The following is a 143191-nucleotide window of genomic DNA, read 5'->3' as shown; positions in this document are numbered from 1 at the left end:
TCACAGTAGGGGTGGTGTTGGTTCTGCCAAACAAAGTGCTTTGTATCACAGCTGAACAGTTCGATTATGGTTTCATCACACCACAGAATATTTTTCCTCATGCGCTCAGTCCTCCACATGTTTGGTTTCAATATCCAATCACACTGTCGTCATGTGTCATGTCTTTTCCACGATTGCCTTTCTTTAAGCACAGTTGTTTCTTTAAATAGATCCAGCTCCTCCCTGACCAGGGTCTTTCTTGTTTTCTCAGTTGGGTCGGATGAGTAGTTGGACAAAAATGTTAATTCAGTATTTTTGGGGATTTTTCCTGCTATCACTGTTTCTGTGAACCACCAAGAATTTTCTTTTTTATTTGTTTTAATTCTAATTTTATCTCCTCCCACCTCTGACTGTAAACTCTGCAGACAGATCCCCAAACCATCTGTACAATAAATACTGAACATGCTCCAATTTTAATCGTCTGTGAACTTGTTGAGACATGAGATATTTAGAAGAACTGGTATGCAGCATAATTTAGTTGATAGTGTCAATGAAACATGGTTAAATTACTTTTAAAAAATCTGTGCCAAAGACAAAAAATAAACTTTAATTCTATTTGAATTCAGGTTTTAACTACCCATGTCAACATTTACCACTTGCTCAATGAAAAACCAGTAAAAAACGTTCATGAAAGAGTTTGTCATCCTGTCCTCTCTGCTTTTGACATCTATTTTGGCACTGAAAAGGAAATTATTCCCATTCATCATACGTTTTTTTATTGAGCCCTGGTGTACATCTATAGGATCTGCCTATACTGTATATACAGAAGGTTTCTGTATGGACCACATCTCGTGATTGCAAAAGCAGTAGGAAGACTTGACTAGACTGAGAGAAGTCAGTCATCATTCCTTAGTTTATATAATAATGTGTAATGTATAATGTAAATAATGTTAAAATAGTCCACTTCTTTTTATTTTAAGTAGTTCAGATTTAATCTTGGGGAAAAAACACTAGAGAATCAAGAAATGTCAAAAATCAGAGCATTTCGTTTTGATGCTATTAACTGGTTGTAGTAGCTTTAAAACCAACGGATGTATGATTTAAGAAGAGATCAGTGATTGATAGCTACCATTTGTTTATTATTTGTTGGCTATGTTACCCCATGTGTCTGCGGTCCCAGTAATATGACTGAATATACTTTCTTTTTTACTCCAAAGTCAATTATTGTCACCTTTTATTATTTAATGTAACTTAACTAACTTGCATACCTCTTCTCTCTTTCCCTCTCCTCTTCTTTCTCTGCTGTTTTGTCTTAGGTGACATTCACAAAGCGAAAGTTTGGCTTGATGAAGAAAGCCTACGAGCTGAGTGTGTTGTGTGACTGCGAGATCGCTCTCATCATCTTCAACCACGCAAACAAGCTGTTCCAGTATGCCAGCACTGACATGGACAAGGTCCTGCTCAAATACACAGAGTACAATGAGCCTCACGAGAGCCGGACCAACGCAGACATTATTGAGGTAAATGTGTCACTTAGCATTGTTTAATATTCAGGTCCTGTATTGTTACAGGGAGAATTTACCCTTAAACAAAGCAGAGATGTCTATCAGTATGTATGGGCATTACCAGCTTCGTCTTAGAAGTGGAAGTCGGAGAATCAAATTGAAATCTGGGAGCTGGTTGATTAATAAAACTCCTTTTCTCCCTTCCCTTCCAAACTGGATGCCAATTCAAGACAACATTTCAGAAGAGAAAGAAGAAGAAAAAATAATATAGAGAGATAAAACAAACAACCAAAAAAAATGGGCCCCGCCCAATGTTCAATAATTAAAAACTGTTCCTTAGAGTCTGTGAAAAATCATTTGAATGCACCATTGTGTGGCTCTGTCCAGACACTTTAGTCTCCACTGGTAATGAATCTGTTATTTCTCCTCTCTCATGTTCATCTCAAAGATCAGTGCACAAAACAATCAAAAAGCAGCTTCCATCACTTTCATCGATTAAAATGACATATTAATGTTAATTCCCGTCCCTTCCTAACTTGATGGGGAGCCAAAATAAAACTTGTCTGTCATTGGGTTTGCGTGCTCTGCCGTGCAAGCTGGTGTCTGTGGTGTGCCAAAGATTGTTTGCAAGGGAAAAGAAGCATCACTCTGTAACACCCCTCAGTCACACTGGGCTGGGAGTGTTTTAGTAGCTTCCTGAGTTGCATTCTTCCAGTTAACACTTCTGTGATATCATATCAATAATTCAAGCTGATCAACTTCATAGTTTTGAATCAAGACCTTTAGTGTTTGGATCAAGTAGTTTTTGGAAGAATAAGGTGTGTCAGATTTAAAAGGCTATAACTGTTATTTCATTGTCTGAGATACATATTTAACAAACATTTCTACTTAATGATAAGTATCAGTCACCCAATATTAAAGTTCTCTCGCTTTTTTTTCTTTTTTACTTTCACAGACTTTGAGAAAGAAAGGCTTCAACGGTTGTGACAGTCCAGAGCCGGATGGTGAAGACTCCATCGACCAAAGTCCCCTAAATGACGACAAGTACCGTAAGACCACAGAGGACCTGGATGTTCTCTTCAAGCGCTACGGAGTAAGTCCTCTAATGTGCCCATATTTCAAACAGGGTTTATTGTGATTACTGTTTGTTCTGCTTCTCTCTTGCCTGCAGACGTGTTGGTAAAACATTTGTCTGTTGTTATTCTGTGTTTGGCTCAAGTGCCTACAGGAAGCAGCTACTGGTGTGAAGTTCCTCTAACTGGTTGTTTCACACTTTTTTTTACTGAGTGCTCAACAGAAGACCATAAACTTAAGATTACAGAGGAGATAACAGATGTAGGGGCAGCTTTTTGGCCACTGTCATATCTGGCCATATTTGTTAAGGCAGATTTTAAGCGGTTATGGAGACTGCATTGTATTTTTAAGTCATTCGAACTTTAATTCTCTTTGACACATCAGAGCGTTTTGTTTCAGTCATTTTCCCCATTTAGACTACTTAGTTACAGTTTTAGTGTTCAGTCCTGAAAACGTCACAACTGCTACAACTTAGGGGTATTTTTACTGTTATAAGCTGATGATACTCACCTGTATCTCTCACTTAAATCAGACTGCCACAGTTGCATTACATAATTGCTGTGCTTTATGCCAAGACCCACATTCAACTAAATGTAAAGAGCGTGAAAATTCATGAATATTTGCTTTCATTTCAAGATGAATTCAGGTGGCACTTGGTCCTCAAAAATCTGCATAAGTTGGGAAAAAATTCAGCCTTCAAGAGCAAGAAAACACAAGCTTAAAATGATAGTTTGGGTCTTTTGATGTAGGGTTGTATGAGATACTTAGCCCACTTGGTGTATTACCTGCAGTAGATGACCGTCAGCTCTCCCCTTGTGTGGAGAAGCAGTGCGTAGCACCGACAGGGAAGCAAAGCATTGTAATGCTAAACAGCACAGACGGCAAAACGTATTTTAGCGTTTGTGTATGTGTGCGCTATATTTTGAACATTTTTGGTTCTTTACAGACAGCCAGGCTGTGCTTGTGTGTAGGAGTACGGACGTTGTATGGCTGAGGGAATGTAGTGCCAAAGGAAAGGGCTGTCTGACAGCAATGTAAAGTGGCAAAAGTGTTCAAGTTAGCAGCGAGTAGTTGTTGTACAAAGAAGACTAAAAGTAAAATTCTCTCTTCCCGCTTTGCAGCAGTCGACCGCTCCGCCCCAGACGTTCTCCATGCCAGTTACGGTCCAGTCGTCCAATCAGAGCACACTGCAATTCAGTAACCCAGGCAACGCACTGGTAACTACCTCCTATGTAACATCATCGTCGCTCACGGATACCCACCTCCTGTCGCCACAGCAACCGGCTCTTCAGAGAAACACGGTGTCTCCGGGGTTGCCACAGCGACCAGCCAGTGCAGGTGAGTGAGTGTGACGAGAGTCGCGGACTCGTTAATACCAGCAGAGACTGACTGAAAATCACTGACCAGCCTCTTCATGGGTTTTGGTCAGAGACGTGAAGAAAGAAGATAAACCTCTAAAGTAATGATTTTGGCTACAGCTTGAAGAAAAATGTGACCTCTACTTTAATTATTCTACTTCTGCATTATTAACTCAACCTTAAAATCTATCCATCAATACATTCGTTACTCTTTTATAGACCAACAGAGGATATTGTATGTAGTTTCCAATACTCATACTACCATACTATTTAGTATTTCAGGAAAAGATTGAGTCGAAGGCCACACGCAAGCCACTTGCTTTACCTCTTTTGTGGTGCAAATTCCAGCAAAGACGAGTAAATTCCTGCACAGTCTTTTCACCTCTGCACTTATAGATTTCTTTAAAAGGTCGTCATTTTGGTCACAAAGACCTTTCTCAAGACGTCAACAACAAGAAGTCTTGAGAAAGGTCTTTTGGACTAAAAAGGTCGACCTTTTTTAATAAATCCATCAATGCAGAGGTGAAAAGTGAAAAATTTACCCTGTCTTTGCTGAAATGCCAAAAATTAAAAATTACCAGGATGTCCTCCTGCAACCGGTTGCATTATGCAGTATGCAAGCCAGCATGCTTTTCTGGCTATTCTGACCCACAATCCTCTGTGCAGTGGAAGATGTGTCACATCAGCTGAGCTGCCCAGAGAGCACAGACAGACGACAGCTAATGGGCTGGGTCCCAAATGGCAAGAGGGTCAAAGTTAAAAGTGCAATGTTATGACAAAGTAGTTTACAATTTAACATTTGCCACACTCTGCTTCCAACTTGGTAAAATGTTTTACTTTTATATCACCTTCTAAATTACTAATTTATATATTTATCAACCAAATATTAAGCAAGACAAGCCGGAGTCGAGAAGTGTGGCTTTTAATTACCTTTAGCCCCTTTTACAGTCATCATTTGAAGTGTCTGTATGTATTTAAACGTATGTGGAAAAAACCCAGATGAGATTTAAGACACTTTTATTTATACAGTAAATAACCACCTATATGTGTCCCTGTTGGCCAGAAATCAATGGGATGGCAATCTGTAGGCTGGTTTTCCTTAGCTACATGCAAATCATCTGTCCTAGACTTATGACTAAGCGTGAACAGGGCTTTATAGTTTCTTTTTCTGGATTATGACTCAAGATTCAAAGGTGCACAATGTATGTGGTGAAACACAGGGTTGCATGCTCTGATCTGTACTAAAAAGGCTTATAAGTAATAGGGAATAATAATTAAAATAGAATAGAGTAAAAATAGAACGAGAAAAATAAATATATAAAGGATAAAGATTAGAATAAAAAAGGACACACATTATTATGAGTGTACATTGACAATTTGTTGTCAAATATCAAGAATTTGTTGAGATTGAAAGCTTACTGGAAACAACAGCTGACAAAACAAAGTTCTTCAGTAGCTGTTGAAAGAGACTTTGATTATTTCCTAAATTAGACTTTTCAGGGCTGCAGCATGTTTTATGCCAGAACAATTTCCACTACGTCATTTCTTCCTCTTTTTTTTCTTATTTATATTTCTGGAAATGTCAAAGCCTCCAGTGGCTTCTAGTGTTTTCATTCTGAATTCTCATCCTTTTTATCCATCTCATCCTTTTTCAATAGGAGCTCTTCTTGGAGGCGACTTGAATAATTCAAATGGAGGATGCCCAAGTCCAGTCCGTGAGTACTCCTATATTTGTTCAGATCATTAGTTTGCTTTCTTGTTATTAAGTCTTTCTTACAGCCAAGTGTTCTTGTGGTATCTGCTCTGTATTAGAGTATTTATCCCAAATCCTTTCCAAGGTTTTCTCCTCTCCTCTTCTCCTCTGCACCATCTGTGATTGTGCCTCAGAGAGATCAAGGGATGCCACCAGTAACATCAACATACATGCATGGGATTCCCTGCACTTCCCCTAAGACATATAGTCTGCTTTATAATTCACCTTTTAACATTTATTTTTCTCAGTTCTGTCTTTGCACAGAAAAAATGTTTTTGTATGCTTAATTTTCATCTGATATTTAGAGTGAAAACACCTTTTTAAGGTCTTCTGGCTCCAAAATCATATTTATTATTTCAGGAAATATTTCAAAGAAGACATCGAATATGATTTTAGTTGAAGGAAAACGTTTTTCTTGACATCCTGGCCAATAATCACCAACACAAAATTATTCTGAAGTCCTATGTTTACTTTAAAAACAGCTTTATTCTGTCGATGTTGACATGCGTTTAATTTGGAGCCTCCTGGAAAGAAAAACATTTTGAAAACGAAAGCTTTGGAGGATTTACACAAATATTAATTTCACACACAATATCCGCACCCTGCTGTCTGCATTCACCTGTTTGATTTTTCCTATTGATTTCTGTCCATTCGCACCTCTATCACCCCCGCAGCTAATGGATACACCAGCGCCAGGGCCTCCCCAGGCCTCCTCACTGTTTCCAACGGCAACAGTCTGGGGAAAGTAGTTCCGGCCAAGTCTCCACCCCCACCTCCGAGCCCCCAGATGGTCAACAGCCGCAAGCCAGACCTCCGAGTCATCACCTCACAGGGGGGAAAGAGCCTCATGCAGATGGTGAGCTTAACCAAGCCGAACTTATGTAGTGCGGGTCCTTTTAGTTAACATTTTAAACCTTATCCATTGAAAAAAATGGCACTTTTTACCTCTGTAACACAATAAGTGACTTAAGGATCCTACAAACAACAAAACCAAGACACATGAAACTGAGAAGATGTGTTAAAGGACATGAGGGGATAGGAATTATTTTCATTTTATCTCAGAAAAGCTTCACTGGTCATTAAATGAGATGGAAATCTAAACAAAAACATCAGAAATTTATATTGATGTATCAAATGAAATCCAAGAGTTTGACTGAAGATAAACAGTCCGTCAGAGGCTGTTTGCCATCATTTTTGTGATCTTAGAAAATACCTGTGAGCAGAGATTTGAGCTCTCGACTCTGTGTTCGACATGTCATTATTTACTTTGGCAGAGTTGATAAAGTCTCAGATGAATCAGCTGACTCCCACTGACAGACTCATGAGATTTTACGGTTTCAAATTTACGGACTCAGTCTAAGGCTGGGCTTTGGCCGATTCAATCCTGATTCACCCCTCCAGACAATCGGAGGAGAAATCTGATCTTGGACCTCATTCAGTACCGATGCTCGGCCCAGATTATTTGGTAATGTGAGTGGTGTACAGATAACTCTTGTCTTGAACTGTATTTTTTTTAATATACTTGTAGTTACAAATCTGAATCAGAGTTGTAACTCTCTGTGTTACCACCCTTTGCAGACAGAGGATGAGCTGGAATTGGTAAACGAGGTGATTTCCTCCACGTCAGTCACTCGCATGAGTCGATGGCTATCGACTGTCCGCACATTATTAGCATGGTTACAATACTGTACAAGAGTTTCTCATTGTTTTGGTCTTGCTCCATTTCTTGACTGCATGTGGTTCGAGGCTCATGGTTGTGTTGTTTTATATTGTTAGGATCATGATCTTCTGAGTGAAAACATAGAAAATCCTCCATGTACCTTCAGTCAGTTCACAGTGCTCTAGCAGAATTGTCCTCGAGTGATCTCGTCAGTTTTGAACCAGGACCATTTACTTCATCATATGATACCACTTAAAGCATGGGTGTCTCTTCACTTGCCATTGGGGTGCGAAGCGCCGCGGAGCATGTTCCCCGTTCACTGACACGTACACCGACTCTCATTGTCACCTTCCACTGGAACTGTCGATTAGAGTTGTTTATAAAAACTAAGTGGCATTACATTAAAGGCATTTCTCTCAGATGTTTTCCTTCAGACTTTATGTACAGCAGCTACAGCAAAAGCTTAACTTGAAACATGGCTGCAAAGAACAGTTGTTTTCATTATCAGTCAACATGCAGATTATTTTCACTGTTAATCGATTAGTCGTTCAGTCTGTAAAGTGTCAAAAAATTGTGAAAATGCTCAAAATGCTCTTTTACCAGAGCCCAAAGTGACGTCTTCAAATTGCGTCCTTGCCAAACCAACAGTACAAAATTCTATGCTATCATTAATGACAAAGAAAAGCAGCAAATCCTTAAATATAAGAGGCTGGGACTAGCAATTGTCTGACATTTTTGCTTGAAAAATGACTAAAACGATTAATCGAATATCAAAATATAGATTTTTTAATTGACATATTGTTTAGTTGCATTTGATGTTGAAACATTTAATTGATCAGCAGAATTTGAAGCAAAAATTTCAACGATTTTCTAATTTCAACTTCTCAAATGTGAGGATTTTATGTTCATCTCTGTCATATAAGAGAATAAACTAAACATTATTCTGTTTTGGATTCTGATAGAACAAGCATTTTAAATATGTCATCTTGGCCTCTGGGAAATTATATCAGGCATTTTTCACTATTTTGTGACACTTTACAGACAAAACTGTTAATTATTGCTTGAATAATGGGCCATTAAATGACTTTAATAATAAATAAAATAATCGCCAGTTGCAGCCCTACGGATGATGCTAAATGTTATTTATAATGAAAAATATAAAACAGTAAAAAGAGCGATAAATTATTACACACAGAAAGCTTGCTATCCTGTAAAATCCTGTTTTAATTGAAGCAGAATTTACTGAGAGAGAGGGATGATGGCTGCTGCTGGTGCTGATTGTCAGTCCCCCCTTTTATATTTCCACTCAAAGTTGATGGGCAAGAATCTAATTTTCCAGAGGGTAGTGATTCATTTTCATCACTCTCACCCTGTCGCCCCTCCTCACTTCTTCACAAAGGCAGTTAATTGAATCTGGCCCCTCTCTCCGGTCTATCTCCTCGCTCTCTCTCTCTCTGTAGATTCAGCGTTACAGTCATAACTCAGGCCCAATGTTTCTTCTCAGGATGATCCGCATTCACAAGGTGTCACAATTCAGAAGATTAATTCCAGACCAGAATTATTGCATCTTCGGCTTTTGTATGCAGACCCTTTATTTTTCCTCTCTCTCTCTCTCAAAGGGCCTCAGTTTGCTTTTATCTGTGTTATAATTCAGCTGAACCAGACTCCAGAGTGCTGTGCTATTCAGAGATTTGTGTCTTTCAGCACAGGTACATAATAGTAAAACCCTATGGTAGAAGTTTCACAGATCTAGCAGCACCTGTGTGAGAAACACTGAATATTTTGTCATCTAAATGTCTGACTTAATGTACAAACACTGAGTAAGCACCAGGTTTGAACCCTGTTGCCTTCCCTCTAAAAATGAATGATTGAAACATAAAAATATGGTAAACTGTCGTGGAGTACACCTAAACCACACACTGTAAGACCTTTAGTGACATCCACTGGAGAAACACGAGATGAGCTGCACATTCAATTCAGAGTCGAGCAACATCTGGATCACTGTAGTTGCAAGGTAATCATTTACTGCACGAAGACCGTGTCAGTTTATTCTGAAATGTTGTGAAGTATGTGGAATACAGAGTGGACTGTATACAGTTCAGTAGACAGTATTAGAGCTAGTATTGCATAATCTCCTGATTAACACACTTGAACACACCAGCGATTGGTAATTAAAGAAAATTAATCTGTGACAACTTTAATAAACTGTTGAGGAAAAAAAAAAAAGACTGGTTCAGCTTCTTAAAATGCATATTTGTTGGTTTTCTTTTTCTTCTGTGATAACAAACCAAATATGTTTTGGACTGTTGATCAGACAAAACAAGGCATTTTAAATAAATTAAGGAAACTTTTAATATTTTCTAACATTTGTACACTTTCAATAAATTGATTCATTGAGAAAATAAAGGACAGATTAATTATTATCATACTGTTGTTTTTAGGTAAATTGTGCTTTAATGACTGAATTTCTTTTTAAAAAATAAACCTATACGGCGCCCTGGGTGGCCTACGTGTCAAAGCATTTACCACAAACTGCAATATCTCTCGGACACAGCGTTCTCCATGCATCTTCCAGCAAAATGCAGTTGAATCAGGTGCTTCTCAGCTCGAGGGCAGCAACTTTTAAAGGAAGCTGATAAATGTACAGCCTTTAATTGTGCTAACAAAATCAGTATCTCTGTTTTGTGTCTGGTCTGGACGAAAACCTATATTGCACATCATTCCTCATGTCTTTCTATCCTGATGTCCTGCCATTTCTTCACTGTTGCTATCTAAGGAAGGCATAAAATCCCTGATAAGATACTTTAACAAACCCCGTCCTGATATATAATTATATCTGATGGTTGAATAAGCTGCCTTTAATGTAATACGTCTGTTCATGGCACACCCGTAACAAGGAAACTGTTTTTGATGCATGCCATCAAGAACCTCCTGATAGTAAATCCACTTGACTTTGAGATTTACTTGACTCAGTACATCATTACGAATCCAACCATAAGCACATCATCATCCCCAGCATGTCAGAGTTTACATTATTGAAACAAGTCATTTTAGCTTGAGAACACACGTAAAAGTTCCTTGTTTATGCTGTGACTAACACGTTTGTGTCCTCTTGTGGCAGAACGCCCAGCGGCTGGCAGCTGGAGCTCAGGTGGCTCAGACCCTCACCACACCGGTGGTCTCTGTGGCCACACCGAGCCTCCTGGCACAGGGGCTGCCCTTCTCTGCCATGCCCACAGCGTACAACACAGGTGAGCTAAACACACAAGCTCCCGTGGCTGTAAAACAAAGATTAACTTTGTGTGTTACTAACCTCTACGGCCTGTTGAGATATATCCAGGGGAATACAATTAATCAAATGTGACTTTTATCCTTTGTCCTCTCAGAGTACCAGCTGACCAGTGCAGACATCACTGCTCTACACGCTCTGGCATCACCTGGTGGCTTGTTGCCAACCAGCGTGTCCACATGGCAGCAGCAGGCTGTTTCCCAGCAAACACAGCAACAACAGCAACAGCAGCAACAGCAGCAGCAACAACAGCAACAACAACAGCTTAATCTTGCATCACTTAGCAACTTGGTGTAAGTCTTTTCTTCATTCTTCCCATCAGCACTGCGTCTTTTTTGCCCTTCCATGAGTGTCAGGGAGGATGTTGATGACGGTGGGAGCTGGTATGTTTCGGGTAAAGCTCTCAGTCGACTGATGACCCTTGTAACATTGGATTACCTTACTACTGACCTTCCCAGACAGCTTGCATGATATTCATACCATAACCTTATATGCAAGCAACTCACATTCCTTTCTAGTGAACTGGTCTCTCACCAGCATCTCACCATCTCTTCATAACATCAATCTGAATATCTGGCCTTCACTTCAGCCATATGAAACATTTTGCAGCGATTGGAGAGATGAAACAGTTTCACTGTCTGTTCCTTTAGTTATATCTAGTGTAACATTTGTAACTGGAGAGTTTATGGTTTATTAGAGGGAATTCAGACCTGGTATCAACATCCGTCCTGAGCAATCCTATTACAAGTGAACAGCTCTCAGTTCACGTCTGGCATTAACAAGCGTCTCAAGTGACCTCTTGTGATCAGATCTGACTTCCCTGCTCTATATGCAAATAAACATGTATATCACTGAGACAAACCAATAAAAAGGTTTTTACAATAAGTAAAAAACGTCTTCATAACAATTAGAACATTTGCCGAATTAACAAGAAGACCTGAATACCTAAGAAATTGCCGCAAACAGCGTTTCACGAAGTATATAAAGCTACAAAAACTCAACAACTCCCAAAATTGATTGATTATTAAAGGGAGGCTGGTGACCAAAAGGTGCCTGTTGAAACAGACAGTGTGTTCACAAACGTCTGCTGCTAACTTTGGCAGGTTAAGAGAGCCCAAACTAGATGAAAATGTCTGTCTTCTTATGATCAGATCACTCAGGATGCATGTTGATACCAGGTCTGAAGAGGGAAACATGACTTAAACTCCTGTTATGACTCTATCGAGAGATATTTTTCAACCTGGCAACCCAAAAGTCAGACTTGGATCTGATCTATAATGCATCAAGCCATTATTTACTTAGTAATTTATAAATATGGAATAGAAGAAGCCTTTTAAAAAGCGCTACCAAAATAAAGTGTATAAAATAAAATCGATATCAGAGTAATTGCACAAATATATCCTTATGAATGATTAATTTTGTTTTTATATATCATTCATTTTTTAACAGTTAGGAGTTTTTCCACTGCTAAAATAAGTAGAGTAAGTAGTAATAAAATATTTATATATGTTTAACAAATAATAGATATTTTGAAGTAAACAGCAGCATACACTTACACATACACCATATATTTATATTTTATTCCTCCAAGGTCAAACACACACAGCAGGTAAACATCAGGCGATTTATAAATGTACCAACATGAGCAGAATCAGCTCAGTCAGATATTAATATTAGCTCAGGATACCTCCCAGCCTTAATATAAACCAGTGATAGCTTGTTTAATGTTTTATCTTCTCGTTTTTATTTAGATGTTAAATGGTCATCAGGTTTAATTTAAAGGTGTTTTAAAGAAATACATACACCTTGTTGTGTGTTGCTGTCACTTTGTCCAGTCTTTCAAATACATTCATGATGATAGTCAGTCTCAAAGTCAAAGTCAGAAGTAAAACCAAACTTTTCTCTTAAGAATTGAAAGATTCTGCCAGCGTCACTTAAAAATGTCTCTTCATTTGAATGTAATTTGCTGTGTGGATACAGGATTTTTCATAGAAACGAGAGGCAAAGACAAATCACTTGACAAGTATTAAACGGATTAAACTTGATTTGGGGAAATTCTTATGAAATTAGAGTTTTATGGAAAAGCCGTTGGCAGATATTTTTCACGTTAACATTGAAGATTTAATAAAGAATCCTGAGAAGCGTCTGTGTTGGATCAGAGAACAGTGTTAGTGTTACAGCAGCTGAACGTTGCAGGATTCAGGTTGGGTTTGTTGGTAGCGTGAACACCAGATCCTTGAAGTGTGTTCTCTCCTCTTGTCCACAGCATGTGGGGCGTGGACAAACAGAGCAGCGAGCTGAATAGCCAGGTGTCCAGTCTGGCTGCCAATCTGAGGTGAACAGCCACTGCTAGTGTGTGCGTGTGTGAAATGTCATGACCTTGTCTGTAGGGGGGGGTTTGTAGTCTACTTTGCATTTGAAGGGCTTTTGTCTAAAACTACGTACAGTATATGTCAGCTATGGAATTTATTTTATTAACTCATAACAAGGAAGAGTAAAGGGAGAGTAAACTTTTTCAGCCTTTAACTCTTAAAAAAAATCTGAAGGTAAGGAGTGTTCAGAAATATAACTGTACTGGTCTGTTCTGTATAATGTTACAGACTAGATGAAACTAAAATAGGTTGGTTTGAATCAAGTTAACAGTCTATGAACGTTGATTTTCCTTATTAAAGTCCACTGCATTTGCTTTTTAATCCATCAAAAAGCAAGTCAGCATGGTGGAGACACGCACTCTCCTACAGCTGTACTCCAAATACTTCTTTAGTCATTACATTTTGAAGTTTGAGCTAAATTTCATAATTTTGTGATTCTTCGTATGTGTATTCTGAAACTCACCAATCACTTATTTTTCACTGGATAAAATTTGTCCTGAACATCAAAGAAAGTTGTTGCTGAATGTCTACAGAAATCAAATTAATACTAATTAATTATTTTTTCTAATCTAAACAAAGAATCTTTGATTTTCAGAAATTAATATCTCAACTACTTTTCAATTTCTTGCAACTAAATTTTGATTGTGTGTAGTATCAATGTAGCCCGATCACATCCAGAACTTATTTGAGCCCACATACAAAATTTGAGTGCCACAGATCTTGCTAAAAATAGTTTCAGAACTAAAAAAAACAAACACTTGAGATATTTTGACTGCACATTTTCCCAAGAAAGATTGTTCTAATTAAAGCTTTTTTTATGAGAAAGTGTTCATATTTCTACATACATTTTAACAGTTTGAGGATCTTTTATGAAATTCTTTACACACTGAGTCCGATCTGCTAATTAGTCTATATGTAGCGAAAATTCCCAATACGAGACAAGATAGATAGATAGAGTCGACAGGCAGTGAAGAGAACTTTGTGGTCCTCACTTCCTGAGAAAAGGAAAAGGAAAAAAAGACAACTAGGTCCATCAAATCCTGAAAAACAAGACAAGAGTGAGGAGAGTTGGAATGACACATTAAAAAGAAGTCCACCGATTTCCCCAAACCGGTTGATCCTGAACTGCGACTGGTGGTACGTCTAGGTAGGCAGTAGGGACACACGTAACACCACACACACATCACACCGAGGCAGCTTGTAAATTAAACACGAGGTCGCACATGAGGTCGCATTTATTTTTAAACGTGCGGTAATTTGGGGTGAAAAAATAGAACTGGTGTGCAAAGGTCTTAACTCCTTCATCATTTAATCATTTTTTTAAAAGAAGTGAAAATAATTCATTGATGAGGCTCAGAGTACGCAGAATCACAAAACAATGAAATTTGGCTTCAAGGTCCAAACTTCCAAAATTCATAAGTGAGGAAGTTTATGGAGTATCGGACTTTGCAGTGTCCCACGAACTTAATAGAAGTTTTTTTAATGAATTTTTCAAAAAAAAAAAAAAAATCCATGACATGAACTGTGAAAAGTTCTAAATTCTGGCTGAGTTTGCATGAAATGACCTATCTGACAAATAATTGTCAAGTCCCAGCTTTGACATGCTTTTTAAATTGTCCCTTCCTGTTTTATGCTGCTGCTCTGGAACAACCACAAATACGGTGGCCTCTCAGGATCAAACACATGCAAGAGTAAAAGCCTCACGCTCAAAATCATGAAATGCTGCAAATGCAAACAAAAAGCACAAACATTAAGAGTGTTACATTCATGTGTTTTAATAATTGCAGCCTTAAGGGAACTATTACCTTGATAAAAATGATAAGTAATTTAACCTTAAAATTAAAAAATGCCCGGTGAAGATGGTCATGATTTTGCATTCACTCTTCACTCTAGTATGCATTTTTGTCCTTAGGGAGCCACCGTACACACTCTGTAGTTAAGGAATGCACAGAGCGTCACTTTCCTGATGAACACATGTATTCTTGTGTAAATGCGCCGTTCACCGTTTGATCAGAAAACAAGATTTTCTTGTGTGCTGGAACAACTTCAGCAGGTTAGGGTCTTTGTTTCTGATGCCGAGACATTATTAACATTATTGCTGTTGTTGAAGAAACCTTTGCTCGCAATAATGTTTCACACTTTTCTCCACACATGCCTTCTAATCCACCTCTTCCCTTTGGTTTGGGCTCCAACATTTTGTTTTCTCCCCACAGTGTTGGTTCTCCGTCCAACCTGCTCTTGGGTAGAGATGAGTGGTTGGGCCGGTACTGTATCACACTTCCTTTTTCCTGTGTGTCTGTGCGCTTTTGGCTGGCTCCCCCCTTAAAGCATGTCTGGTGCTGTCTGCAGTCAAACAGGAAAGAGACGTAGTTCCGGTTTCCACCATGTTCTCTAACCCGAGATTATTTTTCTGTTTGTCATCTGTAGTTTCTTCACATCATAGCTGCCTCACTGCCAACCACCCTGTCACACTGATCATTTCATGCTTCCTGGGCTGTTCTGTTGATCTGTTGGGAGCAGTTTACTTATGCTGTGAAGGCTCAGAGTTGATTGGATTTATTGAATAATCGAATGTGGCTTTTCCCTGTTGGTGCTGTGCCTTGTAATGTCGGTTTTTGTCTTGACGCAAGTCCAGTTTCTCACTCACCTTTGTCAAGTGGCTAATCATTTGTTTCCCTCCTGCCTTTCCTATTCTGTCCCTTATCTTCCATCGTCTTCCTCTCTCTGACCCTCCTCTCAGGCCTGTGCCTCATATACCTCAAGGCGCCATGCTGACCGTCAACACAAACTCCAGCGTGAGCATCAAGTCTGAGCCTGTCTCGCCCGGCCGGGATCGCAGCACCCCTTGCCCTCCTCCATCTTCTACCACGCCGTCCTCGACCTCAGGAGGAGCCATCCTGACCGCACCGCCGCAGTACCCGGGCTCCCTGCTGTGCCTGGAGCCCCCGACCGGACGCTCGCCTGCGGACAGCGTGAGCAGCAACGCCAGCTCCTTTGAAGGCAGCGATCGCGATGATGCTGGCGCAGCTGGCGGCGGAGGCGCAGGGGGCGGCGGCGGTGGCGGCGGTGCTACAGGAAGCGGCAATCCTGCAAGCCGATCCATGCCGCCCGACTTCAGCCCTTCAGCCGAGCTCCTCAGGGCGTCGAACGAACCGGAGCAGGAGGGAGGGAACATCAAGCGCATGAGATTGGACGCCTGGGTCACATAGAGGCGACACCTCTCTGCACCCACAGCGACGTTTGGTGACACTCGCAACACACGCACCCACATTCATCCTTACACCCCCACTGCCCCGACCCCACTGCCATGTGACACTATCATCACACATCTGCCTCTGTCCAAATTTATACAACTCAGCTGCATCACCCAGACTAATGAGGCTTTGCCAAGAAAAAACAAAACATAAAAAAATTAAATTCCGTCGGGGCTCACGCTCCGACTGAGGAAAGGATGGCTTCGTGCTCAGCTGGGTGTTTTGTCCCTGGTAGGCCCTTGAATATAGAGGGACAGTAGATCTTTAAAGCCTTCTTGCTTGAATGGACTCCTGATTAGTAATTTCTTTTGGTAGAAATGAGGTGTTGGACCTTTTTTGCAACCTGACGAAACCACAAAAACATTTATCTCTCACGTGGTTTCTGCATAACCTTCATGTATTTACATCTGCTACATTGTTCACAATGTGATTGGTGGCTTGTCGACATTATGAGACTCACCACTTCCTGCTCGCTGAAATCCAACTGGATTGTGTGCTGTCCATTCTTCCATAAGTCACCTCTAAACTGCACTTTTGGATATAACTTAAAGTTTGAGGACTGAGCATCTATGTGGCACTGAGTGAACAGACTCAAACAGGCTCTTCTAGGTGAGGATACGGTTCTTTCTGCTGCAGCCCCTCAGGTGGCACTCTGTGGCTGTGGAGTCGAGGACCTTGCCAGAGTGCCAATATCGACCTCTCTTCAGCGACAACAACAAAATGCCAAATGCCTCTTGCACACGGTGCAGGGACACTGACGAATTATCACTCGCACTGTCACGGAAATAACAAGAACTAGTAAACTGTCGATGCTCTTCAGGCTCTGAAATCGCCGTCGCTCTCTCCTTGGACCGGGCGCTCCTCCCGTCCCGTCCCGTCCCGTCGCGTCTCACCTCATCTCTGGAACTCGGATGGAAATTGTTGCAACAGAAATCCAGCCAGTCGACTCAGCTTATTAACCAGGAGTAGATGCCATCCAGTTAAAATGCATAGAGTTTTTTGAGCCTCTGGTGGCTTTTATTTTGTCGGGTAGGGAAGTATTTGGTTCTTTCAGTCCAAGTGTTCTTTATATGTTGGTATTTAAAAGAAAAAAAATCTGTTTTGAGGGTCCGTTAGTCGTCCAGAAGTAGGAATTCTGACTTTGTATAAAAATCACTCCTTATACAAAAGCTTTGATGTCCTCTTTAGCTCTCTCTAGCTCTCCTTAGCTCTTTGCCGTGTTTCAAAAAGTGAAAGGAAAAAGACATTTTCTATATTTCTACCGCTTCAGTTGGCGACAAAGTAAAAATAGCTTTTCGGCTTCAACGACGTGTATGTACATATGAATATATTTGCATAGACTTTGCTAGGTATCCCTAAAAACAAGCAATGTGTTGATTCTCAGTGGATCTGTTTGCATATATGAGTGTGAATTTGATATGTTTCGAGCTACGGTGCAGGGGTTAACGCCGCACTAGGTAGTGCTGGTGTATCGGACTCGTTTCAGTAAACCTATTTTATGCTAATGTTGATGGTGTGTGCACTTTCTGTCCCCCACTCACAGAGGCCTGCTTGGTTGTGGTGTCATCATATTCTCCTACCACACATTTTTAAAAAACCCACGATCAAAGTCATCCATAACCACCTGAACATGAGCAGACTAGGACACTGCCATTCACTCGTAGTGTAGTTGAGAGGTGAAACACTTCCTTGATTGACAGAATCGTGTAAAATCTTTTCCACGTTAGACACAGATTATGCCTTTTTTTCACTTTGAAATGAAGTCAAGAAATTGGCTACCAAGTGCTGTGTTTGTGGTTCAAATGTATGTTTTCTAGTTTTGTCTGAAACCATTTCAATTTTGTGTATGAGTGTGTGTACACAGGTTGTTTATAGCCTACAAATAGAGAGTTTCTCCTTTGTTTTCCTTGAGACGATGCTCAAAGCGCAGACTGTTGTTGTTGACTGATTAGACAATCCTACACTTTAAAGTCAGTGTGGGTGGAGTGGAGGAAGTGGACCCGGCTGCTCGTATTTGATGATGCTTGGTGCGATTAGTCATAGCCCACAGCACTGTGGGTTTGTGGCGATAGTCCGGAAAAAACATCCTCGTGTTGTCGATGTTTTTAATGATCAGGCGATTTCTCCGTCCCTCGTTCGACAGCGTGGTGAGTAGCTTTTCTTCTGTCAATCATCCCTGATAAACAATTCAACATCCAACACATTCAATAAAGTCATGTTGGAGAAATTTGCCCCTTAAACGGTTAAAGGAATAGTTTGACATTTTGGGGAAACTCGCTTGTTCGCTTTCTTGCCTAGAGGGAGAAGAGAAGATCAATATTTTGAAATTTCAAGTATTACAGCTGCAGCCTCAGCACGATGTGACGGAAGTTGAACTTGAAAAAAATGCTATTTGATAGTCACCGGGAACTTTTAGACCACTCTACAGGGGTTTTACCAGAGCCTGGTAATAATAATGCAAGTCTACCAAGGCCCATGGTAACACAGTACAAGGTGGAATCGGAAATTTCTGGTTAAAACAATGGAAAAAATATTTTTCCAGACAAAACCATAGTCACATGACTAACGTTTCTAATTTAACAGAGATTTGAATAATCGAAAATCATGACCCATCCCTGCTACATTTTCAAGTTCATAAATATTGTAGCTGAACGTTATCAGCTGTGGCTATACTTGAATCAATTAATTATTGAATTATAAAGATGGTAGAATAACCACTGCTTCGTAGTCTAAGGCTCACAACTGTAGCGCATGCAGACAGACTTTTTTAAAACTGGCAAAAGAAAATGTGATTTAATGCATATTTCCATCCACGATTCCTCCAGTGTGTGTGTTTTCCCAGAATGTTGAAACTATTCCTTTATAAGATCCAACTGATGAGCGGTACCAGCCTCCAAACAGAGCTAATGATCTCCTCTTCTTTCCACGCGGTCGTTTCCATTTAAAAAATTTCCTTGAAAACTCTTTTGTGTTTGTGGGCGCTGATGGTTGACTGAAATGTGACACCACACCGATTGGCTTCAGCGTTCTGCTTCACGCAGGTTCGTTCATGTACAAAAAGGTTCTCTGTCCAATCTAGCAGTGTAGTCACATGACAATCTATATGAGAAATGAAAACCTGCACCCCTGTTACTTGTTGTGTACAATGTTTTTTAGAATCTCACTATTTTTGGATTAATTTGTGCTGGTGACAGTTCCATTGTCTTATTATTATGATGATATAATTATGGAGCTTTTATTTTATTGCTATTTTGTGTAGGATAGTCAACTGTTTTTATTTTCTCTCTCTTATTTTATCTTCCTTATCATAAACATATAGTACTGGTTTCCTTTTTTTAAACAACTTGCTGAAAATTGCACGATCAGTTATTGTGGTATTAGCAAATGCAACGAAGGAAATACCAGTTAAATGCTGCAATTTTAATTAAGATATAGAATATATTTATAAAAATGGGAAACAACTGAAATTAGTAAATCATGAAATTTGAAAAATGTAAATGCATGGGATACAGGTAACAACAAAACTTAAGTTACGTACAGTAATGATACAGGACATGCATCACAAATGAGTTTGAAAACAACTCAGAATAATGTAGCATATGAAATACTAAAGATGAAATTTATAGCTAATATATTGTGTTGAGCTAGTCTGCTTTGGGTTTTTGTTGTAAAGAAAATATTTCTTTTTGTTGTTTTTTTGAGAATGATATACAATTTGTGTATATTTTCATATACAAAGTATGCACTGATATGTTATTGAAATTCTATACCGCTTTTACAAAAAAAGTGTTTGTTGTACCAAAGTATCCAAGTCCCTTGAGACCTTACCCTTTTTGCGTATGTTTTACCGTATTTTATATATTAAATAGACAAACTGAGTGAAATGAATTTGAGTCTGGTTTATTTTCTAAACTGCCATGAAAATCAAAGACTGTGAGACAAAGCAAACCTTGCTTTTAAAATAACTCATTAACCCCAATCAGGACAGTTTCTTGTCAGTAAAATCTCCAGAAATCTTTAGAAACTAAGTGTAGCTCCATCCATTTCAGAGAGTTTGTTCTCATTTGGTCTGTTTCTTCTTCATCTTCTGCTCTTTGTCACAGTTACAAACACGTGCGATGAAGCTTCATTTCACACATTCAGTGATAACTAGACGACTAAATTTAGAGGAGCTCTCATGACCTCCTGCGAGGTAAGCGAGTCAGCAGTGTTTAATACTGAGATTTAACTATTTCATGCAATAGCAAAAAAAAACACATCACACCTTCTGTTTGTGTCTGATGTTGACTTTTCTTCTTTTTTTTTTACTACTTTTAATAAAAATTGTGTGTTTTCAGATCCTGCATTTGAGTAAAAGCAGCAATACCAGTTCCATTACTCGTAAAATACTATTTTACTATGAAAAGTCCTCACAGAGCAAAACGTTTGCACACCTGTGGATCCACAGATGGGCAAACGTAGGAGAAACCAAGGGCCGACAAAATCAGAACAAAAACTCTTGCATTGTTCATCTCACTTGAGATCACAAATACATTTTTAAAATTGTTTCAGTACAAAGATCTTCATCAGGTACTGCTATCTGTGCCAACTTTAACTCTTTATATGCTGTAAACGAAAAGTATTTAGGACACCATAACAACCGTGATGAAGGTCTTGGTACTGAAACATTCCTGATCTCAAGTGAGATGAACTGTTTCGAGAGTTTAATCAGAAAAATGTACTTTGTTATGCAGAAAAATGTACTCTTTGTTTTATTATTATACATTACAATCTGAATTAGTTCATTAACAGAACTTTAATGGCAACTATTTTGATGACTGAAAAATAGTTGCCAAGTCTTTTATTAGATTAAAAATGCCAAAAATTAACTCTTTTCAGCTTCCCAGATGTGAGGATTTTCTGGTTTTCTTCTATGATATTAAACTAAATAACTTTGGGTTTGGGATTCTGAAATGACAGAGGTATAAAGAAGCAAATGTTTATGTTGTTCGCTGTCTTAAAATAGAAAATAGGTACAAAAAGGCTCTCAGTCCTTCTGCAAATGAAAATGTTTCTATTTATTTCACACTGAGCTCAGAATTATACTTTTATCTGTTCCTATTTAGGATGCCAGCATGGAAAGGTAGTCAGCAGATGCAGGAAGTTGTATCATTTTCTAATACGAGTGAAGTTTTTGTTGACATGTTCACTGGGATTCTTTCACAGGTTGTAACAGGTCGGCTCGTCATAAAAGTTTGATATCAAGTGACGCATGTAAAAATGAGCAAAGCAGGGGAAAATGAACGACTGGGAAGGAACTAACAAAACCTTGAGTGCTTAAAAGACAAAGATCCCTCATTTATCTTAAACAGTGTTGGAGGAAGTATTCAGTTGTCTTTCTCAAATAAAAGTAGCATTACCACTACGTGAAAATACTCAATAAAAGCAAAAGGAAACTATGTAAGTATTAGGGAAAAAAAGGTTCTGACAACAGATTATGTTTACTGATGCATTCATGTGAAAGTAGCATTTATTCTTGTAGTAATTTCAGGTATTTGAAATACTTCTTGGTGGTTTAATCTTTCACAGTGGATCACTTAATAAGATGATAAAAATGTTTTGCATGTCAAATTTTAGGAGTCCTGAACTACGTGGAGTAAGGTGAGTACTTGAGAGGTAAAGGCTGATAAAGACGGTGTAGACCTTCATCAATATCTGGTGATTTTAACCCCAAAGTAAACCAACTTTTGATTTTTTCACTGTTGCAGTGAATCAATCTAATTGCCAGAATCTATGATGGTAATGTAAGTTTCTGTTAACCCCGGATATGTTGAAACTTAAGATTTCTTTAGGTTCAGTTTCCTGTTTTTCTGTCGTGATAATGCTCTGCTTATGTTCTGGTTAGGTTAAGGCACAAAACCACTTGGTTATTGTTAGGAAAACATCATGATTTGACTTATCTGTTTTTTGTCAACACAAACGCAGCTGAGATGCTCTGACTTTCTGTCAAAAATATCATGTTTTTGTTGCCACAAGCCAGGTTGTAAACTGTCCCCTTAAAAATATCCAGTGGTTTCACAGTTACAAATGTTGTTGATGAAGGTTCAGTCAGTTACAAAATGTTGAAATTTTGAACTGCGGTCAGTGCCTTGTCAGCCTTGTCCCCCCCTCCCATGAAAATCAGGTCATAAAACACACAACTTGATCGTGATATGACATTTTGTGGAAATGTGGTACGAAGCCTATTGCACATAAAATTGCGAAAAAGTCAGTGGTTTGCAGGAATGATAACTGTCAAAATTAACTGTCAAACTTTGAAATTAATGTTTTCAAGTATTTGAGATATGCATATATTTATAACATAGTTCCAGTTGTACTTAATGCATTTAACTGGATTATTTTTATGACAGGCTGTTTTATTTTATATAACTTAGAATACAAGCGTCACATCTATTCATTCATATATAACATGGTGGTGTTATACTGATGTCTGTTAAAGGTCAACATAAAGCGAGTGTGGAAAGGGGTTAACGGTGTGGGGTATGGCCAGATTTTGGGTTTGTTCAAGAGTAAACCTGTCAAACAGCACGGACACATGAATGGATCCTCACTCTGTGACACTAATGCTCAGTCTGGGAGCTGAATGATTTCTTTCTTTTTGTTTTTACACAGCATTTTTGTGGTGTTTATTTCCCCCCCCGTCTGCCAACTTCAACTATGACTCTGCTGTTTCTTTGTTCCTTTGTGGAAAGAAAACCTGCCCACATTTGCTTTTGTTCAAGACGGGCCACATTTTTTCAGGTTTTGAAATTGAGCACCGACTATTTGATCTTGTTGAAACTTGCCTTGTGACTCATGATCACAGAGGACCCACATTTCCAACTTACATTATAATTATTAATTTTTTGGATCCAAATCGTTTGCTGAACACATTTAAAGTCCCAAATATTAATGAGATTTATTTTAAATACTTGTGCACTTAAAACGAACAAACATTCTTCAAAAGAAAGAAAAGAGATCCACAAATAGCTCGACGAGTGCTGCTGCTGTAAACAAGGAAAAACAAACCTTTGATCAATAAAACAAAGATGCATTTTACAGTCTCACTTATAAATATACAGTCTTAAGATTACCAAAAGATCCAGTTGTGTGACAACAATATAAAAATGGGAAAATTCATCTTAATGTTAATAACATAGTAATACACTTTCTGTCATTGTGTCCGAACGTAATTGAACTCTTGCCTCAAAACAGATTTTATCAGCTTAAGACCGGAGGAAGGTGCAGACTGAATCATAATGGAAGATCAGTAAAGTTAGTAAACACACTGAAGCAGAGCTTTGGAGGTGTGAATGTTAATGGAAACCTTTTCAGCTTCCTTTCTTATCTACAATATGATTACTTGGTTTTATGAGAGAGGAAGATTTGAGCTACAACACTTAAAGCTGTAATCTTTGAGATTTTCATTAAATCAAATCCTATTTTTAAATCTGTAGTTAGAGCCCTAGAGATATATCTGTTGGCTTGTCACAGATATAGCGGTGTCGGTGTATATGTTTTCTGATATGCATCAATAGGAAAACTCTAAAAACTTGTTTTTAAGGGTTATAAATGCAGGAAAAGATGCTTGGGATCATTTTTAGTTTTTACATTTCAGGTTAATTTTACTGTTTCAGTGCACTGGTGTCATTTTAGACAAGAAAGTTTGTTGTTAAACAGAAAAATGTTTTGCATCTGTGACATATCTTTGTCAAGATAAAAACAAACAAAAAATGTGTGTATGTCGGCTGATATAACGATAGCTGACTTTTTTACTTTCTAATATTGGTATCTGTATATGAAGTAGCGGTCGTAAATCAGAAACAGAACCAGTTGTAAGTTGATAGAAACAGTCCACCAATCCCGGACCTGAATAAAGAGATTCACAGGAAAGGATGCGTCTCACTGATGTTTGCTTTCTTCACACTGTGTCAGAGCTGTATTAAGCTACTGCTAATGTAAACTAAACATTTTTACTGCTACTTCACAATAAAAGCTTTCACTGTGGAGGCGTTTTACTGTGAAAGGCAATTTTTTTTGTAATCACAGTTAGCACTGGCTGCTCCGAAGAAAAAGACACTGGTCATTTTTGGCAGTTTTTTTGACAGCTGATCATTAGTTTTTGTATTGTATTTGTATTTTTTGACTGTAAACAGATGATCAAAGTGTCTGCAGTTGCTTTTACCACCTTACAAATTAAAAGGAAACCAGGATAACGAGCCAAGTTGTCTGTCCAAGTGTTATGATATTAAAAAGTCTTTAGAGTTGTTTGTCTCTTAATGCCGCCTCCGCCATTCAACCCCACCAGCGCTGCTTGGGAGGAGGAGCCATCGTGGGCTGTTCGACGTCGAAAACAGACCCTTGTCCGACCGACGAGCAGACGTAGTACAGGTTGACGCCCAGCATGACCAGTATGGGGAAGAAGGAGAGGCCGAAACCGAGGCCCCTGATGGTGCTGCCCAGAGAGAGGCAGAGCCAGTAGATCAGCCTGCAGCACAGAACACAAATAATATGTTACAGATGAGAGGGAAGTACTCAGACTTAGATCTTTATTTCTGTTTGATGTAGATTTATAATCAGCTTGATTTGGATAAAAGAAGACAAAAAGATCTGATCACTACCCACATCATCTCACACACCCACTCTCCCTTTTCAGCAGGAACATTAGAAGGCTTAGCTCCTTCAAGTCTTTCATCTGTTTTTGTGTCAAGTGCGTGGCGATTCAAAGGATCTGGATTAACAACCTAATTGATGCTTTTTTACTTGTCGTAATTTTCCCTCATCAAGCTTGTGATTATGCCGGAGAAGACTTTTCAGAGCCCACAGTCGTCACAAACTGTCTCTGAATGTGGTTGGTATGGAGAGAATAGCAGATATGTTAAATGATATTAATATAGATCCTGGAATGATTTGGGATCAAATGAGGAGCTGCCTGTCAACAACATAAATTTGCATTTAAATGCAATATGACGAACACGATGACGCTGTCGGCCTGGTGGAATCATATTTTATTAATTCTCTCGGGCAAATCCTTTGATCACCAGTGTAGATAATTAAATAAAATCTTTAATTACATGATACTCCACTGTAGTCGTGCCTCCCAACTTTCTAACTCCAACTTATGTGTTGTTGCATTGGTTTATCAGTATACTGTAATGTTTTACCTCAATCATTTAACATTTTTAGCGCTTTAAATTGCCGTTAAACAGCCTTTATCTTTGGCATTACATTCTGCTTGTGCGTAGGAATACGGACGTTGTACGGTTGAGGAAATGTAGTGCCAGAGGAAAAGGCTTTTTAACGGCAAGTTTGGTTTAAGTGCCAAAAATGTTCAAAACATAGCGTTCACTTAAACTGATACATATATTTTAGGTAGGACTTATTTTAGGTTTCAGCAGTACAATGCTCTGCTTACTGCCTACCACATCAAAGGACCCGAACTATCCCTTTAATGTATAATCCAGTATAAATGTAAATGCAAAAGAAAAGATAATAATATGAAGAAAAATAGAAGAAGAAACTACACAAGATAAGAAAAGGGAAGAAGGAAAACACGACGGAAAAGACAAAAAGATTCTTTCTTGTAAACTACCAGGAGTGATCAGACGGGTTTAAAACACATTCCTGGTTTAACCAGTTTATTCGGAAGTGGAAAAGTTGACTGTTTCCAAAATGACTTGTGATTCTTGTCTATCAGCGATGTGAAACTTTACACAGTTGACTCAAAGTAATAACAGGAAGTTGTTCTTAAAGTGCCATGAACATTAACAGACGGACATTTTAGTTAATGAGTTACATTTTTACTCCCATACTCAGTCAGCAGCGTAGATACTATCATTAACGTGAGGATATGTATTTGTATTAATTAAAGGCACTAAACAAAGACAAGGAAATATAACGAGGCATATCTTGCCCTCAGCTTCACCAGTACAACGATGGGTACTGAGAGAGACCACAGTGTGTCGGGCGTCTCAAAATATTAGCTTCTGACAGGAAGATGTCGACTTGAGCCGGCTTGAAAATATTGTTCTCTACAAAAAAGGGGGCCCCGCAGAAAAACTTTGAGAACCACTGAGGTTACAGATTTGTGAATTACTTTCCTTGGCTCAAAGAAAGTTTTACAAAAATAAATCCTCCTAATATGAAAGAATTAATACGCCTTTAGATGTGGCAAAAATATGATTGAAAATAAATATCATCATTTAACATATGAGACAAAAATCTGTTTTTATCTAACTTTGTATTAATCCCACTATTTATTTACTTCCCAATTTAATTTAACTTTTAAGTAAGCAAAAAATATAAAACAATAAATTTAAAAGTAAATAAACTACATACATATACATTACATAATACATTTATTTTTAGTATTATTTTTGGTGTATTTATTTTGATTCTAAATTTTGATTTTGGCACTTTCAGTCCTCCATAAAGTTGTACTACTGATAGAAAAAAATGACTAAAACTACAGAAACACAATTCTTTACTCTCTGGAAATTAAATGTGCAGCCTGAATTTCTTTTTCTTGACTTAACTCACTCTGAATCTCTGAAACTTGCTGATAAACAACACTGAGACTTTATCCTACACACGACAGAATCATCTTTCCCTCCACTTCCATAGATTTAACACATACCTGCCGAAAACGAATATGATGGTGAGCAGCGGCACCAACTTCACCAGGTCCTGGCTGACATAGGTTGCCATGACAGCGAGCTGCAGGAAGAAGAAGAGGAAGAGAGCCAGGGATTCGTTGATGTAGTGCCAGTGCACCGCCACCTCTTTGTTCACCTGTTTGCCCTTGTAGAGGGGCTGCAGGGCCCTGTAGCGCAACCGGGCGATGCCCAGCACCAACACGCCTGCAGAGACACGGGGGTCAAGATAACCTGGTTTTAGTCTTTTCTGCCTACATCTCAGTGTTTGTTTCAATACATGACCACATAGTGAAGTCTTACCGAGCAGGATGGGGATAATGGCAAAGAAGGAGCAGCGTAGAGTGTACACCACCCGGAGGGGGGCGCTTGCAAGCACCGGCGACTCAAAGGGAAGGAGGGCGTAACCTCCCCACACCAGGAGAGGGAAGAGGATCCCTGCAGCCACCAGCGTCAGAGCCACCTTCAGTTTGTCACCGCACAGATCATCACACAGATCTGAGGAAGAAAAGCACAAGGATTATTTAATCCAAGTGATTTGTTTTAACTGTAATCATTACCTACAGATATCTTTATTGGGACAGGAGGAGACAGCGAGACGCAGACTGAAGTCATAGCATGATTCATCTCAAGACATGTAATTACATCTGATTAAGGAGAAATGAGAGCATTACGCTGCGCTGCTGGGCTCAGAGTGCAGTGACTCACTAACTCTCTGAGTGAAAATGTGCTCAGCAATCTGATGCGTGACCAATTAACCAAATGAAAGTTGCATGTTGATTTTTTTTGCATATAATAGATAATGTAAAATCCACAGGAGCTTATGTGTCCTTATTAAAATCAGTCCTTCGTCATTCCCCATCTCTTTCTCCCTTTTTTTTCTGTCGTCTCTCTACTGTGTCACTAATAAAAGGCTTAAAACACCCATAAGTCCTTTTTCACAGCAGACATTTTGACCCGTCATAGCAGGAAAAGCTCAGGTGTTACTGATTTGAGGATAAGCGATCGTGACAGCATGCCGATGAGTCAGCGTGACCAAACCCAGGACCCTTCAATGGAACTCAAACATCATTAACTTCATTATTTACACCTGCACCTTTTCTTAGCGTGACACGTCAAAATGTCTTCTGAAAAAGGTTAGAAGTGAATGCTGTGAAAACATCTGTGACTTGAGATTCACCTGACAAGAAGCATTAAAATCACAACCATACTGACAGAGACTCATCCATGAAACAAACAGTCAGCAGCAGACTTGAATATTATGAGAAGAAGATATGTGGTTGTTTCTAGCAATTAAAAAAAGTTTTTACTAATCAGCAGCTGTGTAGCGACTTCGGGTTTACCAAAAGCACTTGAACGCTTTTAGCTGCTTAACATATTCATAATTCATTCATAAATTCAATTGGACCAAAAGTAAACTAAAAAGGATTCGAAGTCTTAAGCAATCAAAATCTCAGGAGGGTCTTGAGTCTCATTCCCAGGTCATTAAATACTCATTAATATTTGGACCAGCCAACCCAAAGCAACAGTATAATTGTGATTTTGCTTTCCCATGGATGCATATTATGATCATAAAACATAAAAATAAAAAAAAATTACAATGATGATTGAGGTTTAATTTAATTCAGTGTTGCAGTCTAGAAACCCCTGAGCATTTGAGTGTGTTTTTTTTTTAATTGTGTTTAGATTAATCAGGGTTTAAACCAGAATAAAGCTCTCCATGGCTCTTTATTGTCTGATCTCGTCAATTCACATAAATTCTCTTTATATTATGATTTGTCTACTTGCTTTACTGAATGTATTTCCTTCTGCAGTCTGGTTTTCTTTTTTGTTTCTATTTCAGCCACTTTATATATTTTTATGTCATAAATATATTAGATCACATGTAAGTTGTGTAAAATGTAAGTGAAAAGATTACAAACCTTTAGAAAAAATAAAAACTACGTGTTTCGACGAATAACATCAGTGAGTAAATGTAGGATTTTGTGTGGATGTAGGGTAAATCCATGTCTCTGATTGGCTGTTCCTATTCAGGCTCAACAGATTATCTACTGTTTACTGTTTGCAGGAGTAATATGTGTGTCTTGTTGCTTACAATCAACAATTTATGCATGTAATTCTTAATAAATATGGGCCCAGATGTAGCAGAGTCCAGTTTGTGTCTTATACTCACAGTACTTGTCGTCCTGTTCTGTCCACTCTGGGTAATAGTGCCTGGCTGACTCAGGCTCCTCCTGCAGCTCCTCGTTGACGTCTCTCTCTATGAACAGCTTGCTCTCCTCAGGAATCTCTCTACTTGTTGGACGCACTATTGTGACTTGTGGAGTGAAACCTGGAGCTGCTTTCTCTGAGATCCAATTCGACTCTTCTTCTTCTTCTTCTTCCCCCTCATCTTCATCATCCGCCAGCGAGCCTTCCCCTTTATCATCTCGCTGCACATCGATCTCATCATCCCTCCACCTCTCACCCTCAGGCATGCTCTCCCTCCATTTGCCCTTTCTGACACTGTCTGCCTCCTCTGACAGGTCCTGGCTACCTCCGCTAATCCCCGTGTCCCTCTCTTCAGACTCAGAAACTCCTTTTTCTGACCAGGCTTCAACGTTGTTGTCCGTCTGAGGCATCTTGTCTTTGTCTCCGGGCCACGGCAGAGTTGTGGGCTCCAGATGAGCTGAGCTGGTCATTTTTTCCCCTTCATCCTCCTCATTTAAGTCCTCTTCTTCTTCTTCTTCTTCTTCTTCTTCTTCTTCATCTGTAATCTCCCTTCCTTCCTCTGTACGGTCACTATCTTGTGGCTTAATTGTGGCTATTTTCTCTGCAGCTGGATCTGCAGGAGGAACAGCCACCTCATCTGAGATTGAACCACCTTGGCCAGACATTCTTGAGTTTTTAAATTCAATTTTCCTCTCTTTTCAGTCAATACCTGTTGCACTGTCAAGAGTCCGTTAACAAAGCTTCTTCCAGTTGCTAAAAGTCATTTTTGGCTTCATTTGTTGTTTTTTCTGTGAGGGGAGAAAAACAAACAAAACAAAATGTGAGTGTGCCTTCAGCTTCACAAAGAAAATCAAAGTTCACTGTTTATTACGGGTGTGTCCTGACAGGCCAACACGTTGTAAAGAGCGAGCTAGAGTTTGTGCAGCTGTCTCCTCAACCTGAGTTTATGTCAGAAAATTATAGATTGCTTTTGCTATAACAGGGCTCCAGATTAACGTTTTACACTGGCTGCACTTTTTCATTCAGGCGTACCCGGTAATACAGGAATAAAAGGTGCACATAAATTTCAGGTGCACCAGAGCTACTAATGTAAATGTTCAGTCATCATTTGACAGATTTTTTGGTGGACGACCAAAATAGTCGCACCCTGGGGCCCCGTATAACCTGTTTAGCCTCACTGAATGGTGAAAAATAAGACTCCCAACACCATAACAATTATAGCAATAAATCCAGTGAGAGTTAAAATTAGAAGATTAGAAATCAGGATTAAGTCTGATTATTTGAAGGAGATAACAGCATGACATCTTCTCCTTTTTTCACCACTATTAATAAAGTCAAAACCATTTGTTAAAACAAACCATATACATCTGGTACACAACACTTATTTGATCATTTAAGTCACTTTGCAGAGTCAGATTATTCGGTGTTGAAAGGCTATAATTTGTGACGTGTAACCAGTCAGATAATGTTGTGGATAGGACATTGATTGACACCAAAGAGTGGTGACTCTGCAAAGAGAGGATGCTTCATGAGAGCCGGTATAATTCATTTTATCAGCAATTGGAAAAAAAGAAATACCAATTACAAAAATTTAAAAAATACTTATTATCAACCCTGATAATTGGCCCGGCTGATAATCAGTCTGTCTGTAATTGTTACAGATGAATTTTTCCATTAATCGACCAATCGATTGATATAATATACTCTGATGTCAACGTGGGGAGTATTCCCTTGGACTCTGCGCTGCAGTTCTGAGTTACATAAATTCATATCGCACACATAAAACACTACAAAGACAATAAAACCAAGTTACATAAAGCACCTGCAGAACTACACGTTACAATACAGGAACACTGCACAAACCCCAGGCCAGCTGCTGCACAATTCACAATTACAATTACAATTCAAAACTGATAAGAGATGATGCTTACTTTAAAACACATTACATTCAGACTGACACATTTCATTTGAGTTTTACTGGCTATTCATGCACATGCAGATATAACTAATTTTGAGTCGTGCATTTCCAGGTGTGTCAGAAGCAGCTCAACCCACCTTTGTGATATCTGCGCTGCCAATTATTAACAGAAAACTAACAGATTAACAGTTACATTTCAGTAATAGAGTGAGTAAGGAGCTATATCAACATGGCTGCATTCCTGCTCTCTGAAAACACGCGAGACAGCCTGGACTTTGTCACAGACAGCAGCTGTAAAATGAAGCTGATGTGTTGTGACTGAGATGAAGCTGGGAAGCATGGCTGGATCTGTTCACATACAGATTTCATGTCTTTAACCACAAAAATAACCCTGTTGGATCTACTTATACTGTCTGGGTCTGGTTTCAGCAGAGAGTTGCAGGTGTTTAATGTTGACTTTTACGCTGTATTTCTTCCTCAGAGTCAACTTTATTTAACTTTACAGTCCTTGTCTTACTTTTCCTGTTTTAATCACTCCTTAATTAATGCCTCACAATACTGTACAAACACTGGAAAAATCTTCAGTGTGGGCCTCTGCACAAACTACTGCTGGAGCTACACATACAGGAAAAGGTGTTTGTTTGCCAACTTTATAGTCCAAAGTTTGTTGTGACAGGTGAAGGTTGTACAGAGTCGTTTTTAATCCTGTATCTACACTGAGGTGAAGCTCATTAGGCCTGTTGTGGTGCACCGCACTGAGGAATGTAGTCTCAAGCTAAAGGCTAAAACTTTTTTAGCATCTTTGTATTTATGACCGAGTTTTGCGACACTTAAACACACAACCATATCGGAAAAAAGTAATGGTGGACGTACCTGTTTTCACCCCGAAACTATCCGTGACTTTGTGTAAACGCAGAGACGTCAGTAGTGCAGCTGCTCCTCTCAGGTGAAGTGAAAAGTAACCCGGCAGGTGTGACCAGGTACTCAGTCCATTCTTTCAACACAGAGCAGGAAACCGTGAAGAGGTATCACTCTGTGTTTTTTTTCTCTGCCTACAGAAAACGTCACCGCCTTTTGTCGACTTTGACGTCACTCCGTTTCTTCTTCTTCTTCTTCAAGGTCCCAAAGGTCGCTTGTCTCCGTCTCTGTGCGGGTTTCAAGCGCTGAAAAGGCCTGTAATGGATCCTCGGAGGCTACAGGGAGGCAATAAATAGATAATTGTGCTCTCAATTTAATGATTTACACTCACTCTTGATAAAATAGCCAGTACTCTTACTGATGTTTTAGAGTCAATGTGACAAAATTGTATGGTATAGATTTATAGATTGTATGCTCGACAACTACTTTTTTATTTAACAGATAGTGGTCTTATTGATTTGTACCTAATAAATTGAATCAGTCATGCTCTCGAATTTTTGCTCTTCATTTAAATATTTGTGTTGCCAATTTGATCATATGCTTAATTTCAACCTGATTTAGTAAATTGCCTTCTTGATTTAATAATTCACACTATCAATTTAATAAATGTAAATATTATCATGTGTTCATGATCAACCTCAGTCTTTCGTTAGGCACCTTCTAGCCTCAATCATTGACTCACGGACATGTTTGTCTCTACAGCGGACTAAATCATTTTTCAGCCCTATTTCAATAATCTTTTTATTTCTTTTTTTAATACTATATTTGCCATTTTTTTTCCAATAACACTTTGTCCTTGTACAATTTTTCTATTGTTTTCATCTATATGGTAAAATGAGCAATCTACACTCATGCCATCATCATAACCATCTCATCTGTCAATGTTAATACAAACTGTGAAAGTTGTGTTTGTGAATCAGAAAGTTGACAAAATTGTTTGGTATGGACACGGGGTGCCCAAATGTTGTCCCACAGAGGGCCAAAACTAAAATTAAATGGTGGGCCATAGCCAAAATCAGACACCTATTGTAATGTTATGATGCAAAAACAGTATTAGGGCCTCAAGTTTTCTGAACTGTCTGACGTCCTGCACGGTGTCACTCTGCTACCAAGCTCAGACTATGAAAAAAGAATAAATTATCTGACATACTTAGAGAACAGTATCACCTCACAAAAATATTAAATGGCATAAACACATTCAATTTTAAATTAATTTTTCATTACTTTCATTGGAAACATCTGGCAGGTCAAAGTGAACCTTATCACAGGTCAAATTTAGCCCACACTCCCCACTTTGCCCAGCCCTGGTACAGATTTATAGATGTTATGCAAAACAACTTTTTTTAGCAAAGTGAAAAAAGACATCCTCCTGCAGCTACATGCCAAGAGACACTTCATTTATGCACAAGTGTGGACCTTTATCTGGGTCCGTCTTGTTTAATTAACAAGGAAGTTACATATTGGGACAGTGCGTTGTTACTTTTGCAGTAAAGTAAAATTGCTATGGAGTACACAGCCGAAATGTAAGCACTGAAGGCATATATTATACTTAGATCATATATAACATCTAAAAAGTAAAAACGACTCTCCTTTTATGATAAAAAATAAAGCTACTGTTCCCTTAAGAAAGATTTCCACTTTTTTACAAACTACAAGGAACCTGAATCGAACAGGTTTTATAGTTTGGAGTGATCCATCTGTCAAAACACACACAACCTTTGCTTCAGCCTGACTCAGGTGCATAGCACATCAGTCAAGTCATCAGACAGGACTGGTGAGGGTGGAGCTGCCACCCACAAACTATAATAACTACTAAATACTGCCTGTGCCTACATCATTACGTCATGTAACCTGTATATAAACAAACAAACAGGGACAGAAGGGGACACCACGCTGTAGAAAATAAAACGGCAAGATCAACATTTTATTTCAAGAGCATAATCTCAACAAATTATTGACTGCTTGTTAAAACACACAAAATCCAAATATGTCCACTTAAAATAACGTGACTTCATAAAGCCAGATCGAATTTCAATGTGATTTTTAAAACTTTAAACCTCCATTTTTGTCCTCGTCTCACATTCTTTTTTTTTTTTCCTTTTTATTCTTTATATTTTTTTACATGACAACTTGACACACAGAAGCACAATTTGGCATTTCGGAACTTCAATTGTTTGATCCAACCATAAAGGTGTGTTAGTATCAGTTAAAATGATGTACAAGTCATGTCACACATTTTTTACACTAGGTGCTCAAAAACAGGTAAAAGAATATTTGTGAAATCATCTCATTTACTTGAATTTAATCTCATGACAGTCCCAAGGTTATAAAAAAAGGCTTCACAGTTACACGTAAACATTTAGAGGACAGAGTGAAATAACTACTGCAACTCGATAACAGCTCGATTAAAAAAAAAAAAAATTAAATGGTACATGTGGAGCAGGAAATCTTCAGGGCGACTGTGAGCGGCGAGAAGGCGTTTGATACAGATTTTTCTGTTCTGTCGAGGAATGGATGTCACCAAAGGCTGATCAGTGCAGGACAGTAACCGTACATTCAAAGCTTTGGCAATTAAGGCAAACAAATATGAAGACATCACAAACTGTAAAATGGCGTTGAGAAAATTATGACATCCCTTAGATATATTTTATCTCAAACTCTCCTCACAGATGCTCCATAACAAGCCAAAGTGAAGCTCAAATTTTTCAGAATCTTTACCAGGACAAAGAAAATAATCATTCTGAATTACAGTGCAATTTAAGTAACACAAACTACTAAAACAAAGCCTTACTCAAATGTATTTTGTGTGGCTCTAGTATTGATTATCCTCCATTTCTGTTTTGAGCATTTTCTCATTTGCCTGCGATACTTTTTTTGACCCCTTGGGGGAATTGGCGCACCGGCATATCAGTATTTTCTTTTAGTTTTTGGTCTCTACCAACTCTTGAGGGAAACATCGGACCTTTTAGCCGCCAATTACTGCACTATCGTCCCCGGCTAGTTGCTAACTGTCTGTCCGCCGTCTGGCACTGAGCAGCTAGTGTACTGTTGGATATTAGAGCTTTATTTTCTCTAAAAAAGTATTTTCCGCTGTGGCATAAAATTATGCTAAAAGAACATAAAGAGCGAACCAAAATAGTAAAGTTGTAGCTGAATTCCTAAAAAATTTGCTATAAATAATAACTGTTTTAAGATTGTTAATTTTAAAAATAATCCAATGACCCTGAGGCAACTTAGTCACCCCTTTGTTAAATGCCAAATGCGGGTTTAAAAAACCAACATTTTTTGTTATCTTATATATCAAAATTCTTCTCCTTTCTCTTCCTGTGAAACATTATTTTGAATTAATTATTTTAAACTTGGAGGCATACTTTTGTTTTGGCTCGCAGAGCAGTATCATTAGGAGGAGTGTGTCTGGATATAAGTTGGCAAAAACCTCCCTTATACTCGAGCCTTGTACCAGTCTGTATTTATATACTAGTTCTTCATAAGGGAGAGAGACCGATGAGAGAAAAGCTGAATAGGAAACTGCACTGAGTTACAGATGTTGAGGCCAGCCTGGATGGGACATCACGATTTCAGCGTTCTTTAGCTTCACTCTTCTGTTTTCTCTCATCTCTCCGACAATTGTTTGGACTATTTTTTGCATCCAAGGTCATACTCGAGCAAACGTTTTACGGATACAACTGAACTGATAAACACTACATCTGAAAGTTAAATGAAAACTGGACCAATCAATCTGTAATAATAAACTCTACATGCCAGTTCTAGTAAAAGATTATTAGTACTACGGCTTACTCAGATGACGGAAATTAAGTATTTAAAAAAAAAGCAAAAAAAAAAAAAAAAAAAATCAAGCACAAGAAAACATGAACAAGTTAGTCAGGAAAACAGGTGCTGCTGAATATCTAGCCTACCTGACTGACAAAAAGTTAAAAACTTGTGTTTTCATTGACAAGATTGTATTCAATGTTTAAAACAGCAACTACTACAGCAAATTTTTTGGTCAGACCGGGATCGTTCATCAAGCCTGGCTACTAACTTCAAAGCTTGCATCCTGAATCGTTTCTTCAGTATCCTGCTCGATGGGCACCGTGTCTGTTTGCTGCTCCATGTCTGTTTGCTGCTCCATGTCTGTTTGCTGCTCCATGTCTGTTTGCTGCTCCTCTTCTACCGGCTCTCCTTCACACTCCACTCCAACAGCAGATGTATCGCTCTTTGAATGGTTGGAGAGTACGCTGTCAAGCTCTGCTTCACTTTTGCCTTTATTTTTGTTGACCGAACCTTTGGGCCGACCCCTTTTACGCGGGGCGTCCGATTCACTTTTGGGAGTACTTGGAGGAAAGCCCCTTTTTCTTGGGGATCCATCACTGGGGCTGCTTGGTGAGGATGGAGAGGAAGCCCCACTCTTGCGCAAGTGAGCGCCCCTCTTGGTCTCTGACTTGCGAGGACGACCACGACCCCGGCGAGGGACTGTGGGAGCTCCCTCTGGAGGATCAACACGTGGGTATTTCCTCGGCCTTCCAAGCGGCTTCCATACTTTTGGCTTGTTCCGTTCCGCAGTTGACAGAAGAGGGTATTTCCTTGGACGTCCCCTTTTGGCTGGTAGTTTTCTTGGTCGACCAGGCCTCCTTATTGTGGACGGGATTGCTGTTTTCCGAGGTCGGCCGATGCTTACATGCACCTTACGCGAGAGGCTATTCTTGTTTAAAGAGCCTTTAGGTCGACCTCTTCTCTTGTATTTTTTAGAGGCCAGTTCTTGTTTTCTTGGCCTACCCCTTCCTCGCTTAGGGACCGTTGAGATGCCATTCGATGAATCTGAATCCACCGTCACCTTCCTGGGCCGACCTCTTCCCCTTTTCACTGAGTTTAGACTCCCATTAGCTTCCCTCTTAATGGTCACCTGTCTCTCTAACTTCGGTGTCTTACTGAATGATCCTTTCGGTCGACCTCTTTTTCTCGGCGTTACAGAACTGCCCTCATTCTCTTCTTCACTCGTTAAGCTTTCCAACTTGCGCTTTGTGGATCCTTTCGGACGACCGCGTCCCACTTTTGGTGTATCGGAGCCACCATTCGGTAAGCCTTCACCATCAGACTTTTCAACAGTGCTTACGCTGAGAGACTTTCTTGGCCTGCCTCTTTTCTTAGGAGTATGGTCTGTCGTAGCACTGTTTCCATCACTGGTCTGTTTCTTGGATCCTTTCGGCCTCCCCCTTGCCCGAGGAGCTTGCACAGAATTATCAGCATCTTCGTCCCCTGATCCTTGCTGCTCCGTGTGTTTTGTGAGTTTTGGACGCCCTCTTCCCCTTGGAGGCTGTGTGGACCCACCATTGGAAATGCCTGAAACCAGCTCCGTTAGGTTAACGTCTGTAACACAAACCTTCAACTTCTTTGAGCCTTGCGGCCTCCCCCTTCCTCTTTTAACTGGACTGTTGTTGGATATGTCTTCACTGGTCTCTCCCTCATTGTTGGCAGCATCTCCTTGTTCTGCTTGTTCTGCTTTTTCCGTCTCATCCGTCCTTATTTCCTCTTCCATACTGCACCTGCAAATTGAGCAAGTTAAGTTCAATATTAAAAGATAACATTTTTATGTGGACAAATCATTTTTTTCAAATAATGCATCTACAGAGCCTGTAGAAAGGTGCAGAATAAAATTATCTCTGTTCCTTAAAAACATTATCACGACTGTGCGTGTGAAATCGCTGAGTTCTGCATTATGCGCCTAGCTAGCATTAGCAATATTAACGTTAGCTGGAATTACCAATGTTAACAATTGCTAGCTAATGTTCGCAACGTTAGCTAATGCAACAAACTGGCAGCCACTTGAGATGAATCGAACGTCACAATGGTGTTGTGATGTGAATGAAATGGAAGGGGGAAATGGGACGCCACATTAAGTGTCTGAATGTTATCAATAACTCCTTCACAATAATAATCAACTGATGTGCACATTTAGCTACTGAATATTAATATAAGGGTTTGTGACAGAGCAAGACTTCTTTGGTGTTTGCACAATTTAATTTTGAATGTAGAGCTGAATGAATCACAAAATGCAGACAGAACAATAGTAAAGTCATGCCATGTCACAATCTAAATGTTTCCTGCTTTAACAAGAGCTGCAACAATCAGGTAATTCATTTTCCAAACCAAAGATTTAGGATAATAACAAGAAGTGCGGTGAAATAAAATAGATGTAATAGTTTTTATGACAACAAACTAAGTAGTAGTATAATTGATATATAGACAAGACTATGGCCAAAAGTCACTGACACCCCTACTAATCATTGGGTTTGGGTTTATCAGTTGCAGAAAATCTAGCACATATCCATGAAAGCTATAAATGCGTTGTAAAGACTCTGTCTCTTCTTTTCTGTGGTGGCAATATGCTGTCAACTTAATCAGCAAAAATTTAATATTCATGTTTTATGTCTAGTATATTGGAGACATGATTTAAAGGTAATACAGACCACATTAACATTACTATGATGAAGTAATATGTTAAAGTACACATTTTAAAAGTTGTTTCTGTAGCTAAAGTGCTTAATCGCTGACATGTATCTTATGCACCTATAACGAAATTACTGAGTCTTTTGCATGTATTTATTTATTCATACAATCAATGCATATTATTAATTACATTTAAATGAGAGCTTATGAACCTATTTACTTATGTTGACACAATGATTAGTTTTTAGTCATTTTAAGCCTATTTTTACATTGTATTTATAATTCTGCACATTACCTATATCTACAGATTATACCTGTTGTTATGGCTTATAAACATTCTCCTCTTTAGTAAAGTTATCATGACTGGAAATCTAATTTTTAGCTAAGACACATTATTAATACTCTTTTTCTAAAAAGGCAAAAGGGAACAAACACAATCTACTTAAACAACCTAGTTGTGCATATTTTTTAAAATTATTTGGAAAGCAATTAATAAACGTTTGTATTTTTATTATTATAGAAAGGATGGGTTTTGCACGGCTATGTCTATTTTCTGGACTACAATCTTTCAACGGCGGGAAGGTGTATGATGATCAAGTGTTCAGGAGCCTAGCAATAACACGTGCACATTAAATGTCGCTGCATGCAAATGATAATTTAATATTCTTCTGCTACAATAAAAGATCGAAACATGTGCAATTTATTTTAAAACACTTTAAAACCTCATGCATTCTCTCCTGTAGCTTAAAGACTGTAAATGTGGTCTATTCGGGCCTTAGTAACCCGCTTTGACTATGGACCAGATTGTTTTCCAGGTAATAGTCAGTTTCAAAATCGATGGCGATGGAAAGTGAAGCTAGCGGTTCGAAGCGGATAAAATACTGCAAACAACAGAGAGCGTATCTCACCTGAAAGAAATCCTCTGTAAAAATTCAGCTTAATTTTCCATAAATTATTGATTCATCAGACAGCCCGTACAGTGAAAGTGCGCGTTTATTGTTGTTGTGATGGCTGTTTAAATTTGCGATCGCTTCCGGGTGTCCGTGACGTTTAGGAGGCTCTGAAGGAAACTGCGCCACAGCGTTATAGTTCCGCCTCAACATCCAGGCTGTTGCTGTGATTTCTCACATAGCTGTAGCCCACATACAATATGTATACCCATTTTAGCTGTGACCTTCTTTAATCTTTACACACTGCTATTTTACACATCAACTCATTCCCTCAGGTGTGATTTATTTTATTTTCACTGCAAATTCCTCTTCCTTCTTTCTGTTTTTATGTTATTTGATACAGGTAAAAACAAATAAACGCATGATGATCAATGAAATACAGTATATCCTCACAAAATGACAAAAAAGACAGTTGGACAGGGGAAGGAAAAAAGTTAAATAAATAATTTACCATAAAATAAAAAATAATTGTAGCATCACTACAGTAGTTCTATAATTACATTTAAATAAATTAAATCATAAATTATATTGTGAAACATAATTAATTAATTTTTTATACAGTCCCACTCCCACTTCACTAGAGCATTCTCCCATTTTGTGTTATGCTGCTTTGTCAAGGTTAGTTGCAATTGTCTTTTCCAAAACATTTTGGCTTTGCAACATGTTTAAAATGTATTTTAAAAAATAGCCAAAAAAAATATACAACAAACTGGGTCTTGATTGAGCTTTAAATATAAATATTTTCCCCGAAAGAATACTTGTATTTAATATCTGCGGACAATTTTCATCCAGAATCCCCAACATAATGTCATCTCCTCATTTTGTTTGTGACTATTTTGATTCAATTATTATGTTGCTGTGTGTAGTAAGTAGGAATTTTTACTGTTGTTTTTATATGCGTTTTTTAAAGTAGATACTCATAATATATATAGTACACTAGATATTTACTTTGCCTTTACTTAAAATGGAAAATCACTGAGGGCTGGCCCTCATGTACAATGGTGTTGAGTAAAATAGAAAGACAACAATAACAACAAGTTTATAAATACTGTTCATAAAAAAAAACAAGATACACGATACAATAACAAATACATTAGACGAGATTTTGATTGTGGATTTTATTACAATAAAGGGTTATAACTTTTCAGGCACTTTGTAAAGAGTCCAAGTGGTCAGGGCGTAGAAACCAAAAGATCTACCAAGCTTCGTACAAACTTAAGGAACTTGTGATAATAATAATAATAATAATAATAATAATAATAATAATAATAATAATAATAATAATAATGTATATAGCCCTTCTCTAAAGTTATAAAATGCTTCACAGAATAAAGATTAAAACAAGCTTCACAGAATAAATAGGCAAAATACAAAATTAAGAACATTGGTAGGTTAAAAGTCATTGAAGTGAAAGTAAATGGTAATTGGACCGAGTCTAAACTTTAAGTTCTTCACATCTGTTCTTGTGCTTCTGCTCAATTTCCATGTGAAATAAATAAAGTTTATTTTTGATCTCAATTATAAACAAGAAAAGGAGACCATACCACTGAAATACGTATGTTAAAACACCAAAGTCTAAATTATACCTCTCAACATCATGTGCTGGATTTGGATACATCAAAGTCTGTGACACCCTTAAAAAGAAAAATTCTCTCCAAGTACAGAACTATCTGCAGTAAAAGTCACTAAAATACTGACATTAAACTGAGCAGTTGCTCTGATCATAATAAGCAACTGTTATCAATTGAAGATGCTTCATTTGGTCACATGTTCAGCATTGAAACAAAGAAGGTGCACCAACTGTGTTTAATTCTGGCTTGTTGAAACTCTAATATATTTTTTAGAAGCAAACTACCAACAGCTGTTAGATAAATGACAGTATTTCCCTCCATAATGAAACAATAAAGTGTATTTATTGTTGTGTCATTTCAGTTATAATCTTATATATATTTTATATTATGTAAGTGTTTAACTTTAATATATGCTATGCTTCCTCAACAAAGTACTGTGACTGTGGGTCTGTAGCTCAGCATCGCCCCCTACAGACTCATTTGTTAAATGTAAATAATTATTGGACAGCAGTGAAACATTATGAATGGTGCACGTAGGAAAACATCTATAGTGATGGAGGAAACTAAACCCTGGAATTACTATTGGGTTGTTCTTTGCACCATTTTTGCACTACTGCAGCGGTATCTATGGTGTCTTACCCATGTCCATGTCCATGTGGAGTGAGCCTGACATAACATACAACAATCAGTCTGTTATAAGACAAAAGGTGGATGACGTAGCAGCTTTAATGTAATGAAAGTGGAACTCATAAGTAATGGAACACACACTTGATGTTGGCTGTTGCCTAACTTTATTTATTCATTCATCAATAATCAGTTTATTTTGTTAAGTTCAGTGTAAAAATTCCAAAAAGAATTGTACAAATAATAAACCTTTACCAACAAAACATTAACAAATCAGGAGCAAGAAGAAAAATAACAATAATAATAATGATAATAATAATAACAGAAGATACTGTAGATAAAAATGGCCATCCCTTTTATTTTTACCTTTTTTTCTTCTCACAAATTATATAAAATTCTACATCACATACTCAAATATAATCAATGACAGTCATCTTAACTTGTGATGTTAACGTTATTCAATTAGATCATAATGTCACATTTATTCTTCATGAATTCTCTTCAATTAAACAATATTTGAGCACCAATTCCACAGTTTCACTTACTGAAATACACGTCTGCTTTAATAAATATAAAAACAACCTCTGTAGATTGTCAGGTTAAAGTCTTCTCTGGCTTTGCACATGACTAAATATATATATTTTTTTCCAATCCTGAACTTCTGCAACTGCTACTTTATACTTACACTCCACTACATTTTAGTTACTAGTGACTTTGCAGATTGCATGCTGCAACAGAGCCAAAGTAGCATATTTTTTTTTATTAATTCATTTATCGGAAATCAGATTTTTTTAAAAAACACTAATTCTATAAATGTTAACCTATAATATGAACTGAACTGAACTGAACTATAATATCAGATACTTTAAGACACTCCAGTATTATTCATATAAGTCTTTTTGTTTTTACTCAAGTATAGCTATGGGGAACTTTTAACAACACTGCTACTGCCAAACTTTATTTTGAACTTTATACGTATGTATTTATCTGCAACTGACATTTCTGAGTCAGCTCACTGACTTTGTGATTCTTCTCTACTTGTGGTACTGTTACACTGAGTATCGTGTAACTGTCACTAAGTGACTATAAAAAGTCTAAACTTTGTATTGTTAAGTTGATTGCATAATGAACATGCAAAAGTATTTTGTAAATATGTTTTTTTAATTTGAAAAGTCTTCTCCTATTGACATTTTGAAATGCAACTACCTAACAATTTCACTTGAGCCACAATACCTTTATTTATCCAGTGTTGTAAAAAGTACCCAGAAGTCATACTTGAGTAAAAGCAAAGATTTTGTTTTAAAATATTATTTTGGTAAAAGTGAAAGTCACCCATACAAATAACACTTGAATTAAAGTATTTAAAATGAAATGTATTTAAGCATGAAAAGTAATTTTTCTGGCAGTAAATGTACTTAAGTATGAAAAGAAAAGGTTAAAGTAAATTATACATAAATTTACATTATTGGATCCTATATTCAGCATTGTCCTGATTATCACAATCAGAAAATCCGCTACTTTGGCTCTAATGCAACACGCAATCCGCAAAGTAACTAGTAACTAAAGTTATCAATTAAATGTAGTGGAGTAAAAAGTATAATGTTTGCCTCCAAAATGTAGTGGAATGGAAGTATAAAGTAGCAGAAAATGGAAATACTCAAGGAAAGAACCTCAAAAAGTACTTGAATAACTTTATATAATTAAAATCAGCCTACTGCTGGAAATAAAGCATGAAAAAATGAGGAATATAAAGTTCTTAATGCCATTATAGATCGATATAATGACTGTGGAAAATCATAACTCCTCTGTCCTCCTCCAGCGGCAGTATTAGCTGAGTTTATTCCACACTTTCACGTTGTTTTAGCCCCTTCTCGTCTTTCCTGTGCCTCTCCACAGAGGGGAACCATATTGACACTGAGAGAAAAGCATGAGGGGGAAAAGACTAGAAAAAAAAAGGCTAATTAGAGAGAGGCCGATTATGTTGCACACTGGACGAGGGGGTGGAGTATGAGGTAAGGGCAGATTGATGAGGTCAGCATCAATAAGAAGAAGAATGCAAGAGAAGAGAAAGAAAAATGCAAATAGTGTTTATAAGTGTGTGTGAGGAGGGGAGAGACAGAGAGAGAGAGAGAGAAGCTGTCAGTTCAAAAGAGGCAGAGAGAAAATGACAGACGTGGCCAGAGGAAAGGAAAGGAGCGTTTGAGAAAGACAACCCCTGGGAGACTGCGCGCTGAACCCGCTGCCCCGTCTCAACCCTCCTCCTCCCTCCCTCCCCTCCCTGTGTGCTTCGCCATGGTTACCAGACAGGGCTCCCAATGCAGCCAGTTAATGTGTTTTTCAGCGGCAGGAGCGAGCTGGGTACTAATGTGTCTCAGTCTGTCTCCTGCACAATCAATGTCAACTGTCCTGGGATGCACAAACACATGGAGGGCTGAGAGCCAGGGAACACTGAGCCACCCTGGCTGAGCGTCAGAGTCTGAAAGACGGCCACGTCACCTGAAAACGGACCCGCTCTGAAGTTTTGCTCCAGAAAAATGAAAAGTGACAATGAGGAAGTTTTATTTGTTTTTCGCCATAGGAGGCTGATATCACACGTTGATCATTACGACTTCATTATTGATCTGATCGATGTGTTCATCTCGCGTTCAGCTCCTGGCTGGGTGAGCAAAAATGTATCCTGCGCTGCTACACGTCCCACAAAATGACAGTCGATAAAAATTCTTTTCAGCATCCTTGTCAGTATTTATTGGATTTACATGGTATTTAACAAAAAATAACACAAGTTGTCACCATATTTTTTGTTTAATTGTCATATTTTCAGGTAAACAGTAAACAGAACAAGGTACAAATCATTCATCCACAACATGTATTAGAGTGTAGAGCTGCAGAAAACAGTTGATTAATCAATTAGTCGATCAGCAGATAATTAATCTGCAATTATTTTGATAATCAATTGATTGCTTTGGTTATTTTCTGGTTCTCAGTTGTGATAATTGTCTTTTTCTTATCTGATGGTAAACTAAATACAATATATTTGAAAAAAACATGATTTTCCCCTTTTTTAACAGAATAAACATAAATCTAATTATCAATGTGTTCCCGGACTCTCGCCTGCAGGTCTTGTAATTTTCAGCGATGTCAGATTTGAGAAGTCCCATGTGAATCATATTTCGGGGTCACGAACCTTGGCTGTCTTTTTATTGAACCGTGTAAGTGTTCTGCACACAAAGCCAGCCAAAAGGTACTGCCCCCTCCGGAGAAGCAGGATGTCTCATCTCGGCTTTCCATGACGTCTGGAAAAGTTTGGGGAATTTTCTCCAGATGAGTTCATGCAGTCGAAATCATCTCATTCTACAACTGTCTGTTAATCTCTGTCTGGCGACGTAACACGTTTTCTCGCATGTTGTGGCTGATGATGCGACTGCATGCAACCTTGTTCCCAAGGACCTCACCTGTGACCTTTCATATCATCACAGGTTAAGGGTCTCAGGGACAATGAAGCACGCCGACAGACGTCCTCGTCTACAGGTGAAATCCAACCCATCTTGACAAAACGTATTTCTGTTAAGTACGTATGTTATTTGCTGATATGTATACGTGTCACGTATGTTTGTTAGGAATTATTTTCTCATTTAAGCTCTGTGAGATAAACTTTCGATGTTAAACCTGCACATAAAAACAATTTTAACAACCGACAGACAACAGAAATAGACTCTAAAATAAAAGACGTCATATAGGATGGTTACCGTTTTTTATCGATGTCGACGCAGTCCGACATGAAGCGCTTCGTCTTGACACGTCTGCACAAAACCGACTGGATCACATCCTGCAGAAAAAGAGAAAGATTTAGTTCAAGCGCATTGTTCAACATATAAATATCACTTCTCGTAGCCGTATTTATCCGTTCTTTTCATTCTTTACTGTCTTTCCTCCTGACATAGCCAGCGCCTGTTTGTCAGTGCAGGTCTGTGCAGTAAGACGCTCAAATAAAATGCCCCCTGCTGGCAGACAGACAGACAAAGCATTTGAAGACAGACACACACACACACGCATACGCAGAGGAAAATCCTCCCAGTTAATGTATAAATCGGGATTTGCATATGGGATGATGAACATACGGCCTGTATGGAGGTTAAGCTCCGACAGAGCGGTCATACAGTTCATGTACACACAGACACTCGACTCTTTGCTTGTGAACATGCATGAAACAGCCACAGACAGCTGTGCCTGGAGCCGCAGACAACACTGTCGTCTTAAATTTCCTACAGGCCTTGTGATCTCACAGGATTATGCAATCACTCCCCCATGACAAAGATGCTGAGCCTTGAGGGAGTTACACTGATTTACTCTTCCCCAGACAAAATAAATGTCATACGAGCCTGACACTGCAGATGCCACATGAAGAGCATGAGCCAGGGTCCAAACAACTGGTACACAGCTGAAAGCTCCATTTGCATCACATCTTAAGTCTGTGCAGACGACAGCTTCGTCATCACGAACACGTCCCTAACTTAGGACATCTGTCTGTGGCCAGGTGCACACACATGCAGACAAACATGCGCCTCCACAAAGACTGCCAGTGTGAGAAATTAGACAGCCTCTCTCTGCTTCCTCTTTGTCTCTGTGCTCTCAGATATTTTCCTCTGTCCCAGTTTTATGAGCTCCTCCGCTGCTCTCAAAAGCACGAGAGACAAAGACCGGGGGATGAAAACCAGAAGCGAGAAGAGAGAGAGGATATAAATATGAAATATTCTGGTATAGAAAATTACCTATGTCAGAAAGAATGAACATGACGTTGGACACAAATGAAGGGAAGATGGCGGGCGGACGTGGTCAGTCGATTTGTTAGCCGGCCCGTTGAAGTCGTTCTGAACTCACCATTGCCTCTGCCTGGTGTTCCTTGCATGAACACACACACACACACGCACATTTGTACTCATGTCCGTGTGCACATGCATACAACAAGTGCATGTACATAAAACAGGTACGCACACATAACACAACGCACTCTTTTCAATGACTTATTGATCCGTTCGGAAAGAGAAAAAAAAAACGACAATTAATCCAGTGGTAACGAAAATAATGCCCGATAAAACCTATCCTGCCCCATCTTCACAGTCTTCCTTTTCTCTGAGCGCTGTGTGTGTCTGCGCGGCGGCGAAGAGAAAAGCTATTCCCCTCTCGCTACCCCTCCATCTCTCTCGCTCTCTTCTTTTTGTCTCTCCTCTTCTTCTATCCCTCTCTCAGGCGCTGTCCCTGGCTCTGTTTTGTGCCTGTTTCCCACTGCCAAGTCACATCACTAATTCTCCAGGCGATTAGAGTCCGAGCAGGCAATGTCTATGAGGCAGGTACGCTACACACACACATATACACACACACACACACACACGCTGAAACACACACACACACTGAAACACACACAGATTGCATTGATTCCATTATCTGGTGCTGTACCAACACCCCCACTTCCCCCAACCCCAAACAACCACCAACAGCGCCTCCATCTATGACCCTCTCCGTTCATAAATCTGTGTCACCTACATACATAACACGCAAACACATGCACACGCACACACACTCAGACACTTATGCAAGCATGCAGTATCTCCAGCTATCGCTCTTTCTTCTTCTCTTGCTGAACACTCTCTATCACTCTGTCCCCGCCTCCCCCCGCTCTGTCTCAGCCCTTCCCCTCATTTTCATCCTCCCCTCTTCGTCTCCCCACTCTAACCCCTTACATTTTTTCCAGGCGTGACGTCCCGTCTTGCAGTCTACGTTCACACGAAGCCGTGTCTCTAAATGGGTTTCTATTACTCTGTGTTTGTTCGTGTGTGTGTTTGAACTTGCGCTGCATCTGGAGGAGAGAGAGTCAACGTGTTCGGAGGGAGGCGCATGTGTGTGAGGTGGGTGCGTGTCCTTGTGCACCGCTGTGCACACACGCATCTGTGTGAGAGGGAGTGTGTGTGTGTGTGCGTGTGTGAGGAAGGGAGGGAACGAGGGTGGGGGGTGGAGGGAGCTCACAGACGGAGGCTGTGGATTTTACACAGCATGAGGATCAAAGCCACAGCGAGCCCAAAGGTGATTAACCTCCGAGCCGTTCTGACCACAACACTGCTGCTCTTCTTCCATATTTCATTAACACAACAGTCTGCAATCTGCACACATTCATCACTTATCAATCTATCTGTCCGCCTTTGTTGCAAACACTCCCAAACATCCAGTCTCATGCTGAGAGATAAGTCATCAGAATTTGTGAAATCACATAGATGAACTTTCGATCTTTTACAGAAAAATGACACTAAATGTGTGTGAGAACTGAAAAATGTCAATAACAAAGATGCCTTTTTTTAAATTCATGCAAGAATGAAGTGATAAATAGGAATAAAATACAGTAAACATAAGAGGAATTGATGTAAAAATAGAAATAAAATGACAGCTTTATGTATGAAATGTCAGTATTTAGTGTAAAACAAATGGAGGAACCCGCAACATTCTTATAAAATAGCAGGCGGCAGCCGCCTCTATTGTGATGGTTGCATTTCCTCTTGAGTTGAAACATGCCGGGGAGTCGTTTCTTTGTGTGCGTACAGAAAAAGAGCAGTGCTCGGCACAGATTGCTGATATATGCTCTTTTTTCCCCTCCTCGCTGGAGCACTGCAACGCAATGCGGATACTGAGTGTCTGAGCCACTAGCCAGACACACTGGGGGGACAGAGGGGGGGAGTGGGGGTGGTGGTGGGGAGGAGGAGGAGGAGAAGGAGGAAAAAAAGGAGGCGGAGGCGGTAAGCAAGTTCACAGACAGCTCCCATGCTTCAGGACACACTGACACTAACGCCTGGGCACGCTGTCATTATCTACCATGACTACAGAGAGCAGCGGGCGGGTATGGAGGGTTAACTTTGGAGATTTTTATGCATTATGCTTTTAAAATTAAACAAAAACTAGGAACGTTTTGTCATAAAATGCACCTTATTTGTGTGATAATAAAAAAAATCCAAGGCTGTAAATTAACCAGTTTTAATTTTTTTATTTTCAGACTGAAATCATGGTGGATAGATCCGAACGTTTCATTTCACTGACTGCAAAAACAAAAGTATTTTCTTGGTTTAACATTCATGATCACATTCCAGCATCTGAAGAGATCTTCTGTGTTTTTGTGCACTGAAACAAACAGCTATTGATAGTTGGCTCTATACCCCATTGGACTGCACCAAATGACAAATCAAAGAGCACTGCAGAGCAAGGTGGGTATATTGATGCCTGGATTAGCTGGACCTCGACAGCAGAACCTGATTAGTATTTCAGATGTATTAGATTTAAAAGTCAGTGCAGAAACAGCTTTTTTTCATGTTATTATAATTACGGGCTTGAAATGTAATTTGTTGAAGGACAAATGTTGAATTCTTTTTTAATTTGATGATGGATGTGATCTCTACATCCCACAGATGTTCAGGCCTTCAAACAGGCCTTGAAAAAGTAAAAAAGATAAAATGAAATATTCAGACATATGAGACGCATAAAAAAAAAGAATATCCTCTTGATCCTTGACTTGTGTGATTTAACTACAGGCCTAAAAACTCTTCCTTTCCTTATTGATCGTCTTCGTACTTACCACCTGAAGCATTAAAGGTGATGGATTCTGTGTGAAGTCTGGGTGACGCCGCAGGGAAAGCTAGAAGGTTGTACAGTTATCTCCAGGCTGTTTATTATGCGAAACCATACAACCAACTACCTCACACTGCAGAGCACCGGAGCAGGGTCAGTGCCGGAGTCTCATCATCTTCTTCTTCTTCCAGTCTTCTTGTCTGTTACTTCTGTCTGTCTCTGTCCCTCCCTTCTGTCTCGTTTCATTCATAATCTCCTATATTTATGATGAAGCTACGGTTCAGATGAGCACAATCCTGATGTATCTGTGTATATTTCCTGAGAGCTTATTTAATTTTTGTGGGATTTGTCTAGTTCTAAAACAAATAAAACAAACAAACAAACAAAGAATAAAAACTTTTCCTGCAAGATTAAAGTTTAATATTGTAATTGAAAAGAGTAATAGCTGAGACTGGCTAACTAACTGCATTGCATGCAATTTTTGTGGACTTGTCTCCCTCTTGTGGGTGGAGGAAGTACACAGGCCACCCCCCACCACCCCTCACTCGAGGCCAAGGCAGATATTCGCTGTCTCTGAATACAAAGACAGGCACTTAACCTGCAGTTGCTTACTGTAGGCGTCTGCCTGACCTACTTCTGCAAGTGGAGCTGGTGGAGTCTTCCTTATCCTCAAAGACTCGATTCAGCACTACTGAGCACACTTCATTGTCATTCTGAGGTTAAAGTCAGAATACTCCCCCTCTGTTTTCATTTCACTGAACCAATAGTTAGATTCCAGCACTGTCGTGGCGTCTGAAGAAGGCCAGATATCACATTTTTAGCTGGTTGAAGGACCAGCATTGCTCTTTGTTGTGTGGATTCTTCACTTGACTGTGGTAGTATATGAACTCAAGATGTTTGACCACAAATATTATTAAAGGAGTTCATCCAAAAATTTAAATTTAATCATTATCTACTCATACTCGTGCTGATGGAATTTCAGGGGGATTTTTGGTAGTCCACAAAACATTTCTGGAGCTTCACAGCAAAACAGTTTTGCAGCATTCTCCTGAAGAAATGAAGTAGATGGAGACTTGATTTAAAATGTTAAAAAACAATCCCCCCCCCAAAAAAAAAGTATCCAGAAAACCTTTTAGAGCAGAAATCTTCACTGTAGCTGCTGAGTTAAAAGCATCAGCGTGCATATCGTCTGAAGTGGGTGCACAAGCTCAACTGCACTCTGAGGGTATAAATAACGTCTTTGATGACACCAGATGAGCTGTATGGAGCCATTTTATGTTTAAAACAAGTCCCCATCTACTTCAGTTGTTTAGGAGAATGCTGCAACTCTGTTTTGCTGTGAAGCTCCAGAAATGTTTTGCGGACTACCAAACTTTCCATCGACATGAAGGTTAATAGATGATGACTGATCATTTTCATTTTTGGTTGAACTTATCCTTTGAGAATTCACAATTGTTTTGCTGGGACCCCAGGAAGACTAGCTAACACACTGTGGAAGCTACAGTATATGGGTTACAGAATAAAAGGAGTACAGTTTTAGTTTTTAATGTCCTCACAGCTCATTTAGTTATGATGCCACTGTATAACAATAACACCGGGAGTCTAAAAGCCTAAATGTGCTTTGCACCAACATCTCTAAAACAAAACTTGAGGTCTGCTTGAACTCTGGGTTCTTTTAAAACAAGACTCCTGTTTTTTTCCCATTGCCTTTAATAAACAAAATTTGGGACTATTCATTTGTACCCCTTAATTCAAGGCAACTGCAATGTAATTTTTAATGTCATAATTTAGTGTTTATTCAAATGTTGCTTTTTTAAATCTTTTATCTATCCCATCAGAATTTATATGTGTCTGTTTTTTTACAGCTGATTTATTTTATATCTTATCATTATGCCTTTTTGATGTCTTATGTAAAGCACTTTGCCTTGTTTGTGATTTCTGTGCCTGCAAATCGCTTTTGCACGACAGGCCCCTGGTTCCTTTCAAGCGCTCTGACACCTTAACCCAAAACCCTTTTTGCATGTTCTCTCCCTCTCCATCTCTCGCCACTGTGACTATAACACAAAGGTAAAAATACTCTTCAAAAAGCCATGTGTACTTAAAAAGGTAAAACTGACCTTCTGGGGGTGGATTAGCATCAAGTGTTACCTAACAGAACAGCGGCCGTAGTGAGCAACACATCACTGCCCTCGGGTCTTAATATTAACAAGGGCAAACAGTGCCATCGATGTGAAGCACCCTAGTGCTGCAGAGAGGCCGGCTAATGATACCGAGTGTCGCCTGTAGAAACGACTATTTCTCCTTTCAGCCACAGACAGGCAGAATATGATTGAGTGCATGAATGAATGGAAGAATAAATGACTGTGTTTGACTCGATTTCTGCACTTGAAACTTGTGTTTTGGACAGTTAAATGTAATACTTTTTAGGCAGGGTACCAATACCTTGAATTCAATGCCGGTTTTTGAATTATACTTTTTTTGAAACCACTTTTATGACATCCATTTAACAAAAGATTAGATTAAACATTACAGCAAAAAAAAAAAAGTTTTATTTTTGACATTTTTACAGACTCGAAGCAGTTTCATTTTTATGACCTAGTGTTTTTCCTGCACGTCTGAGGACAGCCAATCACCAGCATGCTTAGGTCTCAGCACAACAAGCCAACTAAGCTAACTCCTTAGGTATCAAAATTTGGTATCAAATGACAAGACATTTTTTTTGATACTCGATGGTATCAAGGCAATTCGGTTGGTGCCATAAAAGTATCGAAGTTTGGTACTCAGCCCTACATATGCTGGCTTGGCTTGACTTGGTTTCGCGGCTATTATTTGCATGTTAAATACAACAGGGCTCCTCGCTTGAAGGTGTGTCTTTCACCGATGATCCACTTGTCGTGGTCAAAGGAGCTGTTTCAGTTAGTTATTTAAAAGCTTTTATTATGAAGCAGCGAAATCAGGAAATGCTGTGTTTTCACCAGCAGAAACTTAACATGAATCCTAAAACAGCTGAAAGCAAACACGATGAATCGATAAAAAGCAACACAGTCTTGTTTGAGAGGGAGAAGGGGTCTGAAGATATCACTGCAATCAGTCAATCTCAGGTGTGGTTCAGCTCAACTTGCCGTGGTAAAACTGGTAATGTAAAAGCAAATCAGAGCAGCACGGTCTGATTCGGTGCGGCCAAAAGTGCCAGTGAAAAAGCACCAATTGTGTCCTGATAATGTTTTCCCAGTGTGTTCATTTACTTTTTTCCTTCAGCAGAATCTCAGGAATGGTGTCAGACATCTTGACACATTAAAACATTATAAGTTGATTTGCACTGTTTCATAACTACATTCAGGGTAATGCAGAAATTGGTGCATTGTAGAGCAGATTTGAATGTAACAAATAGTATCTAATGGATGAATAATTGGATGACAATTTGGAGTCACAGCACTATCTAGTCAATCTCTCTCATACTCCATAAATAATGGGGCACACCCACTCATTTGACATCTAGCTGAGGTGATCTCCTGCAAAAGCAGCAAATTGGCTGTTGTTAGCAGTCAATGGCTGTGTTTTGACACTCCTCCTGTGTGCCTCAAGGACTCATTGATTACTTGATAGCTGCCGCGCTGCTGAGTTGTGAGGCCTCCTATTCAGCTTGGTCAATGCACCCAAAATACAACCTTGAAGTCTTGGACGATTGGGGCCTCACTGATGAAAGCTGGTCTCAAACACAGTGGTCTATCCCCATTTCCTCACAAGGTAGCTCACTCTATTGCCAGCTAGGACCATAACTGCATATTAATATGCACTGCATAGCACAGGTAAATGCGTATTAGATGATGAATGGCTGTTGGGTTTTGTTTAACTACATTACGAGGATAAAAGCCATTTGGAATCACTCTCAACTTGTAATTGTGCTAAAGATTCACTATTTAACCATTCAAAAGGTACCGCAGCACCATATGCCTAATAGAGACGTAGTTTTTTTATTGGCCAGCTTCCAAATGCAAACCCATTCACCTCGCCTCTCTCCACTGCCCTCTGCCATGCTAAAAGCCCACCCTCCGCCTACCCTTCATTTTCTTTCTTTGGCCGTCCTCCCGCCTCTCTACGTGCCTCTTATTTGTCCTTCATCACCGAACATTTCAAGCCTCGAAATCTTTTACAACTTTTTTCTCAGACAACCTCTCTGTTCATACCAACTAAGTCTCCCCCACTTGATCCCCTTGATTCTGCTCCACCCCCTTTTAAACCTCTCTCACCGTCTCATTCGCAGTCTGATCACGCATGAATGCGGCATGGTTGTGCCAATGCCAGCTCTTTGCCAATCTGCCTGGGTGTGTTTGTGTGCCAATGTGAGTCTGGTGGGAAGCCCCTGCACTGGAGGCCAGGGTGGTGTTTAAGCCCGAACCCCGGCTGGTGTCGGGTCAGGTGAAGCTTTGTGGGGATTACAGCTCGGCCTCTTGAGAGAGCGAAAACAAATTAATCATGTTGAGCCAAAGTGTATAACTAGGTGCGCCTAAAATCACCAAAATATTAACAAACCTGGAAATTGTAAGAAAACAGTCTGTGCTACCACTGTATTGCAATAATCCTGAAGAAATTAAAACAGTGACAGCCAAAGTTTTTATGATATACAAATTTGACCCTAGAGCAACAAAATTATGTAATTGCCGAGCTAACTGGCAAAAACCAAAATGGCCATGAAAAGAGGAAATTGAGCTAAGCAGAACTAAATATTTGTATATTTATGAAGTCAGACAAAAATGTCAGTAAGTAAATTACAAATGGCTAATTACTGCATTGTAATATTGTCCTTGTAACAGTGTTTATGTAAACCTCTCAAATTTAATTTAGAGGAAAATCAGTTTGTTAATTTACTCTAAATTGTTGTTATCACATCCAGTAATGACTCTGGTATTATCCTGCACACGATCATCATGTGTTAATCTTGCCTAGCAACAGCTGAGACAATACGGAGTGATAACATAATGTTTGTCAGTCTTTACTGCTGAAATAATTAAACTCTTATTTTTGAGAGAAGATCCAAAGTTTTGGGTTTTGTTTGAATACTGGCAGCTGAGCCAGAATACAAAAGTCTCAACAAATGTTCATGTTCTTTGTCTCTTTGATAAGAAGATTCATCTATTGAACTAACAGTTAAAGAGATCTATTCAAGAAAGAATACAGTTAAGTTCTTTGTTGAAAATAAAGGTTTAAAAAAAAAAATAGAGGTTTGTTTAAATTTGTTGAGCAATTCTAAAGAAATATGAGCCTGGAAACTATTTGTGAAAATAGTCACCTAAACTAAATGAGAAATTTATGGCCATTTCCATGGTTTTTGGACTTGGATTTTTGACACAATCTGCCTCCCGATTTTGAGGATTGGTGGCATTAAAAACAACAAACATTCTGTTCTTCAATCTTCAAAAAATATTATTAAATACCTTACATTTGTCAGAGAGTAAAGCCATTAAAATGGCAAAGACCTCATGGTATTTTACATGAGAAACATGTAACAACAACAAAATAGAAAAAACAAGTCCAGAAAAAAGAATAAACAAAACTGATAAATACCTAACTAAAGAGAGACTTACTGACAGAGAAAATCAAGCACGCTTCTGACATTTCTGTCAAATAAAAAAAGATAAAAATCCACACACAACATTGAGGCTCTGCTGGCAAAGACAAAACACAGATACAGGTAACTCTCCACCACTCATCGTCTTTGAGAAGTGACGCACAGAGACTATGGCACCACCCAAACAATGTAGGGGCATGGAGGAGCGAAATCTGCCCAGTGACAGCAAATAAACTGTTACCCGCAGCTACAAATCGTCTAGCGAGTGCCAGCTCAACAGGAATGCAGGCCTCAGACAGCGGTTCTCATACTCAGGGCGGCTGATGGTTCACTTGATTTTACAGAAGAGCAAACACTGTTTACTCAAGGTAAACATTACTGTTTTTTTAATGGATAGAATAAAATAATAAAGAAAAAAACAGAGTGAAAATCAAGGTGAAACAAATTTTAACTAGGGTGAGTGACTGTGATGAGAAAAAACAAATATATGGATAGACAAATAAATAAATTCATAACGCTGCCAAAATTCACCAGAGCCTACAGCGCAGTGTGATCATTACTTCCCCTGTCCCCCTCCAAACTGGATCTGACCCTGTTTTGCGAGGACTCGAACCTGAGATCCCCATCAACGCTAATGCACCTCTTCAGTCGGCGCGGGGCCAGGATAACTATCTGCTACTCACAAACCATAAATTATTAGCCCTCTTAAGATAGGATGAGATTCTGTAGTGCAATTTCTCCCAGACCCCCCTTTTTCGCTCTCCTCGTACCTTATTTACAAAGGCAGAAAACGTTACCATGGGAACACACTACCAGGCAACCTCAGTGGCTTGGCATGATGCCCAATGGTTGCTAGGGCACTGTTGTCAATGGCTATTGGGTAGTGTCGGCCAGTATGTGTGTGTATGTGAGGACATGTCCTGTATAGATGTGTGTATGAGTAGGAGAGGAGAAAAGTGTGTGTTTATTTGAAGTCTTAAAAAAATTTACACAACGTGAGTCTCCCTTTAGCTTCGTCGATCATTGATGTTGATAAAATCCGCCAAATATCGATAATATTATCGATAATAATAACATTGATAAGCACTTTCTTTATGCTGCAATTGTTAAGAGAAATGGAAAAATAAGATTCCTTTTGTGTACAAATTTGAACTATATTTCACAATAACCTGCAACAAAAGTCTTCTTAAATAATGTACACTAACAATTCAATGTTCTTATTCCATTATGAAGGATTTTATATGCATACAATATGTAATCATTTTTAATGATATGTACCATTCTGAATTGTTTTCCTTTCACTTGTTTGACTCTGTGGGTGACAAATGATGGGAAGCAGCTTTTGTTGTCAAGAACATTTTCCTTGGTAAAGTGTGTGTGTGTGTGTGTGTGTGTGTATGTGTCAAAGAGAAAGAAAAAAGGCAGAGCATAATCGTGCCAGCAGTTATGTGAGGTCCGATATTCAATTACGTTGAATAACATACATCATTTAGTCTCTTCAACAGGTTTGATAGTGTGGTAGTCTGTTTATGGCGGCATCAATACAGAAATATTAAGGACAACTTTGTATGTTATGTAGGGATGCACAATATATATCCGGGGAAATGTTTTATTATCGGCTATTTATTGGTGTAATTAAAATCATAGCTACTAAATGAAGCCTGTAATATGAAGCCAAATTGCTTTCATTGACTTAAAAAGCGCAGCATTAACAAAATCTAATATAGTAATTGGCTGCTTGCAGCTTGAAAGTTAGTCCACCAATAAACACAGAAGAAGAAGAAGGAGAAGAAGAAGAAGAAGAAGAAGGAGAAGAAGAAGAAGAAGAAGAATATGGACTATTAAATGATCATTTTTTGCTCACTACATGTGAGCCCTTCTTAGCCTCAGTTGTACAAAAAAACTACAGGTTATGAACTTTTTCTTAAAATACAATATGTGAAATTATTGGTTAGCTCATTGGTATCATGAGAAGCAGGTAATTATTGGATTTCCATATTGTCCTAATAATCCTTAATTTTATGATGTGAGCAAAAACAAAAGACACAGAAAGAGACTGTCGGAGAAGAAAAGGAATCTGAGAGAGATTGAAATGTAAGTGTCTCTCTGTATACTTGGAGCTGACGTTCTCCATCACTAGCTCTGATCTCTCAAGCTGTTTGCTCTCTCTTTCATTTCAGTCAGATTCAAAGAGTCTTTGTTAGTATAAACGGGAAGGAACAGATGTTGCCGAAGCATTTACCTCACCAACGTGATCTAGTTTGAGGTTTTTCCCATGGTTCTTTTCTCGCCGAGGAGCTTCTCTGGTTGACCACGGCATTCCTGAAATCAACAGAGCATCATGCAGATTATTAGCATACCACAGGATAGGAAAGGCGAACATCAATAAACACTTTGAGCCATGAAGTTGGGATAAGTAAATAAATAAAGTCAGCCACCCAGACACGACCTGATCTGGCCTTTTACCAAGGCCACATAGACGTTTTTGTAGTGCTGAATACTCCAGGATAATTAAATCATAATGGACCAATCTCTGATAAGAGAGATGAAGCACAAAGACCTGAATAGAAACGCAAGCATTTATGATGGAGGAAGCATCAAACATGGTGTGCAGAGAACGAAATGGATTAACAAAGTGGGAGATAATAGTGAGAAGGAATACTGCGCCATCTACAAAGCATGAATGAGAGGGTGGTACAAAAATACATGTACAACGGAGACAGTTAAAGTCAATGGTGATGAATAATACATTAATAATGCTGGAAAATACATCATAAATTAAACAGCAGTGAGCCAAACAAATGCAATAATTATGACACTACAACACAATGAAAGACAACAGAGACTGAGATGTGCGGCTTTTGTGTAAGTGTGTGCTCATTAAATCCCACACATGTACGTATATATGGGTCTGTGTGTTCCTATCTGCATGCACTTAGGGAGAGCAAGCATTGCCTGCGGTGCATTGTATCTAATATTACCGAGAGGAAACACAGCCTCTCCCCCTTGCCTCTTTTCCCCCTCAGCCCTTTGAACTCAAGCCGCTGCTGGAGATGCAGTCTGACTGAGCACAGCATGTCCTGAAAGGAGGTCAGAGGGCAGGAAAAACAGTCTGGTGTCATGGCAACTTGATGCCACCAACCAAAAATTTGGAGTGGCTGCTGGGGCCGCTGGAAAGGTAGGTCAACCTGTCACAGCTTACTGAAGAAAGACTTTCTACAGTTGGATATAAAGTATTTAAGTTTTAGCTTGCTCTCTCTGACATGTTCCATTATTACCATAAACATGATCACTCTGGTTTGTTATGAGTGTGAGCAGTGTTTCCCAAAGGCAGACTTTATTTACTGCCCAAGTATATTTGGCGAACCATTTTATCATTTGTCGCTATCTGCGATCAATTAATGAGTGGGGAATCTGCCCTGTGATCTACTGACATTTGCACATGCTTTGCAGAGAAACAGGCAGAGAGAGATGTTCGTTGGTATTACGTTCCCCATAAATGCACTGATTTTGATGCAACCTCTCCTATTTAATGCAGGCCTACGTATGACACTGTTTCATATGAACTGAATGTTATGTAAACGCATCTGGTTGTTGCGATGTCCTTCGGTACCACATTGGTTTTGATAGATTCGATTTGGTTACATAATCAACAAATTGGGCGACTTTATAAACACACTGCTGACGAAATAGGTCAACAAGGCAAACACATACTGGGAAAGAGAAACAGAGAGGTGAGGCAAGCCAGTGTGGAACATCTAAGTAAGAGTATGTGACCCGTTTTTTAAAATACAAACACACTTCAGACCTGATAGGGTAATGTGGTCAGAAAGTATTGAGAGCAAGACCAAGGCTGCTTCCAGACTAACTTTCGTCGTATGTCAAAACACAGCCTCCTGGCCAAACTTTTGACGGACCGCAACGTGACATCATCTCGAAAGATGCTAAGTTGACCTATCACATACATGGAAGTGTGCGTTCCAAGACAAGACAAAATAATGGCATCATTGGTCATTTTTCAGTGTCTCACTGTATTATTATGAGACAAGTCAAATCACTCACTTGGTCACTTTTATGTCAGACCCCATTTCTAGAGCTTAAAACGAGATCTGTATCCAGTTACGCTATCTGGACAAGGAAAAACACATGTTATTGCAAATTGTAACTGCGCTGGATCAGAATGTGATCAAACCTGCCTGATCACGTCTGATGGTAGTCTGGCTCACATTGTGTTCGGATCTTAGGCAGGTTAAAACCCAATCTGTACAACATAACATCGATACAGATATTTGTTTCTAGCTCCGATGAAATAAAGAGAGTAAACAAGCAAGAGGGCTGAAAGAGACACGCCTCACCTTACTGATCATACAGTACACCTATTCTTTCCCATGAAAGCGGCTAAAGCTACGTTAGTCATCAGAACTACATAAAAAATGTTTTTCGATGGGATTTGGAAATCCCCATCCTTTGTACCCAACACATGTTCATATATTACATTTTATTTCCGTATAATTGTGATTTATAGGTTTTTGCTCTAGCATTCTAGCATTATAAAACAGTATATCCCATTCTTACATTCTTCTGTATTCCAAATGATGCATCAATGAACATAGTGGAGCCCAAAACTTGACTTCAATCTGGAGACTATGAAGAGTTTTCGAGAAATACATTACTGCCATGAATGCCTCCTTGGCTTACATACGTCTCCGTATGATCCGTACGATTGCTACCAAACTCAATTCCTCTCATTTGCTGTACTCATGACTCTGAGTACAATTCAGCAAACCTGAGAAATGAACTGCAGCTGTAATTGTGTCGCCTGCCGCTGCCAGCTCTGCACTGCCTGTGTTTTCATCTCACTCCTGAGATGTTGGATCAATATGGAATCCAGGTTCCTTTGTATGTCATTAGCTTGTCTGATGCTTAAGCTGAGACACCTCTAAACCTTTATGTTTTCAGCCTCTGGAATCTCTCAGATGAAGAGTGTGTGATTGCAAGTATGTGCGTATGTGAGCGCCTTTTAACCTTGAAATCATTCTACACATAACAGGTTTGTAAATGAGCGCTTTTAGCCTTTTTTCTTTGCATATATATGTGTGTGAGATTGGTTCGAGACGTGCATGCGCTGCATCTGTCGGGGTGCGTGTGTGAGGCTTGTGTGCGCATGGTGTGTGTCCTTGTGTTTGTTCAATGCGGCAGAGGGTGGAGTGGCAGATCAATAGGAAACAAATGAATTCAGATCAATAATAAGCCAGGGAGTGAAGGAGAGAGAAGGAGAGACTGAAAGCGAGTGAGTGGGGTGATGCACCACAGAGGAGAAGCAGGAGGAGGAGGAGGTGGAGGAAGGGTGGTGGTGGTGGTTTGGGGGGAGATGTGTTACCAGCAGCACAGCAACTAACTGCACACTTGGGAAAGACCACTCATTTCTACAACCCAAACCTTACCGCTTTCAGGTCATTGATGGTTAAAATGGATGGTTAAGCGAGGTAGAGAGAAAACAGAGTCATGAGATCAGTGGTGCACTGGAGACAGCAGCCATTCCTACATCACAGGCAGTGTTCTTTCTTTAAATGTTTCTTTTTCTTCCTGGTTAAATAAAGTCACAAATTTGTTCTCTTAATTTTACTTTGTTAATTTTAAACTATTCAAATTGGAGTACCGTGTCCCAGTTACCAGTGGGCGGAGACCTGAAGCCTTGCCCACACAACACAATAATTATTGTACTTCCATCTCTTTATCATTTTGAGATATGGCATCACAATTTCAAAATGGTGGAGGGAAGAGGAGATGCATCATTTAATGGTAACAGGTTAAAAAAGGTGTAGAAATACTTTTATCCAGATTTTTCTTGTACATTTTTTCTGTGACAGAAAATACATCTGTCCTGACTATTTAGATTTCTCCATTTTTGCAAGTTTTATTTAAAATTCTGAGATAATCTACTCTTGAATAGTTTTATTAAATTAAACAGCAATATTAAATAGTCTTCATGCCTTCATAACAAAATGTAACCCTTGTTTATAACTTTTTAACATGTCGTTCCTTTTTTAAATTCTTTTAAATATATTTATCCTCGTAGTGCTAATGTATCTGATAATAATCAACCATCATCAACATTTTTCCTGAAGTTTTATTAGGTTAATTTTAGGTTAAATTATAACTATAATCTGATCATGACAAACAGCAGATGTACTCACAGTGAACTTTGACCCTTTCGCTTCTATTCCATGCCTAAAAAACACGTCCTTTTCACCAAGCATGATAAGATTAAAAATCTCAGGCTGCCGAGGATTTAATTCTGACCTTTCAACTTAAACTCCCAGATGGAGCTTGACATTTACAGCCAAACCTGCAAGGACCTGACACGTTCAGACTGGCAGCAGGCTAGACTTCTCATGTCCAATTTTTCATCATATATTTTGGTTCAAACATAATTTAATAATCTTTATCAATGTTAGTTGGACTGCAATTAACAGTTATTACATTGTTGTTGATTATTTTCTCCATTAATCTTTTTATTTTTGTTTATAAAATGTCATGTCAAGAAAAAAATAGAAAAAATAAAACTCCTGAGAGCTCAGGGTAACGTCTTCAAATTGCCTTTTCAAATCCAAAGATGTTCAATAATGAAACAGCTTGAACCAGAGTATGTGTGGCACATTGCTTGACAAATGACAGAGATGATTAATCAATTATCATAGTTGTAAATCGACTTATTGTTTCAGCTCTACATTTCAGGTTTAAGCCTGTTTTGCACTCACAAGAAACCCTAAAAATTGTATCTGTATTTGGACATATAAATCTGGTCTAAAATGCCCAACTGAAGCTGTATTTCTGTGAAATAGCACATGTTAGGTCCTCTGCTGAAATATGATATACTAGCTGACTATATTTGTCTAGACTGTGAGGGAGAAATCTCCAGAGATTTGATTGATATTGAATTTCTATAGTTGAGAATATTATTTTGAGCTGAGCAATACAAAGTTGACGGACTGCAGGATTATTGATGTCACCCTCTTGGACTTTTACCATTACAAGTGTTCTTATTTGTGGTATTCATACTAATTATGTAGGTTTACATTTTTTCTACATTTTCATTTATCAGTGTCTATTTATTCCTGAGATATGTCAAACCAGAGCGTGATTTTCTATGCTGAAACTATATTTGAGATTCTTTTGCTTTGAAATTGCAAACAGGATTGCTTGGCTTTGAGTATCTGCTAATCTCTCAGCAGCGAGATCAAAGAACCACGAGCCATTTGGGAGTCGGAATTGAATGAGACTTTGAAGTGATAGTGGCGAAAACAAACACGAGTGCTCGTGAACGGGCACTCTCCACTTCCAGCTCAAGGTTCCTCGGCTCTTCAGATGGATTTCAATGATAAATGCCTCAGTTAGCTTTGAGTGCAGTGTCTCTGGTGCCTTAGAGAAAAGACTCTATGCAGTAAGCGATATTATCTAATTGTTTTAAGAGTGTACCTATATCAATGTATTGTCCAGAATTTAATATTTGCCTTGGGAGAGATTTTTTGGGGACACTGAATATGTGTGAGGATGGCTGAATGACCAGGTGAAACCCCTATAGTATTGGTATTGTATCACTGAAAACATTTTCATGTTTACATAATGAGATTATGCTCTCCTTTCATTAAAAATTGATGAATATTGACAAATGATGCAAGTGACTATTATTATCAATTAGTTGTTTGGTCATTAAAATGTCAAAAAATAGTTAAAAATGCTGATCACAGTGCAAGATAGAGTTCAAAATAGCTTATTTTGACTGACCAACTGTCCAACATTCAAAGTAATTTAATCTACTATCATAGAAGACTGAGACAATTCCCAAATATTCACATTTGAGAAGTTAGAAACAGTGATATTGGGGCATTTTTTATTAAATGACTTTAACAGGTCATCAATAATCAAAGTTGTAGCTGATCAACTAGTTTCATCATTACACTAAATATTAGCATCATACTAGGGATGCATGATATGGATATTTTTAGCTAATACCAATAACCGATAATTACCTGCTTCTCAGAGCATCCAAAGAGAAAAAAAATACTATGAAGATGTCACAGCTAGCTTACTGGTAGCCAGCAGCTGCACTTCCAGACACTTATGCCGTGTGACTGTTACGAAGGTAACACCGGCAGCGTCAAAGATGTTTCAAAGATCCTTTATTGATTTCTTTGAGAAGAGGGTTTACTCTTGGAGGATAAACTAAACTGAACTGATAACATTGATGGAGATCCTTTATTGATTTGCTTGGGAAGATGGTTTACTCAGGACAGGCTTGAGAAACCAAACCTAGTAGCAGTCTGAATTTCTATCTTTTGTTGTTTATTGTTGAACCCCTGAAGGGTGGTATTTTCTCCCTTAACTCTTAAATCTTTATTTGTGGTGAGTATTATCTAAACTTGCCTAACACTAAGCTTCAAAAAGCCACCAGGATCAAGTACAGCTGTTGTTGTAAAATACCTTTATCTATTTAAAGAAGAATCTGAAAATGTGACAGTTGTCAGGGCATAAAACCAAGGATCTGTTGATATATACAAATCCGAGTCTAACAATAGCAAAGTTGTCAGTGCTGAAAAAAAAGAAAAAAAAAATTCAATCAAAAATGTAATCGAATTGAATGGAATTTAATCGAGTCGTGGATTTGGAGAATCATGACACCCCTACATCAGACAGTGCAAATATTATCTCACTTATCACGCTATCTCAAAGCAACAATTCCTCTATTAGCATCATACATCATATTGTGTTTTAATATGTTTTTCTGTGCTACATAAATGCAACCGTTGCATCACATGAATCACCATAAACTGCATATTCTGTTGCACCCGATGGACCCAGTGGAGCAAAGGACGGGCTGGATGAGAGGAGCTGCAGCCGACGACAGCTGCCTTCTCAGTCAATCTATCAGACTTGCGTGGAGAATAATGTCTAAAGCAGCGAGCTCAGCAGTCCTTCAACTACATCTCTGTCACTCATTTCACCCTTGTTGAACTCACACTACCATTTTCACCTTTGGCAATTTCGCACAGTGAGTAAAGTTGAGAGACAGTGACCATGGATACAAAAGTGAGAGAGATAGACACTACAGATAAAATGTCAAATGTGTGTGTTATCTGAAAAAAGAAAGATGAGAGAAAGGAAAAGGAAATACAGAGATCATGTGTAGGACTGTGACTGATGTTTATTTTGAATGTTGGCTACTCTGTTATTTTTTCAAACAACGTATTAGTGTGTTAGTGTTTCATAGTGTGAAAAATGGGGTGAAAAATGCCCCTCACAAGCTCAAGATGACATTGGGAAAAGGCTTTTTTTATGTGAAACATAGCATAAATCAGCTTGATAACTGAGTGACAAGACTGATCGATTATCAAAATTGTTGTCTCTTAGTTTTCTGACTTTTGTTCCTTTTCATGCAAAGACTCATCTTGTATATTAATTTAAGCGTTAGAAGAAGCAAAACCGACAGAGAGAGCTTCAGACGGATAGATAGAGACAGTGAGAGATACCTGAGGCAGTGATGTAGAACATCAACTCCAACCAGACAGTCTGCTAACAAAAAAAAAAGCATGGAGAGGCAAACATCGCCATGTCTCTCAGCTTTTCTTCCTCTCTCTACTCTTTAATCTGACAGCCTCCCCCCCTTTCTGTCTCTCTCTCTCTGTCTCTCTTTGTCTCTCTGTCTCTCTCTCTGTCCCCCTGAGCTGTGTTCTGTGTGCTCCATCCCTGCCTCTCTCCATCTCCCTGCCTCTAATGTGCTTTGGCGTGTGTTACCCACGGGTGCTTGCGCGCTGCTGCCGCCATCCTAAAGCCGGGTCATGAGGGCAGCTGAAGCGGCGCGATGCTGTCTGTGACATCATCAGTCATTGCTATTACTCACGTCTCACCTCCCCTTACTGTCTGAAACTGCAAAGGCTTTAGGTGTTTGGTAACGGGCCGGACATACACACACACACACACATACACACACAAACTAACTCGCACCCAGATTTGCACACATGTTGTCAGAATTAAATAAAATGGAATTGAAGAGGTTTATCCCAAAATTCTGCAAAATCCAATTTGGAGATTTATGCTACCTAAAATAGTTCAGGCTCACACGTAGTTGAGACGGAAATCATTTTAGTGCAGTATACACAAATATTTATGTTTCAGTACAAGTAATCACTTTGTTGAAATCTTTTAATATCTTTCATTAAATTAAACTCTTATTTAATAGTTCCCTTGGCTAGTTTTAATCTTAATGGGCAAATGTGATGAATGATATCACAGTTAATAATTAAACACGACAAAAGAGGTACTGTTACTTCTTCTCAATGACAGTTAAATGATTATTGTTGATTAATTTGTTGATAATTTTGAATAATGCCCATTACATTTTCCCAAAGCCCAAATTGACAATTTTAGATCACAAAGGAGACAAAGAAAACCAGCAAATAAATATGTTTGAAAAGCTGGAACCTGTTCATTTCTTGCATTTTTGCTTAAAAGATGATTACTTAATCATCAAAACAGCTGCAGCAATTATTCAAATAAAGGATTGATTGACTATTGGATTCATCTCTAAATATATACTTTAATACATGAAATCGGTATATGTTGCTGCAACCCTCATTAGGGCTGCAACTTATAATTGTTTTCAAAATAGAATCATCTGTCCTGATTAAATATTCAACCCAAAGATATTCAACTTATTTTCTATATAAAGTAACGTATAATCACATTTATTATTGTGATTAATAATTCACTTAATTGATCATGATTGCTGCCAACTAATTTCATTCCGATCGAGTGATAAACTGACTCTTTTCTTTTCTGCCCTAACTTATTGCAGCGTGTGTTGGCTTTTAAAATGTTGAATATCTTTGAAATGGATTACAAGATGGGGATGACAGAACTCTAAATAGTCAATAATTTAATATGACAGAATAGTTCAGAGAGGACAAAATAAGTCAAGATGGTGTGGTATGTTGTCAATCACAGACTTCTGATTCTGTTTTAAAATTTCTCACTGCAGTAATAATGTCGTAATTTGTCAAACCAATAACATCTGTCAAGTAAACAATAAATCCTGAAAAATATGAGTCAGGTACTCCACAAGTAATTCACATGTATATGGATGTAGTGAACAAGAGAATCTCCAGATGTGGCTGCCAACATCACAGCCTACATCTGTGTAAAAGGAGAGAAATGTGCTTCCATTCAGTGAGCATGTGTGCAAGGTTCAGACTGTGTCAAATTGCCACATCTGCCATCAGCAGAAACACTCCTGTACCTGGGGCTCTGTCTGTCACCTCCGCTGTCAGCCAATGAGGAGGTGAGACTCTGCAAACTCCTTCACTCAGGAATACAGATAGCTGGCATGAAAGCCCTCGGCCTGTGTGTGGGAACGCACCATATAAATCATACATGACCAGCACCACCAGGCACCGTATGCATACTACAGCAGTGCATTAATAACAAGCATGCCAGTGTCATATTCACAAGCAGGCAGAGAATGTATATGTGTGCGTCTTTTTTGTCTCACGCCCCTGAACTCCCACTATGTCCTTTTGAAAGCACCTGCAGCACTGAACTCGATGTGCCACAGAGAAAGACAGACAGGGAGAGACAGACTCGACACAAAAAAAAGGACAGGAGAAAGTGTTGGAGAAAGGATAGACCAGACAACAATGACAGAGTAATGACTTTGGAGTATAAATACCTAAAGGCATGAATATTTGAAGACGAAAAACACAAGCAAAAAGTGCACGGGGACAAAGAAAAGACAGAAAGAAGAGTGGGAAAAACATAAGTCGAAGTAGGACACCAAATATATATTTATATATATTAACTAAAAGATACACGAGGGAGATGGAGACAGACAGAGCCAGCAGGAAGAACAAAAGATGAAATGATGTAAAGGAAGAGAACGGAAGAGGAGAGCAGACTTGGAGCCAGACAGAGGAAAACGAGAAGAGAGAGAAAGACAGGAGAGGAAGGCAGAATTAGAAAAGATAGAGGAGGGCAATGAGACAGAGGCGCAGGGCGGCAGTGCGCATGCTAAAAAAGGTGGCAGACTCTTGTCAGTGCAGTGACCTAGTCGCGCAGGACTGAGGAATTCTCCCTGTCGACCCCGACACATTCCTCCGGTCCTCAGACGTTAACCCATGCCACGCCACCATACTGTACTGGCTTCTCTGTCACTGACCCACGAAACATATTACAAATATAAAAGCATGCTACAGACCCTATGCCATTTATAAAGCAGTGTTAACATTTCCTGTTTTTGAGTGGGTGCTGTGAATATATCTGAAAATCTAACAAATGACCTGCAGCGTATTTACAAAGCGCTTTCCGACAGTGAGAGCAAACTGCTTCAAATCTCTGAGCAAACACCTTCAACAAGAATGGAAATATCAGGTAAAGTGCACGGCTCGAGTAGCTCTGAATCAACGGCCAGAGAATGTGTGTGTGTGTGTGTGTGTCTGCGTGTGCATATGTGTGCGTAGAGCCCTGCAAAAACACATTGTGAAAATATCAGGGCAAGAAGGGCTCTATTGTGTCACGAAGGCAGAATGTAGCTCTTATTCTCCTGCTGCTGGACCGGGGGCATGGGGGTGACATCAGCACAAAGACAAAAATGTAATGTGAGGCATCTCCAAAGCTAGCTTCAAGGCTAGACCACAGGCCGCTCTTTATGCCCCGACTCTCTCATTTTTCAACAACATCTGATAATCGGGACGTGACCAACAGATGACCCTTCCACTTGTTGCTTACTCAGATAAGTCACAGCCAACAGTGTTACACTAAACTGACGCAAACAGGAGCGGCAGCAAAATGCAAGATTGTGTGCTTGCTGCTTTCACGCAGGCACACAGTTAGCGCATATCTGTGAGGTTAATCACGACAGAATGACTCAGGGAAGAGTAATTCAATTATTCTGATGGTGCATCGACGTTTCGATCGGGTCACAGACTAAAATGGCTGACCAAGTGTTCCTGACTGCTGAGTGGCATTAAGCGAAAGTCTGGTCACTAAAGCACTTTGTTTTAAACAAAACTATATATAGACTCCATCTTTTGTTATAAATATAAATTACAGGATCTGTTGCTCATTCTTGACCTTTTTTGAATTAAATAAATGTACAGGAAATATTTCCTTACCTGATAAAAATCTTCAATAAGAAGGTTCAGGCTGTCTCAGAGGCTCAATCTGAAAAAACAGACATACATTCACATTAACTTAGAGAATGGTATTCTGTAAACCATGATTTATTTGGTATGATTCATGAACTGATTCAGGATTTCTTGAATTTGACTGCTTAGATAAAATCCAGCCCCATTGTTCACTTTAATTACCTCAGTCGATAGTATACACATAATATAATTGTGTTTGGCCCTACGTCTATTATTCCTTTTTTATCCAACACTTTCCTCTTGCAGGCATTTTCATTGTACTATTTGTATTTCACACCAGGCCTATTAGGATGTTGTACTGGCACTAGTCAGTTTGTCAGTTTCCTGCAGGGAAAACACAAATTCAGCAGCACAAATTCAAACCTGCTACACGCACAATGGCAGCTTGCATGGGAATTCCTGAGGTCTGTTCGATCCATTAATGTATGCTGTGGTTGAATGTCATCAATTATGAATAAGGAACACACGGGATTCACAGAGAGCTAGTAGAGAATAGCGGGTCATGGCACAGGACTGCAGTACTTTGAGTACATGTACCATACTGTGTGATGTTATGAATATATTATGCACGCTAGTTTTGGCTGCACATTTTTAAACAAACATTATTAGACTAGAGGTTAAATTCAATCAGAGATTAATGATTTAAAGTTTATCTTCAGCTTGCATAGGACAAGTTTTGTAAAATTATTCAGAAATGCAGATTCAATTTGTAAACGAGACAAACAGCCGGCAGCAAACTGTTCATACAATAGGGGAGGTTATTCTATTTCCTCAGCCTTTAGGCGTCAGGCACTTAAGTCCATATGTGTTGATCCTGCAGTATCTTTATGTAGCAGGGGCCTCTTCCCCTTTAAGGCCCAGAGTGTGTTGACCCTGCCAGTGAGTTCATACCATAAGCAGACCCATATAGCTTCTCCTCCAGAGCCCCTGATCACGACCCTGCTGAGCTGCCGCCTCAGTTATGTAAGATTACATAACACCAGGTCTGTCTGAGTAATATTTCATAACCTGGGGGTCCCACCACACTGGCATTACCATCAAATCCCCTCGGGAGTGGAATCAAAGGTGCTAGGTAACGTAAAAGTCAAATTTGAAAACAAATAAGAGCAAGTTTGCGGCTCTTGGAGGGGGATTTATCTCTTCTAACCTTCTTGTGTCTTTGGCTGAATATTGCAGACTAGATTTTCGACATCAAAGACTTTTGCCTTCATTTTCTTAAGAGCTACAGTGGAGGTCAGGGAAAGGTCGAGTCTGGGACGCACTAAACAAAAGCGTCCTTCCCCCTTTTGCTTATCACAGAATGCAGTGATGCTGTCTGCCCATAAATGTCATCTCATTGTGTTTTAATCAAATCATTGCATATGAATTAATTGAGCTCACATTTAGACATGAAACCTTACTAGAGAACTAGGCCAGTTATCTAAAGACTTTAGAGTCTAAATCTTTAGACTTTAATACTGATTTTTCTTAGATTTTTTATTTTTCTACAGGATGTCGTTTTTAAAATGTCTGCGCTGTGTCCTCACATTCACAATCAGATGGCAAACAAAGATTTTAAAACCAGACAAAAATTCACACAAATAATCAAAAGGTTTTACGGCACATATCGTTTCGAATAAAACACACTCGCAGACCAATAAAAACCTCTGCCGAACACACACAAACACACTCGCCTCGGAACGATATCGGCGGACAATCTCGGAAAAAGATAACAACTATGGAAAGTGATAGAGTAAATGTGGGCAGAGATAACAGGAGGCAATGTAAATAAAAAACAGAGCAGGCAGATACAAAACACAAGAGAGGAGAAAAGGGAAAGGAAAGAGATGCCAGGAGATATCTGAGGCTGATACTGCGGGAAGAGAAGGGACTGCAAATGGATGATATCAGACTTGTGTTATATATCGTATACCTCGCATTAGGTCCGCTGTACTTACAGTACAATAATGCATTCATATAATCTACTACTGCCGATGTTTTTACCCTTACAGATATGCAGTAATTTGCACCAAAGCCTCCGTTTTTACCTGAGACTTCACCACATCAGACGAAAGTAATCTTGCTCAAATGCGCAGATTATAAAATTGAGAAAAAGTTGTTGAAACTGACTCCAGGAAATGAATCCAACCTTATCTTTTAGTTGATACCGAACCGCATCTTGTACCATGGGGTTTTTTTGTCTTTACAGGCAACAGATAGATGGGGGATACCCGGATGAGCGGATGGAAGATGGGATAGAAAAAGGGGGAGAAGCATGGGAGGAGTGAAATATGCAATGAGAGACGAAGAAGAAATCCTGCAGTACTTACAGTATTATCACCTCTCCGTTTCGCCCTGTTCTAACGCTCCATCTTAATATGTACACTAACAAGATCGCACAATCGTTTCGCGAATATGAAACGTTAAAAGTGATTGTGCAAATCCACGCATGCGTAAGCAGGAGAGACCATTCGCCACTGCCGGTTCTGTTAACTCTTAATCACACCCCGACATGCTAACACACACACACACACACACACACACGCACACACACACACACACATGACTAATACAGATAGATACACAAATGCACACACCCTGCACTCCTTCATGTGCTAGCCTCCCATGCATGGGCCCCCTAAAACTGGGTGCACTCAGTGATCCTTTTCCAAAGCCCTCATCTAAATGTGAGCAGAGGTAATCCTTCAAGGAGAGGCAAAGAGAGCAGCGATAACCCACGATAAAGAGGAGCTGAAGGAGGACAGAGAGAAAGACAGTGAAAGAGGGAGAGAGGTGGAGCGCGAGATAGGATAGACGAACAGGATGGGGGGATTAGCAACCTAGGGAACACATTTTTCAAACAAGAGGAAAAAAAGAGAGGAGAGTTGAAAAATTAAGTGAAGGCGGGGGAGAGGAGAATGCTCTACAGAAGGACAGGCAGAGAGGATGCATGTATGGGAAAGGAAAAGGACATGTACATACAGTATACTCACAGATGAATGAGAGGGTGACCCGAGAACTGATGAAAAATCATGTCAAAAAAACAAAATCAAAGGCGAACAGAGAGTGCGTGACTGAGTTTGAAGAGAAGTCTGGTTTCTTCTCATTCTGGAGTTTTGTTTTTTCTCCTTTTTCCCGCGATTTTGTCAATTCCTATCCAGCCGTCCCTCCTTCCTAAGTCTATCCCCTCCTGGTCCCCCTTCTCCTCTCTTCCCCCTCCTCTTTTTCTTGCCAGTGCCGGTACTCTTTCTCCTACCTCTCTCTCTCTCTCTTTCGCTGTCTTTCTACCGCAGACCATGCTCTCCATTTTCCCCTCATTCTTTGCCTCTGTCCCCTTCTTGTGTCCATTCATATGACACTCTTTTCCTTTCCTTCAACCCTATACGCTCCCGCTTCGGAATACAGATAAGATATTTTAAAAAGGGTTTCTAAACAGAAGTCGACTTTTGACTTGGTAAAAAAAAAAAAAACACTGCAGAAGAATAGAAAAAAACTGTTCAGGAAAGGACAGGCGGTTTGTGGCATTCAGTCTAACGCAGGGACAATCCACGGCCTGCATTTTTCAGGGGCGCCACGCATAGTAGGGGTGAAGCGTCTGTGTGATGGTGCCTCCGTACATGAGGGCACAACCAAAAGCAAAGACTGGCAAGGAAAAGCAAAAGACGGGAAAAAAGACGAGCTTGTTGCGGTCGGTCTCCAGTGAAAGTAGGCGCGCGTGAGGGGAAGGAGTGGGAAGGACTCCGGGGTGTGTGCATGTGTGTGTGTGAAGAGGTGGGAGGGGAGAGAAAGGAGAGCCAGAGAGAAGAGAGAGAGAGACAGAGAGAGAAAGAGAGAGAGAGACTGGGGGTTCATGGTGAAATATCGAAGAGGGAGGGATAGAGGAGGAGTGTGTCGGTGGGGAGAGGAAAGAGGAGGGGGTAGGAATAGGAATACATTTTTTTCCCTTTTCTTTTTACACTCACGGTATTTGAATTTTGTGCTTTTCTTTTCTTTTCACCCCTCTGTTCTGAGGCTAATACCTTCTCTTTCTGTGAGGAGAAAATAGAGAGGAAGAAAGGAGAAGAGAAAGAGCTACTGTGTGCTTTGTCTCCCGCCCCTGCCGTTCCTTTTCCTGGTTTCCTTTCTGCTCTGACTCTCCTCTATTCAGCCTATTTTCTGCACGTGCACTTGAACTCTAAATCCTGTCTGCTTTCCCCTCCCCTCTCTCTCTCTCTCTCTCTCTAACTGCGCATCTGTGTGTCTCTGCCTCTCTCTCTCTCTCTCTCTCTCTCTCTCCGAGGCAGAGGCTTGAAATAGTGCTAGCAGGCAGGAGAGAGCGAGCGGGAGGGAAAAGGAGAGGGCGAGGGGGACAAAAAAGGGGAGAGAGATGTTGAGAGGGGGGGAGGGGAAGAAGCTTAGACGGGCAGACACAGAGAGCACAGGGCTGCTGTGTGTGTGTGTGTGTGTGTGTGTGCACGTGCATATGCACATTTGTAAACACGCATTCAGGTACCTGGGCTTTAGATGCAGTGGTTCACGCTGCACGTTGGTGGTAATCCATGTATGATGTTAGCCTACATACCAGAAAAGAAATACATGACTTTTGGGGTCAAGGAAAGAAATAATTAAAACGGCAGGATTTTCGTCAGTACATAGTCTCAAATTACACAAGCTACAAAAAATACAAAATAATTAGTGCTACAAGGAATGCTTGGTTGTTCATTATTAATTAATCCCACTATTATTTTCTTCATTAATCGTTCAGTCAAAACATGTCACAACTAATGAAAAAGTCTTATCTCAAGCTACCAGAGCCAAAAAGTGATGCCTTCAATCTGCTTACGTTTTTGAAATGATGAGCAAAAACCCAAAGGGATTCCACTTACAAGGGAAGGAGGCAGGGAAGAGCTGCAAATCCTCACATCAAGCTGATACACGCAGATGTTTGATAAAATAATTACACAAGTAACACAATGAATGGATTGTTTTTTCAACTTATTAATCAATCAATTGATTCATTTCTGTTCTAAACACATCTTTGTCACATTTGTTTTAAATTTGATGCTTGATCAATAAAGGTATGTCTTATCTTATCTTTACTAACAGTCATGACATGCACACATCAGAGACTCGGCTCTGATTATATTTGTCGATAATTGTTGTTGGGTTTTTTTCAATCCTGAGAAAATAGTTGATCAGTCGATTAGTGCATCCACAGGAAATTAAAAACTCATAATTTTGATAAGCCATTAATTATTTAATTCAAATATCACGTTACAATGGAACAACTACTCTGCACGTGTATTGGCTACATGTCAGCAAGTAGTATTGAGTATTTCCATTTTCTGCTACTATATACTTCATATTCACTCCACATACATTTCAGAAGCAAATATTGTACTTTATATTTTGTACTCCTCTTCATTTATTTGATATCTTTAGTTACTAGATACTTTGCAAAATGCATGCTGCATTAGAGCCAAAGTAGAGCTTCTTAAAATGTGTTCATTTTATCAGTACTTGATTAAAGAACACTAGAAAAAAGCTGAATATCAGATCTGATAACTGGCCCGACCAGTAATTGTATACAGTATATACAGATATGTAAATGAATGCATAACTGTACTATTACTTGTACTTTTAATACTTGAGTACATTTATTGCCATAAAATTACTTTGGATACTTAAGTACACTTAATATAAGATACCTTAAGACTTTTACTGACATTTATTCGTATAGAAAATATTACCAAAGTAATATTTAAACACAATGTCTTTACTTTTAGTACAACCTTTGGTTATTTTTCACAACACTGCATGTTAGAATAAGAACCTTGCATCTTGTACTTGGCATTTTGCCATTATTTTCTTTTCATCATTTACTGAATGACTAAGCAGCTCTTCTTTGATTTGACCTGACTAAGGCGCAAGACAGGTGATGTTGTACCTTTGGAAATGGAGCTGCTAACTTATATATTGCGTACCTGAGAGGTTTTTGAATTTATAACTTGTGTAAGTAAAAAACCTTTATGCAAGAGTAATGCTGAATTTCAATACAGTTCACAGGTTAGACATGTTTACAGGTAGTAAAGGGTGGCACGAATAAAGACTTGATATAATATATCTACTTTTACTAATATCACATTAGGGGTTAAGGTAAAGAGGTGAGAACAGAGGAGAAGGAAGGCAGGTAATGGAGGTAAAGCAACAAAAGTGATGGAAAAACATGTCACATTGGAGAGGATGCTTTCTCTGTATGCCGTCTTCAGACATACCTACATTTGAGCCAGAGTTTTATTCAGACGGCAGGCACTGCATACTTTGCATTCTCCATACTTTGTTTTCCAAGGGCAGCATTCACCTTGGCAAGTAAAGCCGTGGCCACTACTCTGAATCAGAAAAGATGGAATACCACACATACCACTGCAGCAAGGACCGTTATCTCTTGGTCATCCTTTAAAATGTGTAACAATTGACAGTATTTTCTGAATGTCTTCATGGCCACAGGCTTATTTTACACAGCCAATGTGTCAGTCTAGAAGCAGGTTAAGCTTCAGCGTATGACTAACAAATGGAAGAGACATGTTGACTGATAGATAGATAGATAGATAGATAGATGGATAGTAGCTTATACACCACACATACAAAACACAAATGCAAACATATGATACAAGAGAATAAACTGTGATTATAGACTGTGTGTGCAGGCTACAAATGCTTCTGTCTGGTAGGAAAAAGGCGTTACTAACTCTGCATTGGTGATGTCTTCCTCAACGAGATGCCTTTCCCTCGCCTGCTGACTGCAGCACACTTCTTAAGAAGCCTTTGGGTCTGATGATAAAACAGAGAAATGGGCCAGAGATGTGAAAAAGGGTGCCACAGCACCACCCTCTGCTGGGATCCAGCGGGAATAGCTCACACACCCAGCAGCAGCAGCATCACAGTGACAAAGCTCGTTTTTGACATTGTTTGACCATCAGTTTGATGCTCAAATGTAGCTTATTGTGTGATTAAAATACACGTGGAGAAAACTGTCGTTTGTACGTGGTTTGGCTTGGTTTAAGAGTAGAGTCAAGCAGGGATTTGAAGCTGCAGGCGAGGTTAATTCAGGCTACGGTATCATCCTTTCCCAATGAGGGCAGTCTGCCCCCTCCCTGCCTCCCTCCTCGGCATCCTCCATTAAACAGCCTCGCCGCATTGGCTACCACCGGCTAAACTGGGGCTAAACTCCATCCCACATCTCACCACCAGGCTGACGGCTTTTTATGGGTGTATAAAAAGTAAGATATCCCTCATTAATGGAGAAAATGAGCGCAGGGTAATGTGTCAGTCATGCGTGCCGTCAGTGAACAGCTAACCTTCACCAGTCACTTAAGCTAGCTGGTAGCTTGCTAACGTTAGCAAAGATGTCAAGTTCGCGGTGACATGTTTAAGTATGGTTGATGTTGAGCTCACCCTTGTTGTCTCCACTTCTCTCTTTAGATGCCCAGCGTCACGGTGAAAGATGTCAACCAGCAGGAGTTTGTCAGGGCTCTGTCTGCTTTCCTCAAAAAGTAAGTAAGGCAGAAAAGCAGCATTCACTTGATGACTGGCTGATATCCAGCTGTCAATCAATCACAGGCTGATGGGAAATGTCACTGAAGGTCAAATAACAACTGACCTTAATGTCCTTGTTCTTCTATTTATTTCAACCTAAAGTTGATTTTCCTAAAGTGTCTGTTTAATAAAACAATGTAATTTTCTATTTATTGCAATAAAACCAAGGGTTTTTCAGAAATGCACTGTAGCGCTAATATAAATTACAGTGTTGTAGCGCTAAATTTTAGCATTTTTGTGATATATTGTGAAATATATTTGTATTGAGCGAAGGAACTAAGATTAATATTTAGTCCAGACACACAGAGCAGGGTGACATCACCTGTATTCAACAAACCAAACCACAACGAGCTGTAACTTACAGATTTCCAGAACCAGATGAAAAACAGGCTCAATGGGTGTCAGACAGATAGAGAAACTTGACGTCAACACAGTACAAATATCTACTGATGAAATAAAACCACTGAATGTAACATTACAGCCGGTGAAAAGTGTGAAAACATAGCCAATTTAAAAAAATTATAAATGATGGAGTAATACAACATGTTTGAATTTTTATATATATATGTATATATATATATATATATATATATATATATATATATGTATGTATATATATATATATGTATATATATATATATATATATATATATATATATATATATATATGTATATATATATATATATATATATATATATATATATATATATATATATATGTATATATATATATATATATATATATATGTATATATATATATATATATATATATATATATATATATATATGCAATAATTATCAACAGTTTCACATACTAAACTTTCAGTGGCATTAAAATAATCCCTCTTGGGAAAATCTACAGTCAAAATAAACCTAAAAGTGTGTTTCGCAGCTCCGAAGCTACTGTGTACTTAACGATACTCAAATCACAGCAGCATAAATACAGGAACATAGGCATAATATAAAGACTTTTCAATATCTACTTTAAGCGAAGCATGAAAAACAAAATTCAAAGGTAATAATTTGTATTGACACCAACATAAATAGTATCTATAGAATGTACTGAATCAAAATAGCCATAAACAAATTGATTTGACAGGAATATGCAGTGAAAAAACTTAAATATAGAAATCACACCTGAGGGAATGTAAAGCACCTTGGGTGTGAAAGGATTCAAAGAAGTGCCATAGCTAATGCGGGTATAAATATTGTATGTGGGCTACAGTATAGGTGAGAAATCGCAGTAACAGCCTGGGAGTCAGCCTGGATGTTGAGGCAGAACTGAAACTCTGCGCTGCAGTTTCCTTCAGAGTCTCTCGAATGTCACAGATACTCAGCAGACGGCAGCCTCACTCGTCATCCGTATACAGCATATAGACAATGTATGTGTAAGAGGAGGAGGAAGACACTCAAGTCTAGTGAAACTTAAACAAGAAGTGAATGCATGGGGAAGTGTCTGCAGCAAGTGGAACAAAGGTCTTTCCCTGTTGCTGTGTTCATACAAGTATTGCATCATATGTTAAATAATCCCATTTTCTGCACCTTATGTTGTTTGAGGAAACAGTCCACTCAGTTGATTCCTCACATCAACTGATAATTGATTTTCCAGGTCTGGCAAGCTGAAAGTCCCAGAATGGGTTGACACCGTGAAGCTTGCCAGGCATAAGGAGCTGGCTCCCTGTGATGACAACTGGTTTTACACCAGAGCAGGTTGGTGACACTGGAAGTGTTTCCCATACATCAGTTTATCTGCAGCAGCTGAAATGATCAGCCGATTCATGGATTAGCTGGCAAGAATTTCATTTTAATAATTGTTTTTTTTAATTGGCTTTTACGTATTTTACTGGTAACATTTTATAATATCCATCTTTCTATATATATATATATATATATATATATATATATATATATATATATATATATATATATATATATATATATATATATATATACATTTTCCTGAACATCCGGTTTCTTCTCAAGCACTCCTGCTGGTCTCTGGACCCCTCTTAAAGAATCCATGTGATATATGATGAAACAAAAAACACTATTGTCCAGTCCTATCATGAGTAGATTTTCCAAAACTGGTTCAATATATACAATGAAAGCACACAATCCTGTCTCAGCTGCTGTGTATGTTATCTACTTAGAGTATTGACAATAACAATAGCATAAGACCCTGTGGATGAAATTTGTCACACATTTGATAAGCTGGTATGTTTGACTTCATGTCTTTCGGGTGAACAAGTCAAGTTTCAGAAGATTTAACAAGGATATATTGCAACATATATGGTATACCCTTTGTATGTCTCAACAGCATCTACAGCTCGTCACCTGTACCTGCGAGGAGGTGTCGGGGTGGGCTCCATGATTAAGGTCTATGGGGGACGTCAGAGGAACGGCGTATGCCCTGCCCACTTCAGCGTGGGCTCCAGGAACGTGGCGAGGAAGGTCCTCCAGGCTCTGGAGGGCCTCAAGATGGTGGAGAAAGATCCAAATGGGTGAGAGAAAGAGAGAGACACTGTGGTAAAGACTACTGTATGTTGTGGTGATTTGAAAAAGTGATTTACATCTTTTTTTTTTAACATGTGCTCGCAGTGGACGGAGACTTACCCCTCAGGGCCAGAGAGATCTGGATAGGATCGCTGGACAGGTGGGTTGTTTTTTTTTGGTGCTTCAGTACATATAACATAAATGTTTTATGGATATCGAGTCGAGATGAGTCACAAATACATCATACCATAATTAAAGGTTATTTTCTTCATTTTAAAACAAAAACAATACGTGGCAGCCAAAGGGAAACAAGCTAGATGTCATGAATGCCCAACACCTTACTGAGAAGCATTTCACCCATGTTCACTCCACAAATCTGCGGCCTAGAAGCTGCTCCCTCTGGTGTTCTCTGTCACTTATTGCTGCATATACAATGATTAAACTAAAACTATGCTGTAATGTTTGTATTCAAGTAGGGAGGTTAGCTATTTCTTGGCAGCCCATCCCTGAATCATTTTTACTACCCCTGCTCATGCTTCCCTGTTTGATATGGCTGCGTGACTATCCCCTCTGCTCTCTCTGTCTCTTCCTTTGTATGTTTAGGTTGCCTCAGCAAACAAGAAACAGCGAAGTTTACAAAGCGCCATCTGAGGAATGCATGCAAAGAATCCAGACAAGTGAAATGCAGAAATGCCTTCCTGCTTATTTACTCGAGTTTGCTTGTCTCCCATATCACGCCAGTGCCAGCAGTAGCCAAGTACAAAAGGCATTTCATAGAGATGCATGTATCTATAGCACAGTAAGTGCAAGATAAATATTGTACATGGATGCTTTGCAACAGTATAGAGATTTGTTTTTTGTGTTAATAATGAATTTTGAGACAACAGTGGCCTTGTGACACAGAAACACTGAGAATACAGTATTACCAAGCAGGAGCATGTTAATATTGTTTTGCCAACAACTGTGAAACTCTACGTAGAAAAACAACACAAATGCAATGGAGGCTAATGTATATTTTTATTTATTCGTCCAGTATTTTGTCTTTACAGAATGTTATGCCTGAACATGTTATTTATGAGATGTATGTGAATGACACAATGATGCAAAAGGTGTTCTAAATAAACAGAGTACGAGCACTGAGTATATTGTGTCAATGTCAGCTCACACATGAATGTATGGGTGACTGTGTGCATTTAATTGCTGCTCATGACGCTGCTGATCCAGCCATTGTAGCGGCACACACGGGCGTAGACGCTGGGGTGTCCCTGCATGGCGCAGTCATAACCCCAGGACACGACTCCCTGCAGCTGACCGTTACACACCAGAGGACCACCAGAGTCTCCCTGCAGACACAAGCAGAACAATTATGCTACGTATGTTATGGTACATTTTGTCATCATGGTGAGCAATCACACTCAAACTCAAGAAAAGCAGCAAATAGTCGTACCTTTCCACAAATGTTTGTGTTAAAGAGTAAATTAACACCAGGCTGATAATCAGTGATCTTACTGCCGTCTTTGGTTGATAGTTTCGGAGTCATCTAAATCTTTACAGGTCAGCAGAAACAAGCTTTTCAGGGGGTGTTTAAGGGGAATTCCAGCATTTCAAACCTGGGCCCTGTGCTTACATGTTTTGGTGTGTAAATGATTCATACTTACCAAAGGTTTTGGAAGCTGGCAGCTGTGTGCTTGCTTAAAAGTGCTTGTTTTTGCCACTGACAGGCTCAGGTTGTTACTCTTAAGTGTCTGACAACATTATGGAAGGACACCTACAGATATAGTCCATTAATTTTGTTGAATAAGATCCCTTTAAGAAACACCAGAAACACAAGTCTTGCTCAAGGAGAAGTCTCGCTCTGAAATCTCGTGAGGTGTGTTGTTACAGTTGTCGTCTCATCTAGATTGTAAAAATCTGTTAAATATTCATCCATGACATTGGAAATCAATTCTCGCCGGCAGTTCCTCTAGGTCGCAGTTGCCCTAAAGGATTACTTTACATTACAGCCATCGCCTGCCAGCTGAGGCGATCTACTTGGCCCTTTCTAAGACTTTTGGTGAGTACGAATCCTTTACACAACACAACATGCAAACATACAACCCAGGTTTAAAAATACCAGAACTCCCCTTTAAGTTACTCCTGATTGATTTAATATGTTGTAATATGGTACATTTTCTGGCAAAATCACATGAGAAACAGTTTGGTTAGCCTGTTTTCATTTAATCCTGTTGACAAATTGGGTCATCACACAGATTCAAAACTCATTTAAATCCAATATTGCAATAAAGCAGTCCTGTAAATTGTCCTGGGACATTGCCCACAATGACCTACTTCACCCGAAGATATTTAAGTGATAGCTGGCAAGAGTTAAAAAGGTAAAGTTATGGAAAAACCTAAAATGGACGACACGTTTTTATTGTGTCATGATATTCATCATATAACTCATAAATAATACCTCCTTTGTGTTATGGTAAAACCATTATGTTGACAGAAATAGGTGGGTCGGTATACTGTTTAATATTTTTAGCATTTCACATTTAACAGCCCCCCCACTATATTTTACCAGACCCTTTGTTTCATCTGTAAGTGTCAGTAAAATCTCCTAACATAAAAAAAAAAAGAAAAAAAGAAGAGGAAACACGTTGAGAGGGTTAACCTGTCTCTTGCATCAGTGTTTCATCATCTTCCTGCAGTCACAGCAGTGGCGTAGTGGTAATTTAAAAAGTGGGGACACTGTGAAAATGTCTGCCTCTGTTTTTAATTAAAGGGTATCAGAGCGGATATGTGAATCATATAATACTCAGTGCTCAGTGAAAAATATGGGCTAGACAGTATACTTTTGTGTGCTCAGCACCACTGAGTCACACACTCTTTGTACTGCGACCACCTGACTCCCTGTGTGTGTTCAGTGTGGTTTAGTCCAACTCACTTGGCAGCTGCTGGCGCCTCCTTGCATGAATCCAGAGCAAACCATGTTGTCGCTGATCATGCCGGGGTAGGCGTTCCTGCAGATCCTGTCGTCGATGATGGGCTGCCTCAGGCACTGCAGCCTGTCAGGGAAGTTGTCTGGGGAGCAGCAAGACAAGTCTCAGTTACAGGACCTATACCATTATGTAAATACTACATTTACTCTGAATAACATGGGAATAATGGGGTTTAAAGCAATATTATGTAGGAATAACTCAGTGCTGTAAGAGTCATCCTCTATCATTATTGAGGCCACACTTAATAACCTTGCTTCTCTTTTCCCTTACTTTCTCTCTCAGCTGTCAGACTCAACTTACTGCCATTGGTGGCCATGTTTCCCCACCCTGACACCATGCAGTTCTCGTCAGCCACGGGGCAGCGAGAGGGCAGGGACACAGTCTGGACGTAGCTGTTGAGGGTGGCGGGGCGACTCAGTTTGATCAGCATGATGTCGTTGTCCAGGTTGTAGCTGTTGTAATACGGGTGCATTATCATCTTGGAAGCATCAATCCACTGCTCGGTGCCCTCGTTCACAGCGATGTTGTGCTCGCCAAGGCGGACCTGGATGCGACTGGCACAGGGATGAAAGTTAAGTCCGGTTTCTTAAAAATATTTCTGCATCCTTCATTCATCATAATTATTTAAAGTGAGACCACAAACACAATTATGCTAACAGACTGCACATATAGTAGCTTAGCTTGTTTGTGAGCTCTCTCAGTGACATCACAACAAAGCGGCCAATCAGCAAGCAAACGAGGAAGTACATTTCAAAATCTTACATGAAATATGTCAACTGTCTTATTGCTGAGTTTACAGATGTTGTTATGTCTCGTACCTTTCGTAAACATAATATGGAAACAATCTCTCGCTTATTTTTTTAATAACAGATATTTTTTTAAATCTCATCCTAAGCTTTCTACCTTTCTTCTAAATCTAAATTTGCGACTTGTATCCCTCAAATTAATGGAAAAAAGTATTTTAAACTTATGAGTAACTATGAAACAATTTCCCCTGAAATCTATGCCTGGTTGTGTTTTTATATTGTTTTATTTATTTATTTATTTGTATTCACCACCATCACATCAACACACATATAACCTACATCAAAGTACAATAAGCTAAAAATGGGTAAAGCTTTGGTTTTTAATAAATCCATTTAGTTAACACTAGCTACCATTACTGGTCATACCAGACCAAGTAAGGATTTATTTATTTATTTATTATGAATTGAAAATGTAATTTGTAATATGAAGATTGTGTTTTTCCTCCTCCCTTTAAACGTAGCATACATGGGCCTACAGTAATGTTGTGAATAGTGCACATCTATTGGTGAGTGATAAATGGCCACACATTAGAGGAGTTGGGGAATTTTAAGCTGCTTCTTCTGTTTTATTTTCAATCCTGCAAATGTTAAATAGATTGAATAAATTGTCAGAGTTTAGCACATGTGTGGATCTGCTTGTACTCATTGGTTGATACTTACTTGCTTTGTTATAATAAAATTCCATGTGCATTTAAGTTGAGTCCTTCAATACAATTTAGCTGGTTGTAAAGGAAGTTTGGACAAAAAGTACTGTACTTACGACATGTAGCAGTGAGCAGCAGATACCACCCACTGGCTGGAGATGAGGGATCCACCGCAGAAGTGGTATCCAGCGTTCAGAGACACCTGGAAGGGAACAGAGTGTCCGGGACACTCGTACCCTCCGACAACCTTCTCATCCTCAGCTGCAGCAACTGAAACACCATGTGAGGTATATTATGGCACAAGGAAAACCTAGAATACGTCACCATTGCAAAGTGCATAAGGTCCTTAAACAAGGGCAGAAAAGTAATTTAAAGTTATTTAATCAAAGCAGGAGATAAAATGGAGTTTGGTTGGTCCCTTACATGCTGCGCCAAGCAGAGTCAGGAATATCAGGGCCTTCATGGTGAGTTTCCTCTTAATGTGAGAAAATCCACACCGTTACTCTTTATATACACCTGCATCAGCCTTCCAGTTCAACACCTTGTTCTGGGAATGAACCACATGGCTGAAGACAAACAGTAAGACTGTTTGACACTTACAGCAATTGCTGACACTTACAGCATCAGCAATTATGTAATTTCAACCCTGTAAAGTCTAATATGCAAAGGAAGATTTCATATTAAAGATTTTATTGGAAAGCAGGTAAAAACACTTATATGTCTGTCAGGGTGAATATTGTTTTATCAAAAACTCAGCAGGGGATCAGTCCAGTTCAGATGACGATGTGTAGTACCTTATTTTAACTGTGTCTGATAGCAGTTCAGAGTTTGCAGGTGTAACCGGTCTCAACTCAGCAGGTAACATATGAGAGGTTTCTCAGTAATTACATAATAACTCTGATAAGACTGTTTCAAAACTGAGTGCAGTGCATATCCATGTTTCCCCAACCTCAACTATTCGGTATTTTGTATTCTTCAGTTAAACAGATGTTGTGATGTATCGATTATCACAGAGTCACTATTTGGTGATACTATTGTTATCAATAATAATAATACAAACTCAGAAATATGTATGTTTTCCATAACTGAATGAACAAGCTGTTCTCAGAGGAAAATAAGGTCCCCAGAACACAGTTTGAAGCTAGAAAGGTGGCAGGGTCCGCCAAATATAAACAAAGTAAAACAGTATGACATTGTGTTGTCCTTTAAGGTCAGTTTGTGTATTCACTTTATTCAGTCATGAAAACAAAGAGTTTGTTTATTTAGTTTGTTTAGGCTTAAAAAACGCTTTCTCTTCTGATTAAAATGTCTTCTCCAAAACTACATATTGCACCTTTAATAACACTCAATAATTATAGCTACAAAAGTGTCGATAGTGTCAGTGAAGTGAGGTGTCTAATCAGGGCCCAAAGGACACTAAAAGACAGTCTGTTCACCCTGCTGCCATCTGACAAGATACAGAAGTATCCGCTGCCGTACCACCAGACTACAGAGCAGCTTCTTTCCTCAGGCTGTGAGACTCCTGAACTCATCCTCAACACTCCACCGTAAAAATAGTTTTTCTTGGACTACAACTTGCTTTTAGCGTACAAGCGGACAATTAAATGAAATCCCCAAATTTGCACCACACTCATACGGGCACAATTTCTTTCTTTTTAGCAGCCCAGTCCAAACTCACTGGAGGTGGTTTCTCTTTCTTGCATGAACATTTGTATAAATTCACTAAAGAATTAGGGCTAGAGCGATTATCAAGGCCGATATTCAGCATTTTCCAATTATCAGGATCGGTTATTTTTCTGTCAGATTGCAGATAAAACAAACTAATTGTGCTATTTTGGCTCTGATGCAGCATCCTCTCACACAATGTCCCCCCACAACACTATCTGATTGGTAACACGTCACAATTAATGGCCTATAAACACTGAATAATCTGAATCTGCAAAGTAACTTAAGTTATTAAATAAATGTAGTGGAGCAGAATTATAAAGTAGCAGAATAGATTGTATTTAAGAAAAGTACTTGAGTAAATTGTGCTTAAGTTTATTTCATCACTGGTTGTTAAAAATGTTGACACTTAAATTTTAATTTACACTGTAAATGAATATCGGTTTCCAATATCAGTATTCAGTCTCCTTGATTTCTACCCCTAATTTATCTAGCCTTCATTGGTAAAAACACTAGCAAGAGAAACACACATTTTGAACATGAATTTTATTGAACATAAATTAAAAAACAAGGTAGGTAAAAAAATATTTAACAGGTTTAGAAATTCTTTATACAACTATGTACAGGCAAGGATCCACCGTGAGCCGATATTAGTAACAAAGCTTTGCGTGTCAAATCCGATTATTAATCCTGAATCACAAAACATACATCCACAGCATTCAGCCTTCAATCAAAACTCTAGGGTCCTATCTATATCCATCAGCCGGGTGCGGTAGCACACAGGAGAATAGGCGTACAAAACATGGTGGCGGCCTATTCTTACAAAATAATTGCAGGCAAAACAGCAAGTCAGTGTTTAATAGTACTGATGTCGTTCGTTTTCAAGCTATCAAGACGTAATGATTAGAAATAAGGAAGCAGGTTTCACTAAATGTTTTGGGTAATTAAATCTTGCTTCATGACACCATTGAGGTAGTACACCTGTGAGAGACAAAAAAGAGCAAGAGGGTGCAAAACAGCCACAGAAAAAAAAAAAAAGATTAACTTAGGATCATCACTCGGCAATAGCTTCGGTTCCATTAGTCAGCCTTCACTTACAAATAGAAAGTTAAAAGCTCAAACACATTTATTTCCATCAGCTTGTTGAATATACATTTATTGTTCAAATATACAAAAATACAAAAAGATTTATAAGGGACTGTGCAGAGCAAGATTACTGTCAGTTTGAACCCTGCATCAAGGAAACTCTCCCTCATAGACCTTAAAAGACACAAACAGCACAAATGAACAAATAAAGAACAGACTGTAATAGTGGGATAAAAGCATTTAGATCACAGCATCTCTGCCGCCACAAATAAAAACAGGAATTTCAACTGAGTGAATGAAGGGGAAAAGGATGACTTTGGGTGACTATATTAAAACTACGTTTTGGGGTAAATGTCACCAGCACCTGAAACAGCAGAGTCCCTGCTCACAAGACTTGTGGTATCCAGAGTGAAATTAAAATGTAGCTGCACTAAAATATACACGAGGTGCTTTGAGTCAAATGTGTTTGTTTCGCTCTGAAGTCAAATGTGTCCCGTCTGCTGCAACACCAGTGCTGCCGGAGAAGGTCGTGTCAAAGTAAGGTGCTGAATAAATTCTCCTCATCCTTCTCGGTGACCTTGTATTTACACAGACACTCTGTCACCAGCATAACAATAACAATATTTTAAGTTTGCACCATTTGTAGCTGGTAATGAATCGCCTCCTGGCTGGTCTCTCTCAGTTCCAGCAGAGGCTACTGACGACAAATTCAACAAACTGAAAGAACGTGATGTACGAGTTGGTGAAACAGTACACTGATCCAATCATTTGTGCAGTTTCATTGATTAAACTGCACCTCCTAACAGACCAACAATCCAGCAGTAGGAAATCTCATAAATAGTTTTCATCCCAAGCTTTCATTATGGCTCAAATCTGGTTTGTGTGACTAACAGCAGTTCAGAGGACAGAAATGAACACGCTGTCCTCGAGCAGTCTATAAATTAAGCTTCCAAGACTTTCAGTAGATCAGGTCTGTGCATATCAGCGACCTCACTCTTATGGCTACTTCACATTGGTCGCCTTCATCAGTTCATTGAAATCCGCCTTCTGAATCCAAGTGCCTTCCACAAGATGGCTACAGGTACATTGTGTGTGTGTGTGTGTGTGTGTGTGGGTGTGTGTGTGTGTGTGTGCGTGTGTGTGTGCGTGCCTGCGTGTGCGTTGGCTGTACTAATTCAGGAAGCGACGGCAGCGTCGCGCCCCACAGTTACAGTGCAGCTTGCTGTTCTCGTCCTCGATGGGAAACTTGTAGTCGTAGGTCAGTTCTTCGCCGCGGTAGATCTTCCTCAGGGCGAAGATGACAATGTGCTTACGGCCGTCCACGTTGATGACACGAGAGTAGCAGTTTGGCTCGCAGGAGTGGTTGATGAAGCGAGCCGCGTTGCCTTGCATCGTCGCGTCCACCACATCGAAGTCGTCGATGCGGAACATGTAGCAGCCGATGCCCTGAGAGCGATCACAGAGTCAGTCATTATTTTCACATTCACAGGATATTCAACAGCTTAAAGATGTAATCCTTTATGTTTTCATGAAATAAATCCTTTTTTGATGCTATTCATAGTCAGCATTTTTTCTGCAATAGCCATTAAAGGGGCTTGGTGGAAGTTCTGTGGTGGGCTGGAAGCCGGTCGTTAGTTAATGTGTGGACATTTCTTAACCAAAGTTAGCTACTGTTGCTCTCTCAGAGGTACTGAGACGAGGCACTCAAGGACGTGCATGAACATCAATACATATATAAAATAATGAGGCAGAAACTTTAACCCGACATGATGAGGCTGATTTTTTGTACAGTTGTGTGTATTACGTTTACTTACCTTGCTGTCATAATATTTCTCCCGCTTATCAGTCAGGACAGCGCGAATGACGTTGCCGGCGTACTCGATCACCATCTCCCCAGCCTCGATGTTTCTTTTACAGAAAAGGCCTCGACCATGAATCTCAGATCTAAGAGGATTACAGAACAGTTGAATACAGTTAATTACATTTGAGCATACAAATAATATATATTTGGATAGTCGTTTCTTGTTGACATTACCTGTAAACTCCTACTGCTTCTTTGGAGATTTTTTCCAGGTGTCTGAATCTCATCGCCATGGGAAGCTCACTGCTGGTGGCTCGTCTGTTGGCAAGTAAGACATAGAAAAGGAGGTGTCAACATGGCAACTTTAAATTGCTGTTAGCTGTTGTGTGCAGTGTGTTTAACTTTTAAGGTTAGGGTCAAGGAAGTGGCACAGTTTTTATCCCTTTACCTGGAAGATTTCAGTGGGAATTCATCCTCTTCTTCATCAAAAGGCCCGACTATGTCAGGGAGCTCTCTGTGCTGTGATGCCAGGAAGTTGAACATATCAAAAGTTGCTTTCCTAATGAGAAGGAAAAGAAAGTTCAATTAATTTGAAGTGTATTAAATTACAGAAAATAATTTTTTTTTTACCTAAATAAACCTTATTAACACTGTAAGTTAAACAGTGACAAAAGTAACTCTGTCCTTACCGTGTGTAGACTTCAGAACGAGCGCAGCCACTAGGATTGAGGGGCAGCTCTTCCTCAACATCATCGCATCGGTGGAAGCGGAAGCGGTGCCGTTTGCAGTTGGCGGCACCCTGCAGTTGCTCTAGCAGGAAGATGACAGCATCGTGGACGACACCGAGCACCCGCGGGCCGCTCATCCCGCCAAGAGGCAGCTGCTTCAGGTGGAAGCCTGCGCGAGCTTCGAGGACGCCGTCAATGACAGCACGCCAGGCCACTGAGGGAGGAAAGAGGAAGGTATTAGTGCCGAGCAAAACTGTACACATGCTGACAAATTTCTTCTTACCTAACTAAACATGCCTAGAACACTATTTCTCTGCTATGATGGATGAATGACAAATAATTTCCCATTTTCTGGAGATAAAAAATGTAATCAGCTGCACAGGTGTCTTAACTGAGATTAAAATTTAACAGATATAATTTGTGACGCATCTGTCAAACGGAACAGTTACAGGCAGATTATAAACAAGCAGCTCTCACCCTCTATGCTGTTTGCTTTAACACTGAAGCCGTCATCACTGGTGATTTCAAACCGCAGGTGTGGCTGGTTCATGTACGTCCTCTTTCTGTATTTGGGTGCAGGTGCATCTTCTTCTGAGCTGAAACCTGTAGAATTAAATGAGTCAATTGCAAACATGTTACCATACAACATGTCCTTTAAGCTAATATGCTTACTAAAAAGCTCTAACTGACTTACCGCTGTTTACCTTCAGTCCGCAAACCAGACTAAAACTCTTCTTACTCTTGTTTTTCTTTACTTATGTAGACTGGTCATCAGCAAAGTTTAGTTATGTATTTATTTTTGTTTAACTGTGATAAAAATGTATGAAGTTAATCTCCCTTCATAGTTTTCTTCAGTGTTCTTGATATTCCAAATTGGTAGCCTAGTTTTCATCCCTCCCCATCCCCCAAAAATGAGGTATGAACTGAACTGAGGCTCAAAAATCGTTGTTTGAACCGAACCTATAAAACCTATATAACCTATAAAATAACCTAACTACATAATTATATTTTGAATAATTAGAATTTGTCTAGCGTAGTAGCAAGATTTCATTCCAAAGTGCAGTAGCTTTTGTGCTGGTGACAGCTGATGAAGAGCAAAACAAATAAACATATAATGTTTAGTTACACACCTGAATAAGGGCCCCATTCACAGAGGTCTCCGTGGCGAGCACTGACCCACACGTGTGTTTTACCCAGAATGTGACTGCTGGTTTCTGTGCTTGAAGGTGGACTGTCAATCCGAGGAGGCCTGAACAGAAAGGACGAACAAATGAGTAAAAGTTTGAACAATGATTGTGAATATAAATTAATCAATATTAAATTTTCAGTCACAAGAATGGCAGGTCTTATGTGTACCATTTTATAATAACTGAGATTTGTTTCCTTAAAAAACACCAAAACGAAATTATTTGATTTATACTGTTGCTTTAAAATGTACTAAGTTTTCTTACATTTCACCCCTCAAACATGGATGAGAGCGGGTAACCTTTAAATTCATGCCACCTGACACGAGACACTTGCCTGTTTTTAAATTTATAACAAAACATTAGGGCTCTAAATGTGGGTTGATTTCGGGTGAACTCACCTGGAGGGCATATGAAGCGGTGGAGCAGTAATCCTCAACTGCTCTGGCTTTTCAGGCACGTTCACCTGGTCTACATCAAGAACATCCTTCATTGTTGGAGCTTTCATTCTCACACCACTCGGTCTGTTGAAAGAAAACAGGACACAGTAAACATTTTGCTGATTTAAGACCTGAGACTTCAAATCATGTCAATCTGAAAGTATAACAGAATATGTAGAATAAAAACACGCTATCTCAAGACTTTAAGAATACATACATACTATGCAAAACAACACGTGCAATTACCATTGAGGGGGAAAATGTTAAAATATTCAAAATATCACACATGCACATTGCTGTGAAAAAAATTAAGAAGAATACCTGGCTTCATTCACTTCATCCAGCTCACTTGAGGGATCCTTCAAGAAATCCATCTTGGATTTCTTCCTGGAGGGCCTTTCAGACACTGACGACACTCTCTTGACCCTCACCTGGTGGCCTGATGAAGCGGGTCCTGGCTGCAGGTTGAAATCTCGTTCATTGAGGAGAGCACTGGGGGGCTCTGAAGGTGCAGCTGGTGACTGATCGGAGTCCTCCATGTCCTCAAACCGGGACCGTCTTCGATTTTTAGCCTTTCGCTTTTGAGTTTTCCTGAGGATGATGGGTTCTGTCTTTGGCATGTCGCGGTGTGTGGCCATGGCTCTGTCTATAATAGCCTGGGCTGTGCTTCCTGGGATGTTGGAGAAAGTTGCTTCAGGAGCACTTTGCACACAGACGGGAGCTGTAGGACCTGGATTCACGCTGCTTTTCACAGGCACCACTCTGACAATGACTTTTCTCTCAGGTATTGTTGTGTGGTTATCGGCGGGAGAGACGTTTGTGGCAGAGGGGCTGGAACGAGGCTTTATTATGACGCGCTGCAAGGTGTTACCACTGTGGAGAATCTTGGCAATCTGGCTTATTTTATTGTACGCAGGAGAGTTTGTATTGAGTGCCTGATATGTGTTTGTTCTCGGGTCTTTGATAAGAATCTGACCCTGACGGTTGACCAGTAGGACTTGAGGGGCAGGAGCCGCAGGAGCCGCAGGAGCGCCGGCGGCTGCAGCTTGATTCTGAGCCACAGCTTGGGTCTGACTTCCTGGCCTCGCGTTGTCCAAGCGGATGGCGATGGCTCTGCCTCGTGTGGCGCCCGCCTGAATAGGTAGAGCTTTCGAACCGTTGATCACGATCGGGGAGGTGACTGTGCGTGGAACTGCACAAAAAGTGGCAGCAGGAGCGGAAACGGATGCACTGTTGACAGTCTGTGTAGGTTGAGACGGCATCAACAAGTGCAGTTTTGGTGGCGAGCGTTTGATGTTTGATGGTGAACGTTTTGTCTTCATAATGATGGTTTTTGTGGGAGTTGTGGGAGATCTTTTGGTGTCGTGCTCGGGAGAGTAGTCAGGGTCATTCAAATCGTCTTGAAATGGTTCAGCCGAGTCGACCGATGAGGTGCTGTCATCTTCCATGAGATTGTTATTTGGGCACATTATAGCGCTACCTTCAGTAGACACAAAGTGACCTGTAGTTGAATCTAAGAAAACCTCATTTTGAGATGTTTCAGAGCTCATCGGGACCTCTTCCTCCTGAACTGACAATTCATTGTTTGCATAACCTGATTCGAAAATTTCAGACGGTGGAGAATTTTTCTGAAACTCTTGCTCAGTTGTTTCTTGTTCAACTGGTGACTTTGGCACAGTGTAGATCGACTCAAGCCTCTTTAGAGCAACTGTCAGCGTTTTGGTTGGTGTAGTATGGTTGCTGTGAATCTGAATCTTTCCCTTTTCTCCTTCTGAGTCTTGACTTTCATCATCGACCAACTCGCTTTCATCACTCTCTGACCCACCGTCTGCTCCGTCCAACTGTGAGATCGACTGTGCTGAAGGGAGCTGAGCTGTGGCGTCCGAGCTGCTAGCTGCGTCACACACTAGTGTGCGTGAAAATTTTAAGTAATGGCTTGAGTCTTCCTCTTCAGAGTCATTGTCTGGATTATCTTCCTGCATTTCCACGTCTTGCACCACACCTTCCACCTCTCCTTTCCCGCCTTGTGCTCCACAGTGAAGTGCCACGTTCTCAGTGAGCAGGGACTCGTCGAACTCGAGCTTCGCATTCAGCATGGAGGCCACTGCGACCTCTGTGTCAGTGTCAAACACAGTGTAAGGCAGCTCCTGGGCCATCAGGTGAGCTACTTCCTCCTCCAGGTTATCAGGGGCTAGTGAGATCCCATTGGTTGTGGCCACAGCCGCATCTTCCGCCTCAGACGATGCTAGGAAGTCTTGGGGAACCTCTGCAGAAACTGGAGTTGTGATTTTAAAGTTCTGCCTCCCTCTGGGGGAGTGAGGGATGGCTGGAGTGATGCTGGAGTTGGATCTAGGCGGGGAGCTCCAGACTGGTGATGTCGAGTTCTGTCGTGACAGGAGAGGCGAGGTTGATCCCAAGTTTGACGATCTTGGTGGGGAGCTGAAGAGGGCACATCTGGAGTGGACGGTGCCCCCGGAACGGAGAGTCATCGGTACGGACGGGTCACTGTCTGTTGGAGAGGAACTGCAGCGGCTTCTTGTTGAGAGCCTACGAGGCCGGCGGGTGTCCTCCAGGTCCCTTAGTGTCAGGATATGATGCGATTTGGGAGGAGCAGCCCCTGACAGCATAAAAAACAGAGTGAAGACGAGGCAGCAATGATAATTCATGAGGTCTAGTCCAAGACTACAGTAAGACATGACACATTTAACACTCACAACAAAGATAAATGCATTTAGGAAGGTAGATAAGTCCAAGTATGCAATTAAATAAAAAACATTTCATCTTAAACTACTTACCCGGAGATGGAAGAGGTCGAGATGATCCTCCTGCTGGTCTCCTGGTCTGTGTGTAACCAGGACTTTTGGATCCAGATGAGTTGTGCTGTTTAGAGTTTGGTGATGGGGTAGTGGACTTTATTGGGCTGGATGAGGAGCTTAAACATTCTGGGGACTCCATATCTGGCAAAACAAGGAAAGATGTCAAACAAAGTCAGACCAAAGGGCAATTGGTCAGAAAATATAGCCAGAAATACTTTAACTTTTCAGTTTATGCTGCAAGAGGAAAACTGAACCCAAAAGAACACTTGGATCAGTTTAAATGGAGAATTTAGCAGAATCACTTTATGGGCCTGGTCAGTTTTGTATTTTTAGCTAAATCATTTCTGTGAATGCTTAAACAACAAGTCAGCTGAGCTTAACGTAAGAGTTAAAAGAAAAGAGTAAAAACGTTCCTGCTGACCTCTGTGTTGGCTGGGACTGTGGACTATGGTGTGATTCTGTTCTTGGTCCCACCGTGGATCTTGTTCCTCACCAGGGAGAGGCGTGCTCACTTCTGTCACCTTACAGGTGTACTTGCAGCGTCTACGAGGGTCCACAGTGCTCCAGTACAACCGAGAACATCTGAAGAAGGAAGAGAAGAAGAATATGTTCACATACGTAAACAAAGAGGACTAATACACAAACCCAACATAATACATAATGTTAGTTTGAGAACAATAATGGTGCTCCAGTAAGCAAAAAAATTCCCAAAGACTCACGGATGAAGTATTTGGTTTTTTAGCCACAAACATACTGAATGAAAAGTGTCACACACGCACAATTTTAAAGATAAAAGATTTTGTGATTCTGTTTTGCATGTTTTATGAGAACTCCACTCCAAATGTGCCCCTAACCAGTCAAATTACCCCAATAGGAACATCAGTTGTGTGATCACTTACTGATAGCCCACAGGATACAACATCCTCCCATTTGACGACAGCTCTGACAACACACCGAGTTTCTGAATCTGCAGAGAGCCTGGAAAAGTGAGAGGGGAAAGATAATCAGATTCAACACACTACAGGCAGTCTGATATGTTTCAGTAATATTTCAACAATGTACAGGAGTCAAGTGTCTCAAATAAACAACAGACATCACCCAGATATTCTTACCTATGGTCATGTTTATGGATTCTGGCTCCAGCCCTGTGAGGAACTTTCTTCTGAGATTGATCCCTTCAAAGTCCACGTAGACCCGCCGAGGGACTTCAAACCCTTTCCCAGCCACCACCTGGAAGGGAAAAGATAATCATAAACCGATAGAATGTAGAGAATATAACTAATAAAACTAAAAAATAATAGAGAAGCTTGGGGGAAACTGTGTAATACCTTAGCACTGACAAGATCCCTGTGTTTGCTGCAGTACACCTTCCTGTCCTGCTGAAACACACAGTTCTGAGCACGAGCACACATGAAGTGGAAATTACTCTGGCAGGTTGCGAGACAGCAGCCCACAGTGGCTCCTGACTGCCCACAGCCATCACAGCGCTGGAGGATGAAGGACAGAAACATGTTAATTAACTCAACACAGGTTACAGGACTTTTTAACATCTAGCTTCTACAAACTTGAGCGCCATTTAATTTAATTCAGCTCCTGTTAATGTCTTACCAGGTGGCGCCCTCTTGAGACAGCAGTGTGCACTTGCAAAAGAGCACTATTCTCCTCATACACCTCCGCAGACCAAAGGCAGCAGTTAATATGGGCCCACTCGTTCTGTCCCATGTACAACAGCCGTCCGGCATCCTGTTGGAGGAAAATACATTCATATCAATTAATATGCAGAAGAGAAAAGCCATTTTATATTGTGATGATGCAAGGAAAGAAAAGAACATTTATGTCCACCGAAATATCAGATCACTTGAGTCAATGCCTCAATATGAAAAGCTTAAAAACAGAGCTGATAATATTCTATTCAAAGGTTTGTTTTGTTGCTCTTTAATTCCCTGATTTTATAGCATTTTATTTTGTTTTATTTCTTGCTCTAGTGATTTGATTAGCTTTGTATGGTATGGTGGTATTATATTTTTGTGAATTACCTTGTGAATGTGGTTGTGAAGGCACTTTCATAAATATATAAAGTGTATCCTTGTTCAGTGTATTTAAGTATTAGTATTGTGTGAAATGCAGTGAGTCGAGCTGAAACCTTTGGTCGATTAATCTTCTACTTCTTATACTATCTGCGTTTTTGATAATCAATTTATTATTTAAGTAATTTTAAGCAAAATGTTGAGTATTGGAGTGTTGCAGCTTCACAGATGTGACGTTTTTATATTCAAACGGATGACTGGCTTTAGGTTTTGGACTGCTGGTTAGACAAAAACAACCAAACAAAAAATAGTAACCTTTGACAGCAGGAAATAGTGATGATTTTAATACTGCAAAAGACTTATCAAGATAACAAAGATTTATCTATAATGAGAGTATTTATTGGTTTCAGCCCTTGCAGTAAAAACACATTATGACATCTGAACTCACACTCGGAGCAGAGTCTCCATATTGTTGGCACAGAGTGCACTGCCTCATATCTTTAGTCTTGGTAGTTTCCAGATCACTCGTTACACCTGCGGGGAAGAAAGAGGACCAAATGAACATGTATATTTTAAATTTAAGCAGGCAAAACTAATTAGAGATGCACTGATATCGCACTTCAGGGCAGTCGCTAATTATAACAATGATCTATTATCTGATAAAATAACTGAGAATATCACTCTTATGCAAATGTGACAAGGAACATGAGTGTTTAAAGATCTGTCACCATTTTAATATAGAGACTAATTAATAAACTAGAAATGAACAGAAAATAATACAGAACAGGATACAACTGTTTACATACCATGTGACTTCAGAGGGAGGCTGTGTGATACACCAGACTGTATTTTGACTGATGAAAGCAGAGAGTTGGTTTTCCCCGTCTGTGGACCCCTGGACTCCTTGGCCTGGTATGTCCTCTCTAGCCACTGCGCATAGCTGTGCTCCATAGATGGTGGGAGCACCGCCTCAGGGAGCATGCCACTACAGAGGGGAGAGCCAGAGAAGACTTTAAGACAACTGTCCATTAACCACAGTCTCTTGAGGACAGCTACAACGATTAGTTGGACAACTGAGTAGTCAATCAAAAGACAAATTGCCATCAAATTGAATAATTAATCAATCCTTTCAGTCATTTTTCAAGCACAAAATTCACTAGACTGAGCCTTAAAGCTCAAATATACATAATGAGGGAATCATTTTTAATTCAGATTTATTGGTGAAAAAATTTACCTTGGGAATTCCTCGGAGAAGGAGTTCCACTTTTTCAGATGGCGTGCAGGAAACCAACTGAAAACCCGCTCAATCAGCTGTAAGAAAACAACATTTAAGTTAAGCTTAAGGCGAACCACGGACAACAAGTTGCTCAAACAGTCTTTTTCACAGCCGGTCAAACCAGGGGAGGTTACCATGAAAAACAGAGGGAGAAAAAAAGTAGATTTCCAGTGAAAATCAGTGAAATGTGGGTCTCCAAAAATAAACTTAAACAGTGGGGGATTAGGCAGGGGAGGGGAACTCACTTTGACATAGTGTACCCTGGCCTGACTGATAAGTCTCTGATCCTCAGGGAGAAGCTCCTCCTTCTTTAGCCACTTCTTCATCACAGAGGAGACGTCAGCGTGGAAAGCTTTCTGAGAGGGCAAAGAAAAAAACAATAGGCTAGGGCTTCAATCAGGAACAAGAAAAGAGCTTCAAAGACAGAAAGTAATTACTGTTTGACAATAAGGATTTCATCACTATTTCAATTTAATTCAGCTGAATATGGTAACTGTTACTTACTATTGAGGTGTATCCACCTGCTTTAAACTTCTTCTTCATGGCTTGTAGATCACAGACTGGCTGCTGTTCCCTGACAGAGTGTGTGCTGTTTGTGTCGTTACACTGAAACACAGAAACATTTCATGATCAAAAACAACAATACACTGATACACTGACGCAAGTGTATTTCCGTTTGGTTTAATACTATTAAAGTCAAACATACTGCTTCAGAACAGGACTCTTTGGTAGCTCTTACCGCTTCACAGATAAGGAGGTGCTGTGTGGTGGAATCAGAGAGGAGGTCAGCGAGCACGTCCTCCAGGCCGGCTGTCAGCCTGCTCTGCAGCTCCACCTTCAAGCTGCTGTGCTCAGCTGGGTGCTGTCTGCAGGGCTGACAGGTGAAACACACTTCCTCTGGCTCGTTTGACAGCAACCCAAACAGCTCGTCTGCAGTGACAGACAGACACATTTAGGAGGAAATGATGTTTATTATGATTACATCTGTCAAATTATTGTGTACTACATATTACTATGTGCATGTTCCGCATGTATAAATAGTCTAAGAATTGTAATTATTGAAAGAGGGTCTCAAACGTTTATTTCTCTCTTTAAGTAATTCAAATGTGGTTTAAATTAAGTCGTTCACTCTTGTATTGTTTTACATGCAGTTGCCAAATGGATTCATTGTGCAAAATTGATCATTCTCAAACTATAGTTAATCATATTCTTCCATGGACTATAACTTGATCTCACTTTGACTGATACTTTATGAATAAACTGAGTGCTACTCACCCGACAGTCCTTCACATGCGTAATGAATCCAGTGGCTGCACGCTGAACACTGAAGCATCTGTGTGCATTGCTTGTCATCATAGCACTTGTGGCAGACGGTGCAGAAATTACCTGACGTAAATACAGATCAAACAGAACATTAAACAACACTGAACGTGTTTGGTTAACTTATGACAAAGACTTGGAGGTTTTCAACCAACGACCCATGGGTTTTACTGAGCTTTTTAAAAAAATGCCTGGTGTCTTTCAGAAGTTTTACCTTTGTCTTGGAGAACCGTGCAGTCAGGACAGAGATCCTGCTCGTGGTTCCAGGCCAAGTCCCAGGTCTTTCCAGGAGTCACACCGCAGCTTTTACAACGAATGCAGGTCATGCACACCTACACAAACACAACAGTGTCACAAAAAGGCAGGCCCTAGGAGGGTTCACACTGCCAACAATATCGTCCATGATCTACAGTGAGATAGCATTCTTGACACTTACACACTTCTGTGTAATATATCATTTTAGGTAGGTTCTATGTCGCCAAACGAACCTCTGTATTTTTCATTCTTTGACAGTTTACTACTTTCGATATCCCTAAAACAAAGCAAGGAGATTCTGACATATTTTAAGGACATTAAAGCAGTTACCCAAGGCATGCTGCAATTAACAGGTTTAGGGTACGTTGGTCCCAAGCAGGCAGGGTGGTAGGAGGTTTGGCATCTCCTGCACTGCAACACAGGCTGAAAGGAAAAAAACAAATTCACAAACAAGCTAAAAAGATTCTCAATAAAGCGATGTGATTCTAAAATCTCAGGTACAAAGTATCTTTTAAGAGGTCAGTATGAACAGGAGGAATTATTACAGCAAATTAATCTGGTTTCAATGTTCATATGGACACCTCACTTATATTTAAAGATGGACATGAAAAATTGTGAACCAGTCCTTAAACACATCTAGGAGAACTTTATTGGTTTTACATCATAAGCGATGCTGGCTTACATACCTTTGTGCTCTTGCTTCGACGGCCACACACATGACAAAATTTGCAGCGCCTGCAGCACCAGTTCTCCTTGTTGTCCTTCACGGGGCGCTCCTCCGGTGAGAGGCAGAAACTATGGAAAGGCTCGCAGCAGATCTGGCAAAATATCATCTGATGGAAGTGGGAGAGACAAATGAAGACCAGTTTAGCTTTAAAAATATTATTATTGGCACTGCAGAGCACCAACATTGGGCTTGGGGATAAAGGACGAACAACTATTTGGGCTCCAGTTAAGCCGATGTACCTCATGTCGTCCTTTACTGGCACAGAGGAGGCAGACAGGTTGTGGTGTTGTAGGGACAGACGTGAGGACGCTGAGGCCCCCCATTAGCCACACATTCTGTACAGCACAGTCCTCCTGGTAGAAACAAGGCAAGACAAAGTCAGCAATAAGAAAGTGATCAGTTTCTTCTCGTTTGTTGACGTGAAATTTGAACATTTTAAGGAAGTAAAAAGTGAAAAGACAAAGCTGTTTATCTTTCTGTGTTTGCAAAGAGGCACTTAGTATTCTAATCATTTGGTGGACATTTTTAGCTTGAGTGCCTTACAGAGTAACCGTACAGGACTTTACCTTCAGTGCACTACAATCCCTTACTCAAATGACATCCCCCCCCCCCTTTATGATCCTTTTATTTTGGAGCTTTGCACAGTCAGAATCAGGAGGAATCTATTCTTCCCTTTAATACTGAAATTAGAATTTTCTCTTTTACAGTCTCTAAACAACTCTCGTTGTTGCTTAAAAAGAAATGCAGTATACGGTCAATTTCTTAAACACCCCATTGAGTGGTAATACAAGAATGGCACCCAATACTCGTGCAACAACTCACCTTGAAGTCCACACGGATCTTGTACTTGTTCTGCAACAGGCCCTTTTGGGGTAATCCGTTAGTTAACCCCGTCAGGGTGTTCACTGACGCACACTCTGCAGGAGTCTGGGAATGAAGGACATATTGTGGGTGAGTTCTTGGACAGTTTTTCCGCACTGTCCGTTTTACAGAATTGTCCTTCTGCTCCTCTTTGTGCTGATTCCCTCGTTGGTCCTCCTGCTCCTCTTGCGTGCCCTCCTGTAACTCTGGATTGACAGTCTTAGGGAGCACTTTCACAGTTTTGTCTTTGTTAGCTCTGTGTGTCTCAGTCAAAACATTTGGGTTCAGCACCTCAGACTCTGGATGTCCCTGAAAACACAACTTTGATGAACCCTCTGTCAGTGGTGGGTGCAGTGTGGTCTCGGGATGTTGTTGAGGTGATGATGTTGTATATTTGTGCAAATGGGGGGCTGACTGCACCGCGGACTGGGGCAGACGGTACAAACGTAACAGCAGGGTTTTCTGTGAAGATTCTGTTATGGGATGTGGTGAAAGTGGAGAAGCAGGATTTGCGACAGGCAGGGACAATTCTGGAGGAGACTGTGACTGGTGTGAAATATCAGGTTGTGTTACATGCTGGGACAAATCTGGAGGAGACTGTGATGAGGAATGTGATGGATGTGAAATAGGCTGTGTTACAGGCTGGGACGACTGAGGAGGAGACTGTGATGAGGAATGGGATTTGTGTGAAATAGCAGGTTCTGTGACAGGCTGGGGCGATTCCGGAGGATCAAGTGGTATGGAATGTGATGGATGTAAAAGCTGGGACAACATTGGATGCCACTGTGAAGCGGACCGATCCGGACACTGGGGATACTGCTTTGGCAAATAGCACAGAGCAGACTGATGGATTAAATCAGGCAGACGGTGTAAGTGTACTCGGAGCTGCTTCTGCAGCTTCGGCATTGGGCTCCTGGGTGGGCTGGGTTCTGGTAAAGATTCTCTCGGCTCCGTCTCCTCCGTGTTCTCCTGTTCCTGTGGAGGAGGGGACTGCCTAAGCCAACCAGCACGATAGGTTCCAAAGTTACACTGATACTAGTGACATGCAGAGGCGGCGAGCGGCAGCAGCCAAAGTGACAGAAAAGGGGAGGAGAACTGTGGCTTTGAGAGGTTAGCCAGGAATAAAAAGTGCGAAAACGTAAAGATTTAGCAAATGCATTCAGCAGCAGTAGAGATACATAAAGAGAAAGTATTCATCTGTCCACTTCAAAGATGTCAACAACATACTATAAACGGTAATAATTTATAGTGTCATTAGTGTCATTCAAAAAGTCTGATTTCTCTGATGGATAAACCCTTGTTCAGTTCAAAGATTCGTAACGAGACTAAACTGTTTTAGGACGTTGCAGCAGTGTGAACTGGCCCGTCTAATCTCAACTCAGGCTGGCTGATTGTGTGGCCTGAGACTAAGCTTGTCAAGTCACCGGTGGCTGGTTTTAGAGCGTACTTAGAACGTCAGCTGGTTAAGTCAGTGACAAACTGTCAGCTGGTCTGAATGGCAGTTTTGGACACAGGAAAGGGAGGATCACGTCAATAATGTGTCTGAGTAGCAGCCATGACTGACCCAACCCTTAAAGTTTAAATTTAGACTGCTGCTAAACTGCCAACTTCACCGATTTTCCTCTGCGCTGCACAGGCACTCTCTACCCCTCACTCTCTTTCACTCGTTCACACACACTTTCTGTTTTCACCATTTCATGTGTCATTTATTTTTTAAGATGTTAGAAAATTATATGCAGCCAGAAAAAAGCCTGACAAGCCAGCAGTTAGAACGGATGTACAGAGAGTCGTTGCAGTAGAGATGTTACAACGTCTTGCCTAGTCGCATTTGTGTGAACTGGAAGATTTTCAGAATGTTGCAAGTAGTTGCAGGTTTCAAATCATCTTGTTGCAAATCTTTGGTCTGAACAGAGGCTAAGCTGTACAATGCAAATATGCTGATAGCATGAGAAAAATCTTCTTACTTCGTGTGAGTAAAAAGATTTTCAAAAATAATATACACCTTTCTATCACTACATCTGGAAATGCAGATATGAGGTTGATGCAGTGTAAGTTAGAACACATGCGCCCTATTTTTTTTACCCCTTCAACACAGAGAAAAAGTTCATGCTAAGATGCATAACGTTGTTCTCTTAGCTTGTTAGTTTTAGAAGAAGTATGAGTGTATACGGGAGATGAGGCTCTTAATAATCTCTGTAAATTCAAGTTTCTGTTGGACTTACTATTCAATCCACATGAGGTGTACAGTAATATTAAGTATCTTTATGAATGCGCACTAATCCGCTGACACATCACTTTTAGTTTAAATTTCAGACACATCCATATAGTGTGTTTAGAGGTGCATATAGCATGACATAGTCACTTGCTCTCTTTTTATTCTTGTCTTCAAAATATGGCAGCTTCCTTTGTTAATGCCGTGTTTCAATCATCAAAATGAAGCAGCATGTAGTCCTCATAACCTGTAGATGTATGCACTGGATCCATTAAGCATTACCAATTCACAACCAACACAGATATATAGAGATAAATTAAACACTTGGAAGCTATATATAAATACAGAGGAATTTCTCAAGAGGAGTGGCAAAGGGTTTAAGCAATGCAGACATAAAGGTAAAAAAAAATAAGCAAGAATCGTGCACTAGCACTATCAGGCAAGTCTTATAAGACAGAGCAAGATGCTTTAGTTTGGCATGTGATTTGGGGAAGAAAAAAAAATCCAATGTCCAGATCAACTAGAATAAGCACAGACAAAGACTAAGGTGGCACAGCCAAGGTTTACACTTCATTTTAGCTTGAGTTATGACACAGTGTGACAGCCTTTTCAACACTGAAATAAGCAATGTTAGAAAGCAATGGTGAACTTTACTGATCAGTGATACTGATGATCAGGAAAATATAGGCTCTATTAAAGTTCTCTGTTTCTCACAGGTTTATATTATCATCATCAGTTATGTATTGAAAACATTGTATTGTATTGCATTAATGAGTGTTACTCAAAACTACATTTCCAAATCTGAAGTCTGAATATTAGTTGCAAACTGTCAAAAACCTCACGATCAAAATGACTTACTGCCTCTGACAGACAATAAAGTATGTTGTGCTTCTACCAAAAGCAGAAACAGGCTGCATTTTATCGATAAAACAGCTTAATTTGTATATAATTTATAAAGCATTAGGTTGAAAACATACATGCAATGTGTTGAATATGAAGAGAAAACTTAAGAAGTTAGAAACAGAAGATTAGCAAGGCTGAACTTGAAAGATGTTATTAGAATCACTTCCAACACAGATGATTCAATTATAATTAGAAAAAACTAAAAGTGAGACGCAGACCTGGGCAAAGTATCACTTGGAAATATTTGCAGGTGTTTGTTTTCTATATAATGATTTTTTCATACTGTCTGTTAATCACTTTAAGAAATTTGTTATTTTAAAAGGTGTTTTTGTATTGTACATTTTTAACACCACAAACATGGACATTTTAACTGCCACCAATATGAGCAAAAAAACTCCAAAAATACAACTTGACCCAGGTTTGATTCGGTGACATACTGGAGGCGAGGAGGAAAATCTGTTGGATGTTTTTACCTTGTAAGCTCTGGGTCTGCCCCCAGCTACTTTGGAGAGCAGTCGGCGATGCTTTGCCACTTCAGTTGGAGGGTTGTCTGGCAGTGACCCGCCATCTTGTGGAGCAAGATCTCCAAAAGAAGATAAACAGATCTAAGACACAAATCTGATTCTACTGAGAGGTTTCAACGCACTGTAATATGTGCTGTCAGGAATATAAAATGTATGGTTCGCTCCCTTAAACAAAGCTCAGCAATCAAAGTTGGAGATCTTCAAGCCTCAATCTGAAAAGGCAAAACAGTAACTTTGAGTCACAAAGAAAAAAAGCTTTACTCACCTGGGTTGCTATCAGCAGCTACACTTGGCCTGACTGCTGATTTATCTGCCTTCTCCAGTTCTACTTCTTCCTCCTCTTCTTCAGATTCAGACTTCAGCAGGCTGCTATAGGAGCGTGGCGTAATGTTACGCAGGGACTGTTTCCTGATTACAAGCCCCAGTGAGGCATCGTCACTGCTTGACACAGAGCCCGACGGTCGCCTTGTCTGGACTGAGAGAAAGGAGCACACCAAATGTTTGAATATGTTGTTCAATTTGTTTTGTTTCTGTTAACTTTGAGATTTAATCTCAGGGCAGGAGCTTCAATCTAATCAGAGACATACCTTTCAGTGGTTTAATGATGCGATTGATCTTTGCTTTCTCAATTCGGTCACACTTTCGATATCTGGGGGAAGAAGAAAAAGTAAAATGTGATTGTATATCCAAGTTTAGGTGCACATGTAGACATCTATGCATGTGTTTAACTGTAAGAGTCAGCTTGTCCTCATCAAGTGAATAGAGAGTATTTTAGGCACCACTTACTCAAACATTTTAGCACTCTGTTAAGCGCTAACCTCAGTTTTGTCAGTTCAAAATGTAAATGATGTCAGAAGCTTTTAACACTCTGGCTGATTCTTTTGTCCTGCCTGTCTGCAGAGCCACAGTTTGAGCAGCTGGTTAGCTTAACTGAACACATAGGCTGGAAACAGCTGGTCTGGCTTTATCCAAAGGCAATTTATTAGAATATCTTTGGACCAGAGCAAACAAATGGTTGAGAGGATTAATATTTTTTTCATTTTCCCACGTTTATTTTTATTTCCCACCTGGCCACTTAGAAATTTGTATACAAACAATGTCATCTACACTCATTATTTCAAAGTGATCTTGCGACTGTTTTGAATTCTTTTTGAATGAAAGTGAAAAGGTACAGTCCAACTGTTAAAAGAATTAAACAAATTAACTTCCAACATAATTAGTAACCAAAACCAAAAGTTAACCCCCTGAAACTGAAACTTGCCAATCTACATCTGTGATTATTTTGACTTACATGCAACACTGCCGCTTGGTGTTGGGCCCCCCGAACTTGGGCTTATCGAGGCAGTTGATACACTTTGCGCAGTCCTCCTCAACCAAACACCCTGCGCAGTATCCACAGCGCCGGGAACGGACTCCCCTGCTTTTATACTGACTCAGGATCTTCCTTCTGAACCTGTGGCCCCTCCCCCTCCTCCTCCGCTGGAGGTGAGGAGGAGAGACAACCCAATCCCTGCCCTGATCAGTGATGTCGTCGTCATCATCTGCCACATCTGGAGGCGAGAGACAGAGAGGATGGGTAAGAGAGCCACAAACATCACAATTCAAACATCATTAAGTGCATGTGGTGGCAGAACTTCAGTCTGCAGGAGACGTGACAGGTCTAACTGCGATGATTGGACGTGCTTAAATACTCATTACTGGTCTTTTGTCCAACAAGCAGGCCTGGTTTCTATGGCTACTGGCTGCCTGTTGGAAATCTATGAGTCACTATAGAATAAAGTTAAAAGTCCCTGACAAATCCATTGCTAGTGGAAATTCCCCTGCCTGACCTTTTAGGATTTAGAAACAACTAGAAATATATTTGAAACTTAATTCCCTTGACAACCTCTTGAAACCCCCAGTGGTAGTATTTTAATCCCAGCTGGCACAAAGAAACTGAAAATCATTACTTTGAGTTAGTGACTTTCAAGACTTAAATATAATTTTAATATAATAATGTAGCTTGTGTAAGGATCCGTTTTTCTCAATAGCACTAAATGTGTTCATTTGTCAAACGGCACTTCCTCACCTCATACTGAGTGATGCTCACTCGACCAGTGTTGGGTATAGCTTTCCAACAGCGGTGGCTAATCTGTGTGTGACAAAAGATATTTTTGCTGGCAAATATTTTAGTTACAACTACATTGAGCTAACAAAGCAATTTTTGTAATTTTTGCTCAGCAGGTTACGTTTGCCAAAAGCTTTCAAAATTCTGCTTTTTACAAAAGAGATTCTTATTATTTTTAGATTGTGTGTTTAAAACTGCAGAAGCTTAATAATGCCAGTTTGAAAATATATCTTAGCTGATAAAGTTTTCATTATGAAACACTAGCAGAGCAGCTTTGCCAAACTGGCAGAAATAAAGTGTGGACAAAGCTAATGAAGCATTTTTGAGAAATTGGAATAGAAAAAAGTTAACCTACCTGAGAGCTTGGTTATAAACAGAATCAAGTCGATCTATTTTTTGGTTAGTTTGTTTGAGGTTTTTACAATAAATCTGTGAATGATATGGTAATCCTGTCTATTCCAGGGTGGCAGAAACTCAAACTACACTGTAACAATGGTTGATGCTGCACATCTTTCCATATGATGTGGACAGTTTCTGAACCTGACTGAAGGTTCAGCAACTTAAATATAAGACTTTTAATGCGACCCCCACAAAATAGAAAAAAATGAACACTTGCCCATTTTGAGTTAATGAGCTTCCTTGCAGCTGTAGCTAGCAGTCCTGACTGTGTGAGCGAAAGGTCTAATTGTGGATTGAACCACTTCCTGATCGCACAAACCATTAGCGGAACCATCTTCCAGTGTTTCCCATCAATTACTTAGACTTTGGTGGCCTGCCACAGTCTCATTTGTCCCGCCACAGTTTCATAATTAACAGAAAAATATTTTTCACTTCTCCTAATAGCATTTGAGATCTCCAACGTTGTTTGGATCCATCGCTTCACCAAAGCATCTTTCATTCGCAGTCAGTCAAGCCCCCCGTGCCTTGTTTTAAGTGTACACGCTCTCTCTCTCAGATACATTACAATTGGTTTGAATGAATTTTGTGTCATTTCCAATTCTTTTGATCTTGATTTTTGGAAGAAGTGACAGCCCTAGAGGACAATACCTCTGCCCCGCCCCCTAGAGGGTCAGAGATCCACCCACCGTAGTCTCATGAAATCCTGTGGGAAACACTGATTTTACTTTTAGTTAAGAAGTGCACAACAATACAGCCTACAGCAGGCAACAAAACATATCCAAGACTTTTGTAAATAAAACACTTTTTATTCCTTTTAAAGCCTTTTTATGATTTGAATTTAATGCTTTTTTAAACTTTCTAAGCCTGCAGATGTACTGAACTCATTGTTTTTTCAGTCCCTCCTTTGAGTCATTTCTGATTTTCTGGACATTGCTGGTCAAGAGACATTTGGACCTGCATATTGGACTACATTTGGTTTGTATGCGCTTAACCATAACAAACAAAATTATTAGTATGTATTACATTAATTGTATAGGTTGTTTACAATGTTTACACTGTGGCTTGGGATGTGCGCATTGTGAAAATAAGTTGGTTAAATGTTGAACCTATTAATTTTGACTTAACTTGCTTCGTGTGTAAAACATCACTTCCTTTCTTATTAAACCTCAATTAATATTACTGCACACACACACAGTGCAATGCAGAATGCACTGAGGTGCTCATCCTTCTCTAGTAAAAACAAAGAGAGGTTAATTTCTGCTTAAAAACAACACATGTAGACGCTTTGTACCTTCAGCCGCTGGAGAAAAAGTGATGCCCTCTCTCTCGTGAAGTGGCAGGGCACTGAGTCTGGGAATATCATCTGGCACCATGGCACGGGGCTGCCCCAATGCCACTGCTGCTGCCCGACAGACATGTTTGATCCTCGGACCGGCGAGCAGCTGCTCCTGCACGCAAACACAAACACATCAAAGAATACAGAGAGAGTCTGAGAGTTAAAAAAATTTTGTAGTACACAAATTATGATAACATCAAGTGATAAAAGCAAATCCTTTAATAACGACAAAACAGAAAAAAATCTCTTTACTGACTGGTGTGTCATTTATTTTCAAATTAAAATCATTACCTGAGGACTGGTATCTTTGGGAGACATGCCAACTCTCCTCCTCCTCCTTCTTCCAGTAACTGGCACTCGTGATTCCCCAGAGCCCAACTATTGGTCGAAACAAGGAAGTTAACACAAGGTTTCATGTAAAAGGTGCTATAACATCATTATGTTACTATACCTTCTTAAATAAACAGCCAAGCTACTTGCAATCTGGTTGGTTAAGTTCAGACTGCACACATTTGATCTGGGATTCTTACCTGTGATAACTTGAGCTGTTTCTGCTGATCAATTTTGATGAGCTGGACTTTGGCTTTCTTCAGCAGGTGGAGCATCGTCTTATTGGCTCCACTGAGACCAATTCGATAGCTGGGCCCACTGACTTCCAACGCCTCGTGACTTTCTACTTCATCTGCACCAAACAATGTGAATAGAGCAACTCTAGTGAAGTAATGTACAAGCAAACCCTTTGTAACTGGAGGAACACCTATGGAAAACACACCTCCTGTATACAGCTTATAGATCTAAAAAAAAAAGTGCATGAATAAAAAATGAACTCAATTTGTATTCCTCTGAAGAGTAAAAACATCTCACTATCTCAAGAGAGATGTTGTAAAAGAAATGCATGTTGGCGATACAGACACTGATAACACATTTGTAAAATCACAGCTAAATTTAAGTAGCAACAGCTTCATAAATAATTACACAAAAAGAAGAAACAATCCTTACTGTTGTTGCCTGTATCTCCTAACGGCACATGCGAGGGCGCTTCCACGTCAGTGTTCACCACCACGGCCAGTTTCCTCACAACACCCGGAGAGTCCATCTCCTCCATCATGAGCTTTGACCGTCGCTTCCTCTTGACATGAGAGGTCAAACCGTCGCCCTGATGGGTATAATCCCCCTGAGTGTCGGGCTGACCTCTCTTTTTCTCCGCCAGTTTCAAGGTCAGTTTCTTGAGATTCTTGTAGATCTCTAGGTGGCTCGTGCCTGGACTGGGCTTTGATGAGAACTTTGTCACCATAGATGAGCTGTCAACCACAGATACAGAGTCACTGTCTGACTGCAGCGAGTTATCGTCATAGCTTGACTCATGGCATGATGGACTTGGTTTTCCATCCTCCCTCTGTTGACTTTTCAGCCATGTTGAGAGAGAACCCTTTGGAAAGGGAATCATTTCCTCGTCCAAGAACCTCTTCGGAACTTTAATTACACGGGAGGACCGTCCACTCATCACAGTGGCGGAGTTGTTTGAGCTCGGCTCACCCACTGAGGGAGTGAGATTTGGACCTTGCAGCTGCTGCTCATCCTCTGGCGTTGGTGTAGCTGGAATGGGTTCTGCTACATAGGTGTAAAAAACACGCCTAGTGCGATTCTGAATCTGTTTTTGAGGATTAATGATTGGAGGGTCTTTTTGTGGCCTTCGCCTGTGCCCAAACAAAGATCTACGTTGTCTTTTCTGTTTTCTTTTTTCAGAGGAATCTGTGGCTTTACACTCGAGGGGCATTGCTGCCTCCTCTCCACTCTGAGCACCGGCCTCAGCTCCAGCCTCTGGAGAGGCACCCATACCCTTCGTCATTCTCTTTCTCTGTCGTTTGTGAAAGGACGTGAATGACAGAGCAACTTCCTCAGAGATGCGTCTGGTGTTTCTACTTCGAAAGCCCCTCATGCGTTTCACAGACCTCTTTGGCAGGGATTGGTCTGTGTCGGAGTCCTCTGACACTTCACCTTGTTCTTTGACCTTGGAAGCTCTTCCTGCACCCTTGAGTGCTGTCAGAGGGCTCACTAGCTTATCTTGCCTGGTGCCACCAGCTGAGGTAGTGGCTGTTTGGCTTTGTGTGCTGCCCGAGTCTGCTGATTTTCCTGCTTTCCTGATAAAGTCAACTGATCTTTTACTGGTCTGTCTCCGTGAGACCTGCCCGTCTGCATGTTTGACTTTTGCAGCGAGCGCTACCTGCTTGCCATGCAGTTTAATTACCATTTTGGGGATTTCTTTGTCTTTTACTGTGCTGTCTTTGACACCATGGCCTTCTTTAGAGATTCTTGGTACAATTTTCCCAATCAGAGCCGGTTTTGGGTTTTTGGGTATAATTTTTCCAATGAGAGGCTTTGCAGCCAGAGAATGGTCTGAAACTTGGGGAGACTTCGCGTCGCTGTGTAATGTCGACTGAGATGCAGTCCTTGAAGTCTTCTGTGGATGAGCTTTTGTGGTCCCAAATCCAGCAAAATCTTCCTCCTGGAGAAAAACACACGTAAATATGTTACATGGCTATAATAAAAGAATTGCTTCAACTAGATATGTTGAAGAAAACACCTGTAGGTGCGCTTCACATTGCCTGCTACAGACCACAAACACATAGCTATAGCATTATATAGCTTGAAGCTTAAGCAACAGTTAGGAATGGACATCTATACACAACAGACATGAAAATGAACATAAAATTATTACAGACCATATCTTAAATATCCATCATTTCAATAACACGGAGAGCTGCAGTGAAAGTGGTAATGAAGATAATTAAACATTTAATTACTTAGTATTGTGTTTCAAACAACATTATGCAAAAATAATTTTGTGCTTTTCAATAAAGACTTTTAATAATTTATTTCTCGCCCACTTCTGAGTTCATCATTTGGTTATCAGTTATCAGCCCTGTTGAAAATATGGCTCGGCATCAGAGCCCTGCTTTCTTCTCTTTCTCCAATGTTGCATCAGTATTTTGCTGAGGTACCCAATACAGCAGATTTTGGTTTTCAATCTATGAGTCAACCACAAAAAATAACTCAGCAGAATCTTTTCTGCGCAGCATCCCTCTGCACATGCCTAATTTTCAGTGAGATACACAGCAATGTTTGATACATCAGGAGTGTAGCACTCAAGATCAGGTGAAATTGAGCATTTCAGCCAGATTCTCCCCTAAAAGAGTGATATTTCACAGCCAAGTGCTGGAAATATTCAAACTCCATCTCTGCAAAAGTTTAATTAGGTCCTTTAGAGCACAATCAGCCCCCAGCTTCCTCTCATTCATTCATACACACGTATACCTTATATGCAAAGATTGCACACTACAGCCGATCAAAAGCACGCTTCAAATTGACTGCTAATTACTCACATCCATCTTTGTGTGTGCGAAATAACAACTCTCTAGATTTGTCAGCAATGAAACTCCCCTTGTGTCTATTCAAAAGCACTGCTGAGCACATGAGTGTGTGAGGCACTCAGTGACGTGTGCTGCTCCAGTTGAGCAGCACCCACAGGCTTTAGTATGGGCCATGTGATTCTGTTTCAGTCCACGCTAAAGGGATTGCATCAGTGAAGTCCGACTGATGTCAGAAACTAAAGCCCCTGCTCTGGAGATTAAATAATATGATAAAATCCAATTTGGGATTACATCATTACCATCATCCTGTCTGGCCGGAGCTAAAAGGAGATCACCTGAGAAATTAATAATATCTAAGACACTGGCTTCTTCACAGTGTGGCAGATTCAATTCCTCTCTTGTTGTTTGCTGTATAATATTTATGTCTCATTATGAATGAGCCTACACACAATACCATTTCAATTTTGTGACTGGATTTCTAGGCATTTGTAATGTTGAATATTCCACTGAATGTAAAATAAAAATTACTGGACATCTTAACTTTCACCTTGGCTTCATTAGTATTCATCCTCAATAAGGATGTTAATGGTTAATCATTAATTGATAAATTGCCGTTTCGATTTCTTTTAACAGACAATCAGAAATGGGCACAAATACATCAAAAAATATTTTGTTACAAATTACAAACACCTGTTTATCAAATATATCAAAATAAAATACAAAACAAAAAGGTATAAGAAATTGTATTTAATAAAAACACAAGTAATTTGTGATTTAAAAAAAAACAAAAAGACATTCTATACAATCTGATATTACTATATTTTAGCCATTTAGTAGCCTCAATATGTTGGATTTTATTGGACCACGACACATGAGCAGTCAAAGACGGGAGCACCGCAATTAAAATAAAGTCATTATTTTGAGTCACTTCATTTATAATTGAAGTAGCTTGGTGTTTACTTTATCTGTTCTTTTAACTCCTACTGTAGCCTACTCTGATTTTACATTGAGCATAGATCATGTCAGTGGTTAAAGGAGTCGTCTAATAAAAAAACATCTAGCATATTTGATATTTTATTAATGATTAACTGATAATCAATTGTTAAAGCAGCCGACCATAGATTAGGGAAACTGCTTAATATTTACATCCCTAATTGTCAGTGCCCCTGGACACTCTCATACATGACTTGATCAAGCGTGTTACCCATCATAATTTGTACTTTTAAATAACTCATCTGTGTCAAAGTCTATGTAAACAAGTGATCGAGCTTGAATCAACATCTGTTGCAGCATGTAGACAATAAACAGAAAACTATGCTTTTTCTTTAAAATAGTTCAACCTTAAGTAAAAGTCAGGAAAAGCTTGGATTCCTCCTCAAAGATTCCTGAATCTTTACCACCATCTGAATAATGAAGGGGAGATGTGCATGACGGGAAGTATGAGTGTTTGTAAACAAAGACACTGTCCTGGGCAAGATTTGTCATATTAAAGGTCTAAATGAAGCTTTTGGCTTATTAACACGTATAGATAACGTTTGTGTTTCCCCTTTCCGTTGCATCCCACGTTAGCTGACGTTTAAAACACCGAGCAGTCAGCTGACCGCTCCAACGTGGAGAGTGTGAACCGCAACTTAGCAGCGCCAACGTTTTAATTACGACAACATTAGCAGTCTGTGGATGTCAGCACCGTGTGGGAAGTTCAACTCGAGATGAACCGTATCTACGGATGAACAGACAAAGACATCTACCGGTTTCCACAACAAAAAAACACCCGCGATTGTTATCATACCGCCAAAGTTTCCGCCTCATGCTCATTCCATGCAAACAAACTCAGCTGGACAGACATTGACCCGAGTGTGTGTGTGTGTGTGTGTGTGTGGATGTTGCTACTTAGCATTCATATGACATTTCAAAACAGACGACAAACTAACGTTACTAAAATCTGCATAAACAACCAGACTGGAAATATACACCCATCTGAAGTATACCCTGCAGGCAGACGGTTAGCTACAATGCCTATTTTGGAGTTAGTGTTTCCAAGCTACCGCTAACTAGCTCTGTGTTAGCTCCCATACTTTAGTAAGTAACAAACAAGCCGTTTTAAATGTCATCCTTTTAAACGAAAGGGATTTGTGTGTCGTATAAGGCGTTTTGTCACCCGTGTAGCTGACATGCTACAGTTAGCTTATTCACCTCCTCACTGTTGCTCGACTCGAATCCAACATCTCTCTGCCGGCTGTGCTTCTCCGCCACCCCGAGCAGGCGCAGCAGGGACGGGTCCTCGCTCAACGCAAGGCCGATGTTGACGGGCCTTGGCCCTCCGGCAGCCAGCTCCCCATCGTCCGAGCCCAACCTTCCGCGTCTGGTACGTTTCTCCGACCGCAGCCTGCTGCGAGCCGAGCACGGCCGACCAGGGAAACGAGCCTTGGCAACCCCTTGGGTGCCCAAGCCCGCGACAGTAGCGGGAGATGATAATCCGCCTCCCGATGCCGCCATTATTTACTACAACAACACGGACGGCGCGCTGGCAGAGGGTGACAGCAGCGATATGAGCGAGGCAAGATGGACTGCGCCGACGCAAGGGCGCGAGATAGAAAGGAACCACAGGTGCATCATGGGAAAACGAACTTCTCCGGCCAAGCACGCCCATGTTTCGAGACACTGGGCGACGTCGCTGGTGTAGAACAATGCAAAACACATTTATACCTCTACATTTTGTTTTTACATTTATTAATCTCCTCATTTTATTTCTGTTGAATGTCAAATGACTGTGGGACATCTTTTTATTTATTTATTTGTTCTTTTCCCTTAGGCACTGCTTTCTCTTTGTTGTTGTTATATGTGTTATATATGACGTGAATTGTTTTGACTGTGTTTAGTACAGAAAACACACACACTCACAAAAGAAGTGAGTAAAAAAAGTATAAATGGTTGGATATTTTTTGTGTATAAATTGGAAAAAGGTTAAAAACCCAGATGTCACATTATGATCGTACCAGTGGTGGACAAAGTATTCAGATCTTAAATAAAAGCAGTAATATAAAATATATTAATGTACAAATTATAGCAAAACATATTATTTATGTATCCAAATACTAATTATACAGAATGCCGCAATTAGTTATAATTTTATAGCTCAATTTAACAGTTTATGTTCTGGGTATTTAAATCTATAACAATACAGCATATTTTATTAATTGATATATGTTTTATAGGCCTTTGTAAATCTTTATAAACTGCACAATACTACCTGTGAAATTAATGCAGTATAGTAAAGTATACAATATTTCTCTCAAAATGTGATAAAATAGCAGAAAATGGAAATACAATGTAATAAATTACAGTTACAGTGGTGTAATGTAATACATTACATTACACCACTGGATAGTATAGACAAAAATCAATTATATTCAGTGTTTTAACAATAAATCTAACATCTTGACAATTTTTTTGTGTGTGTTTGAGCACAATTTCTGTACACATCTTTTAAATGGTTAAATGTTTAGTCATATGTATATTCCAATGTTAGTGGCCTACAAAGCCATTTCAATTAAGAGTTGTTTGTTAATCATTAAAAAAATCTTGTTGAATATACAGTATTTCTTTAGAGGACAAAAACATAATCTACCACAGCATTATTACATATTGATACATTTAGACGCAGTAGAACAGCGATAGGCAGCTGTCACTATTTGTTTGTGTCCCATCTTAAAATGAAATAAAACATTTGAAAGTAACATTCAAGCAGCTAGTTTATTGTTACTATTTTTCTTGATGCTACTCGTTCCTTTCGGTGATTCTTCCAATTTTATAACTGTAGTCGCAAGTGGTAGTAATTCCTGTCAGAATTATGGCATTAGATTATTCTAAAAACAACTGTCAGAAACAGGCCTCAAAAATGAAAACATTCCTTACATCTATAGTTTACACAGAAAGTAAAAATTGTCAACCAGTACAGTTAAATGGCTGCATTGAAATAGCACTTTAAGGTTTGCCTCTCATTCACCCATACGTACATTCATTCACAAAGTGACAGCGAAGGAAACGTACTGTAAATATTGTTTACTTCAACAATTATTTACTTCTGGAAAGAGACATTCAAGACTTCAAGATTACATCATTCAAGTCCCATACCCTGTGTAGTAAAAAAAATATTAATTAGAGTTAGTGTTGACCTCAGCTGATTTGCAGGAAACTGTGTCAACATAATATGATTTTTGGTTCTCGTGACACTTAATCAGTTCTACATAGGTACTGAAGATACTTTCAAGGCCGTTTGGCCATTTGGACTTTGTGTACTAACCTCCCCATTTTTAGTCACTATCTTTGTTGTCTATAAACTGTGACATTATCTGAGGCTCGGTTTCCGTCTCACTCAGAACTACCTTGTGTATGAGCTCTTATCTTTCAGCTGAAATTGATTGACTGTTTACGCTTCACTTAGTGTTATACCACTTTATTAAATTGCACAAAGATAACCTTTTGTGATTCATCTTTTATTTGTTCACTTCTAAATAAGAGTTTCCACCACACCCTGGCCTATTAATTGGATATGGATTTTATTATGTTTTGGCCTTACATTCAACATGTAATTGTCATCTTTATAAGTTTTCCTCACAATGAAATAGTACAGTTAAATACAAAACATTCCCAAACATTTGAGGGAGAATCAGCTAGTTACTCTACAATGACTATAAAACTTTCAGATATAACAGAGGTAATTGGATCAGCAAAAAGGCCCTTGTGACAATTGCTCATAGTGGACATTAATCATAATTATATACAGATTGGTACAGAGTTTTATTCACAAGTATAAGATGTCTTTTGAAAGCATTTGGAAAAAAAGGCATTCCAGAAACAACCTCCATAATTCAATATTGTTACATAACCTTGCTGCAAAAACTCTCACCCTAAAATATTCACGTATAAATCTTCTACCTACACTACAGAGAAAATTATACAAATACTCTGACAATCATTTAACTGAATGATGTAGGATGATGTCTTTCCCTCATATAATATCTTTGTTCTGCTACCTCCTCTCCTGCAGTGCTCATTGTGGGTGTTCTGGTGGGTAAGTTGTATCCAGAGTGGTGAGCCTGGGCCGTGTGATCTTTGAGCTGCTCAGGCTGAGTGTAGGTGTCATTACACTCTGTGCATGTGACCCTTGCGAGGGCTGTGGTGGAAATTTCAGTGAATAAAAAGGACTCACAAACAAAAATTGGTGGGGAGAGATTACGATGATGTGAGAAACTGTCATTATCTCCTATCAGACGGCCTGCAGCTGCAACATTGATTCACAGCTGCATCATTGATTTACAGCACATTGTCCTTGCTGATGCACTTCAAGACACCCTCCCATAGGTGCTCAACTGAAAAACTGTCGGCTATATGTTCAAACAGTAGATCAAATACAGTTTAAGGTTGCTCAAAGTTTAAGGCTGTTTTTTTTGCCAGTACAAGGGGGAGGCCCATGCTTGTCCCTTTTGTGTGCCCTCAGGGCTGTAACAGAAGGAAATACGAGGTCACAATCTGCTTCAGAACAAGGAATCTTGAGCTCTGTTTGCAGCTCATTGGAGGGGCACCCCTCTGTTGTTGAGTCATCATATCCTTCTCCCTCTTCTTGTTTGACCTCGGTTTCAATCGTCCCTAATTGAGCTGCATACTTTGGTTTACGGCCACGTTTTTTGCCCGGTGGTTTAACATCACAGTTTAGATTACTAGCGTATGTCTCCTGGTGCTGCAGGAGCTCTTCTTCTGTCAGGAAACCACGACTACATTTGCAGCATTGGTAGGTGTTGATGTCATCTGCCACTACCGGGCGCTGGGGGTGCACTGCAATACGATGGCTGCGAAGTCTTGAAGGACTGGGGAACAAGGCGCCACAGTCCCTGCAGGGACACCGTCGTTCTATGCACTCATATCGTCTGTGTTTGTTCAGCTGCAAAACATTTAACAGTCATCAGAGACAATAAACAATTGATCCACCATTTCCCAAGATCAATAAAAAGGCTAATGTAGCCTGCTGCACCCTCACCTCAGTGAAGGTAAAGAAGTTTTTCTTGCAGTGAGCACAGCGGAAGGGCTTCTCCTCTGTGTTGTGGGTGGCCTGGTGCTGGGTGAGGTCGTCAGAGGAGGAGAAGGACTTGTCACATTTGTAGCAAAGGAAGATTGTATTAGTCTGCAAAATGATGAGCAGAAAAAAAGGAAAAAATAATTTAGTGCTTTTGTGTTAACAATTGTCAACTGAAGAAAGACAAAGATCAAATGTCACTTATCAAAGCCAACACTTTGTTTCATGTAATTTAGAAATAGTGTTTCCCTCACATATACATTGTCCCATACATTAAATAGCTTGATTGCAATTCTTTCATGACAAAACTGAGGGGATTCTTTTCAATTATTTTTCTGTTGATCACAAATGTCTGCTAATATATATGACAAAAATTATGAAAATTTTACCTATATATTTTTTCTTAATTCTCAAATATTGATATCAACCACAAAATCCAGTATTGGTTGGCCTGTAATATGTACAGCATCCAACTTCATACTGCAGCTGCAATTCTCAAAAAAAAAAAAAGAAAAAAGAAGATTTCTTAAAGTTTTACCTGCTGCAGCTGCTGTTTGTACTGGTCCCGATGACTCTTCCTCATGTGTCTCTCCTTGGCTTTGGCATTACAGAAGGTGATGAAGCACTGAAAACACTGCAGACTCTCATGTTGATCTGCCTCACAATGAGATAAGTTCAATTAGTTAAGATGCAAAAGGCAAGAATAAGACATCAAAGCCTTTCCACTTTGACAGTAAACCATCAGTTCACACATGAATCATGCACAGAAAAATCAGCTTACAGGACTGCAGAGGGACGACCGGGGGCTCAGACTTGATCTCCGCTGAGGTGGATCTCTTCTCACCCCCAACAATGACTTGCTCTATCTTAAACATTTCGATGCTGATGCTTTCAGACACCGACCCAACCACATGGAGCTGTAGCACAGGAACACACTGCTGTTGTACACACACTAAAAAATGCATCATGTAATTTAACAGGCTAAGACAAACCGATGACAGACTGCAGTGACAGACGCAAGGCTAGCGTTAGGTTAACCCGCCAGGATTTTTCAGTCAATCAATTAAACACTAAAGACTGAGTACATTAAAAACAAAATGACATTTCTATAATAAATACACGCCCATTCAAATGGCGAATTTCCGTTCGCTTCGGACAGAATAGTAATGAAATATAGACAAAAAACAGCTAACGCTAGCTCGGAGCTAAGCTAACTTGACGGAAGGATTGAGGCGACGTGCACAGCTACAACTCAAAGAGAAACGATTTTGCACACATATTTTAACAATATTTTGCATTGTGTTGCCTTGCGTTCACTTTCGTTTTGTACCCACGTACTTCAAATCTGCAATTACGTGAGGAATTGCTGTACATTTTGACTCATTAGTCTTTGTAAACAAAAAAGGCATCCATTTCTTACCGTTACAAACGTCTGCCGAAATGAAGCCGCGGTAAATACTCCGCCCACGTCACGTGATATGTGCACCACGGAGTTATCGCGAGATCATAAAACTGCAGCTATGTCTGGGATGTACCACTGCAGAGTGGCTTTTAATCAACTTTACAGGGATAATACCATCTGTAGAAATGATTTCTAAAAGCCTAGTAAAATATTTAAATCATCTGGTGACTATATGGACTGTATATTATAAGATTTTATAAATTGATTGTATCTATTTTTCTTAAAAAGGTGTTTACCTCTGGCTGTTTTGATCGTTCTGTTACTATGCATTGTTATATTCCTGAACACTGCACAATAATAAAAAAAGAAGACATAACTCATTAACATTATATATTATAATAATAAAGAAAAATACTATTTAAACCAAAACTACTAAAATTCAATATGGACAAAATTATTATTGATAGGTGTTCCTCTCTACGCGTAAAACATTTCCCAAAAAGGACCAAGTTTTAAATACAAAGACAAAACAAACACATGGTTTGAGGTTCATAGAATTTATTGGTTCTTTCATCAGACAAGGCAGACACATCAATGTAAAATATGATGATGAGGTGAACATAGGGCACATTATCGATTTAAATAATTTGTCAATGACAAAAGCACAGGGTTAAGGGCGAGTGAGACAGGAGAATGAGTTCAAGAAGTTGTACGAGCCGTTTATGCCCTGGCCTGCTGCTGCTGGTGTTCAGCAATGCGGCTTTCCATCACAGGCCTGAAGTGCCTAATCAGTCCCTGAGACCACAGAAAAGAGAATACAGAGGACAAACAGTACATTAGTACAGTACATTCATTTTGCTTTTATAAAAGCAGAAAAATGACAGAGGCTGTATTACAACGACCCTGTTAGTATGCAAATGTATGATGATGGTACACAAGTGTTTACCTGCACTGGCCATGCGGCACCGTCTCCCAGAGCGCAGATAGTGTGTCCCTCAATCTGCTTACTAAGCTCCCAAATCATGTCGATCTCTGCTGGCCGTGCATCGCCTTTCACAAAACGCCACATCATGTTATTCATCCAGTCCACTCCTGCAGAAACAGACAAATGGGGCAAAAAAAGTTAGTAAGAAGTAGACTTGATGTGTGTAGCATCTAGGTTGTACAGTATAATGTCAGTGAAGTGGCACTTACCTTCTCTGCAGGGTGTGCACTGTCCACAGCTCTCATGTTTGTAGAACTCAATCAGGCGGGCAATGGCTCTGATAATGTCAGTCTGCAAAGAAAATGCATCCACCAATGTAACAGATCTGTCATGATCTCTTTACGCACTATGATTTATCCTGCAGAGGTGACAAACTTACAGATTTGTCCATGACAATGAGCGCAGCTGTGCCCAGGCCAGTCTGAGCTTGGATGAGACCATCAAAGTCCATCAGCACTTCTTCACACACATTCTTGGGAATAAGGGGTGTTGAGGAGCCACCAGGGATTACAGCCAGCAGGTTATCCCAACCACCACGCACTCCACCTAGCAAACAGATGTTCGTTTCAATTAAGTCAAAAACTGTGCTTAGATTAAGCTGTCTTAAACTTTTCACCCCCTTGTAGGAAGAAAACACATGCAGATAAACAAACAATGCATTTAGGTTTTCCCTTTACAGCAGTTTGTCTTACAGGAAAAAGTAATGTTTTCTTAATTAACAGTCCAGTAGACTCCTTCAAACACTGGATAAAATATTTGACATGTTTTGAGTATAATATGTACCTGCATGCCTCTCAATGAGTTCTTTCAGAGGGATAGACATCTCCTCCTCTACGGTGCAGGGATGGTTAACATGGCCAGAGATGTTGAAGAGCTTTGTGCCGGAGTTTCTCTCTCTGCCAAACCCGAGAAACCACGAGCCTCCACGACGACAGATGGTGGGTGCCACAGATACAGTCTCCACATTGGCAACAGTTGTTGGGCAGCCAAACACACCTTTAACACAGCAGCAGATAGTGAGGCAGATGTTTAAGAGCTGCTTTTGGCAAGAACAACAATCTTTTTCCATCTTCTGCAATATTTAAACCTTTTCTGTGTTGGAACTCACCCACATCAGCAGGAAATGGGGGCTTCAGGCGAGGTTTGCCCTGCTTCCCTTCCAGGGACTCAATAAGAGCAGTCTCCTCTCCACAGATGTACGCTCCAGCACCACGCATCACAAACACATCAAAGTCGTAACCTGAGCCACAGGCGTTCCTTCCAATGAGTCCAGCAGCATAGGCCTCATTAATAGCCACCTAAGAACAGATATTGAAAATGTAATGCTTTAACAGGATGATTTATTATATAGTCTTGTACAATAATTCTGGTACTGCTCTGAACACTGTTTGAACTGCAATAAAAAATTATTGCAAAAATTAAAAAAATATGTTGGAGTCCATATATATATATATATATATATATATATATATATATATATATATATATATATATATATATATATATATATATATATATATATTCACACACACTCAGCCCTTAAGCTTGTTTTCAAATTATTTTACAGTGTGTTTAAGTGATTTATTAGTGAATATTGTAAATGTAATGATACTAGTATGTTTTTTTAAGGTTTGTTTTTTTTTAAATTGACTTGGAACATACTTAAAAAATGTGAAATCATTCTCAAGTCTATATCTCAGGTTTCATTCTGTCTATTTTCACCTGCAGGTTGGACGACTCATTGTAGAACTCTCCTCTGATGTAAATATAAGCAGCGCGAGCCCCCATGGCCCTCCCAGCGACCAGGCAGCCCTCCACCAGCTTGTGCGGGTCATTCCTCATAATCTCCCTGTCCTTACAGGTGCCAGGTTCTCCCTCATCGGCGTTCACCACCAGATACTTTGGCCTAAAGCAAGAAATCAGAAGTGGGTTAAAAATACTGAAATAAGGATTGCAAGTGAATTCATTAAGAAACAGCATCCTAAGACCTTTATAGCTTTCTCTAACGTACTGATGGGGAAAGAACTGTTCAAAAAAACATGCTGCCTTTTAGAACATTTGATTTAAATATCAAGCTAAGCAATATACTGTATAAAGACATTACATCAATTTTAACTTTGCCAAGTTAGGTTACTTTTTGCATTGGCCTGTCTCATCACTGACCTGCCATCACTGGGCTTGTTCATGAAGCTCCACTTCATGCCTGTAGGGAAACCTGCTCCACCTCTCCCACGCAGGCCAGAAACTTTGATCTCATTGATGATCCAGTCGACTCCCTTCAAAAGGATCTCCTTAGTTTTGTACCAGTCGCCACGCTTCAACGCCCCGTTCAGCCTGGAGCACAAATACGTGAAAGTGAGGAATGTGTTTTTGTTCTTTATCATTTGATAAGGTCTAATCCAACAAAGATGCTCAGTTCGTGCATAACTGGAACAATGTTAATTTTCCAGAGAACATGAAATCAAAATGAGGGCTCTTACCTCCACTCATGGCGACCATAAAGGTTTGTAAAAATTCTGTCTTCATCTGCCAGAGGTCCAAATGTTGTTTTCTTAGGAGCAGTCTGCAAATATGAGACAAACACATAAAATGTTAAGTCTATTGCAACCAATTAAATTTCAGTTTAAATAAAATATAGGCCAGGTATCTGTACCTGTGTGCTGTTGAATCGGGTGATAGCTGTCACTCCACCCTGGCTGACAGCAGCTGGAGCACGGACCGCCCCACACACCACTGCTCGAGTCAGGGACAGCATCCTTCTTCCTGCTGGGAAGGGAGGGACAATAACATGACAAGTCAGATGGATAGTTGAGGTTAGTTAGTTAGGTAGTTTTAGACTTAGAAGTTTAAGCAGAAGTACTAAGATTATTTATATCAAGTTATCAAGTTCCTAATTTGAGTCTCAACTTATCTAAAACTTTAGACTAGAATTATTCTGGTAGAGTTATTGTACAACCACTTGAGTTTAAACATTTAACATGAGATAAGTTTAACTTCTTTTATTGAATGATCAAAGGTGTGGCAAAAAAAAAACACGTTTGTATGGCAATATGGGTATGGGCTAAAAGCAACATTATAACTTTGGTAATGATGCCTTAAATCGCATACGGTATCAACACCAGTTAGGGCTAAAAGACAAAAAAACATATTGCGATTATTTCGACAGATATTGCAATTTTTATATGATTCACGATGAGTAGGAATGATAATTTTTGCATCACAATTTTTGTTTTCATCTAAAACCAATCAAAATCATGATGACGTGACATTTGTTGGGATCTGTACCAAACAAACTGGAGATGCAAGAAGGAGATTTGTAGGCTAAAACACCTATGCAGCAGTACAGTACTTAATTATAATGCTGTTTGTCACACATTTGACCTTTATCATAAAGAAAACGCAGGTTTTTTTTTTGCAATTTGGATATTGCACTTCACGATGTTGAGATTGTATTTATATTACGATAAATTGTGCAGCCCCAGCACCAGTGTAGATAAAAGTTATCTCTCAGAGATATCTACAAAACTGAGAAGTGCCCTCCGAAAAGTAAGTGGCAATCTGATTTTCTATTAGCCCAGTGCATTCATCAACCAGTCATCAATTGGATCAATAATTTATATTCTATAACTAGAAATATTACTTTATTTTCTCCTTTATTTCATATTATTCTATGTATCTGAATGGCCCTGTCCACTGACAACAAAACACAATACACAGGAATCACTGTTATTAACCATAATAACAACGTTTTGTCATAACTGCCAAACAGCGTTTTAACCCATTATGCAGAATCACAACAAGTTAAGTGGGAGCAGCAGTCGCATTTTATTTCAGCAGGATAAAGATAAATCACACGAGATTACTTTAATTTCACGGTGGGGACCGATAGATGTTTGGATTAAATCAGTTTTCATATTAGAAAAGCTCTGAGAGAAATCTTGTGTAACTTCTTATGTGATGTTATTATGTCAGAGGTACAAGCTAACGAAGGTGAAGGCGAGTGCTGCTAGCAGTGTTATTTAACCTAACACTCGAGCTTTAATATTTAAAGTCGACCCTCTTGTAACGAAATTGCATGATTATGGATTAATCTAAATTATTTTGCTTTTGCTTACGTGCGATATTTAGTACACACTGACCTCCATGCTCATACAGCTAGCTCCTGCTAGCCTAGCGCTAAGCTAAGTTAGCTGCCGGTTAACCTTGTGTAATGTCAGAATAAAAGCAGCGGATTCACGACGTAGCAGCCAAATATCGGACTGGCAATGTGTGAATTAATTTTTCCAAACCTGTAGTAATACCTGCTGCATTAAAAGCAATTAAAAACGATGAACGTTTGGTGCAAGTTAGCAAACAGTCGTGGCTTCTTACCTTCTCTGCGTCCCGAGCAAACTAGTTTATGAAATGCAGACCGGAAGTGGATGAGCACACGGCCCGGACGGTGTCACCAGTAACACCGCTGTAGCGCTGCGGAGGCTTATTTAAAAGTCCAGGTTGCACAACATGCTGACAATAAACCGCCCTCTTATTATTAAACAATGACATATTTCATAACAACAGTCTGCTCTCACCAAAGGTCAGTGTGAGTTTGTGAGTGTTTACTTTTTACTACACTTCGCAAAAATAACACTTGAATTACAAAATATATGATAACCTTAAAGAATTCTAATATTTACAATATTAATGAGGTAATAATAAACTCAGAAATATTTATTTATTCCATAAGTGAATAAACAAGCTGTTCTCAGAGGAAAATAAGTCCCCCCAGAACAGTGTTTGAAGTGAAACAGTATGAAATTGTGTAGGTCAGTTTGTTTATTCGGTCATGAAAACGAAGGGAGTTTGTTTATTTACTTTGTCTAGGCATAAAAATCTGTCAATGAAGATCTTTTTCTTCGAATTAAAATGTCTTCCCCAAAAGTACATAGTGCCCCTTTAATGATATGTCGCATTTTACTTTTTTACACCATATTTACTTTCATATAATAGTTAGAAGTAGCTCCACGTCAACCAGTTTCTGTCTCTTTTCTATAGGAGTATCAGCTAATATATCAATATCGGAATTTTTGAACTACCCATTATCGGCCCCAAAAATACAGTATCGGTCTGGCTCTAATATAATGGGAATACTTTTGGACTTGTGTGTGTATTTTTTTCCCTCTTCTGTTTTCTCAAGTAATTGATCTGAATATTTCTTACATCTGTGGTGTTCGTGTGTGTGTAAATAACATCTGTGGAACAAACTACATAGGCAAAAATACATTTTTATATCATGTTTAAAGGGTAGAAATATTTGTATTTACATGACAACATCAGAACGAGGATCATTCATCAGAAAGTTTAAATAATGAAGAAGGAAACGTTGGTTAATACTGAACAAATCAATCTGATAATTAAAATTTGACTGTATGTTATTGTAAATTGCACGACATTTGATAACTGAGGGCTTTTTTCGTTGCATCAATAAACTCCCTTGAAAAAATACACATATTGATCATTATCATAATAATAGCACACATGCAGAAGAGAAGTGACTTATAGATATTCAGACTATCCCGAAAAAAAATAAGCAGTGCCTCTCATGAGAGATTTTTCACAGCGGAAATCTTGACATAAGAGCAGAAAATCAAAGTGATTGACTTTAATTATAGCTGAAATACGTTTAGCTGCTACGATTTGTTTGCAAATAGGCAGTAGAATATTAAATTATTCATTATTATTTGCTAATGAACCTACTGAAATTAATAAAAAGCCAGCAAAATATTAAAAAAAAACAGATTAAGGTGCAATTTGAAAGGAAACTTAAAGGTAGACTCTTCTATTAATGAGTTTTCTCCAAAGCTCCAAATGTGAGAACAATGAGATTTAATTTAAACATAGATGCATAACCGTGTATAATCTGTCTCTGTACAGTTATTACGTCACAGCAGCTTATCCTCAGTGAACAATAGTACTAAACCCTGACTTGATGCAACCTACAGATCTGAGGGATAATTTAAATCAGCCCTATACAGCTGTATGATGCATCGCCCAGCTGGTGTCCTGTGTGCTACCAATATCTCAGACGAATGATGGGATGGATAATGAAACTGCTGTGTCAGAAAGCAAACAGGCGACTGAAAATTATTCTTGAAGCAGTACTTACATCTGGGAGAGCTGGTGCAAAATGAAATGAATTGAAGGAAAACATTGTCCATCACTGAGCACTAATAGCAAATTAATAAAATATATACATTAAAGGTTTCTTTGTTTTGTAGTCAAGTTCAGTCAGAGTGTGATAAATATCCTCCACACTTCTGCCCAGAGTCTCTCTGTTGGTACTGAGGAAGTCATTCAGCCGGGGGAGGCTGATAACTGGGTCTGCGAGCGACCCGGCCCAGTCGGTCCACAGCCACACTCTCAAACGCCCTCCTCATCAGAGGATGCTCCTCTAGGACCTCGTTAAAACTGTCCACGCTCAGGGAGTAAAGGCGACAGTAGGTGTCGGCCTTCACAGTGGCTGTGCGTCTTCCTTGAGTTAGCAGGCAGATCTCTGAACCGTGGAAAAGAGAGTCAGTTTAACCTTTAAAGCAAATGTTTTATTATACTTTCCATTCATGCAATGTGACTTACACTTACAAATGATGAGCTGATTAAGGGTTAATTGATCAATTAATCAAAAACATTTTAATTCATTCATTCAAGTCATTTTTAAAGCAAAAAAAGCTTGTTCCAGCTTCTCAAGTATGAATATTCGCTGTTTTCTCATTCTTCCAATAAGATAAACTAAATATCTTTGGCTTGGAGACTGTTAGTAGAATAAAACAATTAAAATGAATTCTCAATTAATTTATGAAATTATTATCAAATAAAGATTAAAGTCAGTATAATGATTTACCCCCGAAATACGCTCCATCGTTGAGCGTGATCTCCTTACTGCCACGTGGGACAACGGTGACGGTGCCGTGCTGGATGAAATACATTTTCCGACCCAGCGTTCCTTCTCGTATGATCAGGTCTCCGGGCTGGAAGACTTCGAAACGCAGCTTGGTCAGGATGACTGTCACAAAATGAGGGTCGGTGTTGGCAAACAGTGGCATGTTGGCCACCAGGCCACGGCAGTTATAGCTGACGATCTCCTGCGCGGAAGAGAAAGAAGAGCGACATTAAGAAATTGTCAAAGTGATTCAAAGAAATCTTTATCTGCAAATATACTATTTAACATGAACCAACTTTGTTATCATTTATAACCATATGTTGTCCAAATTAATCATTCTGGGCACATATTTTGTCTATAAAACTTAGAAATTTGTGAAATTATCCTTCGATATTGGCCTATCACAAATATATTGGTGTGGGCATGAAACAGAGAGAAAGTAACAAAACAGGAAGTCAGATCTCAGGTTTAATGAATACCAAACCTCCTTCAGCGGATCACTGAGCTCTCCGAGGATGCTGTCCTCATCGAACATCTTGCCTTGGAATCGCTGCTCGTAGTAATCATGGATCCTCTGTCTCACGTCCGCTGGCAGTTTATGGAACGACATGTACTGCTCCACCTGCTTATACTGAAAACATTTGTAGAAAGCACATGGTGACCTTCATGAGGATACATTAGAAACTCCACAGGGCAGATGTCAGATGTCACATTTAGTCACATTTTCTACCATGTGTTTGCTGAAGCACAACAATTACGCATTTACTCGATTTTTTTTTTCTCCAGTTTTAAGTGGATTACAAACTCATTTGTAATGGGCATTAGCAAACAGTGATCCACAACAAAGGTGCTGCCATTTGTCTATCATTCATTCTGCTTTATCTTGTGAAAATCCCTCGGAAAGGGTCACGTTAAGGTCGCGGACTCCATTAGATAATACACATATTCTCTAGGCTTTTGGCACAGTTTCCACGAATTAAGTACGACCAAGTAAGCAAGCTTATGATATAAAACATGGCTGTGATATTAAACCTCACTGCCAGAATCACATTAGCATCCACGTGAAGCTCCGGGTACACGAAACAAACTGAAGCTGCGAGTAAAAATGTTTTAGTTTGGTTATACAGAGATGATTACCTTCTCTTGGTACTGGCGGTGTGATGCATCCAAGGACTGGACCAGGGTAGTTGCATGACCAAGAAACATGGCGTAACACGTGGCCCCGACCACCATACTGATCATGGTGAGCCAGACGTCAGTCATGCCCTCTGGAGGGTGGGCACCGTATCCTATACACAACATGTGGCTCATGGCCATGAACAGGGCGTAGGAGTACTGTATGTGCCAAGTGGAGTTCTGAGAGGGACGAGAAAGAGGACAGAGCAACACCGTCATGATGAAATATACTGGCTATGATTGTTATTAATTTTGTTGGGTGAAAAATTGTTTTTACAGATAAGGGCTCCTAATAATTTCCAAGATGTTTCCTGATTACTGATTTGGAAATATCTGATTGCAGCATTATCTTGGGAATTATCTCAATCCTACTCATATATTAAGAGTTACCAGGTTGTCTAGGTTTGCATATCACACGATGCATGTATATGAGTATGCATGCATGAACATGTACTCACCACCATATTATTTTTGGATACCCAGCAGTCTGAGGGGAAGTCTTGCAGCATCGGCACCATGAAGGTCAGGCAGCCGTCCCAGTGACACAGCAGCAGCATCATGCCAATCAAGTTGACTATACGCACCACAGCACTGGCCAGATCATAAGTCATGTGGAAAATCTGACGGAGAGAAGAAAACAGCATTAAATTTTGTGATGTGAGCAGTTCTGTTTGTCACTATGAGCTCCCCTCCCCTTCCTTTACCTCCTCCCACTGGTGAATGTAGCGGATGAGTCGAGACAGTCGGAGGAGACGCAGCAAGCTGAGGATCTTGGTGAAGCGCACGATGCGTAGGGCGCGGGCGGTGCGATACACGTCGGACGACTCGTGCCGGGCCTCCAGGTCGACGATGAGGAAGAAGTAGTCGACCGGGATTGAGGAGATGAAGTCCACCAGGAACCAGGTGCGGAGGTAATGCATGCGGATCTCTTTGGGGTCCAGGATGATGTGGCTGTCCTCTCCTGCGATGCCTGTGCGGAAATTGAAAACCAGGTCCATGAGGAAGAGAGTGTCAGACAGGACGTTAAAGGTGATCCAGGGCATGGTGTTCTGGTCTTCAAAGAAGGTGATCCCCCACGGCAAAATGATCAGATTGCTCATCATCAACAGGAGCATCACGATGTCCCAGTAAAACCTGCACAGAAGAGGAGGGTGTGAATATCTTATTCATTTATTTTATAGCTGTACAGAGCATCCAATGTCTATAATCTTCTTTAAAGTGCTCAAACATCACTGAAGGAACAAACCCTGAAGACTGTGAAGAAGGTAGAGTAGGTTCTGTCAACAACTGCTCTTACAAGTTGAAGTTATAGCTCCTTGTTTCAGTGCTTAAGGAGCGACGGCCAGAATTGAGTCAAGTTTGTACTGTATGTAATTAAAGTTGAGAGTGTGTGTGTGGACAGAAAAAGCACTTGATTACTGTGCAGTAGGGCCAGATTCAGAGAATTATTCATTGGTTGTCAAGTGGCTATAGCAGATCAATAAATAATACACCACATATACATTATATGTAGCCTATGTTGTGTATCCTGTGAAGCCACAAATTTAGTGTTGCCAATGATCCAATGTGTCTAATAATGCTGATTAAATGGCAAAAATTGCTTTTCTCTGAGCGTTAATGCAATGCTGACGGATGTGGCTTTTTGCTTGGGGCTGCAGGAGATACTCATGAGCAGCTGTAAATATTTTTTGGGTGAAGTCAGATTTAATCCATCCCTTACAAAATCAAACACAATCTATTATTACTTAACGAAACAGGCTTCAAAAAATTTGCCATATTACGCTGACTTTCATATCGGGAGGTGGAGGAGTTACAGGCTAGAAGGCGTGTTTCAACATTTGTAAGTGTGACACCACCGGATTTTTAGGGCAAAATATAATCTTTTCTTAACCCTAACCAGGTGGTTCTGTGCTTAAACCTATCCAGAATGTTAGTACAACAATGTCACAACCTAAAAAGCCTGTTTAATGAGGAGAGAGGTGGTTGCCAGACAAAAAAAGACCAACAAACAGTGAGATTAAATATTTTGAGGTAGGGATTCTAGTCATAAGTTCATCTCAAGTAATCCTAGTTTTAACAGGAAAATGAAATATGTTTCCTGCTATTTCACACACAGAAAACCCAAAGTCAGAGAATTAAAATTTGCTATCAGGGTCAGATGAAGTCATCCAATCAGGGTGACAGCGTGTCATCCAGGGAACGACCCATTTCAGAGTGACCCTTACTCCCATAACATCTTCTGTCACAGGAGGAATCCCTCTCATGAAATATGTATGCTGTTTACCTCACCAGGCTCATATACTATCAGAAAAGACAATGAAAAAGACGAGGAAGAAAAGCAAACCGTCACGACCACGAGTATTGTCTGATACACAGTCTGCTGCTTCAGGATGCTGAGACCAGACGTCTGCGCTGTACATAGCCGCGCTCGTCACTGTCTGCTTCATTTCATACAAGTCCCATTTTCCTTTCGGTCTCCAGTGTCTCGTAGTACACCACAGGCTACACGGTTTGGGTTTCCTCATAGATTGTTTCCATCAAGTGTCAGTCACTTTGGCTCGCTCTCTCGTTAGCTCTCAGTCTCTCAGAGGCACAGTAACAGAATATGAACCATACTTTTTGATTACCGTCACCCCTTGCAATATGAACCCTGTGAGAAAACGACCTTCTTCTGTTAGCCATTCGCAGATACAGGAACTGATAGATTAGTTCCTCATTCTCATTCACGTTGATCCCCCTGTCAATCTAGCGCGTCCATGTCCTCTGTGTCACCACGTTGGTTTACATGACTACTTATCATCTCCTCTCATGTTGCTGCAGATTAGTGGTTGCTTGCTGCTAATAACTCCACCGAAGACTCCAGGCCGCATTACAGCTGTTTACATGAAGCCTGCGCGCTTAAGTATGAGTGTGAGGGAGAATATAGAAATAATTCTGCCATATCAAAACCTTTTAGACGAGCTATTAATAACAGTGAGGCTGGAACAGGAATAGGAAAGTGGTTTGATAGCAGTTAATGTTGAATCTGAATCCAGACTTGAATCTACTAGGTTTGTTTGTGGCTTTTCATGGCAACAAAATTTAAAACTACACAAGTCAAATTCAAGTTGGGGTACATATTTGCTGCTAAGATAATCTAACTGCCTTATAGCTGTTGTTTACCTCTCTAGTCTAGGCTGTGGGGTCCACCATTGTGGTCCAGACTGAAATCTTTCAACAACTATTGGATAGATTGCCATGAAGGTTTCCACAGACATCCTCAGAGAATGAACCCTAATGACTTTAGTGACTTTTCACTGTGACATTTATGGTGTGAATTATCTCAGCAACTATCTGATGGATTGTGTTTTCTGCAGGATGATAACCAAGCCAGCGACGGCAGTTTGAGACTACATTTCAACATGTGTAAGCGTGACCCCAACTGGATAATTTTAAGGAAACCTGTGGACATCTCCAGCCGTGGTGACCAAAACAGATATTTTAAGGAAAAACTTACAAACCCTGACCATTTGACCATGATTTTTGTGCCTAAATCTAACCAGAGTATTATCAAAACACTGTCACAACATAAGAGTAGTAGTGCGGTGTAAATGCCAAATATACACATTCACATTGAAGACAAAAGCCAGATGTCAATGCGTGTTAGTGGGTTTTCTGTCTGGTGTGAAAGGGGTTTTAGTGTCACCAGTTCAGTATCTGACAAAATGTGAAATATAGTCAAAGTCTCCCCTTCTGTTTCTGGGTTATGGCGTTGAATAATGGCCGGAAAAGGGTTTTTGCAGAACATCATGATGTAACAGTGACGCTGACTTTTGACCTGTAGGATATAAAATGTCATCACTCCATGTCCATAATTTTCTCCTCTAATCCTATGGATTCTTGTGTTATGGCAAAAGTATGTCATGTGAGGTCACAGTGACTTTGAGCTTTGACTGCCAAAATCTAATCAGATCATCCTTAAGACCAAGAGGATGTTTGTGCCAGATTTGAAGAAATTCCCTCAAGTTGTTCACGAGAATGAGACAGATGGGCAGATAGATAACCTGAAAAACATGATGCCTCCGGTCACGACTGTCACAGGATGAGGCATAAAAATGAGGAGATAATGAATTGACACGAGGGGCGTTGTGGTGGCATAGTAATTAAAACACATTATATAAGGTGAGTCAGTCCAGTCACCAAAATAAAATGGTGGCAGTTAAGGTTTCTGCAAATCACAATGTACCATAGTGACATTTCCTCAAAACGTGTCATATCACGTTCAGATTACATGCTAATGACCTGACTTCAATATCTGTACGCAGGCAGGATGGTGGTGGAGTTACAGACAGCCCGGTTACCAGGATATAATCTCAGCAGAGGTTTCTGCAAAACCGATATGTCCAAGGTTGACATTTGTACCAGACTGTAGCAGACTTTCACAACCAGGAAGTGAAGGGGAAGGAGGTGGTGTTATTACAGCAAGGCTGCCAAGCGGGGGGACCATCTCCAGGCATTTTTTGTGCTGACCAAAACAGGTATAAACAGGTGCTTTTTGTGCTTGAACCCAACCACAGCGAGGGGAGAAATAGAAAATTTAACCTACACAAAGTTTACATAAAGAAATGTTAATTTTGACCTTATCTGTGGTTTTGCAGTAACGTACTTAGCTAACATTTATTCCGCAGGTTGGGTCAATTATTGAAGAGGGACCAAAGCGTTTCAAAACTTGTAAGCGGGACACCACTGCTTATTTTTAAGGAGACCTCCGGACAAATTCCAGCCGTGTTTGTGGTGACAAAAGCAGATATTTTTTAAAAGCAGTGTTTTTTGTGCCTAAACCTAACTAGATCAAAAGCACAGCGTAGTATTTAAAATTCAACCTAAAGAAACATATAGTAGTTATAAAGAAATGTCAAGTTTCAGGATTTTTTCGTGGATTGCAGAAATTTACACTACCAACATTTATCCGGGCGATTGTGTTGGACAGAATAAAAGCCATGAATCACTCTCGCTCTTTCTCTTTGTCTAGATAAATAAAAAATATGTAGGTTCATAAGAGAATCATTAATCTCTGAGATTAACAGATTTATTTACCAATTTTAAATTGGATTCAAAATGATAAATAGATCCAGCTATCAGACCTTAACCACTAAACATGATAGCTGATCACCAAAAACGTGCTGTTCCAACTCATCCATTTTAAAGAGGAAGTTGGAGCATACGGTTTAAGGAGAGCAGGCCTGCAGTAATCCCCCCCTCAGCTGTCTGTGTATTATTGCATAATAGAGCAAGATTGGAATTATAGAGATTCTTATGGGCAATAATCCCCCTGCACGGGTTTATCCTCTCTGTCTGGCATAGGACTGGATGTTTAAAAATTGTTTAAATTTGATGGCGGCTATTATTAGCGAGCGCACAGATGGACTGCTAAGATGTCGTTTAAACAAGCCTCCGACAGCTGAACAATCTGACAAATCCTGCAAAAGTCGGGCCAAAGTAGAGTAAGACATAATTAGATTTTTGTTCATATAGAGTATATTGGTTCACTTAAATTATCACGATGAATGAATGTAGATCTCCCTCCTCGTGAAACAAGGAGAAAGGGAATCACCAGTGGTGTCCATAATCCTGATGATCTTGTCCTATATACTGTATCACTAATCAAATCCCTTCATCGCCTTATCATTTACGAGGAACCATGACATCAGCTGCTGTAGTGCAGTATGTCCTTGGGGAAAAGTGGATCTGAGCACCATCATAGGCTGTCTGGTTGGATGAAAACTGGATTTATTCAGTGGAAAGTTATGAAAGATCAGTGACAAACTGGGGAATCATGTGTGGCAAAGGGTTACTGCATTTCTGTCCATTTGAAAGGAAACTGTGGTTATGAAATTCTGAGGATAATCCACCTTCATCATTACCTGAAGTCACTGTAGGGGTGTATGATCCACACTCCAAAGCTCCTGACCCTGGCCTGCTCAGCGGCAACACCCTTATGACTGCCAAACATGCGCAGGGAGAACTTGTTGACCCCGGGCTGCAGCAGGGATCCAAACTGCCTCTGGAAGTAGGTGGACTGGTCCTGGACGTCCTCGACGCCCCCCTCGCCATCCACGTTGGAGTCCAGCAGGCCATCAGGATCTGCTGTGTAGTCGTCATTGTGAGTCTGCACCAAGGAGAAAAGCGTCTTGGTCACATCGCTCCTCTTCTCTGTCTTCGGGGATGGGGTCGCAGGTGGGGTCGTCCTTTGGGAGCCACTTCTCCACCTGGAGAAGCGGAGGCTGCTCCAGCTGCAGTACCTGGAGGACTCCTGTTTGTGAGCCGGGCTCTCGTTGGTGCGTCTTTGGTCATCTGTACTCCTGGAGAGGCTCATTTTTTACACTTTAAACTGGGCCAAAGCACAGATGGCTCTGCTGTCCCTGTGATTTGGGCTTGAAGGGGCCTGGTTGTAAAGTTCACTTACTAATAAAGTTCACTGCAGCTGCCATTTCCATGTGATGTGATTTTAGAGTTAACTTCCTTTACAAAAAAAATAAAACACCTTCAAACAGGATGAAATGATAGATGACCAGCAGCTGCTGCAGCAACTACAAAATATTCAGCACCAGGAGGTCACTTTTAGTTCTGTACAGAGTACCACATACACATTGCAAAGTGTCCTAATCTTATATAATGGAAACAATGGCGAGTTCTCACAATATTAATCCATAAAAAGTTGCAGCGTCCATGAAAAAAAAGTACTTTCCTGTGATGAGTGAAGCCTCCTGCCCGTGGAAATAAAGACTTGGCTTCAGATGTTTCCTGTCCGCCTCTGCTGGACCATGAGAGATGAGAGGACGGACGCAAATTGACAGTGAGAGCTCAGTAGCCTTCAATAATCGGCTTGTTGGCATAACTGCGTCCACTCACCTCTCTCCTCCTCCTCCTCCTCCTCCTCCCCGGGTGGACGCGCCCTCCCCCCTGTGGTGACACGGCTGCAGGTCGTGTTGCGTAGCCGGCACAAGGATCCTCCAGGTCGGCAGCAACCAAGACGCAGTGAAGGAGGAGAAAACTACCCATCAGTATCTATTAGAAGTTTATTCACAGGCTCATTATTTATTTTTTTAAGAGAAATAGGCCGACTATACAGTACAAACGCATATTATTTTCCTCCTTAAATGATCACAGCAAACCGTTTGAATAGTAAAGGGCAGTGTTGTAAAAAGTACCCAAAGTCATACTTTGCTAAAAGGAAAGATATCGCGTTATAATATTACTTTGGTCAAAGTGAAAGTCAACCATATGAGCAGGCTGCTACTTGAAGTCTTCAAGGTGCATACAAAGCCTTAATCTCACTTTTATCATATATTCTTTTATAAACGTTTTAATTGAACTATTACTTCCTGCAAATGTATTTTATTAGCAAAGTGTTTCCTCGTAAATTAAAAGTGCACTATGTAGTTTTGGGGAATACATTTTAATCAGAGGAGAAACATCTTTTGTATGCCTAAACAAACTAAATAAACAAACTCTCTTTGTTTCCATGACGGTATAAACTGAATAAACAACCTGACCTTAAAGGACTTACTTTGTTTATATTTGGCGGACCCTGCCACCTTCTTAGCGTCAAACAGTGTTCTGGACCTTATTTTCCTCTGAGAACAGCTTGTTTATTCAGTTAGGGAAAAAATAAATATTTCTGAGTTTGTCTTATTACATCATTAATAATGTAAATATTAAAATTCTGAAACTACATACTGCCTCTTTAAGTATCAAAAGTTGTTCTGGCAGTAAATGCACTTAAGTATGAAAATTAAAAGTAAAAGCAGATTGTACAAACATTTAGCGTATATATACAGCATATATATTATTGGTAAACTGATTATTAGATTCAACATATATATATTTTAGAATCATTGTTTTTTTTTTTTTTACCCAATTGATAACACAATTTTAAAAATGTGGTACTTTGGCTCTGATGCAACCTGTAATCTACACAGTAACTAGTAACTAAAATTATCACATAAATGTAGTGAGTAAAAAGTACAAAATTTGCCTCCAAAATTACGGAAGCCCTAAAGGGCCATGCATTCATACATTTTATTTCCCGAGATAACGATATAATTAATTCGAGATCTCGAGATAATGACTGTGATATGATAGGCCTGAGATTATGGAGACGCCCGGGACCTCGTAGCTGGTCAGCTATGTAGTTAACAACGACATCAGGCTCACTTAGATTGCGCCGCTGATATAGCTGAAGCCTTGCTAACCGTCTTTTTAGATTACGCACACTAATGTGTATATTATCTGTAATAGCAAGGCATAATGCTATTTCAGCCTGTGTCAGGCCTTGATTGAAAAGATATTTGACGCGGTGATTGATATGCTCCTGCTCCTCTGACATCACTATCCCGTTATCTCGGGAAAACAGCAGTTGTTATTTCGAGATAATAACTCTAGATCTCGAGAAAACAAATGAAATAACTCGTTATCACGAGAAAACAAAGTTTCGTTATCTCGAGATCTCGAGAAAATTATTCCGTTATCTCGGGAAAACGGCAGTTATTTCGAGATAATAACTCGAGAAAACAAATGAAATTAACTCGTTATCACGGGAAAACAAAGTTCCGTTATCTCGAGATTTCGAGAAAATTATCTCGTTATCTCGGGAAAACGGAGGAAATAAAATATATGAATGCATGGCCCTTAGGGCTTCCGTACAAAATGTAGTTGAGTGGAAGTATAAAATACTTAAATATTTCCATTTTCTGCTAAAGTACAAGTACCTCAAAATTGTACTTGAGTAAATGTATTTAGTTACATTCCATCAATGAATAAAGAACAAAGACTGCGATTGGGAAGCACTGTACATTTATTTGTCACTTTTTTAAAGACCAAACAGCCATTTTAGTTATTCATTTCTAGTTTACATTTGCCATTAAAACAATCGTTTCAAAAGTCAAATATGCTTATTACTTCTGAATTTAAGAGACTTAAATTTTAGGCAAATTGTAATTATGACACAAAAATATTGTCTACTTTCAACAAATGAATAACCGCACAAATCATTCAAGAAAAAGGGTTATTTAGTAAAGACTTAACCCATTTATACATTGCTTAAAAGGGGCAGTATGTAGTTTAAGAGAAGAAATTCAAACTCTAAATTCAAATTTTTACAATTTAATAACACAAACTCAGAATAAACAAGCTGTTCTCAGAGGAAAATAAGGTCCCCAGAATACTGTTTGAAGCCAGAAAGGTGGCAGGGTCCGTCACATATAAACAAAGTAAAACAGTATGAAATTGTGTTGTCCTTTAAGGTCAGTTTGTTATTTAGTTTGTTTAGGCATAAAAACAAAAATATCAGCCAATAAACATCTTTCTCTTCTGATTTGAATTTATTAAAAAAGATTAAAAAATGAATTTGCAGAAATAGTTCAATTAAATCTTTTATAAAAGAAGTTATAAAAAATATAACATAACATTGAGATAAAGGCCCTTCATGGTTATGTGTTTTTTGGTTTAATGACACTTGTGTATCAGATATTCAATCCCACATACAAGCTGGTAAACGTGCTCTCTCCATGGTTCGTCCGGTTTGTGTCCAGGTCAGTCTCCATTATACAGACCCCTGTAGTAGGTCACATTTCATCATTGTCGGCCTGCACTCTGAGGTGGCAGGTGTCATGTTCACATGTACACCTCAGACACTCACACTTGAGAAGTAGCAGTCACACATACTGGGTCAATCCTAAAGCCGGCTCCACACGGAAGTTTAGTGTTTCATCATTGTTAAAGTTTATCAGTAGACAGTTATTCTTCAAAATAAACTACACATTAGCTTAGCATAAAAAAATAACTCACCTAGCTGTCACAAAACAAAAACGACTGTTGTGCACTCCGACACATAGCACGCAGTGTTACGGTATACGTTTAAGCTCAACAATATATCAGTAACATTTTATACGTCAGTTAACAGAACAGTTATTTCACATAGAATATGAAAAATCACCACCACCGTGGAGCTGAGGAGCCACTTGGTCCCTGAGATGTTATTCCTGTATCGTCATCATGAGAGATTCAGCTGGTTTTGGGGCCACATAAGTTCCTAAAAGACACAATCACATGATTATTATAACTCCTTTTCTGCAAATGTTTGCTTTCATGTGAGGACAAACTTTTTTTTTTTTTACTTACAGAGCGATTGAGTCATCCTTCACATAATCACATATTGGTCTGTACCCTGTTAGTTGTGCTATCAGGGTTTTAATCTCTTGTTTCCAGGCACCAGACTCAGCTTTTAAGGTAGCTTAATGATAAAGAAAGATAAGGAACAGTTCAGACCTCAACAGTAATTGTTGCACTTCAACACATGGTGGCACCAGCATTCAAGCTTAATTATCTCTGAAACAGTTAGGAGTTATACCTTCAGTCTCTGTGCTTTCCTTCAGCACAGCGGCCAGCTCTTCAGCTTTCACTTTCTACAGAAGAGGGGGAGAAATGCTAGTCATGAATTTGTGATACACAAACACTGGATACTTACTGCAATACCTTGCAATTAAAACAAACGTAATACATATATTATTATTTATTTTCTGTGTAGTAATTTTTTTTAATGTATTCATAAAGCCTGATGGCTCCTCGACCTCCCCAGACACATCTGATTTGATCTAAATCGTATGTGTGTGAAAATAACGTCCTGTAAAGTAAAATAACCTGTAAGACTAGAGTGCAGTCTCTAACACTAAAGTGTGTTTTTCACCCAAGGTAGTGGGGAAGAAGAGAAAATATTTCTAAGATCTTTTATTTGAGCAAAAGTAGCAATTGCAACAAAGTAGCAGTAGTAAAAGTAAAAGTCCTGCATGCAAACTCTAGTAACAGACAATTGTTGCAAAGTATTTGTTAATAACGGTCACGATCATGTTGTCCTGGACATTCATATTAATACAAAAACATGAACCTCGTGCACCAGTTACTATGACATCATTATGTAGACTAACCGCTCAGCACCCCCAACTGTGACTCCTGTTTGTAAGATAAATGCTGACGCTTTGGGTTGGTGGGTCGGGTCGGCCAATGAGACCAAAGAAAATCAACTCTCTCACAAAGTGGACCTTTAAGTAAATTTACTAAGTAATGTTCCACTATTGCCATTATGAGCTCAAAGTGTTCACAAAGCACTTGTATTCATGATTATGCTTTCTAATTGGTGCATGGTTCACATTGCTTTGCATCCTGTGCAAATCACTCTGAATGAGAGTCCCACTTCCTCTAAAGGCAGCTCTAGCATTTGAATATGGAAAAAAATAAAGCACACACACACACACACACACACACAATAGGTGGAAAGCCTCACACTCTCTGGTCATGTCACATTGCAAAGAAAGAATATGAAAGAATAGCTTTTCACCTTTTCTGCTTGACAGGCATCACTTTTTATTTTCATCTTCTCTGTCGCTAGACCGAGTTTGGCCACTGTAGCCTCAAGATTCTCCACTTTTTCTCTCCACTGAAGCACCATCTTCTCCACAGACGCTTTAAAAAACTTGTTATTTCTAAGTTGGTTATCGAGTTCCCCTGAGTGCATTAGCGTCCTTTCATGGCTCTCGTTTAACACCATCAACATCTGATATTGGCCCAAAAAAAATATCAGCAGTATCATGGACATCAAGGAGGATAAAGCGGACACAAGCCACAGAAGCCTCGTCGATGCCATTTGGGTTACTGTAATACAGGAAGAGTGTAAACAAACAAAGATGAATGAACGTGTAGAGGCACAGGTGACAGAGATTAACAGTGTGATAACAAACCTCTCACCCTCATGTGTCCTCTTACCTTTTGTTGTTTATAGCCCACTTTAGTTTCTGCTCTCTTGCCACACAGATTCTCCAGACACAACAAACAACCACCATGACAGTGACAGGCTGCCAGTTGATTTGTTTCTGTTGTCAGTTCCTGCTCTTCTCACTTTTGCCTCCTCCCTCTTTCACGGCAGCCTGGTTGTCTGCTGTTGACTGAGCTTCCTGCCGCAAACAGGTCGAGCAGCTTGTTTAACGTTCAGTGTAGTTGCTTTAACATAAATATTAAGGTGATAAGTTACAAATGTGTGCTTTGCCTTCGGTATATGTTAATAAAAGGATGTTACTGTGATGACGTGAGGGCCTGGGAGAGAGGCTGGTGGCTCATTAGAGCAACTGATCACACCTGTAACTTATCAGTGACTCTGGGAAGAGTATGTGCAGAGTGCCTGGGTGCAGTTGGATGGTCTTTTTTTGCTTAGGAAGGTCCCTAACTGAGTAAAATGACCTGGAATTAGTTAAATGAGACATATTATGCACATTTTCAGGTTAATAATTTTATTTTGGAATAGGTTTACATGCTTTAATGCTCAAAAAACACATAAGTTTTCTCATTCTTTCCAGTGGAGCAACACTGTATTCCCCCTCTGTCTGAAAGGCTCTGTTTTAGTGCCTGTCTCTTTAAGGCCCCCTCTCCATAACAAAGTCTGCTCTGATTGGTCAGCTCACACACACCTGACCCAGCACCACTAACAACAACAGAGCAGCTGTGGAAGATCAATTCTCATAATTCTAACAATGATTTTCATGCAATCATCATCCATCAGAGTTAAGGGAAAGTGGTTTGGAAAGGAGTCAGGAGGTGACTGTCCGACGACACCTCTAGATTCCTTCCATGAACCAGGTGTTGTGATTCATCAACATATAACTGAGTAAAACATGGAAGGTTTTTTTTTTAAAAATGATTGCCTGTATCAGTTTTGGTTGATCCCATGGCATTCAACCAGAGGACAGGTTTGACCTGTCCACCAGGAAATAATTACCCTCTGCGACAACATCTGGGCAACACTTAAGCAGAACTACAACAGGTGCAGATACTGCTTGACTAGTTACCTCTGCAACAATCCTTACAACCCAGCCCTCAACTACGGTGTGACCGGTCATACTGGTTTTAAAGGAGGGGGAAAATGTGGCTGTTTGTTGAGCAGCTAGGGAGAAGTGCGAGGGAATTCTTAGGAATCCATGTCCATGTTTGCAAGCAGCAGTAAGTCAGCCATTTTTGGAAGATACCAACCCTCACCAGCGTACATTGGTTAAACTTAATTTCAATCCCCCAGAATACTCCATGATTTACATTCCTGATACTGATGGATTAATTACGCATAGTCAATTATTTGTTAGCTGTTCGCATTTAGTTAGCATAACATTAGCTATCACAAACCTTTATCATTAAAGGTGTTATTGATAAGAGGTACTTTTATTATTCACTCTTCTACAGGCCCTGTAGATGTGTTATTTAAAAAAATAAGATTTGTCTACATACAAATGTTAGCTTTAAAGGTGCAATATGTCAGACTTCTAGTTGAAAACATTCAAAAATGAACTTTAGTTTGACATTATGACATCTTTGTATTGTGTTGCAGATATATCTACTAAAATTAGCATGCTAACCAGCTAGCCCTGGTCTGTCCCGGTCCAAAAGCTGGTGCCCCATTCTTACATATTGCATAAACTTGAATTTCAACATAGTCTTCAACATGTGTTTCCAGCCTTAACATTTTCTTGCTTTTGCATAGATGGGACATTAGGTAGACAGTTAAAACGAGTTAGTGAGAGGGAAGAGAAGGAAAGTCAATCAGGATCTTGGACCAACTTTAGGGTAACGTTACCTCGCCCTTGATAATATTGTTATCTACAAAAGGGGGCCCTGCAAAAAAGTTTGGGAACCACTGCTTCATGGGATGAGCAAACTCTCCTACTTGTGACTTAAATAACCCATTTTAAAACCAATTACATCATTAGAAAAATCAAATTTCATTATCAAAGCTGAAATCAAAGCATGAGGTAAGCACTTGCATATCTCTGTGTTGTGCATGACTATATAACAAGTGCTACTGATATATATGTATACATGTGCAAACATCTTTTGCATTGTGTTCCTTCAGGTTAAATACAATAATCAGATAAAGTCTTTTATCTTTTTATCCTAAACAAAACATAAAGGTAATACATAAATGACACAACACCCCCACGTCACATCATGTCCACTGATCTCAGGAAAGCAAAAAAAGAGCTCCATTTGATCTTTGTGACTGTGGTCACGATAGCTTTGAGGCAGCTCTTATTCGTACATTTAAACAGCTCACACCCACCCATTATTCTTGTGGGTGGTGGTGACCACACGGCCTCAGTGTCAACAGATAAATCACAGCTGTTGAATGTGTTACAGTAACAGTGTAAAGCCAGATCGATGGGCACAAAGCCAGCAGATAATCACATGAAGGTTTTAAAACCTCAAAAAGCAGATAACAAAGGTAACAATGAGCGTTAAAGTCATTTTATATCTGATAGGTGTTCTCTTTCACCATCTTTTGTTTTGTATTTATTCATCTTCTCCTATGTTTCTCACTGAAACAAACTCATTTGAGACCTGTTGAAAACATTTTATATAATTAACTTGATTCCTTTATTAACATCTGTTTTCCAGTCACTTCAACAAAGATTTTAAAAAATAATGAGTCATGTGCCGCTGCACTCGTTCTCTTCTGGGAAAAGCCACGTAATGCCACCTGGAAGCTGATTGGTCAATCTTTGGACATCAGGAAGTATTTAAGCATCCTTAAATCCACTACTGACACCCCTGAATGCCCGTTGACCAGTTCAGGTAAGAATAATTCAAGTATTTGAAGTATTTTCTAATAACTTATTACCAACTGTATTGTAATACTAAAATGAATCATCTCTTGCATTGAGATCTGGTTCACATATTCACAAACATTTTATTTTTATGAGTAGTGTTTAATTTCTGTTCATTTTGAAAAACTCTCATTGTTTTGCTGTGTCAGATCCTCTCCAGTGACAAACATGGGGTTGTTTGTTGTAATCATTTCAGCTCTTCTGCTGAGTGGTAAGTTATTAAGTATTACTTTTAAAATAATGATCATTTATGATAAACACTTTATAATAACCATCATTAAAAAATGGCAAATAGTTGAAGTTATTTCACTCATTAAGTAATTTTTTATCATAAAGTTGCAACTGATGCTTATAATACTTTGTAAATGGTTAATAAATACTGTGTAGTTCACCTATAAACATTATTTGTATGGTCATTATAAAGTTGCAACTCTAAACCTTAACAATTAATATAATAAATTAACTATAAAAAATAATTAACTTTAAAATTTACAGCTTATAAATGATGTTATTATAAAGTGTTACCTATTTATCTTATATATGAGTGATGTTTTACTGTGATTTGACAGTATAAGTTGAACTAAAAAAACAAACATCCTTTTTTAGGATTTTGCAGAGGAGGACCAGCCACTTTACCACCACAGTCAGGTACCTGCTGGGTCATGGGCAACCTCCACTACACCTTTGATGGCCATTATTACACCTTCATGGGCAACTGCACCTACACTGTGGCCAAGAACTGCCATGTTAGTGGGACCCTCCCGGCCTTTGAGGTGGACACAAAGAACGTGAACGAGGGCACCACACAGGTCCCAGCCGTGGGGACGGTCACTGTCAATGTCTACGGGATCAATATTGACATAGTTCGCTCTGAGCTGGGTATTGTGCGGGTGAGTCAATCAATAGTGTTTAAGTGCTATGTTGACATTGTGTGAATACTGAATAAGAATACACATCTCTAGCAGAGGTGATCATTCCCATGTGGTGTGACTCATTCTCTTTGTGTTTTCTAACAGATTGTTGTATAAAATGTGCTCTGTAAGCGAAGTTTGATTGATTTATTTTCAGGTGAACTACCAACAATGGACTCTCCCGATCAACTTTAACGATGGCAAGGTGAAGATTTTCCAGAAAGGTCTTTTGGCCGTCATCCAGACAGATTTCGGCCTGACCGTGCAATACGACTGGAACGAGTACCTCACCGTCACACTGCCGGGCAGTTTTGCTGGCAGTGTGTGCGGCCTGTGTGGCAACTTCAACAACAAAAAGGAAGATGATCTCACGACTCCTAGCGGTTCGGTGGCCAGCAGCGTGGCAGCGCTGGGACAGAGCTGGAGGGTTCCCGGTGGCACAGACGATTGCCAAGATCAATGTGTCGGCCAGTGCGAAAGCTGTCCTCTCAGTGAAGTTCAGAAATTGGAAAATCAAATCTTCTGCAGCGCCCTTTTACAGAATTATGCCGAGCTCGTAGGTTGTCAACCTGTCATTGACGCTGATGTCTTTCAAAGCAGCTGCATGCTCACCCTCTGCAGGGGTGAAGCGGCGAACACGTATCTCTGCAGCAGTCTTCAAGGCTTTGCTGATATCTGCCAGAGATCTGGGGCCAAAGTTCCCGGTGACTGGAGGACATCTACTCAATGCCGTGAGTGAAGGAAAGGTTTAAAAGCATAAATACATGTCAACAAATGCAGCAGTGGAATGTAACTAAGTACACAAGTATTTTTATTTTATAACAGTTATTTGATAGCAAATTAATCTGTTGATTATTTCCTCCATTAACTGACTGATAGTTTGGTTTGTAACAATTTAGAAACCAAATCTAGTTTTGATTTGTTAAAAAGTAGCTCCACCTCAACCAACTACAACAGTAAAATCCTGCTTTTATATCAATGCATGCGTAATCTCTACTACTTCTAAGTACATTCTTCGATGCAGAACTTTTACCTGTACTTCCTCCACCTCTGAATAAATGGGCTCTCTTGTCTCTTTGTCCACACAGCTACACCCAAGTGTCCAGAAAACAGCCACTATGAGTTCTGTGGGAGCGGTTGTCCTGCTACATGTGCAAACACTCCCACAAAATGCAACGCCACCTGTGTGGAGACGTGTGCCTGTGACGACGGCTTTGTGCTGAGTGGTACGCAGTGTGTCTCCAAGGCTCAGTGTGGCTGCATGTACCAGGGTCACTATGTGGAGGCCGGAGCCTCCTTCTGGGTTGGACAGGGCTGCAACAATCGCTACTCCTGCTCCGCCGGTGGAAGTTTGTCTTCAGAGATGACGAGCTGTCAGGCTGGGCAGCTGTGCCAGGTTCTGGAGGGGATCAGAGGGTGCTATCCTGTCGACTACGCCACATGTACGGTGTCTGGTGATCCACATTTTGTGACCTTCGATGGGGATCGCTACAACTTCCAGGGCACTTGTGCATATGAGATGGCTGGCGTCTCCAATCAAACCAGCCTGGAGCATTTTAGTGTTGTGTTGCAGAACAACAGTCAAGATAAGAAGATCGGGTCTGTTG

General features: G+C 39.7%; 9 protein-coding genes and 1 long non-coding RNA gene across 16 annotated transcripts in view; 2 read left to right on the top strand and 8 right to left on the bottom strand.

Moving 5' to 3' along the window:
- LOC141010149 (myocyte-specific enhancer factor 2D homolog) overlaps nt 1-17747 on the top strand; it is a 29298-nt gene extending 11551 nt beyond the window's left edge. Inside the window, exons 3-12 of one of the 3 annotated variants that reach the window (XM_073483011.1) lie at nt 1296-1499; nt 2440-2577; nt 3680-3896; nt 5575-5631; nt 6344-6525; nt 10451-10580; nt 10716-10911; nt 12885-12953; nt 15204-15254; nt 15731-17747. In XM_073483011.1, coding sequence (XP_073339112.1) covers nt 1296-1499; nt 2440-2577; nt 3680-3896; nt 5575-5631; nt 6344-6525; nt 10451-10580; nt 10716-10911; nt 12885-12953; nt 15204-15254; nt 15731-16199 — 1713 coding nt within the window. In that variant the 3' untranslated portion in view covers nt 16200-17747. The remainder of the gene's footprint in view (nt 1-1295; nt 1500-2439; nt 2578-3679; nt 3897-5574; nt 5632-6343; nt 6526-10450; nt 10581-10715; nt 10912-12884; nt 12954-15203; nt 15255-15730) is intronic. The other 2 variants (XM_073483012.1, XM_073483013.1) reach the window with 2 other exon arrangements.
- Nucleotides 17748-23155: 5408 nt separating this feature from the next.
- Nucleotides 23156-32035, bottom strand: tmem79a (transmembrane protein 79a). The gene is made up of 5 exons (XM_073483819.1): nt 31917-32035; nt 29088-29913; nt 27218-27412; nt 26899-27121; nt 23156-24750 (listed from the first exon to the last, which is right to left on the bottom strand). Exons 2-5 carry the CDS (start codon nt 29788-29790, stop codon nt 24558-24560), a joined length of 1314 nt encoding a protein of 437 aa, XP_073339920.1. The 5' UTR covers nt 29791-29913; nt 31917-32035; the 3' UTR covers nt 23156-24557.
- A 1820-nt stretch (nt 32036-33855) lies between these two features.
- Nucleotides 33856-39428, bottom strand: LOC141011174 (uncharacterized). The gene is made up of 2 exons (XM_073484425.1): nt 39317-39428; nt 33856-37504 (listed from the first exon to the last, which is right to left on the bottom strand). The coding sequence occupies exon 2, from the start codon at nt 37495-37497 to the stop codon at nt 35986-35988; it is 1512 nt and encodes a 503-aa protein (XP_073340526.1). The 5' UTR covers nt 37498-37504; nt 39317-39428; the 3' UTR covers nt 33856-35985.
- A 35378-nt stretch (nt 39429-74806) lies between these two features.
- Nucleotides 74807-78772, top strand: LOC141011054 (small ribosomal subunit protein eS19). Of its 2 annotated transcripts, none has more exons than XM_073484261.1 (6): nt 74807-75164; nt 75367-75437; nt 77091-77191; nt 77799-77982; nt 78080-78134; nt 78578-78772. In XM_073484261.1, exons 2-6 carry the CDS (start codon nt 75367-75369, stop codon nt 78623-78625), a joined length of 459 nt encoding a protein of 152 aa, XP_073340362.1. In that variant the 5' UTR covers nt 74807-75164; the 3' UTR covers nt 78626-78772. The 2 variants fall into 2 exon arrangements, with proteins under 2 accessions (XP_073340362.1, XP_073340363.1); XM_073484262.1 differs by lacking the exon at nt 74807-75164 and adding an exon at nt 75218-75267.
- Nucleotides 78773-78972: 200 nt separating this feature from the next.
- Nucleotides 78973-82688, bottom strand: LOC141011052 (trypsin-3-like). The gene is made up of 4 exons (XM_073484260.1): nt 82522-82688; nt 81256-81509; nt 80901-81037; nt 78973-79317 (listed from the first exon to the last, which is right to left on the bottom strand). The coding sequence occupies exons 1-4, from the start codon at nt 82524-82526 to the stop codon at nt 79168-79170; spliced, it is 546 nt and encodes a 181-aa protein (XP_073340361.1). The 5' UTR covers nt 82527-82688; the 3' UTR covers nt 78973-79167.
- Nucleotides 82689-84597: 1909 nt separating this feature from the next.
- On the bottom strand, nt 84598-111976 carry kmt2ba (lysine (K)-specific methyltransferase 2Ba). 2 transcript variants are annotated; one of them, XM_073482788.1, is made up of 36 exons: nt 111637-111976; nt 107072-108578; nt 106603-106754; nt 106364-106450; nt 106028-106184; nt 103522-103780; nt 102818-102879; nt 102496-102705; nt 102180-102289; nt 98553-99566; nt 97970-98083; nt 97690-97836; nt 97334-97426; nt 96963-97080; nt 96704-96814; nt 96168-96358; nt 95933-96034; nt 95674-95784; nt 95387-95463; nt 94959-95137; nt 94601-94686; nt 93734-93868; nt 93454-93612; nt 93238-93355; nt 93025-93103; nt 92547-92707; nt 92105-92266; nt 89631-91926; nt 89271-89393; nt 88816-88934; nt 88163-88288; nt 87647-87899; nt 87406-87516; nt 87192-87275; nt 86971-87100; nt 84598-86602 (listed from the first exon to the last, which is right to left on the bottom strand). In XM_073482788.1, the coding sequence occupies exons 1-36, from the start codon at nt 111937-111939 to the stop codon at nt 86327-86329; spliced, it is 9522 nt and encodes a 3173-aa protein (XP_073338889.1). In that variant the 5' UTR covers nt 111940-111976; the 3' UTR covers nt 84598-86326. The 2 variants fall into 2 exon arrangements, with proteins under 2 accessions (XP_073338889.1, XP_073338890.1); XM_073482789.1 differs by having other exon boundaries at nt 98553-98657.
- A 2009-nt stretch (nt 111977-113985) lies between these two features.
- Nucleotides 113986-116921, bottom strand: LOC141010526 (zinc finger Y-chromosomal protein 1-like). 2 transcript variants are annotated; one of them, XM_073483518.1, is made up of 5 exons: nt 116855-116921; nt 116298-116433; nt 116055-116170; nt 115481-115624; nt 113986-115384 (listed from the first exon to the last, which is right to left on the bottom strand). In XM_073483518.1, exons 1-5 carry the CDS (start codon nt 116888-116890, stop codon nt 114872-114874), a joined length of 945 nt encoding a protein of 314 aa, XP_073339619.1. In that variant the 5' UTR covers nt 116891-116921; the 3' UTR covers nt 113986-114871. The 2 variants fall into 2 exon arrangements, with proteins under 2 accessions (XP_073339619.1, XP_073339617.1); XM_073483516.1 differs by lacking the exon at nt 116855-116921 and having other exon boundaries at nt 116298-116832.
- Nucleotides 116922-117459: 538 nt separating this feature from the next.
- On the bottom strand, nt 117460-122331 carry ndufv1 (NADH:ubiquinone oxidoreductase core subunit V1). 2 transcript variants are annotated; one of them, XM_073483860.1, is made up of 11 exons: nt 122275-122331; nt 120557-120669; nt 120384-120466; nt 120067-120237; nt 119626-119809; nt 119012-119201; nt 118687-118899; nt 118283-118449; nt 118113-118194; nt 117865-118010; nt 117460-117713 (listed from the first exon to the last, which is right to left on the bottom strand). In XM_073483860.1, exons 2-11 carry the CDS (start codon nt 120656-120658, stop codon nt 117639-117641), a joined length of 1413 nt encoding a protein of 470 aa, XP_073339961.1. In that variant the 5' UTR covers nt 120659-120669; nt 122275-122331; the 3' UTR covers nt 117460-117638. The 2 variants fall into 2 exon arrangements, with proteins under 2 accessions (XP_073339961.1, XP_073339962.1); XM_073483861.1 differs by lacking the exon at nt 122275-122331 and adding an exon at nt 122205-122224.
- Nucleotides 122332-124232: 1901 nt separating this feature from the next.
- hcn3 (hyperpolarization activated cyclic nucleotide-gated potassium channel 3) lies at nt 124233-132350 on the bottom strand. Its single transcript, XM_073483154.1, has 7 exons — nt 131899-132350; nt 126700-127129; nt 126454-126615; nt 125957-126175; nt 125304-125450; nt 124781-125021; nt 124233-124435 (listed from the first exon to the last, which is right to left on the bottom strand). The coding sequence occupies exons 1-7, from the start codon at nt 132348-132350 to the stop codon at nt 124233-124235; spliced, it is 1854 nt and encodes a 617-aa protein (XP_073339255.1).
- Nucleotides 132351-134808: 2458 nt separating this feature from the next.
- On the bottom strand, nt 134809-138124 carry LOC141011027 (uncharacterized). The gene is made up of 5 exons (XR_012180210.1): nt 137795-138124; nt 137370-137683; nt 136386-136440; nt 136157-136268; nt 134809-136067 (listed from the first exon to the last, which is right to left on the bottom strand). It is a non-coding gene; the product is annotated as an uncharacterized lncRNA (long non-coding RNA).
- Nucleotides 138125-143191: the final 5067 nt, after the last annotated feature.

The sequence above is a fragment of the Pagrus major genome, chromosome 16 (genome assembly GCF_040436345.1).
Source record: "Pagrus major chromosome 16, Pma_NU_1.0".
Lineage (NCBI taxonomy): Eukaryota > Metazoa > Chordata > Actinopteri > Spariformes > Sparidae > Pagrus > Pagrus major.
The sequence above is the reverse complement of the archived record's forward strand: the minus strand, read 5'-3'. Positions and strand labels throughout refer to the sequence as shown.

Coding starts and splice junctions, on each gene's coding strand:
- hcn3 (XM_073483154.1), bottom strand. CDS start 132,350: ATGAGCCTCTCCAGGAGTACAGATGACCAAAGACGCACCAACGAGAGC. Junction 127,130..131,898: donor CACCCCTACAGTGACTTCAG/GTAATGATGAAG, acceptor TCTTCTGTGCAG/GTTTTACTGGGACATCGTGA. Junction 125,451..125,956: donor ACCGCCAGTACCAAGAGAAG/GTAATCATCTCT, acceptor AAATGTTTTCAG/TATAAGCAGGTGGAGCAGTA.
- LOC141011052 (XM_073484260.1), bottom strand. Junction 81,038..81,255: donor AAACATGGCCACCAATGGCA/GTAAGTTGAGTC, acceptor GCTGCTCCCCAG/ACAACTTCCCTGACAGGCTG. Junction 79,318..80,900: donor GAGGCGCCAGCAGCTGCCAA/GTGAGTTGGACT, acceptor TTGTGTCTGCAG/GGAGACTCTGGTGGTCCTCT.
- ndufv1 (XM_073483860.1), bottom strand. CDS start 120,658: ATGCTGTCCCTGACTCGAGCAGTGGTGTGTGGGGCGGTCCGTGCTCCA. Junction 120,467..120,556: donor CCCGATTCAACAGCACACAG/GTACAGATACCT, acceptor TCATATTTGCAG/ACTGCTCCTAAGAAAACAAC. Junction 119,810..120,066: donor AACAAGCCCAGTGATGGCAG/GTCAGTGATGAG, acceptor TTCTTGCTTTAG/GCCAAAGTATCTGGTGGTGA.
- LOC141011174 (XM_073484425.1), bottom strand. CDS start 37,497: ATGGAAGAGGAAATAAGGACGGATGAGACGGAAAAAGCAGAACAAGCA.
- LOC141010526 (XM_073483516.1), bottom strand. CDS start 116,484: ATGATGCATTTTTTAGTGTGTGTACAACAGCAGTGTGTTCCTGTGCTA. Junction 116,171..116,297: donor GGTCGTCCCTCTGCAGTCCT/GTAAGCTGATTT, acceptor ATTGTGAGGCAG/ATCAACATGAGAGTCTGCAG. Junction 115,625..116,054: donor ACAAACAGCAGCTGCAGCAG/GTAAAACTTTAA, acceptor ATCATTTTGCAG/ACTAATACAATCTTCCTTTG.
- kmt2ba (XM_073482788.1), bottom strand. CDS start 111,939: ATGGCGGCATCGGGAGGCGGATTATCATCTCCCGCTACTGTCGCGGGC. Junction 102,706..102,817: donor CATCATTAAACCACTGAAAG/GTATGTCTCTGA, acceptor CCTTTCTCTCAG/TCCAGACAAGGCGACCGTCG. Junction 88,935..89,270: donor CCGCTTCATATGCCCTCCAG/GTGAGTTCACCC, acceptor CTTTCTGTTCAG/GCCTCCTCGGATTGACAGTC.
- LOC141011054 (XM_073484261.1), top strand. CDS start 75,367: ATGCCCAGCGTCACGGTGAAAGATGTCAACCAGCAGGAGTTTGTCAGG. Junction 75,438..77,090: donor CTGTCTGCTTTCCTCAAAAA/GTAAGTAAGGCA, acceptor TTGATTTTCCAG/GTCTGGCAAGCTGAAAGTCC. Junction 77,192..77,798: donor CTGGTTTTACACCAGAGCAG/GTTGGTGACACT, acceptor ATGTCTCAACAG/CATCTACAGCTCGTCACCTG.
- tmem79a (XM_073483819.1), bottom strand. CDS start 29,790: ATGTCTGGCCAAGGTGGTTCAATCTCAGATGAGGTGGCTGTTCCTCCT. Junction 27,122..27,217: donor CATTATCCCCATCCTGCTCG/GTAAGACTTCAC, acceptor GTGTCTCTGCAG/GCGTGTTGGTGCTGGGCATC. Junction 24,751..26,898: donor ATCATATTCGTTTTCGGCAG/GTATGTGTTAAA, acceptor TCTGTGCTGCAG/GCTGATCTACTGGCTCTGCC.